The 140287-nt window shown below is 33.5% G+C and overlaps 3 protein-coding genes across 3 annotated transcripts; all 3 read left to right on the forward strand.

The window, feature by feature from the left end:
• Positions 1 to 35861: 35861 nt before the first annotated feature.
• On the forward strand, positions 35862 to 38653 carry LOC140433119 (uncharacterized). The gene is made up of 3 exons (XM_072521172.1): positions 35862 to 35927; positions 37188 to 37280; positions 38309 to 38653. Exons 1-3 carry the CDS (start codon positions 35862 to 35864, stop codon positions 38651 to 38653), a joined length of 504 nt encoding a protein of 167 aa, XP_072377273.1.
• Positions 38654 to 64993: 26340 nt separating this feature from the next.
• Positions 64994 to 121429, forward strand: LOC140433158 (uncharacterized). Its single transcript, XM_072521203.1, has 4 exons — positions 64994 to 65108; positions 79652 to 79833; positions 103407 to 103543; positions 118588 to 121429. The coding sequence occupies exons 2-4, from the start codon at positions 79653 to 79655 to the stop codon at positions 121153 to 121155; spliced, it is 2886 nt and encodes a 961-aa protein (XP_072377304.1). The 5' UTR covers positions 64994 to 65108; position 79652; the 3' UTR covers positions 121156 to 121429.
• On the forward strand, positions 83936 to 85049 carry LOC140433157 (uncharacterized). The gene has a single exon (XM_072521202.1). It carries the CDS (start codon positions 83990 to 83992, stop codon positions 85010 to 85012), a length of 1023 nt encoding a protein of 340 aa, XP_072377303.1. The 5' UTR covers positions 83936 to 83989; the 3' UTR covers positions 85013 to 85049.
• Positions 121430 to 140287: the final 18858 nt, after the last annotated feature.

Raw genomic sequence — 140287 nt, forward strand, 5'->3', positions numbered from 1 at the left:
AATTTTCTGAGAAACTCTTCGAAAGATTTAATTTTTTTTTTTGCGTGCTTTAAAACTTTTCGACTATTTATACACAAGTTTAAATTATATTAAAATATTTCATTATACATTTAGCTCAGTTTTAAACTGCCCTGAGCAATTAATTAAAATGTAATGGATATTTATTATTTGAAAAAACTAAATATAAACTTTAAATGAATATATAATTTTTATGTTAAAGTTAAATATAAATAATGTGAGTAATTTTGATTAAAAAGGGAGTTTTGTATGCTGTGGTATTTTTATATATAAACATAAAATTATTTGTTTTATAAACATTGTATTTGAAAACAATTTTTTATTATAATAAATTAGAAACAGCGAGATAAATTAAAAGGTAGTAAAGTTTGTGGGTTTATGCGATCTCAACATGCTTTTATTTACTTAATACAATTTCTTTAATTAATTACGATTTTAATCATGTAAAGTATATCATTGCACGATTCAATATTTAATTATTTCATCTTTGTTTATAGTTTAGTAAAAACCAATGCCGACGATAACGGGCCTGCAATGGATGCACTGAAGTCGGGTGCCCCTGGTTGTGGGGCACACAACAAAAACTACCGACACAGAAATTTTTTTTATGTGGTTTAAATTCCAAACTTAATATGCTAAGCTAGTTGAATTAACGCAAATGTGCGTGACAGACTTATATGCGCAAGTAAAGATAGGAAGCATAACATCGATGCCATTTGGTATAAATTCAGGACTTAGGCAGGGGGACCCCTTGTCACCGTTGCTGTTCAATTTTGCTTAAGAATATGCAATAAATAAAATATCGTCAGAGCTGACAGGAGGATTTGCTGATCAAGGATCAAAACTGTTGCTGACCTTTGCTGATGATATAGATGCAGTCACGCATTCTACAGGAGACGTGAGAGAGGTATTTTCACAGCTCGAGGAGGAAACAGGTAGTCTGAGTCTCCGAATAAATGAAGAAAAGACGAAATAAATGGTAGTAACCAAAAATCCAAGACCAACAGTTAGGCAGAACATCAGTATTAATGATCACAACTTCGAAGTAGTAAAGGAGTTTAAATACCTGGTGGCGATAATCACAGCGGACAACCACATAGAAAAAGAGGTGTCAGCACGGATAGCTGCGGGAAATAGAGCATTTTACTTCCTTTCAACATTATTAAAATCGAAGCTGCTAAAAAGAAAATCTAAATTAACACTGTACAAGTTGAATATTTGCCCAATTATTACATATGGCAGTGAAACATGGACTCTCAACCAGCGGGAAATCAATAAGCTTCTAGTATTTGAAAGGAAAGTTCTCAGAATAATATTTGGCCCCCAAAGAGATGAATTCACAGGGGATTGGAGAAGATGCCGCAATGCTGAATTCGTGACTCTGTATGGAACTGAAAACATAGTTAGACATATCAAGGCAAACCAAATAAGATGGGCAGGTTACGTGGTACGATCTGAGGATGACAGAGTGTTAAAGACAGTGTTTTTTAAAAGACCAGATGGTAGAAGAACAGTAGGCCTACCGAGAAAAAGATGTAAGGATGATGTTGAAGCTGATTTATCTAGAATTGGGTACAACAATGGGAAATAGAAGCGCAAGATCGTAGAGGATGGAGGTCGATAGTGGATGCCAGTGATAAAGCCAGTGAAGAAGGAGAAGAAGAATATGCTAATCCCACAGACAGTTTTTAGTATTATTCCATCCCACAGACGAAAAATATACAATTCCTACCTAATATCACGTAGTAATAGAATTTATTGGTAACCATAATTTGCTCGATAATAATTTTTGTGTCTTGATCTGCTCCTGGATTTTCGTCCATTCTGATCTGTTTCGTCATTTTTCTCCAATTTTTTTATTTTTAAACTAGTTATACCATTTTCTATTTGTTCGATGTTTTTCAGCTTTGGTCTACCTCTTGGTATTTTTCCTACTGGCACTTGTTTGTTTATTGTGTTCGCTATTTTGCTTTCTTTCATTCTTTTCACATGCTCCATCCAACGTATTATAACTTTCGTCGGGCGGAACAGGTACAATTGAGGAATTTGCTGTAAGACGGATGCAGCTCCATATTTGGTAATTGTTGGGAAATTGAAAAAAACTGTTTTTTAATAAAAGTTTTTATTTTAACCCGAAAGACATAATATAAATCGATGATAAACAGATTTAGTCAATACTTGAGACTATTTTCAAGTAGATAATTTTTGAAAAAATAAAAAAAATTGAAAAAAAGTTGGACCTGCATCTTTCTTGCACCAAACACGTGAAATAATGCTTCTTTACCATCATTTTGGAGAAAAAAAAAACAAATTCCCAACAAAAACTCCTTTATTCGGTTACAACAATCAAACGACTATGGTTTGCCTACTACACAAATACGAAAAAATCTGTAAAAACAAACAGGTTGGTTTAAAAAAAATAGCATTCAGAAAAAAAAAAAATAAAACACTAAACACACGAGCAAACACATCCTTCATTCATCTACCTGGTCATCATCATCCGTTCGGTTTTCTAGTTCTCTGCCATGGCTGCACTTGTGAGACGGGTGTAAAAAGCCATTTAGTCCATAGGAACGAATCGTGTTATGCAGTGTCAACTGCATTACATCTGCATATTTGGCTTTTTTGACAGGTATAGGATTGCAATAGACAGGAATATCAGAAAAAACTGAGAGGTCGCTGTTAAGATTTCTCAAGATTTGGAATAAGTGAAAACTCTCAAGGCCAGTAGATATACTGACTTTAATACCATCTAAATGTTCATTGGTCTACTGGAAAATTCGGTATTTGGAAATCTGAAATCTTTGCTTTTCTGCATCTGTGATAACTTTTTAAAATGTCGTTTATAGTGACCACTAAAGTTCAGGATCATATTTTGTTTTACCAGAATGGAAATAAACTGTTTGGATGATTGTTTAACAAAATCAGCATATTGTTGGGCGCTAAAAACGTAGTCCTTTTTCGTTAAAAACTTCTCATTAACTCCAAAGATCACAGCGATCACAGAGAAGAAAACTGTGTACTAGCTCAGCAAAGCGGTGCTCTATCTTGTCAATAGACCTAGTTCACACCAGCAAATACAGAAACTGAATCATAACTAATTTTTTGTTTTGCGCAGCAGCGTTATCGGAGAAAAGGTATAAAACTTTAACATTTTTAGGGAGTATATATTTTTTATATAGTGGTACAAAAATGACACTATCTCGTTTGGTGACTTTCGAACGATAGTTTCATCATACATATAAAAGTGTGCTTAATTTGTCTTACCAGAATGGACGCAGAAGTTGTATGTCCACAACTGGCGTTTGTAGAAAGCTTTCCCAGCATGAATTTTTGGAAGTGGAAGGTTTTGTTGGAAGTCAAAGGCCAGAACCTCCACTTCGTCAATATGCTTGCACAATGTGGTTTTCTCCTTCAGCTCCTTAAAAAACAAATCGGCCTTAATTTCATGCAACTTCTTTTCTGCTGCTAAAGCTTTTCGTTCATTTTCGTCGAGGTTCACATCTTTGAGTTTGTTATCTAAGACATCACATATTTTGCACGTATCTGATCGAGGTGAGCCAAACCTGTAGTTAAAGTTTTCTTTGAGGTATCGATAGTAGAAGTCATAGGGAACTTTGGGTTTATATTTAGGATTCTGGTTCGTAAAGTTCCAAATATAGTTGATGCATCTTCTTTACATTTTGATCTGGAGATAAATATAATCGACGGGATTTGTTTTTACTATAATGCGATTCACGCCTTGGAAAGCTCTGGATGTACATGTTCACATTTTTGAGTGTTTCGTTAGATTTTCGGTTGGGTCTATTTGTATACTTTCCTTTGTTACTAGGTGGCGCTGCAATATCTCTGTCAAGAAATCAACAATTAAGAATCTGCATCAAATTAGGGACAATCACCAAATAATATAATTATGATTTTCATAAAACAGAAAAGTGTCGTGTTCCTGTTAAACGGTTAAATATTAAAATTGCGCCTACTTCCAATTGTTTGAAGAATGAAATGATTAATAATTAAATATATAAAATTTATTATAAGATTTTCTTTTAAAGTTGGCTAATAATATTTCATCACTTTTAGAGAGTATCCAGGTGTCTGAACTATGGGTTTTTTAAATTTATTATTTTGTTTTTCTTGTGACATTAACTGATCTTAGTTGACGAAAGACTAATTCCAAATTTCAGGTAATTAAAAATTAGATTTGTTGGCCAAAAATCTCATAGCAGTATGTTTTTTCATATTCTTTAAACCCTAATCTAGCAAAAGCCGAATCACAAGATCTGAAAAACTGCCAGACGCGGACCATAAGAGCGAAAAAATGCACAGTTAAAGTTAAAACAGTAATAAGGAAAAATAGTTTATCTATGTCTACAATTGAAACGGCATATAAATTCCGAAGCAAAGTAGCGATCCAGTAGGAAAAGAAAAACCAATATACTGCAAATGTAAAATCAATAGAGTTATAAGGAAAAACAAAATAGAGACTTTAACACCAACAAATTAATTTCAGCCATATTTCCACCAGCAAAATCAAAAATTGCATGGAAAAGATAAAGAGTACAAAAAATGCCTTATGAGGATTCTGACAAGTCGTATTGTGGACAGACCAATAAAAGAATACAGGTAAGATGAGAGAACATCGAAATTCCATCGAAAGAAAAAACAAGATGTTATCCAACATGATATAAGCGCAGGATATAAAATAAAGTTAAATTAAACAATGATGCTAGCTCAAAAAAGACAAAATGTATAATGGAAGCTATACAAACAGAATAGGAAAATATAAGAACAAGAGATGATGCCCAAAGACTTCCAACTGTCTAGGAAATAACTCTATAAAAAACGTATATACTTAACACGCATCTTAACTGGCGAAGAAACTCAGCAAAAATGTAACAGAAATACACAGTGATCTTGACATGAGTTCTCATCGAATATCTAGACGAAGCGGAAATAATTTAACTTGTCAATGACAAATGTGACCTTGTCAAAATATCGCCAAAATAATTATTTTCCAAAACCAAAATTATTCAGTGATCAAACCCGAAAAACATGCAGAAATCATAGACTGATCGTTTTTATTATTGAGGTATTAAAAACATATATATTTAATAATATACATTCTTGTGAAATAGCGTAAAAGATATTTCGATTAAAATCGATCTGTCAATTACTCTGTTGTTTGCTATATACATCTTTTGAAACATATACACCTCAACGTGTGTCTTTGAAATGAATTTCTCAGCACCGGAGCCATAAATAACATTCTTGATGACATTATTCTCATATTTTGTGTACTTAGTTGTGAGAAGTTTGTGTGATAATATAATCTGGGAGGTTGAATGAAATACGGAGCATATTTTGTAATGGATCGGTTTAATATCAAATATGATATACCTGTTGAATTTTCTAGTACATATTTTAATTATATGTAGAGCAATTTTTAATTAATACAGCACAATCTAAAGTTTTATGATGAAAAATGGTAAGTGGGAGTATTATACATAAAATAAAAATAAATTAAACAGTTGAAAAGTTTCGGGGGTGATTTTGGCGGATTAACAGGGGATGAAAAAAGTTTTTTTTATTTTTATCAAAAGTTAAAGCCCTACCAAAAAATGTCATATGCAAAAGTTGTGGATAATATTAAAATTTAAGAACTTTAGGGAGACAACATTACTAAAATAACCTCAAAATTAAGGAGAAAAATGAAGTAAACCTTTTTTTTTTCAATCCTTGTGTTTTTTTTGTCAATTTTTGTAAAAGTCATTTAATTTGGATTAAACTTAGTAAAAATATACATCAATATGTTTTCAGTTTTAAAAAAACATTCAATAGTTTCCGAGATATTTGTGATTTTTCGAAGAAACACTCCTTTTTGCAAAGAAAAACTTCATGAAAAATTCCATTGTTTATATATGGCTAAGACTTATTTTCTTAGTAAAAACATTTACTTTTATTTTTTATTACTTAAGAGGGTTTTCAGACGAGGATACTGTATGCGAGATACAGAATTTTCGATAGCTGCTGTATCGGATTCACGGGCATGCTCGTCAGTATGAAAATATTAGCAGTGCAGTGCGGTTATATTTTTGGATTATGGATGTAGAAGAGTGTGTTATGCTGTTTTACATATTAAATAAAAAGAAAAAGAAACTGAAAAGACGACGTAATTTGTGGGTTCATCCTATTGTAGAATTAAGAAAAACTAAGGGAACGTATAGTTTGCTGAATCAATATTTATTGCAAGATCCATCGAAGTTTTTTAACTATTTTCGAATGTCTGTGAAGTCGTTTGAAGAACTTCATAAAATTTTGGAAATTCAATTGAGTAAAAAAGACACAACTATGCGTAGAAGTATTTCATCAAAAGAACGGCTTTCTATGACTTTAAGTTAAAGTTACAGTCTATGACTTAAATTTAAAATAAATCTGTGTACTTATCTCCAATTTGTAAATTGTTTACCTCGCCCTAAATAAAAAATGACCGTATTCCTTTCACAATAATATAGTTTGATATTCGTTAAATAATCAAAATTCCAATTAGCAAACTTTTAAAACTAAACTGTATACGTATGAAACAAAATACCTATATATTTATAATAAAAACATGTTTATTTCTTACCATATCCATTTTGCTGTACTGCAGTCATGGCCTCAAAATTTTCGCTTAGAATTTTCGACCCAGCACTGCTGCTTTTTATTTCTATTGCAGTAATCTGGCGATGCTGTATCCCATAGACAGGGATTTGATTGTACCAAACAAATTAATTTGTCAATATCAAATACAGCACGCTCCATTATTTAACTATATTCAGAAAACACCTTCTTTCTTTCGTTGCTCATTCACAATTATTCGACAGAAAATCGCGCGTCTATGGAATGTGGTGCAAAAGTATTCGTGTCTGAAAGCGTTCATTTAACGTAATGGTTCTTCTGTATCTGGCATACTCATTCAGTCGTCGGCGACAGGAAGGTTCGAGATACTGAATTCGGTATCTCGCATACTGTATCCCTCGCGCGTCTCGTGTGAAAAGCTCCATTTGAATCTATATAATATCTGCGTCTCGGATACGCGTATCTCGGATACAGTATCCTCTTCTGAAAGGGGGCTAATAAACACTAATAAGATTCTGATGCTGATGGATCGTATGTTTACTCTAAATATATTAAAAGTAAAAATTGCATGAAAAATAGCTAACAAAATATACACATTTAATGAGAAGCAAAAAATTAAAGGAATATCTGTCACTAAAAATGACTTGGTTACCTAGACAGAATGCCAGATAATCGAGCTGTAAAAGTAGTCCAGAGATGGAAGCCCCAGAAGGCCCCGTAAAAGATGGATAGATGACGTAGAGAGGGATCATAAAACCATGAACGTCAGGCAGTGGCGAAGGAAAGTATCCGACAGGGCAGAATGGAAGAACATTGTTAAGCAGGCCAAGACTCACAAAGGGTTTTAGCGTCATTAAAAGAAGAAAAAGATCTCTTACTAAAAGATTTCATGATTATTGTTTCCACTAAAGCATGATTCAATCATCGATGTATAAAAAAAGAGTTACATTGTCGAACTAAAAAATAACATGAAGAAAAATACTATAAAAAAAAGTAAAATATATCAAAAACTCATTGTTGATAGCTTAGGTATATTTTTTATCAATTTTCAATAGTTTCAATTGTAAACACATTTTTTGGGAAATAAAGATCATTTTGAAGTCAGTAGAAGAAGCGAATCAGTTTTAATTCCCATTGTCCAGGCAAAGCAAACATGTTTTTTTGTCGATTTGGGTACTGGCCAATAAACCAAAATCTTGTTGGCAAAAATTATGGAAGCTTAGTTCTATATGAAGAATGGTTTGAGAAGTCGTTAATTCCAAACTTGTCAAAAGACAAAGAAAACGTAGTCGTTTTGGATAACGCGTCATACAACTTACGCAAATTTGATTTCTTGAAAAAATTTAAAAACAAAAAGCAAATCAAGGATTGACTAATCTAAAAGAACATTTTTTTCCAGGAAGATTACCTAAAAAGTGAATTACTAGATACTGCGGCTGCCTTTAGAGACGAGTACGACAAGTACAAAATTGAAACAATTGTAGAAAAATATGGCGTTAAGATTTTGAGACTGCCGCCTTACCATTACGAGCTGAACCCGATTAAGATGGTGTGGAGTCAAGTGAAAAGGTTTGTGGCTTCAAACAACGTCGATTTTAAAGAAAAAACGGTAGAACGATTGATAAAAAAAGCTTACCAACGCGTATCTAAAGAGTAGTGGCATAATTATATGAACCACATCAAGAAAGTAGAAGAAAAAATGTTTCTTCTAATAAAGATTTTAGTAATGAAGCGAGTACGGTCCTGATTTATCAGTCTATCGCCAAGCTACAACACACCTACCACTGTGCTGATATAAGCGGCATCGCTGACTATATAATACATGAACAAAGAATAAAGAGAACAGGAAAAATTATACAAGAGTGAATCGCAAGATAAAAAAAGTAGTTAAAACAAAAAATCAATTTTATGGTAATAAATGCGAAGAAGTTAAGCCACAGCACTAGCAGTACTAGATCAAAACAATGTTGGAGGTTGTTAAAAAACCTCAGGGCAATCGAACGATCCAACATAACTATTGTCTAAGTCTAGAAAACTGGAAGACCTATTACGAACAAACAAAGAAAAAAGGCAGAATTTAATTTCAAAGAAAAGACACTGATATATTTATATACATAAGAGATAACAGAATAGATGACATTACATCTAACAAAGTGAAAAAATCTTTGAAACGGTAGAGCTCCTGTTTTAACAACGATTTCATCAATTGCACTTTTCAGAACTTTCATATCTTTTCATTAACAAATATTAATTACAAACGTTCATTATTTAAATAAAAGCTGTGCGAATAGATTCTTGTGAACCAAATGGGGTTTGGTCTTTATTTTAATTTTTGATAAAACCGATTTTTATAATCGTGTCTCTGTACTTATGCAACTTTATTGTAAATTAATTTAGTATTATTTTGTACTTGCTATCAATTATTCCAAATCTCAACAAGAGTGGTCTACTTAAACATTAAAATAAACGCCAGATATATCCTAAAGTTCATTCAAGTGTACGCCCCTACTACAGGACATCCAGACGAAGAAGTCCAAATATTCTACGACCAAATATCCTGTGCAATCTAGGAAAATCCTGGCCACTTCTTAATAATAGGTGGCGATTTCAACGCTAAAATAGGCACTAAGGAAGACCCCTCTAAAATAATATTGGAAAATTTTGGAAGCGAAGGCAGAAATGATAGAGGCAAACAACTACTGACTTTCCTTTTGGAAAACAATCTATATCAAATGAACAGCTTCTTTAAAAAGAAAAAACACAGAAGATGGACATTGGAAAGTCCTAATGGAAAAACAAGGAACGAAATCGACTATTTCTTATCAAACAAAAAAGAATTATTTAAAGACGTAAATGTGCTAAACCAGTTCAGTACAAGCAGCGATCATAGGTTAGTAAGAGCTAAAATAACGATATTAACCGAAAAAGAAAGACTCAAAATGATAAATAAGAAACAACCAAAGAAATGGACAAAACCAACTAACATTCAGGAGTTCGAAAAATATATTGGTAATTTATTGAAAGATACAACAACAGCAGACATCAATATATTGAACAAACAAATAGTCAACACAATGCAACAGGCTAAAACTAAATATTGTCCGACAAGCAAAAAAGATGAAAAACTGAGTCAACCTACGAAAACCCTTATAGAACTAAGGCGACAAATAAAAGGAGATAACACTACAAACAAAGAAGTGATAAATCAAATAAATAAGACGATCACAAAGGCAATAAGAAAAGACATAAGAAACTACAATGTAGAAAAAACAAAACAGGCAATAGAGCAAAATAAGAACATGAAAGTTTTAAAGAGGAGCGTACAAAAGGGGAAAATAGAAATTAACAAACTGAGAAACAGAACTGGAGAAGAAACAACGAACAGAGATGAAATATTAAGAATAGTCGAAAAGTTCTACACAGAGTTATATAGATCAAGAAAAAAAGATAACAATACGGAACCTCCAATTACACTAAAAACTGGGGTATTAAACCAAGGATCAGATTTAATGCCCGATATAACAAAATCAGAAATCAAAGAAGCCCTGAAGAAAATGAAAAATAATCGAACCCCGGGTGAAGATGGAATAGTATCAGAAGCAATAACAATTGGAGGGGGTGTATTACTTGAAAAAATTAAACAACTTTTCAATATCTGCCTTCACAGCGCCAATATTCCAACAGACTGGAACAACGCTACTATGATTCTAATTATCAACGCTACTATGATATATATATATATATATATAGTTCTTTACGCGAATACTAGTTAAGAGAATGGAAAAAAAATTAGAGACTTATCAACCAAGGGAACAGGCAGGATTCCGAAAAAGTTACGGAACAAATGACCATCTACAAAGTCTAAAAACCCTAATAGAGAAAGCAGTGGAATACAATAAACCTCTAGTTCTAATATTTATCGATTTTCACAAAACCTTTCAGTTGAGCTAAGCAAAATATTACAGGCGCTTAAAGAATGAAGGCTAGATTATAGATATACTAAATTATTATACAAAATATACCTGCAGGCAACAACCACTGTCAGATTACATACTAACAGTAATCGCATAAAAATAGAACGGGGGGTTAGACAAGGAGACCCAATGTCACCTAAACTTTTTAATATGGTGCTAGAACATGCTTTTAAGAATTTGGATTGGATGACAAAGGGAATAAAAATAGAGCAGAAACACTTACCTTAACAAAAGCAGCAGCTACCAAACTGAGAGTCACGCAGAGAAGAATGGAGCGGTCCATGTTAGGAATAACTCTGCGAGACAGAATAACCAACGAAGACATCAGGAGAAGAACCGGAGTGACTGACATCATCGAGAAGATAGCCAGACTAAAATGGAGATGGGCAGGATACATAGCCAGAATGACAGATGGGCGATGGACAAAGAGGTTATTGGAATGGAGGCCAAGGGAAGACAAGAGAAGCGTCGGTCGACCACCTACAAGATGGACTGACGATTTAAGAAGACTCAATAAAAACTGGATGAGAACGGCGCAAGATAGACGGGGTTGGAAACATGAGGAAGAGGCCTATGTTCAGCAGTGGACTCTTGAGGCTGGATGATGATTACTTTTTAAACCAATTATCCCGAGATAAGTCCAAAACAATAAGGAGAGATATTTATATGATCTACTCTTTTGGAATTTTTTTTAAACATAAAGTTCTTCTGTTATATTTTATTTATATGTGCATATGTCTTTGTCTATTATATTAAAAGATTTCGTTTTTTTTACATGTTACGGTAGATTTATTGGTATTTCCTGTTTTTGGAATTTACCCGTCTGGTGATTCAGTTATTGAATATATTTTGTTTTGTTTACCTACTGAATTTTATTTATCTACTCCTAATAAGTTTCCTGATAAAAGAGTATCTCTAAATATTTGCTAATAAAACTATTTAACTATCACGATATCTTCGACCAGGGGAAAGATCAGGCTGTATATGTTTGTAGGTAAATAGATGGATGAATTTCACCGAACATATTATTTATTATTTGCTTATGTAGTGTTTTGACCACATTTATTTAATAATTAACTGTTAATATCTTTTCTTGTATTTTCTCTCAGAACCTAATTATCTTTCCTTATCTCTTTTCGTTTCTATGGTTTCTTAATTTTCCCCTTTGTAACTCCAAAAAGTTAACTAGCGCCATTTTCTTATTTTCTCTTATCTTTGGTAATTTTACCTATCTCTCTTGTTATCTATTTCTCTGTCTTTTCTAATCCATTTTATCTTGTCTTATCTTTATTATTTCTTCTGTTGGATTCATTCCTGGTTCCAAAAGCTAGTTTCGAACCCCCGACTCGCTCTCCACCAACCATCTAGCTGCCGGTCGCAGTGTCTCCACTGGTGACCTTTCCAGCACCATCCAAAAAAAGATTTCCGATGTTACACTATTTTAAAACTATCTAAAGGGGTGGGGTTAAAGTGGGAGTAGGAATTATTACTAAGGATTGTATTAAAGTAATGGTAATGATTTTTAATATTAAGGTTGAAAATTATAGGAATTAATACAGCGAAAAATATAATATTGTTTTTCCCTTGTGGAAAATAGAACAGTACCCTTGCATTAATTTCTTTTAATTCTGTGTCCGAGCTACTTCGTTGCTATCATTTAAATAGTGTTTTCTTCTCATTAATTTGTTTCTGAACGTAGCACGATCAGGTTTCTTTATCTACACATTTCTTTCCTGGCGTTTTCTTAAAGTATCTCAATAGCAATACTGTACTTCCAGCTATATTCCTTTAATATCCACCGAGCAATATAAATATCATACTTAAACTTTATATTAAATGTTTACTACGAGTATGGACCCAATAATAGTAAACAGTTTAGTGGTAGTCGTAAAATAAATAACTGTTAATTTAAGGATAAAGCTGCTATTTTCTCAATAGACCAGGAAGATTGCCTTCGTATTATTTATGTTTATGTGTATATTACAGCCCAAACTTAATTTCGCGTATAAAACTATATGTTACTATAAATTTTTACAGGAATATATACGAATTTTACTATAGAAAATATTCATTTGGATGTTTAGAGTGTATAAAATATAACAAGATATTTAAATTTATAATATAAAATAGTTATGAATAATGTACTAGTTGGATATTAACTTTTTATTTGAGAAAATACTTGACCATTGTCCTGGTGCGTCGACTTACAGATACCACTGAAAAAAAATTGTGTCGGGTGTAATGTCCTTAATCAGTTGCGTGCACAATTTTTCTTCATTATTTCTTATTCTTCGCTTGCTTTCTTGCTTGTTCTCTGCTAATACCTCTTGTCTCTAGGATTGAAGTTACGTTATCGCCCCGTGTCTTCATTGGCCTGCCTCTTAGTCTCTTAATTTTTTCTTCTCGCTTCCCATACTTGGTTAACTGGTCTTTCTTAATTTATTCTAATCATGTCTCCATACTATCTTAGTTGGACCTCTTCAACATCCCGGTTATGCCCATTATTCTTCTAAGAAACTTCATTCTAATGCTCTATAGTTTCGATCTTAATTTATCAGTAAGCATCCAACTTTCACTACCAAAAGTTAAAATCGGCACAAACACCGTCTTATAGATAGCCACTTAGGCTTTTTGAGATACTTCTTTTTTAGACAAAAGCTTACTTTTGATTAACGAAAATAATGAGTACACAGAAGAGATTAAGGCAAGAATAGGACAGGCAAGAAATTCTTTCAACAAACTGAAAAAAGTACTCTGCAGCAGGGACATTTCAATTTCTTTAAAGATAAGACTTCTGAGATGCTACGTGTTCTCGGTATTATTTGATGGGTTGGAGGCTTAGACATTAAAGAAAGATGTTTCGGACAGATTAGAAGCCTTCGAGTTCAGGGTCTACAGAAGGATATTAACAATAAGTTGTGTGGATAGGGTCACGAATGTCGAGGTGTTGAGAAGAATGGGAAAAGATAAAGAGGTTTTAAATACAATTAAAGTCAGAAAACTGCAATATCTGGGACATGTCATGAGGGGCGAGCGTTATAACTTGCTATAATTAATAATACAAGAAGGAATACAGGCTAGAAGGAGTCGCGGAAGAAGACGAATTTCCTGGTTAAACAATTTGAGAGTTTGGTTTAACTGCACTTCTGCTGACCTCTTTAGAGCAGCGGTATCGAAAGTGCGAATTGCCATGATGGTTGCCAACCTTCTTAGAAGAGATGGCACATGAAGAAGAAGAAGAAGTACTTTTGATTGCGTGGTATATCTAAGCAGCATTTTTTACTTCTCTTTTGTATTTGTGTGCATCTTTGTGTTGGAAAAATATATTCATTATATTATTATATAATTATTATTTAATTATTTTCTCGTTTATCTCTTACATCCACTCGACTGCCTTCTAAACTGTCTATTATCTCTGAGACATTATCCCAGAATAAGTCTTTGGCAGCTGCTTTTTCATCATTATTTATTCCATACATACCAATTATATTGACTAATTTAGGTTCAGCAGAAAAAATTATTTTGGAGGTCAAATGGTTGGGATTTGAGTCTTAGAGATCAAAATTTTAGATGTCTTTACTATGCTAAAGCTTTGAGAAATGCTGGCAGTTCATTTTACAGAACATTCCAACAAATCCTGCTACCATGTCTACGTTCGTGACCTCTAGGTAATGTGTGGCATGGAATGGGTGTAGATGTAGCTAACGGGAAGGGGTGATAGCGTCTTTCTGGCCCTATAAATTGAAACAAATCGGCTATCGTATGATAACCCTAACACGAGAGTCTCTGGTCCTCCAAGTTAGAGGTTGAGACTTTCACTGGACCTTCATCATCATGACCATTAAAAAGATCTTAGATGTGTTTTCCTACAGGTTTTCTACATCAAAATTTCTCAAAGTGGTTCAAAAAGTCGAACAAACATTTGACCAATGTTGACCATTTGTACTTGTGTATTCTCGATGGCGACCGAGAAACAAATAGCCAAATTCGACCGACGTGACTGCTACCTGCTATTAATTCCATAGTTTAGTTCTTGCAGCTGAATAGAGTTTTGTAAAAATTAGAGTTAGATTTCAAAGTTCAAGTTTTAGATATAACTGCAGAAAAAAAGTGACGACGTAAGTAATTATATTCATTGGAATTAATATGTATAATATTATGTACTTTTGTTGCTATTTTTTCCATAAAATATGTCTTGCACTAGTACGGTTGGAAAATACCTTTCATTGTTAACAATTTTGTGCTCTCTTTTAATTGGGGCATTTTTTCATTCCCGAATAATGGAAAATTGGCTGAAATCTGGGTTTTTGAAATGGTATTGATATGTAGTGGTCACTGAAGCATCTGAATCAACTGATTGAGTGACAACTAGCAGAGATGGAGAAGATGCAACTCGTCCAAGTTGGTCTCTCTCAATTCTTGGCAAGGAGGTTCTTTACCAAAAAAAAATTCGGGGAAAAATAAAAAGATATATTCCTAGCTATCTCACGTTATATGGCTTTATTGAAGTTGGCAACGAACGGGCATCAGTAGGCCAATGCGTTAATTGTCACAAAATTGTTGCTAATGGGTGCTTGGTTCCATTTAAATTAAAAAGGCATTTTAAAAGTAATCAGCCTTGTTTAGCCAATAAGGCCAAAGAAACCTTCAAACTTCGTGCATCATCTCTTCAGTCAGGGTCGTGCATGATGGAAAGAGTCTGCAAAAATGAAACGAAAACGCCACTGTAGCATCGTTTATTGTTGGCTTACAGATTGCAAAAGCTGGAAAAAACCATACCATTGCCGAGGAACTGATTAAACCTTGCGTGAAGGATGTCGTAAAATGCATCTTAGGTCCAGATATGACCAAGAAGATTGATCATGTGCAGATGTCAAACAGCACTATAAGCAAGAGATTTCAGACTTTGTAGAGAGAGAGAGCTTATAAATAGATTAAAAACTTGTGAATTCTTCAGTTTACAGCTTGATGAAAGTACCGACGTTGCTGGACTTGCTGTTCTGCTTGTGTTTGTGAGGTTTCCATTCGGTATGAAAATAGAAGAACTTAAAAGTTATGTCACTGGTGAAATTTTCAAGGCTATCCACAAGTACATATATAAGAAAAAATGGTACAGATTGGAGTAAATGTGTGAATATTTGCAGTGATGGAGCGGCTGCAAGGGTTGATAAAATTAGAGGGGCGGTGTCTATAATAAAGGTAGTGGCAGAAAATGCCTCCAGCGGTCGTTGTATCTTACATCGCCATTCTTTGGCAACTAAAAAGATGCCGCAAAATTTGAAAGGCGTATTGGATGGTTCTGTGAAAATAATTAACCAAGTGAAGTGCAGTACGCTTTAAGCACGCCTTTTAAATCTCACCGCTGAAGATATGGGTATGGATCACTTCAATCTTTTACCCCACACGGATGTCCAGTAGCTGTCGAAGGGAACAATTTTAGGGAGACTGTTTGAACTAAAAGATCCACTGATTATTATATTTACAGAGGAGTACTTCATCCAAGAATTAAAATATGTCAATTTGCTGCTAAAATTGGGATATCTTTTAGATATCTTGGAAATAATTAATAAAACCACCACATCGCTTCAAGTCAAAGGTGGAGCACAATTAGATAAAATCAAAGCCTTGCGTAAAAAGTTACATTTTTCAAAGCATGTGTTAAAAAGAGAAACCTCACAAATTTCTCTCGCTACGAACTTCTTTAAAATTGTTGACATTGACTAAGATGACTTATATAGCTGGATGATGGACCCGTCTTCATGCAACCCAAAAAATAAACCTGTCAGAATGACAAATGAAGTTTTTCAAAATCTACTTGAGATCAGTGACGATAGAAGTTTAAAACTCCAATACCGTGAAGGAAGACAAGAAGAGTTCTGGATGCAGGTATATTCAGAAAATTATGTTGTTTGCAAGGATTCGGTGAAAAAACTTGTGTATTTCACATCGACTTATCTCTGTGAGTCTTCTTTCTCCACATATGCTTACATTAAAAGCAAATACAGAAGCATACTTCAAGCATCAAGGGATTTGAGGGTCAAACCTACAAAGATTCCCATAATTTTAAAGGATATAATGAAAACATCATCGAAACAGTTTCATTCATCACATTAAGTAAAAATATTTGAATATCAAATGTACTGTATTTGATTGATCTGAATTAAAGTTTATATTGAAATCAAATAAGCCTCAGAATTGTATTTTTTTTCATTTTTTGTAGTTTTCCAAATCGCTTCAAGAGTTGGTGTGCCTTGAAATATTTTTAGCCTACAAGGGAGCCTCGACTAAAAAGTTTGAGAACCACTGTTCTACATTATCTGGGATAGAGACTGCTTGAATGTTATCATTTACTTCAGTAATTACTGAGTAATTGCTATAGTGAATTTTTTCTTCATTTGTGACATTCTTATTTTTTGAATGCTTTAAAGTGGTCATGTTCTTTTAGTAAATCCCCCAGTTCCTCACTTTTGCTGTTTAATCATGCCTCTGTCGATTTTCTGATTTTTTTTCTGAAGATTCTAGGAAAATCTTTATACTTCGCTTCATTTTAATTTGTGTGAGATTTAATTTTTCTTTTAGAGTATCTTTAAGTTTTATCTATTTTTTATCTCTACTTTTAGTTTTTTGTACTTCTGCATAAGTTTTTCAACTTTAGGTTTTATCTTCCCTCTGTGTTTGATTTTTTTCAGTTCAATTGACATTTTACCGGATTGTGGTCGGAACCGATGTCAACCTCGTTATATGTTTTCACTCCACTGATTCCATTTCAGGCATACCCAACGCGTAAGAACGAAACAGTGATCTTCATCTTGAATTTAACGCCGATTTGGTAAACCGTAAATTATAATAACTAAATTTGGTAAAAAAAGTACTCAAATCATGTTTTGTTTAATGGCCCAAAAATAATATATAAAATATTATATAAATATGCGTGAAATAAGTTTATTTTTTTCATTTATTATTTTTATTTCATGCTTGAAGCCTCTCTCCGCATGTGATTTATTTTACGGCTGGTGCTGAAGCTCACATCCTACCTTGTAGCGTTTTCTATTAAAAAAAATCATATTCTGTTACCATTGCTTCATTGACCTACTTTTGCCACGACTGTATTTTTCTCCTATTTTTCTTCTTTTAAGTGGTCCATTTTCAAACTTTTTTTGGGCATTTCTCTTCGGTCTTTCGCTGTAAATGTCGTGATTTCTCTAATTTGTAAGTGCTTAACATATATAATATAAGTCTAGATCTCCCTTAATACCAAATATAGCGTAATCATTACTGAAATAATTATCAGAAACTTGGAGATTTTTGTTTAAAAAACTTCAACTGGAAGTTCTTTAAAGTAGGACAAATTGTAAAATCTGAAAATTTAATAAAATTTCCTTTGAATAAGAGGCGCCAACTTTCAGCAATGTTTATTAATTGTGCAATTACACCAAGCATCATTCCAAAACAAAATAAAGCATTTGTTTAATAAAAAATCAAATTTAAGAGAAAGCTCCTCTGCGCGAGCTTTTTGAAGTTAATTTGTTTTAAAGGCGCGAGGGACTGGAGTTGTTGAAACTTACGTAAAAACCGAAATTAATTAACCATGATAAGAAATTTGAGCATTCTTTACAATTCAGCCTAATAGGGGCTTTACACGCACCGAAAAACAAAAGCGGAAAGAAAGGGAACGAACGACAAAATATATAAAACAAATCCTAAACGGAATTGGAATTGAGGTCGCGATGTAAGACATTGGAAAATGTTGTTTGTATTAGAAAATATCACTTTATTATAATAGAACGAGCCTGAAAAATGCCAGGAAAATGATTATTTTAAAATAAGATAACATATTTATGTGGAAAACAAGACGGAGTGACACATTTTATTTTTTTTTTTTTTGAATAAGGACTTAGAGATAATGTAAAAAAGGAGGTTGTTTCAGGAGGAATCATTTGATAGTTTCCTAGGGTCTATTAGTCATTAAAGACCAGTTTCTAGAAAAGATAGGGGTTATATGTTATCCCAAATTTCTGATATTGTTTCGAAACTTTTCCGAGGAGGTTCTGAGCTTTTATAGAGCTTTTATGATCTTTTCGGCATAAAATGTTTTGAACTAAAATTCAGGAGGGAGCCTTGAAGTTTTAGCAAGCACAAACCAGCTTTTTATTAAAAAAAAACTAAACTACATGTGCCAATACAAAAAAGTTTTTTTTTTGTTATTGGCATATACTAGGTGTCAATCAGCCAGTTACAACATGACTAATACCTTAAACATATAAATTTTATGACCGTAAAGTCCATAAAATATCAATAACGAAAAGCTGAATAATATGCTTTAAGAACTAAAATTAAAATAATATACAAGTTAAATATAGCATCTTTTCAACATCATCAGTGTATTCAAAAAACGGTATACATAAGTAATATAATTCAAAACACTTTTTTTCTATTATCTCCTTTTTATTTATTTTTTAAGAGTATGACACTAGGACGACGTCAGATGATATCATTAATGGGAAAAGATGAAAATGAAATCACAACTAGAGAAAACATACTGACACGAATAGAAGAATTTTACACAGAACTTTACAGAACACATCAACAAGATGATGAGATGAGACCAGCACGGAAATTAATAAAAAATGTTGGATCAGAAATAATGCCAAAAGTAACAATTTCAGAGGTAACTACAGCATTGGAAAATATGAAGAGAAATAAAGCTGCAGGAGAAGATAATATTACCACAGATATGATATTAGAAGGAGGTAAGGAACTAATTGCAATTGTAACTAAGCTTGTGGACAGTTGTTTACATCAGGGCAAAGTCCCTAAGAGCTGGAACAACTCTAAAGTAATCTTATCACACAAGAAAGGTGATAGTCGAAAATTGGAAAACTACAGACCCATCAGCCTACTGTCACACCTGTTTAAAATACTCACCAAAGTCATAACTACTCGACTAACAAGGAAATTAGACGAATACCAACCATATGAACAGGCAGGTTTTATAAAAGGCTATTCAACTTCCGATCACCTGTTAACCACAAAAATATTAATAGAAAAATGTAACGTATACAAGTTTCCAGTTTTCCTAGCATTTGTAGACTACGAAAAAGCTTTCGATACCATAGAACACACGGCCGTAATAAACGCAATGCAAAATTGTAGAATAGACCGCAGATATATTAACTTAATAAAAGAAACTATGAACCGAGCTACAGCTACATACTACCTAAATGAAAATGAACACACGAACCCTGTACCATTAAACAGGGGAGTCAAACAGGGAGATACTTTATCACCCAAACTGTTTACCTTAGTTTTGGAGGACGTTTTTAAAAACCTAAAATGGAAATATAAGGGAATAAACATCAATGGCCGCTGTACATCAGTAATCTACGATTTGCAGATGACATAATCCTGATAGCTACTGACCTACAACAAATACAAACCATGCTTTTAGAACTACATACCGAATCTTCTAAAATAGGACTGAAAATGAATTTAAACAAAACAAAAGTCATGCACTCCGAAGACACCGTGACAATAATAAACGATAAAGTTATAGAAAAAGTTGAAGAATATATATACTTAGGACAAAAAATAATACTAAATAGGGAAATTCAAACTGAAGAAATAAAAAGAAGTAGAAAGTTAGCTTGGGCAGCATTCGGTAAACTGAACTATATACTCAGAAACCAACAAATTCAATTACATCTTAGATCTAAAGTTTTTGATGCATGCATTATTCCGATATTAACTTATGCGGCACAAACATGGACAATCAGAAAAAAGAATATGAATATACTTAGAGTCACTCAACCCGCGATGGAAAGAGCAATGCTAGGTATATCACTTAAGGACAAGAAAACAAACACATGGATAAGACAGAAAAGCAAAGTCACCGATGTGGTGCAAAAATCATTAAAGTTGAAATGGGAATACGCTGGACATGTAGCTAGGAGCGATCTAAACAAATGGCCCAGATCAATTTTAACCTGGAGACCATACCAACACAAAAGACCCAGAGGCAGACCTCCTATGAGATGGACAGATGATCTGAAAAGGACTGCCGGGAAAAATTGGATACAAGTAGCGTACAATAAAAAACAATGAAAGGGAAGACTTGAAGAGGCTTATGTTCAGATGTGGACGTGAATGGCTAGACAAAGAAGAAGAAGAAGATCTATATTTACATACAAACAAGATGATGAGGTTCTCAGAGTTCCACAGCAAACTCTTGAGCAGCTATCTACTCAATCTGACAGCTGCTTTGCTATGGACTCTCTAAGTTGCTTGCCACTATTCTGCATATACATATTGTGGCGAGATTAAATAAAACGAGCGGTTCGAATTTATATACATATATTTATTTATAACTTTACAGTTCGGTAGTATCTTAACAACTAACTCTACTTCTAACATTGTTACCTAAATATATACCAAAAGTATTATGTTCGAGAATATTCTGACGTAGTCCCACCTCTAATTCGCCTACGTGACCGGTTATTCTCTCTCGCACTCGATACACCGCGAAGCTTCGAGAAGGGTATTAGAGATGCAATACAACCGTTACCTGGGCCATGCCGAGAGCATGTTCGTAACAATATATTTTTTTGATAGTAGATACTACAAGACTATTTTGGTATTTGACAGAAATTTTATTAATGCATTATAAATTCTCTCATTTACATTAGCTAGGAGACTAAGGATATTAAACGGGGCCTGTACATTAAGATCATGTAATTGTTGAATAAATTGATCTGTTTCATCCTTATATTCTTGGTATTCAAAAAAAATAACTGATCTAAATCACCTTTTTTGCCACAATTTTGACAAGGATCATTTTCGAGAACATGAATGTAGATGTGTGGGATAACAGGCGTGGTCAAATCTAAGACGTGTTACAGTTGTGATCAATTTTCTTGAATAATTATATGGCTGGAACCACGTTTTATTCGGTATTTGATTTTGTATACTGCAGTATCTAGAAGGGTTGGTATAAATATGTTGTGACCAACATTCGTTCCAAATATTGAGATATTTCATTCTAATATAAACTACTGCATCACAAAAACTTACAGGTAGTTTATGGGTCAAACCATTTTATACACTTTTTTTGCCAACATAAATATCCACATACTCGTTATGTTCGAGACCGACATCTGCTTTAACCCATACAAAATTAATGTTTTTGTTAACCTTTTGCAGTTCTAAAATCCTTTTTTTAATTGCATATATGATATAATTGGAGGAGTAACTTGGGTATTTAGCCAAAACCAAGGAACTTAAAACAGACAGAGAGTCCGATATAATTATTGCAGTATCAATTGTAGACTGTGATAAAAATGTCAACGCTTCGTAGATTGCAATAGCTTCAGCACTAAATATAGAAAATATGTTATCCAGTTTGTAGGAATAATTAATATTTTTGGAGGGAATATAAAAAGCACATCCCACACCATCCTTGGACACAAAGCATCGGTGTATATTGCCACAGATTCCTCGAAGCTTGCAAGTATTGAGTATAATAAGTTAATTTTAATGTGAAAATTATCGCTATATGAAGGTTTTACAATCTTTCTATTTAGAAACAATGAATTGTAATCATAAAGATCTAACAAAGTTGAGCTGGGATTATATAAATCACTAAGGATATCTCGATTAGATTGAAGTGCTATACACACTAGTGGAGAATTTTTCTTCGACCAATATTTATTTGTCAATTCTTGTTCATTTACAAAAAAAGAGGTTAGTCTTTGTATGTGGGTATATTTTATTTTATAAAAACTTTTAAAAAAAAATAAAAAATTTTTCTTCTTAAGTATTTTAATAATTCCCTCAATTTTGCTTTTAGAATGCACCATGCTGTTATATTTTGGAAAATACGATGTCGGTGTAAAATAACGAGCAAAAGAATTGGAGATAGTTTCACCACCTATTACAGTAGTTCCTTCTTGTGTAATAATTTTGGCTATTATATTTCTTTCGGTTGCTTTACCTGTCAAATGTTTAACAATATTCCACAGGTTTTTGGAAACATTCTTGTTTTTCTCAATTTCATTTATAAGGTAATCTTTCTTAGCAATTTTTATTAATATATTTAGGTATTTTCTATAATTGAAATATTAATTTTTTTATTAAAATTGTCAGGATATTTGATATATTTACGATACAAGAGATTTTTTGTGTTTATGGATTTAGCAAGTTCTGCAATTATCCATCCAACTTTGGCGCTTCTTCTCATTTTTTTTTGTGTTTTTTATATAATTTTTTTTGTTATTATTATTAATTTGTTAAAAATTTCACATAATAAATAATAGAGCAACTTTTTTTGTTTCATATAAGCGTTGTACAATTCTTTTAATTTTATTATTTTTTCTATTTAATAACTTTAAAAAAATTGATAATTTTGGCAAATTTGGGATAAACTAATTGAACTGAATTGAAAGTTTTACCAGATGTGTATTGCCCAGTACAAAAGTTTACACTGAAAAAGTTACAAATAAAACTTTTACAAAAAGAATATTGTAAGAACAATGCCCCTTACACATAATAAAAGAAAATGAAAGGCATTTTAAAGATACACAGAGCAGAATTCTGAACATATTTTTATAAACATAGAATTAAATAATTTTGTGATTAAATTGTGTTATTTTTAATTTATGATTTAGGACTTCACAGGCTGTTCAACTAGATAAATAAAGATTATTCATTTCATATATTCCCATATCATTTGAATTTGATGGGTTTTTTCTATACCATGCACTAAATTCCCATTAGATAAAAATGTAATGTAAAAACAGACATTTCCGACCGAACCGTCTGCAAAATCAAACAAAGTAAGACAAGCACTTGATGGATGACCATGTCAGTTGATTGTTAACTTTGTTCGAAGCGGGCTACATAATGAGCCAATTGTGGCCAGAAGAAGTTTTCCTGAATTTACAGATTTTAGATTTATTTTGTTTGTGACAGGTGACGTAAATATCACAAATAAAGAAAAATAAATCTATCAGATAGATATATTTTAGCTAAGCAATAGTATATTGTAGTAGTTTATCTCTCTTTACGTTTTTTACTGTTTTTAATATCAAAGTTTTACAGATTTTGTTAATGTAGGAGGGATTGATTGATGACAGAATAAATAGAAAAATAAAAAAAAAAATACAATTTTTAATGGAGGTTTTCAGAAATTAAAAAAAATGGGACATCATCTAGAGAATGTTGCAGGGAAGGTAGCTACAAAGAAAGTCCATAGAACGACATATTTGGCGGTGATGTCATCCTTATAATGTATAAGTTGTATGCCTCAAATGAACAAAGAGAAAGCTTTGCTGCAATTTTTAATTTATATAAAACACAAACGAATAAATATTTGTGTTTTTCGATATTAATTGCAGTTAATTTTTGGAATCTTTTTGGCAATTGCCCTTTGATAGATTAACGGATAGATTTAACAATCTTTAAACCACCAGTTACCCGATTGCAACAGACGACTTTTTAACTTTATTATTTATAATGAAATTTTACTATTTACTGTTTTAAAACTATTTACTTTTTCTTTTTTGATAATTCTTCCAATTTTTATACGGACTGAAATGACTAAAATTGTCTTTCAAATGGACATGATAGCAATATGTACTCCCATAACCAGTTTTGATGTACAAAGGAGTTTTTCAGCACATAAAGTGATGCAAGACAAAATTTTACAATGAAACATGTAACCCTTAAGTACTATGGCTGGGTCAAATATGACCCTCCACATTTTTAACGTTAATTTTCGCTACCGAAATATAGATGGCGCGCAGCTCACATTCTGCTACTCTTCTATCGGCAGGTAATTTATCGATCCACGAAAATTCCGTTAGTCAATCTGTTACTATTGCAGAGTTAAGCACGCGCAGGGTCACAGAAAGAAGCGGAAGGGCTAAAAATTATAGACAATGGACTAGATAGTTACAGTGAGTTTTCAGACCAGGCTAGTGAACAAAGTGATCACGAAACAGACGGTAAAGAGAAATAAGATGATGACAATGAAAAAAATTGTCAAATTGATAATTCCGTGTCAGTGAATCTTCGAGTGAAGAAAGTGATATAGCTGACTTAAGGGATGCGTTTTATAGCAAAAACAGTTACAAGTGGACTAACACTCCTCCTACTTTCTCGTACACCTAACCATAATTTACATAGTCATTTACCTGGTATTATTGGAAAAGCTCAAGCTACTAGGCCAGAGAAACCAGTTGATGCTTGGGACTGTATTATTAGCCACGATATGTTGCAAAAAATTATTGAAAACACCAATGAAAGAATAACTAGTCTGACTTCTAAATCTAATTTACCCTTATCATATCAATATAATATCTCGACATAAATAAATTAAAGGCCTTCTTGGACTTATTATATTAAGCTGGGGTATTTAAATCCTATAATGAAGGTTTAAAGTCTTTATTTGCTACTAATGGTACTGGCTGTGATATATTTCGAGCAACCATGTCATAAAACCGATTTTATTTTTTGTTTGGAAGCCTTTGTTTTGACGATCTCGCTACTACACAAGAACGTATTACTCACGGATATAAACTGGCAGCTATATCTAATATTTTTAATATATTTATAACTAATTGCCAATTGAATTATAGCTGTGGTGAATATCTCTTAAAGATAAAATGCTTATTGCATTTAGAGAAAGGTGCCAATTCAGGATGTACCTCAAAAATAAGCTAGATAAATACGGTATAAAAATGCAGTGTTTAGTAGACTATAAGGCACATTATTTGCTGAATGGTTTTGTATATACTGGAAAAGACACACACAAAGCAAATCCAAAAATGTTATCCATCCCACTATAGATGTATTGACACTTATTCCACCAATATCTGATATAAATTGAAACATATCACCAGATAATTGGTTTTCGTCCATTGAGCTTATTAAGAAACTAAAAAGTCATAAGATTACATATGTCGAAACTTAAAAAAAAAACAAAAGAGTGGTTCCTTCTGAATTTCTAAACAAAAAAACAGCCACCTAATTCTGTCCTACTTGGTTTTGAAGAAAGCGAGAGCATTGTATGGTTTCGCATTTTGGACATTGGAGTAAATGCTAACGTATTTCCAACCACTTTAGGTCAAGAATTTACCAATGCCCATTTAACTTGTAGAGCTCAGCAAACATGTTTACCGAAAGAAATTCGTAGTGTCAATTTTAAAATTTTCAAACTTCAGAAACCAATGCCGCAAATCCATAGCCGCAACAAGGAAAAAAAGGAAATGTGTAAAATATGTACATATTTAAAAAACCAAAAGAAAGAAATCTCACCGTGCGATACCTAAATGTCGAGATTTTATTTGCAAAAATCATACCGCATGAAGACGTTAATCCCAAGTTGTTTTTTTTTTATTTTAGGTAAGTACTAGCTATGATACCTAGCTGGAGATTACGGATAATAAAACTGCAAATATTTATTATTTTTCGTATAATTATTGAAAATGTATAGCTATGTTAATTTGACTGGATACCAAATTTTTTTTCTAAATACAGTTATAACTAATAAACCAAATTTGTTTTTTCTCTATAAAAATGTAAAAGTCGTTGTAAACAAATAATTTAATATAAAAGCAAGTTAAAAAAAGTAAGATTTTTTTATACAAAAAACAAAGGTTCCAAATCTAACCCTGCCATTGTATAAGTGTTACTATTTTTGGTCATAGCAGTTATAGACCAGGGCGGATCGGTTTTGAGGTGGATGGGAGAGGTGGCGTTCGGATTTTTGCAGAAATAGTTAGGTGATAAATTCAGTAATAAGAATTAACTTATTCTCGATCTCAAATATGTCGGGAACATTAATAAAAAAAATTTAAATATTTAAAAATTACTAAAACATTTCATTTTTGAGCAAATAAAAACAAAAAAAGGGGGGAAACAAGCCTTTTCTTACTCAATGTTTTTCAACCAATTAGAGAACCTTCATAATTCGTCTAGAAAATCTTTAAAACATAGTAAACTAGTCCTCCAAATTTCATTAAAATAGATTTAACAAATTTTGCATAATAATTTTTCAACCTAAACTTTTTTAATAAAATTGAATTTTTTTTTTAAATCTTTTATAACAAAATTAAGACCATATAGAAGTTTGTCAATTATTTTACTTATAAAAAGGTACTTAACCTATATAACGAACTTTATGAAATTGAAATCGGATTATTTATACGGTCTCAGGAATGCTTTAAACTTATAAACAATTTTTTGGCCTAAAAGGCCAAACTATTAGATTAAATTAATTTAATTTTATTTTACGATTTTGTTTACCCCATGATTTTGTTTTTGATAAGAAAAAAAAACAATTTTTGTTTTTATTTTAAGCCTTTTTTTATTTTCATTCCTTTTTGCGCATATTTTATACTTTTTCAAGTGCAGCTTTAGGCTTCTTTTTCTCTATTATGTCTATTGTTATGTATTATTGTCTATGTTCTCTATTTTCTCTATAACACATACAAGAAAAATGTTTCTAGTTAGTAATTTCATAACATACCGTCTACATCAGCTTCTCTAGTATGACAGCATTGCCAGCAAATACACATATTAACCACTTCACAGACGCAATTACCCAGAACTCTCCTAAGAAAATTAAAAAGCCCTCTCAAAAACGTTCGCATATACCAACACATTTGTCTAAATTATTTAGAAATATATTTCCATACGGTTAACGCTCTTATAAAATCATTATAAACTAGTGGCAAAGGAGGGATGGTAACCAGATGTTTCTAATTGTCTTCCGTTTCTTTTTGTTTTCGTTCCCTAATAACTTATTCTTCTTGAGTGAGCACTCGAGGTCCCGGCTCGACAACAAAGACGAAATACGGGGCACATCCAGAACTGGCTTTAATTTATATATAGAATAGTACATTTTGCAATATTACAGGGTCGTTTATTAAGTAGATTTTTTTATATTTTTATACATCTAGTATAATAAATACTCCGGTCAATATAGATATTTAAAATAACAAAAATTCCCGGAAAGCCGAATATTGGTGAAGACCATTACAAATAAAGTTTTAAAAATCCCCATCGATCGTATGTGTGCTACAAAAGTTATTCGAGGTCAATGGTCAAGATTTGAGGTTTTTGGATTTTATTTTTCTCTAAAACGGTAAGTTTTATCAAAAAAAACCTTAAACCAAAGTTGTAGATCTTGAAAATTCTCTACAAAAACAGTCTGTATATTTTTTTTCCTAAGAGTTACTATTTAGTGTACTCGGCGCGTTTTTTACCGTGGTTTCCCCTGTAGGCCTACTCCAGTAACTGTTATGACAATTTCAGAATAATTGAAGGAAACAATACCTGTCAAATTATATATATTATCTTAATATTGGTATTGATTATTGATATTGCTATTGAATATTGGGTTAACTATTGTTTTGCTTTCTTTAGATATTTTAATCAGATTTATACTCTTTGAAAGTCCACTTTAACAGCCAGGTCTTCTTCGATTTCTTCTTCTTTTTCAATTTCTTCTTCTTCTTCCTCTTGCTGAAAGTTCATACATTGTTCAAATGTGGTCATTGGTTTCTTCATTAAAATCACAGAAATCTTCCTCTATATTGTACTCAACTGGACATTTGAGCAAGACTGACCTTGGCAATTGTTATATGCTGGAGATCACAGTAACCCGCTTCATTGTCACAAAATAAGCAGTATTTTTTAAAACAAAAATTTGATTCACTTACTCGTGTTCTAGTACGAGGTGGACTTATTTTCGAAAGAACTTTTTTGTTGAGGGAAGTCTTTTTTGAGTTGAGGGTAATGATGATGAGAGTAAGTATGCAACGTTTCCAAAAAAATTAGCTTACTAAGATTATTGTATTAGTTTTTGAGAAAAACGTCAACCAGCTTTGAATAATGTGATTTGGAAAAAAACACGTTTAATACTATACTTAGGTACTTATATTCGTCGACGAATGGAATCGTGAACCCTTCTAAAATTTTTTACTATTTTTGGTCAATAGTTACAGTTTCTACATTATCTTCTTTGACTTTTCTTAAGTTTTTACTTATATTTTCTGGCATATGTAAATGTAGACATTCATTTCTATAGAAAAAAAAATCAGCACCAGCTGTTTGTAAAATTTTTCCAAGAAGCTGTGTTTCTACTGATAATCAGAATTAAATATTTATTGGTACAATACACTAAAAATTTCGGTAATATCCCTTATATTTTACTAGGCATTGTATCTTCCACACCACACAGTATACATTGTTTTTATAAATCACCTACAATAAAATTCTTAACCGTTTTAGTTTGATATTTGCCACAATCTATGTTGTGGAGGTACAAATACGTGATTCGTATTTTAATGCAAGGCTTTATTCACTATCTGATGCACCTAGCAGTTAGTAGTTTAATTGGAGACGGGCGATGCATTTGAATACGTGTCCAAATTTACTGGGTGTAGAGTGTGAGATTACGCTCTATGCAAATTTAATTCCTTTCTTGAATAAGGATTGCTGTTTTAAAAATAATTGGTTACAAAATAAATAGCATAGTCAAAAATGATAATTTTTTAAATGGCTCTGATTCTTCCTGATAATGCGTGTCGCGTACAAAGATATTTTGATTAGAGGAACTGGAATCTGACGTATCGTATAAATATTTATTCGAATTACTGTATTGCCCTTAGGTGACATGCTCATCATCCGAATTATCTAGCTATATATTGGTAATCTGTACTGGGAAAATTATAAATACTAAGAAGCTCAACACTCAAAGGATTCTGACGAGCTAGAATAATTAATGTATTAGGGATAGATATTGTGAAATGCAGAGGAGTAGAATAAAAGGAACAAGAAATAAACGTCCAAATATTTTGGTTCATTAAATATATAAAATTAAATTATAAAAATTAAACATTTCAAAATTTTAAGAGCGTAGGCGCAAAATTTCGGGCCAATGCTTTTTAAATGCATTCATTTTTTTCGAATCCTGAGAAAACTAACAAATATTTTTGAAAAATTTAAACGCAGAATAAAAGATTACATTATTTCTGATGGCCGAAAGTCCCTAAGAATAAACAAAAAGTTTTTTTGAATTGGATATTTAAAATTAAACTTCACACTAAATTTTCTCTTTTTTTTTCACTCCTGTAACTTATTAAAATAAACATAATAGAAGTTTTCAGCGACTTTCGGCCCTCAGTAATAATGTGTTCTTTCATTCTGCGTTTAAATTTATCAAAAATACTTATTAGTTTTCTCAGGATTCGAAAAAAAAAAGAATGCATTTAAAAAGCATTGGCCCGAAATTTTGCACCTACGCTCTTAAATTGAAAGACTTAAATATCAAATAATTAATAACAAAATATAAAGTAATTAAAGGAAATATAAAAGAGTATATTTTCAAGCAAGTATTTTAAATATATTAGGCTTACGTTTCCGTAATAATCTTTAAATTTATCAAAAAAAAATGCACTGCTCTAATGAGAATAAAAATTCAAAAACCTACAGTTTTAGTCCGAGATTATCTTGTGTGTCACTGAATGTGACTGGAGACCGCAGTGGATGATAATCTCTTTCTATATCCTATATCTTAATAACTATTTTTCTTAAGGGTGGAAATTTCTAAAAAACCGAACTAGGTTAAACCATCGATGGGAATGGCTGAATGTGATGGATTCAGGGTAGAGTAGTATATCCTGCCTACCAACTAAAACCACCCTCTCCTACTTGTACGCAGTTGACTGTCGCACTTACCGTACTCCTAAAGTGGGATGGCCGCTGTAAGGCTGACGATTCTTTTGTAGCACTTCTTTCTTTTATCTAGATATTTTCTTTGTCGTTGGTCCGGCTGGTGTTTCTCTTCTTCTTTTTTCTTTTTAAAGACTGCTCGGATATAATTGTGTACACTATTCCATCGCTCCTTACTTTCCGTCATCTTCACGATCATCTCTCTCACAGTCACAGGGTTTATACCTATTTCTTTTTACATTCTAATTCTCTCCACTATCCATCTATTACACTCCAGCATTTTGTGAGTAACGATGTCGAAGTATTCGTAGTATAGACATTTATCTGTATCAGTCTTTTTTAACCTATGAAGATACGCCCTGAAACAACTATGAGCACGTCCTATGAGCACTTGCGTCTGACACTTGCGTCTGCACTCTGACCACAGTCCATCCAGTCCCTTAAGCTCGGGATTTGCATCTTAGTGGACTGGGCCACAACCTCCTCAGTCTTCTTGTCATCTTTCCATTGATCTTTTATTTTCTTTTTTTACTACTACTACTAAGGATTTCCACAGTTTTCACTGTCTTCCTTTACTCAACCGTTTTCTCCAATTTTCCCTGTCACTCCAGTCTCCATCTCTCAGGGTTCTTTTCTCCATAGCCTCGTCGATTTCATCTCTGAATGACCTTCGGGGTCTTCCTCTCTTTCTTCTTTCAATCGGGCTCCATTCTGTGATTTTGTTTATCCAGCGTCCTCTGTCCGCTCTTCTGACGTGGCCGTACCAGGATAGTCTCTTCTCCTCTATATAGTCGATTATGTCTGATTGCACTCCCATTCTCCGCTTAATCTCTGCGTTTTCAATTCTGTCTCTTTTTGTAAGTCTACAGCTTCTCCTCAGGAACTTCATTTCTACTGCTCTTATTCTACCTCTATTTCTCTTGTTTATTGTCCAGTTTTCGGACCCATATGTCAGGATACTTCTTGTCAGGGTATTATATATTCTCTTTTTTGTCTTTATCGTAATGTTCTTATCCCACAACACTGAGTTTAGTTGTCGTCTTATACAGTTTCTTGTTTGTCTCAGTCTGTTGTTTATATCTTCTTCTGTTGTTCCCTGGTTCGATATTATGGTTCCTAAATACTTGAATTTATCTGTTCCATTTATTTGTCTTCCCTCGTCTATCTCTAGGTTTCTCATATCCTTGTTTTCTGTTGTTAGGTATTCGGTTTTCTCTAAGTTTATTTCCATTCCGTTGTTTTTATATTCTTCTTCTAGTTTTCTGAGCATAAAGCTGAGATCTTCTTCATCTTGTGCGATGACTACTTGATCGTCGGCAAAACTTAAGGTGTATATGTATTCGTCTCTTACTGGTATGCCCATTCCTTCGCACTTTCTCCTCCATGGTTTGAGTGTCTTTTCCAAGAATATTTTAAACAGAGTAGGGGACGTAGCACAGCCTTGTAGAAGTCCTTTTGTCGTCTTAAATGGATTGTAGGCTTTATTTCCACATTTAATAGCTACTTTGTTTTCTTTTTTTTAACAAAGTATTTTCTTTTTTTATGGCTGTAAAATGCTCTCTTCTTTCATAGATATGTCTCCTTTCTACTGCTAACACATGCAGAGGAACACAACCCGTGATAGGCCATGTGATATTCTTGAAATGAAACTGGAACTGGCTGGACGTTACTAGCTCCTTTCATCCCCCGATAGTCGAAATGGTAGGCATAAGGGCTGGTATTCTGGTTCTCTGGAATTAAAGAATTCTAAATAGATTTTATAATAATAATTTGCCATTAAATATACGGAACGCACACAGTAAAGTTAACATTTCCGGATAAAACCGGAACATACGGAGGAGGATAAAAACACGAGGAGTGATCAAGTTCGTTCGATTACTTCCCAAAAATTTCTTTCAATCGTTTTGTGAAAGTGAAAGCAGCTGGTCGTTTATCGTGCATTTTGGAAAACACGTTGTAAGTATCGTCATTTTACACAAATATTTCTAATTTCCATTTTAAATCATTTTATCGTCTTTATTATTTTGTATTATCATTTTTAATTTAAATCATTTTATTATCTTTCAAATTTTTATTTTAAACCAGTTTATCACCTATTTTATTTTTGTCCCTAATAGCACACGTGCGTCCAGTGGACGTCCAAATACGTCCCACACCGACTTTAAGGACGTCCCTCGAACGTCTGCTTTGGTACCAAGGACGCCCTTTTAACGTCCTATATTGGTCCTAATGTCGCTGTGCCAAACGTTCTATGGACGTCTGAGGATGTAAATTAGACGTCAACGCCATTGTATAAAATACTAAAAGTGGTGTCATCCTGTGCATATTAAGAATGTATTTTGGGAAATAAAACGTAAATGTTTAAAGGAACTTACGTTTTTTATTACATTTATTTATTATTAACAAACAGGACAAATCCACTGTCAAAATAATACAAAAATGCAACATTACAGAAATATAAAATAATTTTAAATTATTAAAAATAAATGTTTAAAAAAACTTACATTTATGATTACATATATTTATATTTAATTATTAATAACAAATGGAACAAATTCACTGTCAAAATTATACAATAATGCAACATTATAGAAATATACACAAAATTACAGATAAAAATAAAATATACATGAATAAAATAAATAAGTACACATTTACAAAAAGTATAATTTTGCATTTTAGTCCTTCAAATAGTACCTAAAGGTATTGATACAGAAGTTTCAGACCATACCTAATTTGAAACATAATTATTTCTGCGGTAAGGAACATGGACATGTGAATCTGGTAAGAGAATCCAGATTCAATAAATTGATTATACCAGAATAAGAATATGGTGTCACAATTTACAAGAATAGTAGATGCTTGTAGACAAGTCAGTATAAATCTATTCGACATAAAAAATGTTTTTAATGCAATTATAACATCATCATCATCAGTGGCATTACAGCTCGTTATGAGACAAAGCCTTCTTCAGAACAATCTTCCATTCGCCCCTGTCTCTGGCAACTCTTCTCCATGCTCTAAGTCCGATAGACTTCAAATCATTTTCTAGGTTGTCTTGGTATCTAAGTCTCGGTCTTCCTCAATTATAATACATTTAGTGTAAATTAGTAGAAGTTGAACTACCAAACATGGCAACGCTGGTTTTCGAGTTTTGACGTGACAACGTCTTAAATTAGGTTGTGGCTCGGAGTCATTTAAGAAAAAGTGTAACGCCCGCTCACGTCTGTTACAGTGAGTCGCCGAACGAGAGAGAGGCCCGCTGGACCGGCGAATGCCTTGCGTCTCTCTCCCACTCAAACATGATCGGTCCGCTGCGCGCGGCACTAGAGAATTAGGCGCGTTGAATCGCTAAAGTTGAAAATCGTTGAAAGTATCGTCAGCTGTGTCTGTAGTGAAAATGTGGAGTGCTTAGAGTCGTCATTTACAACAACTACAACAATAAAGGTAAATAATTGTACACTAATATTTCATTATCGTAAACTATGATTGATTGATTAATTGTTAGATTGACACAAAAGTTGAGAAACTGAGTTTATAGGTTATGTCATACTATTGACAAATGTTGATAGTGTTAAGTAAATTATTAGTTTAAATCACTCTGCAATCAATCGTAATTCAGTCGATTGAGAAGAAACAGCGCGTATTGCTAGTCAAACATTTAAAATAACAAATTATAACTTCTAACCTGTCAAAACAGGGCGACCAAACAAACGAACTAAACCGACCAATCACCACGCGCGGAGTTAGAATTTAACTGTGTTTAGCAAGAATTTCAAATTCCAATTTTAGTAAATGTTTTAATTTTCAACTTTACCATTTACATTTACAAATTTTAATTAATTTCAAATTTATTTAGCAAAAATTTGAACCTTCGATCTGAATAAGTGTTTTGATTTTCAAATTGATTCTTTAAAATTAAAAATATTAAAATATATATAATCAGAAGTGAACGTCACATAACATTATCTGTACTTATTATTATTTAATATGTAGGGAAATACATGTGACCATACTTGGTAGACACAATTGGAAATAGTAATTTTTTATAACTGAAAAAAATAAATATATAAAATACTGGTAGCAAACAATAACTTCAATGATCGATATCTCCGCAACTAATTGATATATCGAAAAAAATTTCAAATAAATTTTGTAGAAAATAATAAGATCAATAATATAATATAAAATAAATAATATATAAAATAATATATAAAAATATAATATATAAAATATAAATAATATATAAAATACCTAATAAATCGGTAATGCAATTCTTATTTTCATTCAATTCCTTGTTCCTATTGTGCAATTTAATAATATTCATATCAATAAATATTCTACCGAGAAAAAGACGTTGTCACGTAAAATCTTCGCCCGTAAAACCGACTTTACAGGCAACCGATTTTTTCCAAGCATTATCTGAAAACAAAATTAATGTACATTCATAAATTTAACAAACTTATTTCAGATTTAGTTCATTATACTTTGCTTATTGTGAAAAAATCATCATTCAAAATCGTTAAATTAAACATAAATTTCAAGTGCTGTAGTTTTAATGAATCTCGCCTGAACTAGAAGAATACCAACCCAACCATTGGTATATATTTCTAATGAAGAAATGGGCAGTAATTACACTTTGATGCTTAAAAACAAAAATAACAGTGTATAAATAAAATATATTGCCAACAACAAACCTTCATCTCATATCTCTAGCTGTTGTAGTTCATCTCAGCAATCTCATAGCCAGGCCTGAACATTTGTAAGTAGGTAAATTTTACCATCTAAATTACATATAAGACATAGTTAACGATATGCTTCATCGGCTGTATATGGTTACTTAAGCGATAGTGTAAATTCTTAAGTGTACCTTAAATTGATTTATGTTTACAAGCTACTAACATTTTAAAATCATAACTATATGTATTTCTTCAAAAGCTTTCTATTGCTTTTTCTCTAGCCAACTATATTTTCCTTGAATTTTATTGCGCACCATCTTCTTAAGGCTTCTCCAAACAAATTCGTTTATAGTCTCCTCACCAATTTTGGAAAGCTCATTATCCTAAAATATAAATCAACATGTAACAGTAATCTAACTACCCCGCAAACTTGATCATCCATGCTTAATTATTTTAGCTTAAACCATCTAATACAAAAACAGCCCAACGAAAGAGAAATAAAAATGTGAATATTAAATAAGATATAAAAAACATACTACAGAGTATCCTAAATGCCTACTTTTTATTCCGCATATGACATCTTTAGCTAGTATACATACCCGTGTTCTCCTGTACGACAACAGTATCAAATTTATTTTCATCAAAATAGAAAGCTTGAAGTGGAGTTTACTTTAGAAGATGAATATTCCGTAGCAGAAAATTCGCAGACTTTTCAAGTGCCTCCACAAAACGCCCCTAGTTGCACGGTTCAAAAACGTAGCAAATAATAAAAAACAACAAAAGAAAAATCTGAAAATTGGAGTAAACGCCTCGTAGCGATCCGATCAGCGAGACGTCAAGAATGGGGGAAGGGGGTGCCAGAAACGAAACAATCGCTGAACAAATGGCGCGACACAAAATACTCCTGGTAAAAAATAGTCGCAGCAGAAATTGCACAACTGATATTCCATTGTATGTCCGGTGGAAAAGAATGTACGACGGTCACGGAGTTGGTGGATAAAAGGCAGGGCCCGGCGGTGAGGGTGAAACGGTCGCAGCATGGACTGGACAATACAGGAGCCGATTGCAATTTAGAATCCAGCGGCATCAAAGGACGGTTTATAAGCCATTCCAATCGTTACTTTGTTGGAAATACTAAAACATGAATCTTAAAAGAATCAAAATGAGATGCGCTCTTTTTACGTCCTCTGAATACTCTATATGATGTTTTTTTGCAATTTGTATATGCAAACTTCAAATTTTATTATTATTTTTGTACAAAGAGCGTTTGTATAAAGGACATAGAAGACAGTAGATGTTTAAGGTTGTTTAAAATTAGCTGGCAAACATATGTTTTGGTTTTGTTAAGGTTGCTAAGGTTATATGGTGATATTGGTGAATTTTATTGATGAAATATTCCAGGGTAAGAAATATTAAATATCATTTATAGAATCAGTCATAATAGTGCTAGTAATAAAACAAAATAATTTTGATCTAATATTTTAATGTTATTTAGTTAATGATTAATTAAAAGCACATGTGCAACTAATTCCACTTTCGATGATTTTATTTTAATTTTTTTAGATAATTTTACTTTAAATGTAGTTGATTATATGAACTTAAACCTCTCAATCTTAAGTTAAATTAAGCATTCTTAAATTTTTTTCACTTAAAGACGCGTCCACACTGGAGCAACATTTTCCAACATAATACAATAAAAACTTGTTTCAACATAAAATGTTGGTGTTGCGATTCAACACAAGTTGTAGTATGTTGTATAAATCCGTTTCTAGCGGTAAAGATCAAAGGATAATATGAAACAAAGTGAAACATTTGTCAACATTGTTTCGATGTGGACGGATTGTTGCGAGTTGAGACCTGTTGCAAATTGAGTGACTAGACAGTAGACAGACCGCCGCGTCTATATTTAGTGATGGCGTTTAAGTGAACTTCGGAGAATTGTTTAAATTTAATTGACAATTATAGACAACATCCATGTATTTGGAATCCTAAAAATGTTAAGTATAAATGCAGAGAATCAAAAAATGATGCATGGAATGCAGTTTGTTCAGCTGTAGGGTGCTCATCTCAGGAAGAGGCAAAAAGAAAAATCCGTAATTTGGTGGCTCAGTTTTATAGAGAGCAAAAAAAATATCGCAGCATGAAAAAATCTGGAGCAGGCGCTTAGTTTCATTCCAAGTGGTTTGCCTACGATGCATTAGTATTTCTTCGAGACAAAAACAAAGTCCGCCCATGCAAGGAAAGTGAAGCTGAGAACGTGGTAAGTAAACACACAATGTTTTTAGATATTAACTTTTCTGTTATTAATTATTCAAACAAATAAATAGGCAATTTCAATTTATACATGAATTATAATTCAATAATTATTCTGCCACGGCACCATCCCCAAAGGTGTAACGAAAAAAACTGCAAACTCTTGCCTAATATCTTTTGCTTCAGTTGATGCATTTCGTGCAACTTTCTTGTATGAAGTAAATGTATTACTCTGAGTTTCTCTTCTCCACGATCCTTCTAAAACACGTCCTGTATCTTTATCTTCACCGTCATATGTACCTGGGGGATTGTAGGAATTTTTAGATCTTGAACTATTCCTTAAAAAATTATGCAAGTAAATGCAAGCCATAACAACAACTTCTGCAGTTTCTGGTTCTAAAAGTAAGGGTTTTCTAAATATTCTAAAAATCGAAGATAACATTCCAAAAACATTTTCTGATATTCTTCTCGCTCTACTGAGACGGTAATTAAATATCCTTTTGGGAGACCCTTTGTCCTGCGCCCCAGGGTGGGGTTTCAGTAAATTTGGTGATAATGGGAAGGCATCATCCCCTAAAAATACGCGAGGGACTAATTTCTCACGTCCTGGTAAAGAGCTATATTCTGGAAGGTTGAGTTTGCAGCGAGTTAATAGTTTTTTGAATAATGTATTTTCGAAAACTCCTCCATCAGATATTCTCCCTTGGGAGCCTACATGAAAATACAAAAATCGGTAATTAGCATCCATTACGCCGAACAGAACAATGCTAAAAAACGTTTTGTAATTGAAGAAATCACTTCCACTGTTTTTTGGTGCTTGTATTGCAATGTGCTTGCCATCCATGACGCCTACACATTTTGGAAAATTCCAAAGAACACTGAAACCATTAGTAATTGTTTCCCATTCTTGAGCAGTTTTAGGCATCTGAAATACAAAGATATCATTACTTATACTAAAAATGTAGATCACTGTAATATTAGGCGTTTTCCTACTTTGTAGTGTTTACATTTTATACAATGTATTTTTCTTTTCAGGATGACCTTAATGACTCTTCCTCCGAAACGGATTTAGATGATTCACAAGTAACAGATTGTGATGAAGGTGGAAATGAGACCCAAGAATTTCAAGATGCAGAAAATGGCAACGAAGGCATGAAAGACTTGTATAACGATGGTTCTCAAAACCCATCAACATCTAACGCTGCTTGTGAGAAGCCTTTGGCATCTAACAAATCCTCTCAAGAGCCTCGTAAAAAAACCGTGGAAAATCCGAACAGCACAAATCTTGATGAATTTAAACACCCTAATAAAACTAGACGTGTCACACAAACACTTACAAGCAGGGGCGGATGGGCAAGTAAAATTCTACCGGGAGAATAAACGACGGCGGCCCAAAATTTAAATATATATATATATATATATATATATATATATATATATATATATATATATATATATATATATATATATATATATATATATATATATATATATAATATATACACATGGGAGTTTTTTTGATTTTTTTAAACTATAGAAACTTGAAACTTGGAATATAAAATACAAAGTTTGCTCTAGAAAATTCTATATTAAGATATTTAAGATATATAAATAACAAATTAATGTGTTATAAGCTATAGGTGAATGAAATATCGTTTTACATATATAGCTATCACTAAATGGTAACCTATTATTTATTATATTAATACATTAAAGCGTCCTTCATTAATTTGGTTGTTTGACCCAAACGATTAATAATTTCATCATTGTTGATATCGCTCAGTATATCATTTTCAATATTCATCAGCATGAACGACTCGAGTCTATTATCAGACAAGGAGTTTCTTAATCTATTTTTGATAAATTTTAAAGTTGAAAACGATCGTTCACATGCCACTTGCGAGATGGGCAATGAAAGTATATATTAATAAGCCAATACCAGCGTGGAATAAGCCCCCTTAAACAAATTATATTTTAAAATTGAACCGTAGCAACAAATGACACAGTTCTGACATTTGTTAGATTCGATGCACACCCTTGATTTTGTACTCTGTTTTGTTATACAGTCATCTTCGTCTACATCTGACTGTGCAGAAGAAGAGTCGTCTAACCCCACATCAAGTCTAGCATAATTTACTTCATATGAATCTTCAATTGTTAATTTAATATGTTTCCAGTTGCTTGCAAAGCTTGCTAACTCTTCTTTCAACTTTGCAGGAGTTGCAGAAGAATCAAACTGTATTAATTTTTCTGACAATATTTTTAGAGAATTCTCAGGTAGCTCACCTTTGGCGATTTCTTCAAAATTATTTGGATCTAAAATGCTCAGATCCCTACATAATTCAGCGTTGTTTGCAAATCTTCTACTGATTGATTCTACTGCAGTATCCGCAATAACGTTAAAAAAAACAATTCTAAAATTTTCTTTTGGGCTTACTGGGATTTCATCAGAAGTTTTCTCATCAAAGAATTTCTTTTTCTTTTTTGATCGAAACTCGGGCAATTGTTCTTCAATAAAAAATTCGAAGTCTCTCCTTTCAAAAGAGAGTTTAGCCCACCCTACAAATTTATCTGCAGATGCTTCAATGTCTGGAAAATTTCGTTGCATTTTTTTTAAACTCAGTATAGAATCATTAACCATAAAGTTACATTTTAATAAATCTAACCCTGTTGTCTGAATATATCTTGATAAAGGGCCTGTTATAGAGAACAGTTTTAAGAATATGTGCCCAATTAAAATATTTTCGTATTTCAGTAATTGTGCTTTGTAATTTGCAGCAGTCGCTCTTGCATCTGGCTTAATTTTTTGTGAATTTTCAATTGTATTAAGAATGTCAATTAAATCAACGTACAGTGCTTTATTAGGTTCATTAAAATTACCAAAAATTTTACTGAGCGCTGCTTCCTTTGACCACCAACGAGTTTCTCCTATCAACTGAAGTTTCTGTGATCTAGCATTGTTGCCAATGTCCAACCAGTAACCCATGCGTTGATGAGATTCTTTAAAAAATGCTGCTATACAATTCAGTAATGAAAAAAATGATGCGGCCTTAATGTGGGATTTAAAAATGTCTGTCAGAACAAGATTTAAAATATGCGCATAACACCAAACATGAACATGATTTGAATTTTCCTGGACCATGAAACTGGAGAATCCCGAATATCTCCCTTGCATATTAGCCGCCCCATCAGTAGAGTCAGCAATACAATTTTTTTCATCCAAACCATTTTTTACCAGTATGTCATGAATCATGGTATGGAATCCCTTCCCTGTTGAATTGTGACAAGGAACAACTGCAAGAAGGCGTTCGTGAATTGTTCCGTTGTAAACATACCTGAAATAAAATAAAATAAGCAAAGGTGAAGATTTTATTATACTTACAATTTAACATACCTTGTTACAACTGAACATTGGTCTGTTACTGAAATATCTTGAGTGCTGTCTATTTCTATAGAGAACATAGTGGCAGTCTGTATCTCTGAAGAAATCTTCTTTTGAATAATTTCTGTGATTATGACAATGATTGAATTTACAGTAGTTTTTGACAAAAATGTGTAGAAATTTCCAGCTCGACGTTTGATTTTTCTATTGTGATAACTTTTGCTTTTTTTAACAATGGCGTCCAAATGTTTCTTCAAAATAACATCAAATTTCGATAAAAGTAAGATTATTTCCAAAAAATTACCATGATCTAGGTTTTCATTTTCTAGATTGTATGCAGCTTCATTTGCTGTGCCCCGATAAGAAAGTCCTCGTTTGCCAATTAGTTTTATAACATCAATAATAACATCCAAAACGTGCCGATTGCTTGCAACTTTTTTATTTCTCATTTCAACAACGTTTCCAAAAAGTATTTTTTCAATTGTTTGATTTTTAATATACATGAAATATGTTTCGCAGTTTTTTCCATGACTGATTGAACTTTCATGCTCATTTATTCGCTGATATACATGTTTCCAATCAGACATACCCCTTGCAAAAGCAGAACTTTGATCTTTATTACTCTCAACTGAATAAGCAAGACAAATTGTGCAGAAAAGTGCCTTTCTTTCTTCACTATAGCTCAACCATTTCCTTTTTGTTTTATTATTACGTGTAAACGCTTTTTCCACATTGAAAGGTATATCTTTTTGGGCGACAGGTACCTTTGGATGGAATTCAAAAAATAGCTGTAATTTATTGGGATCCGGACGGTCGAAGAAATTGCCAGATTCTGTCTCTTCCGGCTGTCCCAGCTTTAGTAGCGCCTCTTCGTCTTTAAGTGCCTTTTTTACATTAGCTTCACTATCGCTTTCATCACTTGTCTCTATGTCGTCGTCCGAGTCCTCTGACAGCTTTAACTCAGTTTCAAATTTAGTTTCTGAAACCGGTAAATTTTCTTCGGATTTTTGCTCTTGCTCTTGTTTTTCCGTGTTAATATCACTTTCTACCCCTGAAGTTGAAGGAACAGAATAACTGTTGAGCAAATTATCCAAAGAGTGACATTTTTTTGCTATTTCACATCTTTTTTTCTTCTCCCTTTCTAGTTTTTTTTCTTGTCCTCCTTTTCGTTTTGGTGGCATTGGTATTTGATTTTTTATTCACTTAGTATATTGGTTCTGACGGCTATCATACAAGCAGTTTTCGTCCTAACGTAACAAATTTCATAATTATTGAACAGCTAGAATAGGCGCTTTTTGAGCATGTTTATACAGAGTATTTCATAACTATACCTACAAACCTTTAAACGTGGTAGGAGACATCACAACCAACATTCTTGCTTTATAAACAAACGCCCAAAAACGATTTGTTTGCGAATTAGACGTAAAAAAACACTTGAAAGCAATAGATTTTTACAAAATTTTATAGTTTTTTACAGAACTTAACAATACTACAAAACACTAAAAGTAAGTAAATTTTTTGTTTGGGAAAGAAGATGAAACAGGATGTACGAGAATTTATTTTAATCGAATGATTTAAACAGAAAGCTTGCACCTGCCTAATTTATTAATGTGTTTATTTAAAAAAAATACGAACTTTTAGTACAGAATAACACCTTGTACTGTTTATCCGCGACTTTCTGGACACGGTGTATAGTGTTGAAACACCCTGTATAGTAAAAATTATTTTAAATAATTATTTCCTACCTTAAACTTCCACTCTAATAAATCGGCTTAAGTAATATATAACGTTATTGGTTAATTTAGAAGTAGGTAAATGTTTATTATTATCCTTCTACGCCACTATTCAACTAATCCCGAAGTAAAAGCGCACGTCACATAATAATTCGTGTCTTTTGGAACCGGAATAACTTCAGTGAAACAGTCAGAATTCGTGGCAAACAGTTGGTCAGTGAGAGAACAATAATACAGTCATCAGTATTATCCTCTTTACTCGTGCTGATCGACTTTCGCTGAGAGTTTCTGACGGTTCGTCGGCTGGAACAAACCCTATAATAAATACCACCTACATACTTTGTGATTTAAACCATTGGCGTACCAGAAAAATAAAATAAAAAGTTTTTCTACAGACAAAAATTGAAATAAACGATTAATTTATAAAAATATGTTATGTACATAATAATGAAGAAAATAAAATAAAGAATAATGGTTTATTGGCCTTTACTAATGCTAATAATTCGGCTCTAACCATATCTTCTGTAAAGACTATGCCAGAATTCATGCAGTTGAAAAATTAAGGGTTTAGGTCCGCGCGTGGCAGCCCACAAACGACGGCCCACCGGGAAAATTCCCGGTATCCCGGTGGGCCCATCCGCCCCTGCTTACAAGAAAAATCGATGATAACGCTCGAATAGAAGAGGCATATAAAATAATTCAAGACATACAAAATAAACGACAGCGAGACAAATTCGATGTATTTGGAGAACATATGGCGTGTAAAATTAGGGATTTGAATACCACCTGCGCACAAAATATTGTAGAACATCTTATAGGTAATATTTTGTTCGATGCAAGTATGGGTAAATATGATTATGGAATGCCACAATCAACTAACACATATGAGCCAATTTTATCAATGCAACCTTCCACGAGACCACAATCACATTCATCGTATTGCAGCACACCAGCTATATCACCAGCGGAGACATACATACAAAACTCTTCAGACTTCTCTACTGCTTTTGGTTCCTCAAATATTCTCGCAGAGGCATTTCAATTAAGTAACATGTAAAACTTCTAAAGTTATCAATAAAAAAGTACAATAAAGTTTACTTACCTTAACTTGGTCTTTAATTGCATTTACTAGCGCAGCACATACTTCTGGTACTATCTTTGAGATAGCTTGTTTCGAAATCTTAAATAAATACATCAAGCTGCTGTAGGAATCTCCAGTTGCCAGAAACCGCAATGTTACAGCTAATCGTTCTTGTGGAGGTATAGCCTTTCTACAGTTAGTATCTGCTTTTCTTATCACTGGTGCAATTTTTTGCAGCAAAAATTCCATATCTGAACTACTCATGCGCAAAAAATTTTTGAAGCACCCATCGGTTCGAAGTTCTTATAAAACGTCATCTTTCTTTAAATCCGATAATATTTCCTTTCCACCATATTTTTCCCTTTTCTTCAAACTTGGACGGTCCTAACATTTACGCTTCCGTTTTCGTGAATCACCACACAAAATTAGAAAGCACGCGGTAGCAGTTAATAAGTCTTCCTCCATCATGTCACAAAACTACAGCAGTATGGACAGAATGTTGTACTCAACTGAATTTGTGATTCAACAAGTTCAAACATTCATTAACATTGTTGCACTAGTGAGGACAGTTTGTTTTATGTCAAAAGTTTAATAAATTAAACATTTAGCAACTTGTTGCAACATAAAATTGCTATAAGTGGCCAAATGTTGCTCCAGTGTGGACGCGCCTTTATACATAGTTACAAGATTTTTTTTATTGTCTTATTATAAACACTTAAATGTTTCTTGGAAGAATAAATAATATTGAAATGTTTTAATTGTTCTTAAAAGTATTATAAAATTTAGATAAAAAATAAAGTTATGTACAGAGTGGTTCAATAGTTTGTGCATTATTAATTGTTTTCTTTTGGTTTTACCCCAAGTGGTATGAAAAAACCTAGACTTTTTAAGTATGTTAGCAATCGCCCGTTAACAGAACAAGAATTATAGATTGAAGCAAATAAAATAGAGGCAGAATGTTTCGATGGTGTCCCAGGAAATCCGAGTAAGTCCGATGACGATTTTTCTGATGATGATTCTATAGTTGATAAAATTTATCTTAGCGAACCTAGTGTGAATAGTTCTGAAGATACAGAGTCCGATCAAAGTGAATCTGAGGATGAACAACAGTTTGATCTAACAGATGATCCGAATATTTGCCATAATATCCTTCTTTGATACAGAAAAAATCTACAAAATACATTCCAGATGAACATTATGGTTAAGGATAAGTAGAAGAAGATGTAACAGAATTTGGTTTTACTAGAATACCGTCTATCAATGTAAATCTTCTGGCCAATGCAAAACTCATAGATTATTTTAATGTGCTTTTTGACAACGATATAATCAACACAATTTTATATGAAACTAATAGACGACCCACTGTATCCACATCTACAACACTTCAAAGAAAAAGAAGTGTATGGACAGAAGTTTCTAATGAGGAAATCAAAAAATTCCTAGGTTTGTGTGTTTTGGAAGGCATCCTAAAATTTCCCTCCTTTGCCAAATACTGGAGCAGAAAAAATCTTATATACTAAAACGCTAAGCCCTTTTCTTGTCCACCACTTTACTCAAAAACCATATTAGATAATTAAAATATTTTTTCGGAATATTATTAGTATTACGTATGAGATTGTCAAGATATACTTTTGGTACAAAAATTCACTTCCGGTTTTGAGATGACCGGAAGTTAAAATTCACTTTTAACTTGTGGGGTCAAGTTTTAGACCCCACAATGTATATATGGATCGAAAGGTCTCGTCGAGACGAATCTAAATATGTACTTCCGGTTGCGATCCGACACCGGAAGTGACCGGAAGTAAATGTTTATTGCAACGCGCAATAAACATTTCATTTAAAAAACTCGATGTCGAGTTGGTCCGCTAGTATTTACTACCACTCTACTTTTGGCAAAACCCGCGATAGATTTCTAGAGATTTTAAAAATGCTGTTATGCCCTAATAGAGAGCTCTCCATTGATGAGGCCATGATCCTGGGGCGTGATCATGGATAGCGTGATGCTTTATACATGGATAATTTCGACAACAGCGTAGATTTGGTGGAAACCCTATTTAAGAAAAAAACACACGTTGTTGGAACTCTACGAGAAGACAGAACTGGAAACCCTAAGGAGATGTTAAAAAAGAAGCTAAAGAAAGGAGATGCTATATGGAAACGTAAAAAGCCCATATTGGTTACTAAATGCAAAGATAAGCGTGATGTCAGAATGATCAGCACAAACCATAAGCACGTTATGACTGAGGTTGTTTGTAAACGAGGTGCTACGAAAATTTAACCCGATTGTGAAGGTATAGAAAAACACTTCGGTGGTATAGAAAGTTGTTTTTTCATTTATTAGACATATTATGCATTTGGAACAGCTTTTATATCTACAAGAGAGACCTTATAGACAAGTTTCGCTCACGGAAAAAAATAAAAGTGGTATGTTACGGTGCCGATATTGCACTAAACAAAATGCCCGAAAAAAGTACGCGTTATTATTTTCCCAGCTGCCCCGACTCACCAGGACTATGCTACAAATTGTACCATACACAAGTCAAACAATAAATTTATTCCTTATAGTTTTAAGTTTAGAATGCTAATTATGTTTCTTATGTAAAAAAAATGATAAAATTGATAAGAATAATTTTTTGCCCGATTGTATAGCGATTATTGTTGTTTATTTTTGTCTACATTAGCCTGCCAGTATACTGGTATTTAATAATTAAAAACGTACATCTATCCTGACTACCAGTATAATACTGACAGGCTAAGTAAACCAAAAAAAAAAATTTTAATATCTATATACTAATCGATGTGTCCGAGTTCTAATCCAATATTCCTGTTTTTTACCTTAAAACCCATATCCGTTTCTGAGGAACGTCTGGTTTCAATGGGTTAGGTGCGAACATGTTAAAAAAGTCTTTTTATTTGTAATTGTCTTCCTATTAATTATGCAACCAATAATACAATGCAATCACCACTCATTGCTTCATCATTTCAATTTGTATATAGCATATAATGCTACGACTATAATACGAACGTGATAATTATGATAAAAACCATATAACTGAATGCGGTAAACCCTTTTCATTCATTCTCATACAATTCTGTTTATTTTTTGGATGTTAAGGCTCACATTGATCGAGTCATCTTTGTTTTCGCATTATATGCTATTGGCCTTCTTTGTCTTTGGCGTAAATAACCTGGTCGTCAACATATTGTGTTCTGATGTACACAGACCTCTGTTATCGTTTGTATTCTCATATCTTTACGTTTTCCCTCCTCTATTGTTCTCTGAGCTTCAGCTACAATGGAAACATATTTCATACTAAAAATTGGTAGTCCAGTGCCGTGCAATATTCGACTTAATTTATAGTTTATCATTTAATTAAAGTAATAAGAGGACTAATTGAATGGGTGAGTTTGAAAACCGTACATGTCCAAAATCTGCGTTCCGAGAAAATCAATAAAAACCTTTTAATACTGGAACTACTCAACATAGGTAAACATTTCTTGATTTATTTAACATTTATTCAATACATAATATCAAAACTGTTATCTCAATCACTTAATCATTATTTTCAGAATTTGTGGTTTTCCATGATGTGATGTGATAATCGAATTCCAATGCTTCAATTTGGGTATAAGACATTACCTTGTTGATGTCCAGGATTTTTTTTTTCATTAATTGGAACGGGTTCTTTATACGCCTTACTAGTGGGCAAAGGTGGACTGTTCTTATGTTCTTTGAGCAGAGAAATCAAAGTCCGAATTGAAACTGCAAGGCAAGCATTTGTGAAAATGAAGACAATACTTACCAACAGAGATCTTCAGTTGCATTTCAGATTGAGGGCTCTAAGATGTTACATATTTTCTATCTTACTATACGGAATGGAAGCTTGGACAGTGAAGAAACAACACATAAGAAAAATAGAAGCGTTCGAAATGTGGTGTTACAAAAGAATATTAAAAATTCAGTGGGTTCAAAGGATTACCAATGCTGAGGTACTACGACGTCTAAATAAGGAGTTAGAAATTAAAAACAGCATAAAAAGAAGAAAACTAGAGTATTTGGGTCACATAACCAGAGGAGAAAAATATGAGCTGCTGAGAATTATTATGCAAGGAAGGATCCAAGGAAGAAGAAGCATAGAAAGAAGACATATCTCCTGGCTGAAGAACCTTAGAGAATGGTTTAACTGTAGTTCACTACAACTTTTCAGAGCAGCAGCCAACAAAGTGACCATAGCCGTTATGATATCCAACCTCCGATAGGAGATGGAACTTTAAGAAGAAGAAGAAGAAGGCTTTGAACTGTCATACAGGAACTCCCTATAGTTTGACACAGCAAATGTTTCTTTGTTGGAACTAGTACCTCGATAGCTACACGTTTTTTATAGTAATTAGGCCACCAGTTCTTAAAATCAGTAATATCAGCGTATCGGATTTGCTTCACAGTAAATGGTTGCCTTGTTCTGGAAGTCCTTATCAGGTCCTCTTTTTCTTCTGGGGTATAAATTCGATCATGTTTTCTGAAATTTCGTTTTGTACAACCAACATCCCGGTCACAAGTCAAGAACGAATGGCCTCTTATTAAAAAATAATAATATATTCTGTTGAATCTCTTGGTTGCCTGTAATGCTAAAAGGAAACGAGCAATTGTTTGGTTTCGGTTCTGCTCTGCAAATCCATCCGAAAACATATGCAGTTCAGTGATTTTAGGGGGTATATGTTTCATCATGTAGTCATTAAGGAATGTGCACACTTCATTAAGTCCCTTCTGACCTTGACCTTTATGGTAGGTATAAAAATGACCAGTATTCTCGTTGAGGTCGTATATATTTGAAATGCGAGTACCCAGAGCTGCCTAAAATAAAAGATTTCCTGGACTGGAATGTGCGGCAGTGGCCTGCATATAATCAAAAGCTAATCCCATCACTTCTGGTCTTGTCTTTCAGTACACAGGGTTTGCACGTCTTTAATTTTATAATAAACTTCTTCGATCGCTTTTTCTGAACCATTAGTTCCGCTACAACTGCTCTCTTTGCGTTATCGTTAAGATTAACATCTCGTTCCATGTCTTTCACACTCTGAACATACATCAATCCGTGGTCTCTCAAACTTAAGATTGAAGTTTTCGTTAAAGTATTTTAAATAAAATTCGGATTTAACTAAGTTTTCCAATTCTGGATATTTTTCAACAAAAAAGCTATGCATTTTCTTTACATTTAATGATGCATTTAAATACCGAATGGATTTGGAGTGTGAAACTTTGACCGGAAATGTCTGAATGTGCTCTTTAATTTTCTCAGTCCATTCATTGCATTCTATAGAAACTGACTGCCAGGGTCACCAATGAGGAAGTGCTGAGAAGAATGGATCGAGACAAAAAATTGTTGAGAACGATAAAAGTACGCAAGACTGCATACCTTGGACACATACTAAGAAATAATAAATATAGCCTTCTGCAGGTCATCATGCAGGGTAGAGTCGATGGCAAAAAGGGAATAGGTAGAAAGAGGAAGTCATGGCTGCGAAATATTCGAGACTGGACAAACATGACTGTAGACGAATTATTCCACGTTGCAAAAGACAGAGAAGCTTTTAAAAATGTGGTCGCTAACCTCCGTTAATGGGGACGGCATAGGAAGAAGAAGAAGAATTCATTGCATAATGTATGATGGCTATTATGATGTCTGCCCCTCTAAGATCGTTTGGTGATTTACCTGCCAAAAGTAGGGTGTTCAGGCGCTAAAGTAGACAGTGAGATATGGCATGAATACTCATAAATGCCTGTTTGCATACAGAAATTATATTTTAGCCTTTTAAAACAAAGTATGAAAAGTTTAATTTTCTTTCTTGCTTGCTTCCATTTCTAACGCGATGTCTTTGGATTGGTTTTGCTTCCATGAGTCCTTGTAAATATGTGTCTTGCTCGTGTTTCGACATCCGGCTAAATATTTTAGTTAAAACACTTTTTTTTCTTCCTCAGTAAACTGTTCCATGTATTTTTTCTACACCTAAAAAATAAAACTTACTCCGTGACTAGAAGTACATTGGGTGTAAGCGCATTATAAGTGAGTACATCTATGCTATCTATGCTAACATACTGATATGTAAAAATTTGTTTTCAAATGAAATGGATTTGTACTAAAAGTTATCAACCGATGTACATATAATGCACATACACTCTATGTACTACTAGTCACAGTGTAGAACTGTTTTACTTACCTACACGCAGATCCCACAGTCTTTGCATTAACGTGTTTTCCAGTCTTAGAAACATATAACTGACCTTGTAAACGGGCTATTTTTCTTGGCAGAAAATACCGGGCGCAAATATCAAGCTATTTTTTACAATACACATACACTCAAAGTGAACGTTAAGCTTGTCAATATCCAACTGACACTGACCACTATTTTATTGTTGAGGTGAAAACCCGTACAAGTCCCGGACATGTACGGGTTTTCTCCTCACGCGCGACTACAATCAGCTGTGCTACGTTAACAGCTAAGTTTGTAGTACGGTTTTTAGACCCAATCGAGGAAGGGACAAATTTTAAACAAAATGGCTATTTTACTTTAAAATGTCAAATTTTGGACCTGTACGATTTTCGAACTCACCGATTCAATTAAAATAATAAAAGTAGGCAGTAGGAATGTTTAGCCATTTTGTTTTCTATATCTTGTGAAAAGTAGGGGTTTTCTACTGTAGTAGTAACTTTTGCTTTGTGGTTCTCACAATCTAATTATTATTTGTCATTCTATTCTCACTTCGTACTTAGACCTATCTATCTACCGTCATTGCAGACCTTTCTTCTTCTTACAGATTGCTAATTTATATTAGCAATAATAACTTTATTTGAGGCAGCTCGAACAAGATTATTAATACCTTGGGATGTTACTCTCGTAGATTTGGTTGTGTGTTTGATGACAGCTATGTAAAAGAGTCCAATACATGCCAATAACGCTTCAACATCAGTAGATTTCCAATATCTTGGAAGTTTGTAAAATCATCATCATCATCCAGCCCCGTTTTCACATCCATTGTTGGATATAGGCCTCCTCCAAACGTCTCCAGTTCTCTCTATCTCTAGCTGCTGCAATCCAGTTTGTTTCTATTCTCCTTAGGTCGTCGGTCCATCGGGTGGGTGGTCTGCCTCGACTTCGCTTGTCGGCTCTTGGTCTCCACTCCAATAATCTCTTCGTCCATCTTCCGTCTTCCATTCTAGCAACATGTCCAGCCCACCTCCACTTTTGTTTATTGATTCGCAGTATAATATCGTCAACGCCAGTTCGTCGGCGTATCTCCTCATTTCTCACGCGATCTTTCAAGGTCAGACCCAGCATTGATCTCTCCATTCGCCTTTGTGTTACCCTCAGTTTTTCGGCAGTAGCTTTCGTTAAAGTTAGGGTCTCTGCTCCGTAGGTCAAGACTGGTAGGATGCATTGGTTAAATGCCTTCCTTTTCAGGTGAATTGGAGTATTTGTTTTAAAAATGTCTCTCATCCTTCCATATGCCGCCCATCCCAACGTGATTCGTCTATTTAGCTCGCAGGTTTGGTTGTCTCTGGTTATTCTGATTTCATGACCCAAGTATGTGTATTTATCGATTAATTCTACCTTGTTGTTATTGATCTGTATCTCTTCGCTGGGAACCATATTGGTCATCATTTTGGTTTTCTCGAAATTTATCTCCAGCCCAGTTTCTTGTAGTATGTAATTCAGTTCTTGGAGCATGTCTTTGATCTCTCCCAGATTATCTGACAGAAGCACGATATCGTCCGCAAAACGTAGATGGTTTAATCTTTCTCCATCGATGGATATTCCTTTCTGTTGCCATGTTAGTCTTTTAAATGCATACTCAAGAACGGTAATGAACAGCTTTGGTGACATGGTATCACCTTGCCTGACTCCCCTTTTTATCTTTATCTTATTAGTTGCTGAATGTAGACTTATGGTTGTTGTGGCATTTTCATATATATTTTTAACTATATTACAATATCTGTGGTCGACCCTGCAATCTTGTAGTGCTCTTAAGATGGACGGTAATTCCACTGTATCAAACGCCTTTTTAAAGTCTACAAATATCAATGCCAAGGGACGGTTATATTCGTTAGTTTTTTCTATCAGGGTTTTTAGACACTGCAGGTGATCATTTGTGCCGTAATTAGGGCGGAAACCGGCTTGTTCCCGAGGTTGGTAAAAATCCAGCTTTGTCTCTAATCTGTTCGTTATTATTCGGGTGTATAATTTATAAAGATGGTTAAGGAGACTGATTGGTCTGTATCTTTCCAGGTCTGCTATATCTCCCTTCTTGTGTAAGAGTACAGTTATTGAATTATTCCACTTTGTTGGGATATTTTGATTCCATAGACATAGATTAAAGAGCTTTTGAATTTTGGTTATCAGTACTGAGCCTCCTATCTTTATCGCTTCTATCGCACTATATGCAATAGTGTATAATTTATTTAATTAAAATAAAAACAAACTTGTTGATAAGTCAAAATACTAAAATTGTGTATAATTGGCATTAATAAATAGCTGGATAGTGTGGATAAAGTAACAAAAACAAATTTGACACAAGAAGCATACATAAAAACTTGTACCGGGTATGCCAAAAAAAAGCGAAACAGTTTACATTGGATTAAAAAATCCTATCTTTATCGCTTCCGTGACGACACCGTCCTCCCCCGGAGCTTTGTTATTCTTCATCTTTTTTAGAGCCTTGTAAATTTCGTCCAAGGAGATTTCTGGGATATCTTCGGAACCCTGATTTTGAACCTTCCTCTGCTGATATTCAACTATATCTAGAGTCGATTGGTTGCTATATAATGTCTCATAGAATGATTCCACAATTTGTAACAAATGTTCTCTGTTTGATGTGATGTTGCCATTTCTATCCTTGAGTTTGACTATTTGTTTATTTCCATTTGTGAGTTTGCGTCTCATTATTTTCATACTCTTATTTTCCTCAATAGTTTTGATGATTTTCTCATCTTTGTATTTTCTTAGGTCTTTTCTTATTTGACTTGATACTTCCTTGTTTATTTTATTTATATCGTCGTTACTAGAGTTTTCGTCGCTTCTCAGTATTCTTCTTTGTTCCATTTTTTTCTGTGTGTCCAGACTAATTTTTTCTTCCTTCACGCTTTTTGGGCAGCATTTCTTTTGAGCTTCTGTTATTGCTTCTACTATTATGTTATTTAGGATGTTAATATCATTTGTTGATGATTTTTCTTGAAGGAATTTACCGATATGATCTTCAAAATTTTGTTCGTTGTAAAAGTTTGTAAAATAAATAAATAAAAACAAAAACTAGGTTACTTACTTATTTAAATTTTTCCTAAAAATTTTGAAGTTATATAAAAAAAGTTTAAATAATAGTTGTAGATATTTTTATTATCTACAACTTTGGTATTTAACTTTTTCTATTGGAATTGTAGATTCGCCGGAAATCGTCATAAACCGATTTTTACCCCTAAAAGCTCATTCCCTTCCACTTCCTGAACTCAGATCGCGCGTACAATGTTTTTTCTTTATTTTTGTTACATTTTCTTGTATTCTCCAACCTGTTATTATTTTTTTCCCTTTTTATTATTTTTTACTATTTTACCAGACTTCGGCACTGGTCTATATTTATTCCCTCGTATAATACATTTTTTATTATAATTTATTTATTTAAGGTCAGATACTATTAGTTCCTTTTACCTAACCCCTTTCATAAATTGAATATGGCACGCCTCTTATTTACCTTAATTATGTACAGTGGGATTGCATTACTTGTGAATATTCCATTAAATATTTTTTCGTGTACAGCGAACCACGACAAAGAATAATTAATGAAGGTTTCATATAAAGCAAACAGCAAAAATAAAAATGACAGTTCCGCGATGATTGACAGAATAATCGAGCATCTGAAATAAACGGCCGGCTTTAAAAATATTTCTAACGTTTGAATGGAAAGAAATTATTGTATATTAGACGTCAAGGAAGAGAAAAGTCTCATCCTCCCAATGGAGCAAAGAAAATGCCCTGGAGCAACAGAAAGAAAATGGGGCTTTCCCTTAAAATCCCAATAGATAACTTTTACGACGTGCATTAAAGGCTACGCGAAATAGTTTTTAAAGGTTCTTTTAGAAGGGCTGTTCAAAATTGAGATATATTTTATTATAAAACGAAGCAGTTCTCTTTTATTCTCTACAATATCGGTTTTTATTCTATTTTGTTGATATTAAATAACGTAAATTTGAACGAGCTTCATTTTTTGCTATTTTGTATAAGTAAAATCGGTACAGGAGAATGGTTTTTCTATTTATGCAATAGTGTATAATTTATTTAATTAAAATAAAAACAAACTTTGTTGTTGATAAATCAAAACACTAAAATTGTGTATAATTTTATTTATATTATATTTTATATAATTTTATACAAATAAAAAAACCAATTTGACACAAGAATCATACATAAAAACTTACCGGGTATGCCAAAAAAGCGAAACAGTTTACATTGGATTGAAAAATTGAAAAACATCTTCTTCTTCCTATGCCGTCCCCATTAACGGAGGTTGGCGACCACATTTCTAAAAGTTTCTCTGTCTTTTGCAACGTGGAATAATTCGTCTACAGTCATGTTTGTCCAGTCTCGAATATTTCGCAGCCATGACTTCCTCTTTCTACCTATTCCCTTTTTGCCATCGACTCTGCATGATGACCTGCAGAAGACTATATTTATCATTCTTCAGTATGTTTCCAAGGTATGCAGTCTTGCGTACTTTTATTGTTCTCAACAATTTTTTATCTCGACCCATCCTTCTCAGCACTTCCTCATTGGTGACCCATGGAATTCTCAACATTCTCCGGTATATCTAAAGTTCAAAGGCTTTAAGCTTCTTAACTATTTGCGCTTTTAACGTCCATGTTTCTACCCCGTACAATAGTTGCGACCAGACGTAACATTCAACAAACCTCAGAGTCAGCGCAGTATGCAGATTTTTGTCACAGAACAATTGCTTGAATTTTAAGAACGCTGCTCTTGCCATTTCTATTCGTACCACGATCTCTTGGTTTGAATCTAACTTTGTGTTCATGTGAGCTCCCAGATAATTATATTTTGTCACGCTCTCTATTTGCTGTCCACCAAGAGTTAGTTGTTCATTATTTATTGGACTCCTTGATACTATCATAAATTTGGTCTTATCTGTGTTGATGTCAAGTTCCATTTGAATGCATTCACTATTTATTGCATCTAGTAAAGTTTGTAGTTTTTCTATACTCTCAGCTATAATTACCGTGTCATCTGCAAATCTTATGGTGTTTACGATTTCTCCACCAATTCTTATTCCCTCTTTTCTTTTCCATAAGGCTTTTCTGAATATGAACTGTGAGTACACGTTGAAAAGCGTCGGAGACAAGACGCATCTTTGCCTGACCCCTCTCGCAATCGGTATATTATTTATTTCTATATCGTTCACCTTTACTACTGCTTTCTAGTTCCAGTATAAAGCCTTAATAAACTCAATGTCATTTTTGTCTAAATTGATGTTTTTTAATTCATCCATTAACTTCATATGCTGCACTCGGTCAAAGGCCTTCCTAAAGTCTATGAAGCATACATATGCACTCTTTTTATATTCCCGACATTTCTTCAAGAGTACCGTCAGCGCAAATAATACCTCTCTTGTACCCATGACTCCTCTGAAGCCAAACTGCTTTTGATCTATCTGCTCCTCACATTTCTTATAAATTCGGTTTTGAACAATTTTCAAGAGAATCTTTAAAGGGTGCCTTATCAATCTATAGTCATTACATGATTTGGGATTGTTGTTTTTTGGTAGAGGTAAAAATATCGACTTAAGCCATTCTTCCGGGATGTTGCCCTCTACATATGCCCCTACGAACATCAGTTCAGGATTTAAGAAAACTGGCATCTTTCCTTATAATCCAAAAATATTTTCAGATGACGATTTGCTCATGTCGGCTGTAACAGACAGACCAGAAAATCATTCTGAACCAACAGTTATTCAACAGCCTGAGCAAGAAACAGAAAAACAGCAAGGCATCGAGGGAACTGATGAAACGCTAGCAGAAAATAAAACCAATAATAAATCTTCTTTTGTTTCTCCACAAATCTTTCGAGGATTTCCAAAGGCACAAAAAAGAAAGATTTATAAATCTAAAAGGCAAGGAAAAACAATTATTGCGACTGACACTCCTGAAAAGAACGAACTAGCTAAAAGGGAATTGAGTAGAAAAAAAGTAAACCAAACAGCTGTTAAAAAGGTGACAAGAAAAATTACAGATGATGATGATGACGAAGAACAAGAATGGCAGGAATCATCAAGTGAAAGCGATTGGACACCGGAAGATCCAATTCCAGATCTTACTGAGGAATTAACCAGACCTCCAACTAAAAATTACTTCGTTTTGGTACAGTTTACGACCAAGAATTTGATATACTTTGTTGGGAAAATATTGAACGTTTTGGAAGAAGATGAATTTGAAATTTCCTTTATGGGGAAAAGCGCAAAAGTAACTGGCAAATTCTTCTTTCCTACAAATCCAGATATTTCAGTTGTTCGGTTAGAAGATATTAAAATGCTTTTACCTCAACCGATTCTTTCTGGCTCAACGTCAAGACAAAATGACACGAGTTTTGAAATAAATTTTAACAATCATGACGTTCAATAAAATATATCTATTAATAAGTTCATTTAGATCCTAGTGAGTAAAACTGGTATGCCACTACATATTTTACATTAAACATATTTTTGTTTAGAAAGTGTTTCATTGTACCCCACCGATAGTTTCAGTGTGCCCCATATTTGGGGCACACTGAAACAAATGACATGGTAATAAAAAAATAATAAAAGATAGGTAATATTATTAGGTAATTCAAACTAATCGCTGCTATAATGACAAGTAATGTCTAATATTTGCGATATTACAAACAATTTATACAAAAATCAAATTTTTCTAAAAAAAAATGTAATTTGAAAAAAAAAAAATAATCCACTGTGGAACACTCTCCCCTATATGTGGTTCAGAATTCGGGTGAATCTCTTTATATTACCGTCATCTAAGGCTTTTAATTGTTCTGTGTTGTTGTGTTGTTAAGGTATTGTTTTTCTTCACCTATATCTCGTTCATTTTCCCTCTAGTCATGGAACAGATGGATTATATATATGAAAAAAATATTTTTAATATTTTTCAAAAATCTATCGAATGCCATCAACATGTTTATATGTAAAACTGTATACAACATTAATAAAAATAGCTCAAACAAAAACAAAACAAATATTTTTCATCAATTTCTGTTTTAAATAGATTAAACAAACTCGAATATTACAATTTTTAATTTTTATTTTGAATTAAATGTTATTTGTGAATATTAATTGCCATTTAAAATAATCCTTTTGTTGAAATTTAATAAATGAAGGGCGAAGAGCTGAAACAATATTTAAACAATTCCACGATATTTTAATATATCTATTTAAGGTTTTTTAAAATCAGATTTAATAAAAATTGGAATCGATGAAATAACTGTTGGTAATCTCGACTTTATTTTATTTTGAACTGAAAATCAAATAATACTATAAATACTTATGGAATAGAATAACTAGAAATGGAATAATTTCAAAGCCAATGTACATGTTTATTAAAATTTTGTTGTGACAATTAAAAAAAAATCAATAGTATTTCTATCGTGGTCAGTTTCCTTAATTACATGTCTTTATAAGGCTTTATCGTGGGTCAAAACCAATCTCATTCCACTTTATGGGATTCTATATAACGCAGGGTTGCCCACGCATGAACGATATAGATATCTGTCATTTATTAGTATCCTGCTAGTAACACAAGCCCTTAGTTTTAAATAGGGAATAGACAATTTTATGATATTAAACAGGAATTTCACTGGAGAGTTTTTCTTTTCATAATTTTTTTGTTATATTATTTCTGTTCTTCTGAAAAAGTATCAATTTAATAAAAGTGTTATACCTCTTAAAAACCAAACAAAACGCCTATGTTTTTCGCAATCATTTCATCGTCTAAAGCTGTTATCTTACTTATAGTAGTAGTAACTCCATATTTTACTAAATTTTAAAGTTGTTTAGTCAAAAGATTGTCTCCATTGTTCCACTTTTTATACCAAATCTCTTTCAGTATTTTCTACTGACACTGTATCATCAGTATGTATTAAGCACTACGGAATTTTACCCTGTTGGTTCTCAGTTATCTAATCAAACACTACTGAATACTTACTGAGAACTTATTTTTCTGTGGCCCGGTTATTTTTGTGCTTATCCTTCATGGCCCACTAATTTTTCTTGCATAACCTGCTGTGTATGTACAAAAAAACATATTTAAATATTTATTAGTTTTATATATTGAAGTTATACTTCTATACGCGCGGTCGACGTTGGAAATTTGCACGGAAGTGAATCGGTGAAATCATTACATATGTAAGATATACGTAAGAGAGAGAGAGAAGATATATTTTCTCTCTCTTTCTCTCTCGAGAATAAAAATGTTCCTTTTGTAAACATATTTAATATTTATTAATATTATTATCATGGTAAATTAAACATATGCGTAAGTTTTGTATATTGTCATTTTTAAATACCTATGAATATTGCATTTTATTTATATTGTATTATAATATTGAATTATGTTGCAGTGTATTGTATTGTATTTTTATATTAATAACAAAATTAACAATGAATTTTACTGCAGAGTATGTGTAAAAAATTTTTTTTGCATTCAACTCCTTTTATACATATATAAAAATAAAAATATATATTTTTACTAAAATATTGATTCAATCCTTCATTTACTTACTATAGACCTATTACAGTCAAATGTTTATATACAGCAAACGATGCACCATATACCTGTATACCTAATTCTTTTTCTCTTTCTGCTCTCACCCACCTATAGCATTACATATGTAATGATTCTGCAGATTGACTCCCATATAAATTTGTAACGACGAACGCGTGTATAAAAGTATAACTTCTACCGGCAGTCCCACTGGACTGCCACACCCGTTTTTTTTTAATAAAGGATCAATAACTTAGACAAAAATGTAATAACACAAAATAAAAATCAAATACTTTATTAATGAAAAGTATGTAGTTGTTTCTGGTTAACTGAAAACTTTACGTTTTGAGGAAAAGATTAATTAAATCCTCAGGTCCGGTTTGACTTCCAAACGGTTCCTATATTTATTTTTGAGGAAAAGCAACGTTGAAAACCCTGCCTCACCCTTATAGGTCGTAACAAAAGGAATTAAAAATTCTATCGCTTTTTCTGCTAAAACTGAATACTCCTGGCGGCAAGAGAGCCAAAAATCTATCAGTGGTATTTTGTCAAATATGTTTTTGAGTGCCCTATCATACGATAGTTCAATTCTGACTCAACATCTAAATCTGAAACGTAACTATCAGAGAGAGAATGTCTGTTACTAGCGGCAATCAACAGTGGGGAAAGAGGACGTCTGTTGCTAGCGAAATACAACAGTCAAGAGAGTACGTCTGTTGCTAGTGGCAATCAATAGTCGAGAGAAAGTCTTTTTCGTTTTTTATTTTAAAACTGTTTATATTTCTTAAGGGATGGGGTTGAAGTGGGTGTAGAAAGTGTTGAAGTAAGGTAATAATTTTAAAATTAAGGTAGAAAATGATAGGAATTAAGACAGCGAAAAGTATGACATGGTTTTTTGCATGTGAAAAGTTGAACACATACAGCAGACTTTTCTCAAATTAAAACCACTACACTTTCTGTTATATTTGGTAAAGAGTAGCTTTACTTCCTAAAACGAGACAATCTAATAACATAAATATAAATATGTAAACATATTACGTAGCTCAATTTTTGGACCAGTATTGTTCCATATTACCCTTAACTGTACTCGCATACCGCCCCTTCTATTAGAGCAACATAAGCCTTTGTAAAAATCCCTGCGCCGCGAACAATTTTTCTTTCTTTTTGCCGTTTCGTTTCTGATCTCTTATATCCTTTTTTATTATTACTGGTATATAAATACGAAGCTCTAGCCTTCAGCATTTTAGTCTTTGTTTTATGACCTAACATTCAGCTTAATTTGCTAAATTAGCCGGCATAAAGGAATCGGACGAAAAGAAGTTAGTGCAAATATTTGCTTTGAATGGAAACTTAACAGAATATTCAGTCTCAATTACTCTATACCTAGAGAACCAGAAAGTATGTCTCAGACGGATTTAAGATTTGAATAAACTATTCGTTGCTTAATTATACTCCATGTAATATAAAACTTGCGTCATGTGATTAATAATTGTAGTAATTAAACGGAATCTTATTAAGTTTTCTTTGTCTTGTAGTTAACTCTCAAGCTCTCTCTTAAATGAAATTTAAAATATAATAAATTTGACAAAAGTTGTGATATAAAAGATATATCTTAAAAATATTGAGATAAATACACTGATACAAAAACATTAGAAGTATCAAAAATATTCTATTGCAAAAAACATTTTGTTAGTCACAAATCTAGAGCACACATATTGTATAACATACGTGTCTAATTTTAAAATACTTTTGCTGCAATTTTAAGTCTAACCTTGAAGATTTAGCAGTTTTTTATAAACAGATTTGGTCTAGTAACGAGTCGATTTGTAATAGAATTCCGATGATATAAGAAGGCAAAGAAAAAGCAATCGAGGTCACTTAATAATCGTAATGTAGTTTATTGGGTCGGTACTTTTTAATTAAATGAATGTAATGTTAGTTACGCCTAGTCAATGATATCCCGAAATGGCGTTATATCATTAACTTAGCACTAGATAAATCGTTAACTATAAGTTGTAAATAGTGTGCTATCAGTAAAGATTTAAATATGACATTGAGGATTTTATATATTTTAATATGCTGGTGTGGGAACGTAAAATTCTTCGAATGATATATGGCCCTTGCAGAGACAGCGTGACAAACGAATGGAGGGGCAGATACAATAACGAGCTAGGGTCTCTATTCGGAAAAGAAAATCTAGTCAGATATATTAGGGAAAATAGACTCAGATGGGCAGGGCACGTGATACGCAGTAACGACAATCGCCTTATGAACAAAGTGTTCTGGGAAAGGCCAGAGGGAAGAAGGTCTGTAGGGCGGCCTAGAAAAAGGTGGAAAGATGCAGTGAAAGAAGATCTAGAGCAAATGGGAGTGCGACAATGGGAATTACTGGAAAAGGATAGACAAACATGGAAGGCAATAGTAAACGCGGCAAAGACTCACGAAGAGTTGTAGCGCCATTGATGATGATGATGATGATTGAGGATTTCCAATTATGAGTTGCTTGTACGTAACTTTTCCAATGTTTTTGTCGTTTTCATAAGGAAAGAATACCGGTTTTCGGGTATACCAGTGTTTTCTTATGTTTTAAACTGGCATATATTAACGGTCAAAAAAACCGGTAATAACAAAAACCGGAGTTTGGTTTTTTTTAATCAATAGCCAATACCTAATATCTAATACCATGTTACATTTACATTGCACTTAAGTTTGCGATACTCCATTCGAATCGATATCAATCGATATAATTATAAACAGCAACTTTATGCCATCAAATCATACAATCTGGTGGAGCTATATGTCCTAGATAGTCCGACAGGTATGGGACCAAAAGGTTTAAATATTAAGGTATTTAAAAAGGGTCAGATTACCAAAAGTATCCGGATTACCGAAAGTGATTATATATTTGGCATTTTTTTGCTAGCAGTAGCCTACAATATTCTTAAATTTTATGAGTAAAATGCTACCCAGATTAATATGCAAATGAAACACACATTTCGATTAACTAAAACATGTGTAAACAAAAAGAGAAATCAAACGATTTTCGAATCGACCGAATTGAATTCGGTTTCGCTAGGTAGAAATCGTTTGATTTCTCTTTTTGTTTTTAGATGGAGTAGTTACGTCCGTATATAGTTATTTTGATAACTATTGTCTAGGACGGGAGAGATTTTTGTTTTGGTTCAGAGCAGTGACTATACCGTTCTGACGAGACCTAAAGAGGTCGAAATATGTATAAGCGGTTGTCGCTGCCCTGTATCAAAACAAAAATCTAATATCGTCATTATGAAGTAAAACATGTGTATTAAAAGAAATATGGAAGCTAATAAATAATACCTTATAATAAAGGTATAATAATAAAATAATAACACCTTATAAGAAAGGAAATAGAAAAAACTGCGAAAACTATCGGGGAATCAGCATTATATCGTCTATAGGCAGACTGTATGGAAAGACCATAAAGGAAAAATTAGAAATATATATACAAGATAAAATCGGAGAAGACCAGGCAGGTTTCACAGCGGGGAAAGCATGCTTAGATCACATTTACACGGTCGAAAAACTAATAGAAAAAATAATGGCCAAAAATAGATCCGTCCATCTGGCTTTTGTTGATCTTAAGAAGGCATATGACTCAATACCTAGAACCAAGCTATGGGAAGCAATGGAAGACATCGAAGTTCCACGAAGATTAATAAAAGCGGTAAAAGCACTCTACAAGAATAACGAAGTAGCTATCAAAACGGGCAATAGAATATGCAGTCCATTTAAGACGACAAAGGGACTACTACAGGGTTGCTCCACATCCCCCACCCTGTTCAAAATATTCCTGGAAAAAACCCTGAAACCATGGAAAAGAAAGTGCGAAGGAATGGGTATACCAGTAAGGAACGAATATCTATATACGCTAAATTTTGCCGACGACCAAATAGTGATCGCACAAGACGAGGATGACCTCAGTTTTATGATGAGAAAACTGGAGCAGGAATATACAAAGAATGGGATGGAAATAAACCTAAAGAAAACTAAATACCTAACAACGGAGAATACAGAAATAAAACAGCTGGAAATAGACGAAGGTAAACAAATCAAAGGAACAGACAAGTATAAGTATTTAGGCTTCATAATATCAACAAAGGAACAACGGAGGAAGATATAAAAAATAGACTAGGAAAAACAAGAGACTGCATACGAAAATTGAACCCGGTACTATGGGATAAGAACATCAGCATGAAAACAAAGAAAAAAATATATAATACCATGACAAGAAGTATCCTCACTTATGGGTGTGAAAATTGGACAATAAATAAGAAAACCCAAAACAAAATAAGAGCAACAGAGCTGAAATTCCTAAGGAGAAGCTGCAGAGTAACAAGAAGAGATAGAATAAATAACATGGAGATTAAGAGGACAATGGGAATGAACTCCGACATAATAAACTACATCGAACAGAAGAGGTTAACCTGGTACGGACATGTCAGAAGAGCAGATCAAAATCGGTGGATAAATAGAATAACAGAGTGGAGCCCGATAGGAAGAAGAAAGAGAGGCAGACCCCGAAGATCTTTCAGAGATGAAGTGGACGAAGCAATGAGTAGAAGAAACCTACAGGAAGGGGACTGGCTAAACAGGAAAAATTGGAGAAAACGGTTGAGTGAAGGAATACAGTGGAAATCCTTGTATATATATATATATATATATATATATATATATATATATATATATATATATATATATATATATATAGTAGTACTAATCGAGTAACGACGAGAAGTAGATCCACCAGGCTTGAGAATGGCAAGTGAGACCTTGCCGAAACGTCGCCAAAACAATGGTTTTCAAGAAAACCAGCATTTTACAACGCGGAGTCAATCCCGGAAAAATAGTGACAGCATATATATATATATATATATATATATATATATATATATATATATATATATATATATATTGTTATGATTGTTTATTTTGACTTTAATCTTGGTTTATTGAGCCAATAAAAAATTATATAACTTGTTTGTTATCAAAAGTAAAATAATCCTTATATTACCTGTGTTCGATGGATTCAAAAGATTTTCTAGTTGTCTTTTATCGGGAGAGAGAAGAAAGGATAAGAATACAAATATATTATATTACAAAAAAACAATTATTAAATTCTGTCGTTATCTTATCAATCAGCATACAAGAAAATAAATCAAATTTTTATAATAATAAGATTATAAAGCTACATACATTTATATTACGTGAAAACCAATTTTACTTAAAATTTTCTTTACTGGAAACCAGAAACAACAAAACTTTAAACTTTTGATTAGCCTAACAAAACCTCAGTTCTTAAATTTGAATGCTAATGACCATGATGTCAAACCGATCTTTCACAGATATAAAATTTAATTGTACAAACACTTACAGCTTATTTTCTTCTTGAGTTGTATGTTGGAACATACCCAGAAAAGTCCAGTCTCCTCAACGATGTGATCTCTCCTCTTTGGCACCTCGGTTCTTTCTTAACGTCTCTGCAAACCTCCTGCAGACTACACAAAAAACACCTGCTTCACTTCTCCAAACTCAGCTACTTATTTATGACACCAGGACCTCCTTTTGTCAACTTGATGCCGTAAGAATACTTTCACATATACTTTATAAATTGCCCACGGTAGATACAAGGACCTCTTTTAATCTACTTGTTATCTCCTTCTTCAAACTATTCACTTCTTTTCGTTACGCCGGTATCCAAACTCACGAACCACACCCTATCTTGAGACAAACGACTGTTTCCTTTCGATGACCAAAATATGACTAACTTCTCCCGTCTCATGATCGGCTCACCAAATTCCCATTTAAAAACGATCGTCCAATCAAAAGCTCAAATTGTGTTTACCATGATTTTGAAAAAGCCTAATTTCGGTTTCAGAGAAAAACTAAATAGCTTACTTTAAAATTGGTTTTGTCAATACATCATTTACATATTTCAAAAGATTAGAATATGGTCATTTAATACTCGACTATACAAACAATGAAAAGATTAACTTACAGGTAAAATGTCTTCTAATTCTAAACAAAGGGTTTTTTTGATAATTTTGTTTGAAACGGAAAAAGGTCGTTTGCCAAACAAATTTCTATTCTTATCTACACTAAATCTTATCTTAAATTACTATATACATTTTTGTTTATAATGATATTTTAAAATTTTATTCCGATGGATATTTTTATTTATTTTTCTTTGGTTGGGAAAGAAAAAGTATGACAATATATATATATATATATATATAAACATTATACGTACTAATAACTAAATGCCGCAACTAGGGTAGATTAGTTATCATCAATCAGCCAATCGTGTCCACTGCTGGACATAGGCCTCCCTCAGCTCTTTCCAGTGTTCTCTACACTGGGCCGCTTGTAGCCAGTTTCCCGCTACACGTTTTATATCATCGGTCCATCTAGTCGGTGGTCGTCCTCGGCTTCTTTTGTAGTTTCTGGGCCTCCATTCCATAATACGTCTTGTCCACCAAGACGTATTATAGAATGGGATTTTTAGCTGTGTTAGGGAAATTTCAACTTTAAGGATGATCTTATGCAAATTTTAAATAAAATGACGTAACGCCGCTTTTGTATGAAAAATTCTTTAGCCAATAATTTTAATATCTGGTACATTTTAATATTTTTGTTTGTTTGTTTCAGATTTAGAAGAGGATAAGGTATTCATTAGGGCCATATGGATGATCAACGTAATATAAGGCGGATATATATTTATACGAACATATTGCTGCTGTTAATCAAAGTCACTGCCTATAGTAATACACGTTAGCTTCAAATATTAATAAGCCATCGGGTAAGTTTATCTTAAAAGAATTAAATATTTGATTAACTGGATCCAGTATCTTATATAATCAGCAAATATAAATATGAGATGATTTATATGTTGTGTCCATTTTTATATATGTAACAGTAATTCGTGATGACATTTTCGAAATGTGTATCACGACTCAGCTCTTTATATCCTCTGGGTATTAAGGCATGATTTTTGCGAATTAAGTCTTTAAAACTAGGTTCATTTTTAACTAATCTGTCTAGTTTTTGCTCTGCTTAGGATTTAGTTTATTAGGAACTGCCTTGAAATCTGTGCATATAGATTTTTGCCCCGTACTGTTGTTTATTGTTAGTATGCTTATGTTTCACTGTTTGCTTTAAACCATATAACTATAAAGCCTATCTTCAAATATCCTATTTACCCCTTCTCTTTAAAAAAATAAAATCATCAGCCAGACTCGAAAGTCCTTTGCTGCACATACGCTTCATCCACATGTTTCCAACCCCATCTATCTTGCATCACTTTCATACAGTTTTGATTTAGTCTTCTTAAATCGTCAGTCCATCGTGTGGGTGATCAACCAACGCTTTTCTTGTCTTTCCTTGGTCTTCATTCCAAAAATCCAAAATATTAAGATAACAACTACTGTACCTGTTACCCTATGCTTGCAAAAATAATTATTTCTTCGGAGATATTTCTGGCATATTCACTGGCAAATGCTGATAAGCTCTAATAGGAAAAATTTTTGAAAAAGATTTTATTTATAATTTGCCACTTTTTCAAGTCAACAAGATCGCAGAAAAGAAAATATTTAATTTTTGTTTTATTTGTTTAATATAATTTTAAATTAAATGCACATTTCTTTTTCGTTTTCTCTCTAATTTGCTAAAACAATTATGTTCATATTATGTTTGATTACCATTATTAATAAAATTATATTAATTTTCTTTAAAATCGTTATTTGTTTTCACGTAATGAACATAAATTAGCCCCAACCAGAAGTAAATTATGATAAATTATTGAGTACACACCATATATCAAACGGTGGCCTAAAAGCCCGCTCACGACTTGCCATAGAAAATGGAAATACTAAAGATCTATCAGCCAAATTAAAAAAGCAAATGCATTCTGGTAGACTTTATCTACTTTGGGAACTTTCGGAAAAGCGATCTCTATCGCAGAATGCTGTTTTTCACAAAATGATGGATCGCAGTAACTGGCTGACGCATTCGTCAGTTGATGTTAGTTTTTCATCAAAATAGAGCTTATTTTAAACGATTGCTAAATGGTCGTATTTTATTAACATACAAGGTATTCTTTTATGTACCTATATAAATAAGTTAATCGAAGAATATTTGAATAAAACTAAAAAATTCGACTAAAACATAATTGTTCAAAATTATCGCATCATTAAATATGTCACTTAGGTATTCTTGTCAGTTCTAAATTGTTGTGAATATTCTGTATGTCAATTGTCTAATAAAATAAAAGTGATTAACTCTTTTTGTAACAACTAGTTGATGAGTTTAATATAGTAACCTATTTACTAAAATACACGAATGAAACACGTCATTTAAGCAATTACAAATAAAAAAGAAAGAAATATTACCAGCTTTTAGAACAAACAACAGGCAAATATATTAAGAACATTAAGAGCCAAAAGAAAAAGCGCTTACATTTAAGTGTATACAAACTTAAATGTGGCGAATGTCCAAAAACTTACATCGGTCAAACAGGTAGAAATTTAACAAACGTGTAGCAGAACATTAAAAGGCTTTTAATGATAGAAAAACAGATTTTATTTACGCATTATAAATTTTAGACCATATTCATTCTTTTAGAAATAAATTTCAAATTCTTTACATTTAACATAAAGGCTTTAAATTATCTTTACTATTATCTGTAAAAATTAACAAATTAAAAATAGAGACTTGATAATTATGAATGACCAACAGCGAGACTTTCGAAAGCCTCAAACCTTGGCTTCTCGTTCCAGGACCTTTACTAGCTGCACATTCTGTACATTTTACGTCACCACCTCTCAACATCCAAGCGATCTTATCCAGTAGAATCGATCTCGAACTTTGACTAGAGTCTTCTTTATTTTTAAATGGCCTCCGGATACACCGCTGTGACACTCCAAACTTTTCTGTGTAAAATACTGTCCACTAATTACAAAGAATCCCGTTGTGCCAAACACGGCGCACAGCTTTTTCACGTCAAAATTTTCAGTTACTATGCGGTGTACCACACTTTTTGAAATGCTACACTTTTTAGCTCAGACACTTTTAGAAGATGATCATCGAGTTCCACTGTGGATTTTCTTCACTGCGATGGTCGTATTTGCAGCTCGTACGGCTTAATTTAAACTCTGCTACCCAATATTTTATTATTCCAAAGGAAACAACAGATTTATCTAGAGTTTATAGAGTACAATTCGGTTAAACTTTTATATTAGTTGGGTTGAAACCTGTCAATGATGCCAGTACCAGGTACTGACATATACTAGGTACAGAAGTATTGTGTCATATTACGATAACTAATTTATTTATCTCCATTTTCACTAATACTTAAGACCGTGCCGTCTTCAAACTTAAAACATCCTTTATAGAATGTGTACATTCTAATACAGTAATATTTTTAAAGCTACCTCCGCCATCTCTAAGTCAGCCCGGGTAGTTCTGGAACTGCCCAGATACTAAATGTTTGCATTTTTATGCTATTTTCACAATAATATACGTAGCTCTTTATGATTTTTACTTTATTACCGTCACGTTTTTTATACTTATTTCATTTTATTACTCTATGCTCCAGATATTTTATTGAATGCTATTTATTTGGTTTATTCGATATTTATATATCTAAATTGTGGGCCCATAAAGCAAATTATTCATACATAAATCAAACACAATTTATGATGCTTCTAACGTCGTATATTCAATTAAATCAAGTATTATATTACAAATTAATTAATGACCGCAACAAAACGAGCTCCCATATATTGAGGAGAGATGAATTATAAATGTTAGGGTAGGATATCAACGACCGATGCACAGTATCCACTTTAATCATTCTATTTCCACTAGACAATGCCGGACCCTTAGCTAGCGAACAAAAGTTAAATCTGTTTTGATAGAAGACACTAGATGTACTAAAACTGATGATGGTATTCATTAATAAGCGAGTTATTCGGTTTGAGTAACTAATTGAGTGAACAGCAAGGAACGTAAGTTATCCTTTATGTTTCTGATGTAAGGCATGTCTGAGGATACCAGTATAACGAAGTTAGGATTGCGTTTGAGGCCGCAGACATTAAGTTCTACATACACTTGTACAATTAAATAAAATATTTCCTATTTTTGCTTAATTATAATGATGATATAAGTTAAATCTACTTAGGGGAAGGCCGTGTAATTTGTACCCTTTAAGAAAAAATAACGATATATTGAACGTTTTCCATAACAATGTTCTAATTAATATTACATCTCAGAATGGAAAAATTTGGTGAAAAAAATTGTAAACTGGTTTGGTTTGTCGTGAAATTTAATTTTACTGGTTTTGCAATTAAGAGTTTATGTCCAATATTGTAATGTAACTAGACTTAGATTGTAGATTTAGCCCAGGTAAGTAGGATGCGTCCAAAATCTCATACTGATTTATCAGTCTGTCCCAAGGATTCTGCGGGGACAAAAAATCGACTATACGGAAACCTCATAACTCTTTACGTTAGTACATACAATGCTAGAAGTCTACTGTTCGAGGAGACAGTATTTTATAGAAATGGAAACTGAAATGACTAAAATTAAATGGGATGTCATAGGTATTCGCAAAGTTATAAAGAGAGGTGAAACTTTGAAAACTCTGAAATCGGGACAGATATTCTATCAGATTGGCCCTGAAACTACACCAGTTGGAAGCATCGGTTTCTTTGTCCATAAAAACCACGCGAACAAGATAATAAACATAGAGAAAGTATATCATCTAGAGTGGCATATCTTATTCCGAAGTTGAAAAGTCGATATCAACTCAAAATTATCCAAGTATGCGCTTCAACAACAAACCATACAGACGAAGGATTCGAAATGTTTTATAACGATATATTTACTACTCAATTTACACTTTTATGTGGTGATTTCGACGCAAAAATAGGTGTAAAAGAAGCAGAGCTAGCAACATCCTTGGAAAAATTCGAGTCCCCAGGATGAAATGACCGAGGAGAAACGTTACTAGGATTCCTCTCTCTCTCTTGTCGTTTCCTCATTGCTGAGGATCGTGATTTCCTACAATGCGGGCTGTCAATTCTCTCCATCTCTTGCGATTTTGGGCTGCTCTCATGGACTCGGAAAACGTCTCTCCAGTGGCTTTCTGTACTTGATCTGACCATCGGATAGGTGAGCGTCCTCTGCCTCTACGTCCTTCTACGTTTCCGCATACAATTAGTCTTTCTAAGTTGTCATTGTCTCTTCTCGCAATGTGGCCAAAAAACTTTTAAACATTTGCAAGACACTGAGAGGAGAGTCTGGTCTGAATGTTTAGCTCTTCGAGAATCGACTGATTGGATCTGTGCTCCGTCCACGAGACGCGTAGCATTCGTCTCCAGCACCACATTTCGAATGCGTCAATCCTTTTCCTATCCTCTGATTTTATTGTCCATGTTTCGGCACCGTAACTGAAGATTGAAAAAATGAGTGTCCGTACTAGTCTCATTTTGAGTTTTTTGGATAAAGAGCGGTCCTTCCATATTTTTGACAGTCGACTCATCGCGTTCTTGGTCATCCCTATTCTTCTGCGAATTTCCGTATGGGAGGAGGCTGCATTGCTTAAGGAAGATCCTAGATACGTGGACTCGTCTACTTTCTCGAATTGATTTAGGGCGCCTGTTGTTTGGAGGATATTCGCGTGGTCCACAATCATGATTTTTGTTTTCTGATTATTAATCTTGAGCCCACACTTGTTGCTTTCGGTTTCTACTCTCTTTATCAGTCTCGTCATCTCCTCTTCAGATGTTGCTATCAGTGTTGTATCGTCTGCGAATCTTAAGTTTGAGATCTTTTTTCCTGCAATGGAGATGCCGCCTCTCCATCCATCGAGTGCGTTCCTCATTATGTATTCTCCATATAAAAAGGATTCCTACTCCAGAATAATTTATTGAACATGTATATGTAAGCTTCTTTCACAAAAAGATGTAAAAAAGATGGACCTGCGAAAATACAAATGGTAGAACAAGGAACGAAATCGACTACATCATAAGTGACAAAAAACAAATAATTAAAGATCTAACAGTACTCAACAAGTCGACCACAAGCAGAATGATCCATCGAGTGCGTTCCTCATTATGTATTCTCCATATAAAAAGGATTCCTACTCCAGAATAATTTATTGAACATGTATATGTAAGCTTCTTTCACAAAAAGATGTACAAAAGATGGACCTGCGAAAATCCAAATGGTAGAACAAGGAACGAAATCGACTACATTATAAGTGACAAAAAACAAATAATTAAACGTCTAACAGTACTCAACAAGTCGACCACAAGCAGAATGATACGAGCGAAAGTTCAAATCAAAATAAAAAGGGAAAGGAATATAATGATTCAAAATAAATCTCATGGTATCTGGATACTTCCATCAGACATCAACTAATATCAGGCACATATCAATAATAAGCTGCTACTACATGAAACCTCCGAGAACTATCTTAACTACTTGAATATTTGCATCATAAACGCAAGAACAGATACAAGAAAGTCACTGAGTGTACTGTCCTAAAAGAAAATCAGATAGTAAAATAAGTCCATATACTAAAACGCTGCTAAAGATTGGAGAAAAAATTAAATTTTTATGAACCGAGACAGCAGGCAGAATTGGAAAAATCTATAGAATACGACAAACCTCTTGTCCTCACTTTCATAAATTTTCATAAAGCGTTCGACACGATCGAAATAGACAGCCTTATAGACGCAATGAATGACAGCAGGTTTGACCATAGGTATAGTGAACTTATTTACAATATTTACAAAAATGCCACTATAACTTAATTACCAAACAGCCAAAAGCAATCTTGAATGTGCTACAAAGTTCTGGTTTATAGGCCGAAATAAAGAAATCACAGATTGGTCCAAATTCAAAACATTTTTCCGGAAAACGTTTCTGTTTTCACAAAATAAAACAGATTTATGGAGAAAGATGCAAGAGTGTACGCAAAATCCAAATGAGAATATTTCCATTTATTTCCATGTGAAAGTTTCTCTATAAAAATCACTCGAACTGCCATTTGAAGAAACAAAAGAACAAATTGCCATTGGTTTGTGGAGTAAGAAATTAAGTAATTTTATTATGTCAAAAGAGCATCGTGATAAAGACACCCTGTATGAAGACATCGTGAGGTATGAAAGAATTGTTAGTTCTCGAAAAGGTAGAATAAGCGATAGAAGAGAGAAACCTAATGCAAAGAAAAACTAAAATACAAAACATGAACATTCAAAATACGACTGGCAAAGACCAACTACTTTTAAAAATAATCCAGCTACACGAAGCAAAACTATTAGATGTTACAACTGTAATGAGATGGGGCATTCTACAGTTCAATGTACTAAAGCAGCTAGACAGAAGGGTTCCTGTTATATGTGTGGAGCAATGGATCACCAAATAAATAATTGCCCCAAGTATGAGTCCAGGATGAATCCACCCAAGGTCAAGGTAGAAAGTAACACTGCACTTTTTGTGGAACAGCATAATGCAAGTGGGTATATGTTGCCAATTTGTCTTTTGAAGGACAAAATTTCTATTTTTATTGATTCTATTGTAGATTCAGGTAGGGCTATATCCTTAATAACTTTAGATACTGTAAAATCTTTCAATTTTGAATTTTCTGATATTCCTGAGAAAACTTTCCAGGGTATTAACTAAAGTAGATTAGAAATTTTGGGTTCTGTGTTGTTTAAAATGAAAGTTAATGACATACTTATTGATTTACTCATTTATGTTGTACCAAACCAAACCATACCATATAAATGTCTGTTAGGTAGAGATTTTAAGCAGAACGACAACCTTACCGTATCTTTTTCAGGGAATAAAGTACAATTCAAGAAAGAAAACTACAGTATCTCGGACATATGATGCGGGGCGAGAAGTATGGCATCCTGCGACTCATAATGCAAGGAAAGATAGATGACAGAAGAAGCATCGGAAGAAGACGAATTTCATGGCTTAAGAACCTGAGAGAATGGTTTGGATACAGCTCAAAACAACTATTTAGAGCTACTGCCTCAAAAATTAAAATAGCTATGATGATTGCCAACCTCCGTAGCAGAGATGGCACCTGAAGAAGAAGATCGTTTAAATTAAATTTGGAAAAATGGAAAAATCATCGGGACAGCTAAACGATACGATAAACTTACGTGATCACGCTTATAAATCATTTCATTTTTTATTTGCTAAAGTATAGTAAGATGTCATTAAATGTTCAATTTTTAGAATTATGGAACCGCATCGTTTTACGTACTGGTCCAAATTACACAGTCTTTCCCTAATGTTAATAACCCAATTACCAAGTAAATTAAATTTTGTATTTGTTTGGAAACAATTAGCAATATTACGATTCCATCTAACAAAAAAAAGTAATTTTTCAATTCATATATACTCCGATATTTACGTGAATGTCTTGATATAAATAAAAAAAGCTTTTACTGGCACCTGTCTGATGCGTGAAATATAACGAGTTGCTGTCATTTTAAACACCACCGAGCAAAATATATCTTCAAAATAAAATTAAATATTGACACAATTAGAAAAACAATTACTGTTGCAAATTAACTGCCACAGAGAGGATTTCGGGTTGAAATATGGCGAAAGGGAGTCCATCGTAGCCTTTAATTCGTTTAGCTGGCTTTGATTTGATACCTCCCGTGATAAATTTTTCGCTAAATTAGGTTTTGAAACAGAAGTGTAATAATTGGTGGTGTGGAATCCTGCTTTTTTTGATCCCTCGGGAAATGTGAATATAATAACCGCAGGTCCCTGGCGTTATAAAGGGTGTGTGCGCGATATCAGTGCACATAACAATTTTTGTATAGCCAGTCGACCAATTACATCAGGTTGTTTATCATTTGAGTTGAAAATTCCGGGTATTTACAGGGCGATCGTATAAATCACGCAGTGAATTATGGACCGTTTTGCTTAATAAGGTAAAGCCTCGGTTTTAGTCATAAAATAAGGATTATGAAGCATATTTATATAAAAAAAGACTGGATTAAACGTAACACGTAGATTTTTTAAAATTTATCAAAATTTGATGTTTTTAATATTTAATCATATCACTGAAAATGTAAAAAGAGAAAGACAAGTTTGTATTAGTTCGCTTCCTTTGTCAAATATTATTTCCTAAAAAAGACCACAAATCGTGTTACTTCTCCAAGGAAGTAGATTAACGAACGATATACTAAACAGTCCCATTAAATCAAATGGCAAAAATCTGGTATCTCGAATATTTAGCAATTTCTTCTTCTTAAGGTGCCTTCTCCATTACTGAAGGTTGGCTCTAACTACAGCAAATTGCTCTCCATCTTGAGCTGTTCTTAGTATCGAATGTGTGTCCATGCCTGTCCAGTCTCTTACATTCTTCAACCAGGAGCATTTTCTTCTTCCTGGACCTCTTCTTCCTTCCACTTTCCCTTCCATTATAAGTCGTAGGAAGTTGTATTTTTCTCCTTTGTAAATATGTCCTAGATAACTCATTTTTCCGTATTTTATAATATTTAGGAGTTCTCTCTCAGTGCCCATTCTTCTTAGCACCTCGTTGTTGGTCACGTGCTCTGTCCAGAGATGCACTTTAGCAATTTACCGAACCAAAAATATTTCGTTGCTTTTGAATAACAATGTTCTATGTTGTGTGGATGCCATTTTGAGTTACATCCGATCAAATTTTTAAAGTTACACATTTATTTTCTTGTTGATACTGCACGAAGATTACATTAGTGTAAATTACTAGAAAAAAATGAGCTGACATATGAGGCCATTATTTGCAGAACTCGCTAATAGACAAAAGTTTCGAAAATTATTTTTTTTTGATAAGTTTATTTTAATTTTAAATAGGAATTGAATGATATAATCAGAATTTCAGATTAATCGGATATAAGTTAGTGCACTGATTCTTCACTTTTACAAGGAAATGGCAGTCGGAAAGATAGGACTTGAGGATTAGAAAGTAGTCAAGAGGAAGTATCTGCCTTATTTTGTATAGCAGGCCAATATGCCAGACTTTATCAAAAGTCTGCGGGACATCCAAATGGGCTGCAGAACAGTATCTCTTCTCTTCTATGGCTTGGTTTATGGAATTGCAGATTTGCTGAATTTGCTCAGTAGTAGTATGTTGTCTTCTAAATTCAAACTGGTGGTTGTGTATTAGCAGCTGTTCCACGAAGATTGGCTGAAATCTTTCTAGTAGTAGTTTTGCAAAAACCTTTGTCAATATTGAAAGTAGATTGATAAGTCTATAGGACTTAACTTCTTCTACAAGCTTGCCTGGTTTGGGTAGTAAGATGATTTGTGGTACTTTCCATACAAAAGAATAGTAACCAGTTAAGATTGCGTTAAATATCTTGTTAAATATAGCTCTCCTGCCTTGGGCAGTTATTTTAAAATTTTTCCAGTGATTATATAGAATTCTGGGCACATTTTCAGATTCAGATCTGTTTGGATTTTGTTGGAAACTTGTTGGCAGTGAATTTCTCCAATGGTTCTTCTCGTTGGTATGGATATTCTAAATACAATTAAATATTATCTTTTACATCAGCGTTGTTGTTTTGAGTATGTGGTTAGAACACTTTCTCCAGGTATTTGGCAAAGACTGTGACTTTTTCAGTCTTACTTTTAGCCCATCGTTCGTTACTGAAAGGGGTACAAAGAGGAGCTACTAAGCTACTTTTTATTTATGGCAGATTAAACTACGAAACCCGACTAAGAGAGCTCAAGTTCTCTTTATTAACTCGACGAGAAAGAGGCGATGTCAGATCTATTTATAGAATTCTTTTGGGGGATTTTTGGGGAACATTAACTTTTTTTAATATTAATGAAGATGCTAGCCCAAGAGGTTATTACTCTAAACGGAAAAATGGGTCTTTTCAAATTACTGTAAGGCAAAACTTTTTGATTAACCGATTATAATAAAGGTTCTTAAAACAAAATGTATGTCAGTAATTGCCACTCGTCAAACACACATTATAAAGAATTTAATTTTAAACAAACACATCATTGAAGCTGTTCAAAGATTTATATATCTCTGTAAAAAATGATAGATACGAGTTCGCAAATAAGAATCTGCTAGAAACTTATGAAAGGAAAGTCAAATAAAAGTTTATGGAGCCATAAATGACAATGTTTAATGGAGAAAGTTTTAATTGTGAGCTATACTGTCGATAGAAACAATCAAGGAGACAAAAACGGCTGATGTGGTAGCAGACCTACAGGTACTGAAAAAAAAAAGACAGACTAGATTGGCCTGAAAGGATCTTTTAAGGGATGTCAGCTCCTATCAAGAACTGTAGAAGTATGAAAATAAAAATATTCTTAAGTGAAACTAATTAAATATCAAAAAATCTCATCTAGATAGTCATATATTAATGTTAATATACCTTAAATTAAACAATTTTGAGTTGAAAATATATTTTTTATTGTATAAATATACAAGAAAATCACTAAAAAATATAAACAAGGACTTCACGCACGTTCAGAGCTCGATTCTTTAACGACACCTTCCCCCACAACTACTTTTCTTGCCTCTTCTGCCTCTTCCGCCACTTCTTCTTCCACCTCTTCTTCCACTTCTTCTCCGTCCACGTCCTTTTCGCTTACTTCTGATCTTCTTTTTAATTTTTGTACAAGCTTCTCTATAAAATCTTTTCCTATCTTCAGCTTTCATTTGGCACCACCTCTTGGCGGCTTCTTCCGCTATCTTATGAACTGGCTTTCCGCAGTGTTGACGCCTGTATAGACGTAAAAAGTTGAAGAATGGATTGTGCGTTACAGGACCTGGTCTGGAGCATTTTCCGCGTTTACTTTTACCCCGTTTACCGCCTCGTCTTCTCGAACGACGTCCCCTAGATTTTCTGCGAGCTAGTCTTCGTTTTGATCGACCTCTTCTGTGACGCCGTCTTCGAGATTTACCCCGTCTAGAGCGACCTCTTGCACGACTACGACTTTTGCCTCGTTTTATTCTACGTGGCCGGGATCTGCGTCTTGAATGTTTTCTGGAAACTTTCTTTTTTGCACCAAATAATTTACAATATGTGGCAGGTCTTATTCTTAGGCATCCTGAACGAGAACTTTTTCTGGATCGTGAGGATGACATACTAAAATTTTGAAATGAATTTGTACTTTTTTACATACTGACTTTTAACAAAAATTTGACAATTTTATAACAATTTCAATTGTTTGTTTTGCTATACATTTTTAATTGACAAGGTGGCTTCATATACATATTTTGGTTACAGAAAATTGCCATTATTTGCGGGTTTGATTTTGGTGTTTACGTCATAACTGTCAAAAGTATTAGCAGCCGCAAAGTTCTTCTTCTTCTTTGTTTTTTTATGTAGTTTTGTCTTACATAACATAGCCATGTAATATTAGTTTTTTATTTTATTTTCAGGATAGTTTATTGTTGTGATTATAGTTACAAATTAAATTAAATGTTGTCTGACCTATTGTGCGCTATGGAGTGGTAACTTGGTCACTAACAGTGAAGACTGAATAGGATCAAAGCCTTCGAGATGTGGATTTTTCGTCGGCATCTGCCTATTCTATGGACTGCTTACCTTACAAACGATGAAGTTTTACGAAGAAGTGACATAGAAAGACACTTGTTGAAAATGGTAAAATTTGTCTTCCTCTTTTTCTTTTTATGTGGACATGTTTGTTATTTAATGTTCCTTCAGTAAGTTGTCGTTCCATCGTTTCCGTGGTCTTCCTACTGATCGTCTTTCTATTGGGGAACCGTCCTTTGTCGTCTCTACTACTCTATTTGTTGTAATTCGGCTTATATTATCATTCCATTCTACTCTTCTATTTTTTACCCAGTCCTTGATGTTCTCCATCTTGCATTTACGTCGTATATCTGTACTTCTAGCACTGTCCCATAGTATTTGACCACCCAAGTATTTTTATCTTTGCCGTTTCTAACATTCTTTTTGTTCTCTCTGTGTCAGGTCGTGTTTCTGTCTGTTATATATCCTTTACCTCTTGCTTCTCAATATTTATTTCATCGCTTGCCGTCACCTCTGGTGATGGTTGTTCATTATCGTCACTTTTAGCCAATAGATATCGAAAGTAATCTGCATAAGTTTCCTTCTGAATGTGTTTCGTTTTTATTAGTTCATTCATCTCTTTTTTTTTGTCCTCTGATCATTCTCCATATTTCTTTCTATGTTGCGTAGAAGTCGTGTTCCATCGGTTTTGAAAAGCTCTACCAGTGTTCCCTTTTTATTTGTTTAACCAAAGTATTTGTTTCGTTTCCGAGTTTCCGATTCGTCCATAATGGTTATTCGAGCTCTAAAAACTTTCAATATTATTATCTTCCCTCTGGAACCAGCAGAACTACGAATGAAGAAGTACTAAGAGCAATGAATACACGCCCTCATCTAGTCAATACTATCAAAATTAGAAAGTCGTCATATCTAGGACACATAATGTGCCATAGGGGATTTGAGCAGCTCCAGGTAATATTAGAAGGCAAGATTAAAGGGAAAAGGGGCATAGGACGAAAGAAAAAATCTTGGCTACGAAACATCAGAGATTGGACCCACACAAGAGGAAATGAATTAATTCATCAAGTCCAGAATAGAGAAAAATTTGCCATATTGATTGCCAACCTCAACAGAGAAGGCACTTAGGAGGAGAAGGATCTTCTCTCTGACTTGATCTACTACTTGTTGCAATTCGTCATAAAACGTTTCCCTTGTTGTTTAACCTGAACATTATCCCCTGATAATGTTCAGGTCTTTCTTCTCCATTCTTATCTTTGCTGTTAAAATCCTTTCTGATATGTATTGACACTCATATGGTAAAACATTGTAAAATATAATATCCGAGACATGTCTTGAGGAGACCCGGATATTTAATACTAAAACTAATATTACAAATCAAAATTAACAGTAAAGCGACGACCTGGAAGAAAAAAAATATTCCTGGTTAAGAAATATAAAGGACTGGTGTGGAATACCAGACCCCGTACTCTAGGTACTTACCTATATTTAGACAAGCCCAAAAGGGCGTTCGTCTTACGAGCATATAAAATAATTTGATAGTTGACCTCTGACGTGGAGCTTTATACACGGTAACCTAAGAAGAAGAAGGATGGCTCTATATTGCTTGATCTATTTAGCCACGATAAATTCAAATTAGCCTGTACTGTTTTTTAAATATGGTAATTTAAAAAGACACGATACAGGTTCTAACCGGCTTTACTTCAATTACAAATAAGGAGTGAGACAGGGACACTTTTCAAACTAAGTAAAATAGAGACTTTACTAACTTTAAAAATTCGCAAATAATTTGCTTTCTTTTATTATTTCATCTAGAAAGATATAAGGGGGAAGTTTGAATTTAAAGTAAAGGTATTTGTTCTTTTGCTAGGCTAAAAATAGCTAATAAATACTTTGTTTTGATATAACTATAAATTATTTCATATTTAAACACCCACAAGAAAAATTGACAATATCAATGAATGTATTCAGTATTGATTAAACCAAAGTAATAATTAAAAAGTAGTTTATGATTAAATTCAGATCAAAGAAATTGGTACTTGCTCCATTGGTACATGTCCTAAACTGCCATTTTTAATTCCTAAGATAGATCGGTTATCTTATTTTTCGAACAAGATCTACTTCTGCCTGGATTTGAAGGAACATAATTATTTTCTGTTCTTTTTATATTTGTACATATTGTACGTTGTCATATTTTTAATGCAGCAGCTACTCTTTTAAATAAAGAATTGTTTAATGATACGTATTTTGATAAACAAATATACATTTCAATATTACCCATTGAACAGATGAAAATGGATCCAAAGACCCTCCATTCGTTTTTGGCTGTATAAGGTATGACACTATAATCTAGGCTGAATCTAATACGAGCAATAAAACAATAATACACATTTTTGAATAAGAACTGTTGGGAAAATTATAACTATTAAATTTAGAGTATAGCTTTATGCAATAAATTTTCTAGGAGAAGTTTTAATCGAGTTTCATCCAGAAAAACTTCTATGGTTCTTTCTTCAACAGCTTTTTTCATTAGAACGAGAATTTATATCTAGAATTTTTTTATTTTAAGAACAAAATACTACAAGATTTGCCACTGCAATTATTTTGTTATCCATAATCTAGTTCCTAGAGAAACAAACATCAACTATGAATCTCTTTTATGTGTTTGAAGATGATTTAAAACAGTTAACAACGCAAAACTAAACATAATGTCCAATTTTATTGTAAAAAATAGCAAATTCTCTAAAATCATATTTGCCACCACGCATAGCTTAATGACAATTAACAGCTACTCAACTTTTTATTTCAGGATGTCGTTGTGGTTATGCTTCATGGTTATATTCCTGGTAAACTTCCATGAAATTTGCCCGGGTCCCGCCTGTAGAATAAGCGAGTTTCCCTGTAGAAATGGTAAATGTATACGTTTGAATGGATACTGCGATGGCACCGATGACTGCGGCGATGTTTCTGATGAACCGCCATTTTGCACAGGTATGTATACTTTGCTCTTCTCTTTTAATTTTTTAGTTACAGCTGCCCTGGACTTAATCGTTAGAAATTGTAAACTGTAGGTCCTGTATATATGTCATTGAGACAATTGCTTATGTAGAGACAATAAAAATTCCATAATTTTTGCATGTCTTGCTTCTAATGTTCCGATTTCGCTGAGATGCCATTACTTTAGTTTTATGTTATATATTTTATTATTGGCTTAGCCTGTCTAGTTTATGTTGTACTATTTACATTACTAAGGTTCCCAATTCTTTTCAATCGAAGACATGAGTATTATATAATCTAATATAGTTACTCCTTAACCCTAAATAATGATCTGACATCAAAAGAAAAAGGAAATACAAAATGAAATAGTTTAAATAGCAAAAGAAGAAAAAAGTAAAGGAAAACAGACAAAAATAAGCTAAAAGCTTTTTTGTGTGAAGTTTTTCAGGATGGTTTCTTATTTTACATAATGCTAGGCTGTCATCGAATGCCATAGTCTGTGGACTAGTACGCATTTCGATGCGCATCGCCCCGCCTCGAATTTTCCCATTGGCTCTTGACCTGGAAATCCCTATTTATCGCTCGAACAGCGCATATAAATATTGGCGATTTTCAGGTCAGCCAAATCAGTCCCTCACGGGCTCTCCGAGAGCTTAGTGCTCTCGGGGCTCTGCTTCCTGCATTTATGTTCCATACTCTGTGGCTGAGAATTGTTTTAACCTAACTTGGTGTTTTATTTCGACGAAGAAATTGTCATGTAAGAAATATCTTGCCTTTTTCAAGGCAAGACACCGAAGATAAATATTTTTCAAGTCCAGGACCCGAAAATAGACTTAAGTAGAGGAGCTCTTGACAGTGTATTCGAAGCCCTCTACAGAGCACCCGGAGATAACAGAAGGTGGTTAGCTATCTATTTGTTCCACCGAGGTGACAAGGCTACGGTCGTTACCTACAATTTGCTGAGTTGAGGCATCTTACGTAGATTATGTATATCTCTGTTGGTTATAACATACTCTTTTATAGATCTTTGACCACGGGTGTTATTAAATATATATTTGTGTTGATCTTTGTGGTTAAAACATGTGTTATTTATTCTAATAAAAAAAGCAAGGTGGAATGTTTTGGTCACAGTATGGGACAACCTGAAATATATAAACTTTTGCATCTATAATATAAAAATGAATCGCAAAATGTGTTGGTAAGCGCATAACTCAATAACGTATAGACCAATCTTAACAATTCTTTTTTTTAAATGTTCCTTGAAGAATAAGGATGGTTTTTACGGCGAGAAAAATTCGAATAATTTCCAAGAAAACCCGAAAACAGCCCTTTTCTTTTTCCCATACAAATATTTTATATGTATTCTGTGAAGTGGCAGAAACGGTTATTGCCATATGTACACATTTTGATTTGGTTAGTTGAAAAGATAAGGCCAAATGAAGTTGATGCAGTAATATCAGCTAAAATCCCTAATGTAGACGTAGATCCTGGATTGCATGAGGTAGTTATCAAAAACATAATATATGGTCCCTGTGGAACTCTTAATCAAAAGTCACCGTGTACGGTGAATGGTAAATGTTCAAAGCGATATCCACAGACATTAATATCTGAAACAATCACTGGGAATGACGGTTATCCACTGCATCGTCGCCGATCAACAGCAGACAATGGAAGATCAACAATTGTCAAATTAAACCAACAAAATATTGAAATAGATATACGCTGGATTGTTCCATTTTCACCCATCTTATCAAAGACCTTCAAAGCGCACATCAACTTGATCCTATTCGTGAGAGACACCCTGTGAGAGAGACAATACTGTTGTTCATTTAGCTGTGTATTTAGAAATTGGACAAAGAGTATATTTTACAGCACAGAACGCAGTACAAAGAGCTGCTCAGCTATCATCTACTACATTAACCAGTTTTTTTGAGATATGCCAAAACAATGCTTTTGCTCAAACATTGTTATATTCTGAAATGCCAAAATATGATACTTGGAATCAATCCTCAAGCAGATTTATACGACGGAAACAAGGAAAACCAGTTCCAATATACCCAGATGTATATTCTACCGATGCGATTGGTGGAATTTATTCAATACATCCAAGCAATGATGAATGTTTTTATTTACGACTGCTATTAGTCAATGTACGTGGCCCAACATCATTCCAACATTTACGAACTGTTGATGGTGATTTGTGTGGATCATACAGAGAACCGTGCCAACTTTTACAATTGCTAGAAAATGATGCTTAATCATAACCCTCAATGATGCTAAAATACCATCACAAGCTCATCAATTACGAACATTATTTTCTATAATCATATCTACATGCTTCCCATCAAACCCAAATGATTTGTGGATTAAGTACAAAGATAATAAGTGTGATGATATTTTGTATCAAATACGGATTAGAAGGGGAAATCCAAATATACAAATAAGCGAAGTTTACAATGAAGCATTGATTTCAATTGAGGACATGTGCTTGATGATGTTAAACAAACTATTATTTCAATTAGGCCTGGCCGCGCCCAATCGCCCAATCCATAGTGCTTTTAATCAAGAGTAGCACCGAGAAAAACTGTATAATCTTAACACTTTGAAAGAATTAATTGAAACAAATCTTCAACTATTAAATGAACAACAGAAGTATGTATTTGATACACTTATGAAAGTAAAAAATGATAAAACAGGAGGGATTTACTTCTTAGATGTACCTGGTGGTATAGGAAAAACTTTTTTCATATTAGCAACAATTCGCTCACAAAATAAAATTGCACTTGCACTCGCTTCGTCGGGAATCGCAGCAACTTTGCTTGAAGGTGGTCCAACAGACCATTTAGCACTACAATTACCATTAAACATGCAAAGCAACGAAACTCCAACCTGGAATTTCGAAGAACTCTGCAATGGCAAAGGTTTTGCAGCAATGTGAATTGATTGTTTGGGATGAATGCACGATGGCACATAAAAAATCTTTGAAGGCTTTCGATAGAACCTTACAAGATCTACGGAGCAATCATAACCCATTTGGTAGTGAAATGATTTTATTAGCAGGAGATTTTCGTCAAACATTGCCAGTGATTCCACGATCATAAAGCACTACAATAAAAATAAAACAGATTTTTGTTAATAATTACGATTCACTTGATTTACAATAAAGCGATTACTGAAAATACGTTTTATTTCATTATTCTTTATTACATCGGTTATTAACTCTATGTTAATAATAATATTAATAAATAATTAATTATCTCTATGTTTTGTCATTGAAGCACCCACATTATAAATATTTGTCACCTTTAGGTTCCCACTATCCCTTTAGATTATTTTTCAATTAGGTTTGGACCTTAAGTTCCCCTCTTAGTTTGAAGCCCTCTGGCAGTCATCCCAGTCGGGGTTTTTAGTTGGTCCAAAAGGGTGGCCAAAGTTCGTGGAAGCGAAGTTACTTAGGTCCGAGCTGACCCTCACACACCGCCCTATTATCATGGTGACGGTTCTGTTTAAGAGAATTAAAGAAATATACTGCCACATCTCAAATCTATTTGACAGAAGGAAGTCGGTCGGGTCCGCTAGTATTATCATACAGAGAGATCCAAGGTAAACGTAGTCCTGGCAGAAAAATAATACCAAGGCTTTAACTGAAGACAATGATACGGAAATCGTTTATATTATTACATTGAGCTGCTGTCGCTCTCACTTTAGCCATGATAATCTAGCGGAAGAAAACAGAAATAATATATTACGAACTGAAACATGAAAGGTGAAACATGAAAGAAAAAACTATGCATCGTTTAAAATAATCTATATATCTTTTAAATTGTATACTCCCTATTTTTCTCTACGAAACAGATACAACAAACAATCTTAAACATTTGAAAAAATCAAACATCTACAAAATAGAAATATGAAAATAAAAAATGGCATAATATAGCTAATGTACTTATGATAAAAAGCCCAACTAAAAATCTACGTTATATTTAGAACTGTCAATACGAGAATCTAGTTTAAACAACAACAAACAAAAATATAAGTGCGACCCCGATAAATTATTGATAATTATGACTGTTTACATAACCTTAAAACTGACCCGTGCCACACCAAACAATCTCCAACTCTGCAACCTATTTATTTGTTCTTATTCAAAATGAGAAACATCCAAATATTTTATGTGATCGCCTTAACAGCATTTATCCTAGTTGAAGTGTCCGGCGAAGTCCTGTTCAAACGAGGATTTTACAAAGCGCACAAACGGGGTAGCAAAGTGACCATAAGTGATGTCGAGTCCATCGATAACGTGTACTTTCCAAATAAAACTTACTTGAAGTTGAAAGCCAAAATACCTGTTCTGTTTTCCGGTGCTGTGCGGAGACTGCCCAATTTGGAAACTTTAAAATTAGATTACTGTGAGATTGTTGACGTCCAAACAGGAAGTTTCAGTGAGTTGCCTAGTTTAAAAACAATTGCTTTGAACGATAATGAAATCGAGGGGATTAAAACTGCTATATTTAATCATCTTAACATCGCTAACTTGTATCTACAAAGAAATAGAATCTCGTTTATAGAGACAGAAGCTTTTGATAACCTACCGAATTTGAATAGAATCAAGCTAAACTCTAATTTAATTAGTTTTTGGGATAATAACTGGTTTAAAAACACACCACAGTTGACAGAGTTGTTTATCAGAAGAAACTCTATACGGTCTTTACCCAGTCACGCCTTCAAAAATCTTCAGAATGGAAAAATTGTCGTCTACCTTAGCAGAAATCTTGTAACAACTCTATCACCTGAGATGTTTACAGATTTAAAACACTGTAGCCAAATTTGGTTAGACAGAAACGAGATCCGAGACATACAGCCAAACACTTTCTCCCAAATGGAATCCCTTGAGGTATTATTTTTATCAAGTAACTTCTTAGGCAGTGTACCAAAAGATCTTCTTAAAAATTTAAAGAATGATTTAATAACGCTAGATTTGGCTCATAACATTAATCTGACGTGTGTTGACTATGAAATTGTTAGAAGGGTGAAGTTGACCAATTTGTTAAAAATTAATAAGTTAGATTGTGACTGTATTAAAACTTTAAAAAATAAACTTGTTAGTGCAAACAAAAGTTATGAAATAAATTCTGATTGTTATACTTTTTATTTATTATGTCTACGTGTGTGAGATAAGAACTTTTCATGTCATCAGTCATGTTATCTTTCTTCTGCTTACAGGATATCGTTATTAGTTTTAATTGACTAACCTACAATTTGAATATAAATATATATATATATATATATATATATATATATATATATTCAAATTGTAGGTTATATAATATATTGCTCAGCTTGATCAAGGCACGAAAGATTGGATACCTGGGTCACATCCTGAGAGGGGAAAAATACGCAATCCCTCAACTAATTATCCAAGGAAAGATTGAGGGCAAGAGAGGAGTAGATCGCAAACAAATGTCGTGGCTGCGAAATAAAGAACTGGACAGGCGTAACTAACACTGGCGAACTTTTGCATGCCGCAAAAGACAGACGTCTGACCTTAAGATAATTCGCCAACGCACTATAGGTGCACGGCACCATAAGAAGATATATATATATATATATATATATATATATATATATATATATATATATATATATATATATATATATATATACATATATAGATCGGTTTAAAACGTTCTCCTACGTCTTCCGGTACACAGTTGCCACTCCTCTCGATTCATCCATAAGTCTTCTTCTATGTGTCTGCCTTTCATTTCTCAATTGATGCCTTCTCTCCAACTAAGGCGGGGTCTTGCTCTTTTTTTTTTCTACCGTAAGGGGTCCACATTAAGACTTGTTTTGGGAGACGTTCTTCAGACATTCTCTGTACATGACCGTACCGTCTGAGTTGTTGGGCACCAATATCGTCTACTATTGTATGTTTTACTTTCATAATTTTTCTTATTCTGTTGTTCGTTACCCTTTCTAGTCTAGATTTTCCAGCTGAACGTCTCCAGAAATCCATTTCCGTTGCCTCTAGTTTTCTCTTGTATCTTTCCTTTAGGTAGGTAATTATACTTTTATTGATTGTGTTATATATCTTGTGCTTGTTATTATTAGAGATTGATTGATCCCAAAGGATACTATTGGGAAGGGAAATTGCTTTTCTTGCTTGGTTATTTTTCTCCTCAATTGTGTCGTCTACGTTGCCTTCTTTTGTGATGATCATACAAAAATGTTTATAACTTCTCCATCTTTCAATAGAGGTCCTGTTGTTTCCCGCCGATATACATATACTCGGTTTATTGGATATTGATTTCAAGTCCCAATTTTTTATACTCCTCGATTAATTTTCGAGTCATATACTCAATATCTTCGTAATCTAGTTGATCATCTGCAAATGACAAAGTGTATATACTATTGTTGTTAATCGGCATTCCCATATTTCTACATTTGCGCTTCCACAGTTTTAGAGCTTGTTCTAGATAAATTTTAGATAATGTTGGGGAGAGACAGCAGCCCTGCTTAAGGCCTTTATTCATTTGGAATCCATTTGACAGATTATTTCCAATCTTTACCTTTGAGTTCGCATTAGCGTACAGTTCCTTCATCACATTTATTAAATTCATGCTTATGTTTGTTTTCTCTAACGCTTCCCATAATTTATAATGTGGTACGCTATCATAAGCCTTTCGTAGGTCTACATACAATAAATGTACATTTTGATTAACGGCTATTTTCTTTTCAATAATCTGTGTAATGCAAAACAAATGGTCAACAGTTGATCTACCTTCCCTAAATCTTGCCTGTTCCTCACCCTTTAAATCTTTATTTTCGCTTTCTATTCTGTTTTTAATTACTACTTTTCCGTATATTCTACTGATCGAGTTTGTTACGGCAATGCCTCTGTAATTGTCACATTCATCCCTTCTCCCTTCTGCCTTTTTTGTGTATAGTGAATATTAATGATGTCTTCCACTCCTCTGGGGTTGTCATTCCAATAATGCAGTTTTGAAACATTTTGGCTAAACTTGTATATAGTTTGGTTGTACCGTGTTTAATTAACTCTGCAGAGATGTTACCTGGACCCGGTGCTTTGTTATTTTTTAGAGATCTATATACATCTTCCACTTCTTTCGTTGTTATTCGTATGGGCGAAGTTAAAATATTTATATTTTGTGTTTCGTTGCTGTCTTTAAATTGTGGTCTATCTTTCCTTAGGAGTTTCTCAAAATATTGGTTCGTCATCCATTGTTATAGTTGACACTATGTCTCTCTTCTAATCTTGTCGTAAGGATTTTAAGACTCTCCAACTTTCTGTGCTTCTTCGTCCTCCTAGATGTGAATTTATCATGTTACACTTTTGTTGCCATACTTCATTTTTCTTCCGACATATCATTTTTCGTACTTTAGCTTGAAACTCCTTGTAGATTATTTTTTCCGTTATATTCTTTGCATTTAAGAATTTTTGACATTGGTTTTTTTTCTTTATTTTTTGTTCTATTTCTTCGTCAAACCAATGTTATCAGTCACTCTTTTTATCAGTCTCTCGCCTCCCAAGTAGTTATATATTTCCTTAGCTTCTTACGTATTAATATGGCAACACCTTGTTGCAGTGGCGCACCCGAGGGGGGGGTTTGGGGGTTAAAGCCCTATTCCGACACTGTTACTCACACATTTTAGGGACTCAAAATGGAGGTAACATCATAAAAAAAAATTCGGTGACCAACCAAACCCCCCTCCAGAGGCAAATTCTAGGTGCGGTACTGCCTTGTTGAGCTCTTTTTTCCTTTGGACCCCGCTGTAGAAGAGATCATATTCTCCGATGTTTTTTTATCCTTGGCCGTTTCGTTTTGTTTCAGTAATTACTGTGATGTCCAATTTCAGCTTACTAATTTCATACATTATTTCATTTATTTTAGATCTAAAACCTTGCACGTTCCGAAATTCATACTCATTTTTCGTAGCGTACGTCGTCGTTTGTTGATCGATTCATTCCGAGGCGTTTTGCTGGGTTTTCTAACATTTTATTTTTTTTTTCTGAGTACCGGGGAGTTAGCCCGATGCCTCAACCCTCGACTTGGAGGGTCAGGGTTTAATTTTGGAGTTTTCTGTCTCCTAGACAATTTGCTTTCACTGCAGCTTAAGACCTTCCACCTACCCTTCGTCTGTAATCCTAGACAAGGGGCCCTTACAGGGTGCTATCAACCGGGCCAGTTGAACTCTGGTTTTTTTTAGAGGTGTTACTCCTCTATCCATCCTCTTTTATCCGGACTTGGGACCGGCTGCATCGATTATAAAGCTACTCATTTACTCCATACCAATACAGGCAGAGTTCAATTTTAATCTACAAATCTCAAAAGCTACCACTTATCTAAGAATTTTTCATTGTTAATTCTTTTTTCACAAGTTTTCACTAAAATAGAGTCAGAAAATGGCGGGCAGTCACTGACTTAAAGCACCAATTCGAATGGTTTCTTCTTCTTCTCTGTATGGCCAATAACTGTGTAGGTCTGTAAGTTTTCAAATTTGTGTTAATTTTTGATATATTTCTGATTAAAACAACCTGAACATTTATAAAATTGGATGTTTTATTGCTTTTAAAAACCCTTATAAAATAGTTCACTATGAAAGATACAAATTTACAATTTTAATTCAATTGGCAATTCCTTAAGTGGCCAATCACTGTACGCGTTAGTACCTTAATTAGTTTAAAATCTCGCTAATCCATTAGACCATACTGACATTATTGAAAAGTAAATAATGACTCACAAAAATTTTCCAGTGTATGAGATATCATACACATCATATAACATAAATTAATAAATGTCGCTAATAACCTAGGCAATTAATACGACTGCGTTTCTTAGAAATAAACAAAACACTTCTTCAAGCATGTTCAATTCAAAAGTCTTAGTTTTGATCTCCGATTCATCGGTTAAAAAACTAGAAGAAAAAACAAAGACCAACATAATATTGAGCAATATTTTAGAATCATTTGTGCATAGCATATACAGATTGAACGAATTTAAAACGGAACGTACGAAATCAATGTATTTCGGCTCAACTCCGCTCTAGGTGGTTGGCCAACAAAAGGTTGTCAAATAATTATATTATAAAAATCAAATACTTCAGCGAGCTGCTGGATTCTGAATTCATTCAAGAACAAGTCAAAACTCCACCCAAATAGGTTGCCTAGAATCACTGTGAAAACTAGACTACACAAGCAGTTATTATGCTGTCAAACCACTTATCGCTTCCTTATAGTCCAAGAGAGAGAGCCGAAATTTTGAACTGATCAGTAATATGACATTTCTCTATTGGAATATATTCATTGTAACTGGGTTAAGACGTTGCCTTACAGGCGGACGCCCCTCGTGGTACAGGGGGTGGCTATACAGGGATGAAGTTGTAATTTTTTTCAGAAAAATTAACGATCAATAATATGGCTGAAAATTTGCCCAGAGTAAGATCTTGGTATAACCAGACGAAATCCCAAAGGGCGGACGCGAGAGTGGATACATAAGGGGTGGCGGACAGGGGTGAAATTGCAATTTTTTGGGGAAAAATTAACGATAAGTAATATGTCCGCCATTTTCATGGCTCATTATTTAGTCCCTAAAAACTCTAAATCCAAAAGGGCGGACAGCTGGGTTGGTACAGAGAGCCATAAAACGGGGTCAAATGTACCACTTGCCTGCGCATTTTAGGTCTCGGTAACAATTTTCGAACTGATTTTATTATGATATTTTTATACCGATTGATTTGAAAATTTGTATGCTCACTTCTGTTACTATTCTGAGAAGCGTCAAGTAGAGTTTTCCTCAAAATTTTCCAAAAAAATTTCCGTAAATGAAAATTTTCGTAATTTTTTGAGGTAAAATCTAATTTATAGAATCCTTTCGATTTTCTGTAAGTTATACCATGATTTTTTTCCAAAAATTTTCAAACGATTTTTACGATAAGAAAAAAAAATTAGAAAAACTTTTCTAAAACATTTGATAAAACTCTACGTCATCGTCTGAATCTTTTATAGAATATTTTGTAGTTTTAAAATGATATTATGATAATGTTTTATTTTTCAAACTAAAGTCATATTTACTTCACACAATCACATTTTTTTCTTAAATATAAATATTTTACGAATTAATTTTTAATTGAATAAATGTTTGACATTTGATATTTTATTAAATTAAAGTAATTTTATAATGTTAACTATTAAATATTTTTGGTATAACAAATAGTAATTTTACTTCTTTTTTATTACAATAAAAAGGTTTTTAAATTTATATTGCATAAATAATGGTTGTTCAGATATAAGAAAAATTTGATTTATTATTACATTAATAATCAAATACAAAATATATTATTTCTATTTATCAATAGGTAAAATTCATTTGTAGAATTCCTTTAACATTTTACAAATAATTATTAATAAAAATCAATTTAATAGTGGAATTATCAATTTTTTAAGTTTTGAAATTTACTTTGTACTTAGATATTTTCAATATTTTTTTTAACTTTCAAATTGATTGAATTTTTTTTTTCATTAGTTAATTATAATTTTACAAATTCTGTTTGGACATTAATTTTGCATCATTATTATTTTAAAATATTAAAATAATAATGATGCGCGTTCCATTTAGATCAGTAATTCTAGACGCATGCGCTAAATGTAATAAGTATCAAGATGCTTTTATCCAACTTGATGAAACTAACTTCGATTGTAATGAAGTTTTTGAAACCTTAGAAACTTTCATATGTCACTTATATGGAACAGGACTGACGAGAACAATTCCAAAAAGAAAAGTAAACGATGTCAGATTTTCACTATTTAACCGGCAGTATAAGTTGCATGATATGAACGAGCCTTTTTAAAAAAAAACTAAAAAATTTCGATGCTTCAAGCTTACCACCATGTCAAGATGAATTACACCAACATCTACTGCGAGCCCATTATATTTCAAATATTTGGACAAATGCTCATAAAAAAGTACCAACAGAATTGATTGTTGAAGAACATGGTTGGGAGTTTGAAGATGAAACATATAAATTCAAATGGTTTAGTGGACCTCAGATGCCAGAATCAATTCGAGAAGTAGTGATTGAAAATGAAGCAGATAATGAATGTGATATTATTGAAAGTGAAAGTGACGAAGATGATGAATGTGATGACATCAGTGAGAGTAAGAAAAATGACGAAATTTTTTTCTAAATTTTTTTTTCTTATCGGAAAAATCGTTTGAAAATTTTTGGAAAAATTCATGGTATAACTGACAGAAAATCGAAAGGATTCTACAAATTAGATTTTACCTCAAAAAATTACGAAAATTTTCATTTACGGAAATTTTTTTGGAAAATTTTGAGGAAAACTCTACTTGACGCTTTTCAGAATAGTAACAGAAGTGAGCATACAAATTTTCAAATCAATCGGTATAAAAATATCATAATAAAATCAGTTTGAAAATTGTTACCGAGACCTAAAATGCGCAGGCAAGTGGTACATTTGACCCCGTTTTATGGCTCTCTGTACCAACCCAGCTGTCCGCTCTTTTGGATTTAGAGTTTTTAGGGGCTAAATAATGAGCCATGAAAATGGCGGACATATTACTTATCGTTAATTTTTCCCCAAAAAATTGCAATTTCATCCCTGTCCGCCACCCCTTATGTATTAACTCTCGCGTCCGCCCTTTGGGATTTCGTCTAGTTATACCAAGATCTTACTCTGGGCAAATTTTCAGCCATATTATCGATCGTTAATTTTTCCGAAAAAAATTACAACTTCATCCCTGTATAGCCACCCCCTGTACCACGAGGGGCGTCCGCCTGTAAGACAAAGTCTTAACCCAGTTACAATGAATATATTCCAATAGAGAAATGTCATATTACTGATCAGTTCAAAATTTCGGCTCTATCTCTCCGACTATTAGGCAAGCTCCTCTTTCCTTTAAAGGAGACAGATAGTTGAACGATATTTTATACAATGTCTATCACCGGGTATGGATTTATTTTTGTCCAAGTTTTATATTGGTCCACTATTTCAAATGCAGTTCAAACAGACATATATTAAATTGTATGTTCCGTTTTAAATTCGTTCAATCTGTATATCTTTATATAAAAATGTAAGCATGAAATATCGTTGTCAGACATATCTCCCCTTTCCCGTCAGTCAATATCGACGAAGTTGACTTTCATCAGGCCGACGTGCTAATTTCGTTATGTATATTCCTAGCCCGAGGCTGAAACGGCCTTGCCAACCAGCGAACCAGCTTTGCCAATACTATTACCCGCGAAATATTTGGCGTATTTTCAGTTCTGTGAGGTAATAATATTACAGATTACATGATAATATTGAGTTACTATGATTTATATGTCGGTTTGAATTGCACCTGGAACATATATTGGTTGTTTTATCTAGTTTGTCTATCCAGTATTATAAAACAAGTGTTTTAATAACTTCTACGGGGTGTTACACCATTTTAGGATATTCCGTGTGTCTTTGTATTGTCAATCATTGATTGCTTTTCTTTTATTATTAGTAAAATATATTTAGATTGCTGGATAACTAAAACCTACAATGGAAAGAATTACCTAAATAATTTCTAATATATTAGTTTTTAATTACAAATTTTTTAATCGCAAACTCCAACATAACTACACATTTCTAAACAAAAAGAATGAAGATCGATGGTAGATGAAAATATCATTGCTAGTAGAGTCACCATCATCAACAGCTATTTCATCCATCGTCGGATGTAAGCCTCCCTTGTAACGATTATTTTGCCTACCACTTAGGGTATTACTATTGGGGGTTAAAAGTTGGGGTGACAGAAATTATTGGTGTGGAGATAGGGCAAGCAAAACAAACCACTGTTGATGTTGATACCATGCTCGTTCAGATGTGCCTTCTTACAAGTATGTTCTAAAAGCGTCGTAAATAGTTTTGCAGAGACTGTATCTCCTTGCCGTACTCCGCGCTGTATAGAGATTTTTTTTTATTAAGTAAACCGCGTCAACCATGAAAGGTTATTGGCGGGGAAGAGTTGTACATAAAATCAGATGTTTGCTTATAACAACTAATTACAATTGAGAACTTAAGTCTATTTTTATATTAGATTGTACAATTTAGTTAGTTTTAGAAACTTAGTCACTGTATCATATTTATTATAGTTAAGAGCACTTTTTAGATCACTTGGTAAATCACTTTGAAGTCGTTCCAGGTGATAGAGTGGGCAACTAACAATAATGTGTTCAATTGTCAGAGGAATAGCACAGTTTTTGTTGTTCTTTCTTCATTATGGTGGGTTAACCTGGTATGTCCTATTCTCATGCGGTGTTGTATGACTTGATCTCGTCGTTTTTATGGCATTATTCCTTTTGGTGACAAATTTAGGTTGATACGTTGTAGTTTGTTGTCGTCAAGTTTTTTCCATCGTTCGAGACATATTCTCATTGAAAATTCTTTGATGGTGTTTTGAATGTCGGAATGAGGATTTTCTAGGAGCTCTTTATCTGGTCTATTCGTATAGCAGGCTTTTTTAGCTTCCCGATCAGCTTTTTCATTACCTATTATGCCTACATGAGATGGAATCCAAACAAATTCTACCCTTTTATTCTTACTGTAAAGTTCATTCTAGGTCAATTTTAATTTGGCATAGTATTGGGTGGTTTGTGTAAACCTTTTTATTTTTTGTGAAATATGTCACTTGTAGGCAGATAAGTGTGGATATGTTTCTTTAATTAAAAGCTGTAGCATTTCTATATGTATACATACGGATTGAATGTTCCACTGAATAATAGCCATTTTGTTAATTTTTTATTTTTTTTTATTTATCGTTAATACTAAAATCTTGTTTTATTTTACTAAGTAGTTTTTTCTTGATTCTTGTAATTTTAGATTTAATTGCTCTTTCGTTCAACATGGGATATATTTCAGTTAGCATATGTCCCAACCCGTGTATATCCTGTGTGTATTCTAGGGCCAGTTCTACTGGGGTGGAAGATCCGTGAACGTCTTCTAAGAATGCTAGTAATTGGGTGTAATTTAGTACATGTGGTGGTGATGCATCCTGGATAAATTGTTGATTGATTGTAATAACGACTCAATATTAGTAGTTTCTGAAGTGGATTTGTCTAATTTGATAATTTTTTTTCTTCTTCTTAATTTGCACTGGTTTTGGTTTCGTGAATTCTGTTGGTATAGTTTTTGTAGGAGTGGAGCAAGTTGGGGATGACACTTGAGAGTAAGATCGTTTATTTTTATTATCGGTATCAGTGCTGACTTGAGCATCCATTTCAACTAGAGATTCGTCATTTACATGTGTAATTTGATTTTGTTCGGAGCTAGTGGATGGTATTTGTGGAAGAAAATTTTCTTCCGTTTGGGGATTCTGAGTATTTTATGGAAAAGAGGGATTTGAGGTACAGTCCGAGGAAACGTGACCAGCTTGGTGGCATTTGTAACAAGTTAGTTTATCGAAAAGAAAAATTCGGTACGAAATATTTTCAAAATTAATTAGGACGGAGTCGGGTACAGTAAAATTGTCTGTAGGTGCAAAGTAAACTTGTCTTCGAAAACTAAGTACATGGCTGTATTGCGGTTCTTGTATTCCAGCTCTAAGGAACGAAATCGGAGACATTAATTTAAAACCAAGATTGATTAAAGACTACTCAATTATGTCATGGGGTATAGATGAACATAGGTTGGATAAAACTAATCTATTCGCAGGAGTAATTAGTTTACGTGCTTTGATTGTATGTTGTCCAATTTTAATTTCAACATTTTGACTTAGAAAATCATCTACGACTTGTATGCTTGAAAGGTAGATGCATATTCTTCCGTTTGACATTTTGGATGAGAACAGTACATTTTTTGGATGGACTATAGTTCCTACTGCAACGGTGTACTCTTCTGTTCTTATTTCATCAAGTGCCGGTAAAATTATGGCCTGGTTTTTTGTTGGGAATTTTGTTAATGGTTGTTGCTTAGTGATGGTGGAATAAGTAATATTTTGCTGATCGAGATTAATTGATGGACTCCTGTAGTTAGAAGTATCACCTGTCATTTTGTCAAATTTAATCTTCTATCTTTTTTTAAATATAAATTGAACTTTCATTTCAATAATTTTAATTTGGGTAGGTCCGAGTCTGTTTATTTAAAAGTAAATAGTCGATCTAGCAATTAGCAAGATAATGCCAAGAGTTGAAACTAGTTTTTTAAATAATTAATAAATACGAAATAGAAATAATGTTCTTCGTTTTTTTTATAGCCCTTTTTCTATCCGAATTGTCTAATAAAGGCCTCTCCCATTTCTCGCCATTCATCCCTGTTGTGTGCTAGGCGTTTCCACATTGGTCCTGCGACTCTTCTGATATCGTCACTCCAGCGCATTTGAGGTCTTCCTCTTGGTCTCTTCGCAATGTTCTTCGTATGTATATAAAAACAATGTTTGTAATCAAACTACTGCTAATTTGGAAACTGTACTTACAGCTATTAACAGACCACTGTACACTGCTTCTATATATTTCGGAACATCGCCACTATCCTTGTCCTAAAATTTTTTTAAACTTTTTGTTGCTGTTTCTCGTACGACTGCATTGTACTGCTCTAATCTATATAAGTACTGAAAAGAAAAACGCAAGCAACTGCGACGGCGCCTTCGCTTGTTAGATTTGCGCCATTTGCGGACACGTTATAAACACGAATAGTCAAGGCGTTATGTTATGTTGGATTCTCATAGTGTGATGAAAATCTTAAGGTCGATTCTCACTATACGTTCCGTTTACTTTCCTTATCCGTGGCTTTCCATTTACATAAAATATTATTAAACACAAATCATATAGTATATGCCCACTTTCCGTTCAGTTTACCTACCATTCCCGAAGCCTCGCGTTCAAGATTACCGGCCACGTATTTTTTCTGCGACAAGCTGCAGCGTGTCAGGTACGGTATGGATAGTGCGAATATTATTACATCGCGGTTCAGTCTAAGTTGTTAATAATATGAATGACGAAAAATTGATAGAACTTGTCAGGCAAAATATTGCCTTATATGATTTTGAAAATAAAAAATATAGCGATAATTCATTTAAAGACAATATTTGGTCAGCTATTGTCAAGAGACTCGATGCCACAGGTAAGTAAATTTTAAATTATTTGTTTATTTATGTGTATAATGCAAAATCTTAGCAACTGTGTTACTGGATGACTCAGAAAAAGTAATTTTTGTCTACACAACTGAACGTGGAAGTTGTTTCCACTCTAATTTAAAGTTCATTGAGAAAAACCAGACTTATTGTAAGTAAACGCGACGTCTACTGAGAATTGTGGTTAAAATAATGGGAGGTATATGGAACGGGTATGGAAAGTAAACGGAACGTATAGTGAGAATCGACTTTTACTGGTGGCCACGAAACTCCAACGTGGACTCATATTTTGAAAAACAAATTTTTAATCAAAATTCGCATTTAGAGTATTAGATTTTGATCTGAAAGTTAAAGAAAGTAATAGAAATGCTTAAAAAAAAAGTGATCGGTCAATGAAGACATTAAAATTTTCAATATGGTGGCAATAAACCTTAAGACATACCTACACCTGAGAGACAGAGCTAGTCAAATTCTAAACAATAAGCATCCAATAGGTAGTTACTTATTTTGTAATTTCTTTCAAACATTGAATAAGCTTAAAATTGACAAAAAAATAACATATTTTAATTTCCTTTATCATTTGTATATCCAAAGTTGATCATAATATAAAGCCGCTTTAAAAATGGACTCAATAATATCATACTTGGAATATAAACCGTATTAAAAATGGTGAGTGAAAAACGGTATAGGCTACAAAGAGCTCGAATAATCTTTCAACCATAATAAAATCTTATCGCGAAAGCAGAATTGTGTGTTAAAAAACCGTGAAAAAGGTCTGGAAGGGTTTAGAATAATTAATCAAATTAAAAGATTGACCTATACAAAAACCTTCTCTTTAAACGTAAAAGATTCATTCAGTCGTCGAAGGTTATTTATGGAATCATCGTAGCAGTTTTCGGTGTTGATTTTAGTGAAAATTAATGAGTATAAAAATCGTGTTTGACAGAATATATCCTATCAGGAAAATGAAATGTCGCGTCTCGTCGGTCGTAGGTTATCACCAACTATTTCCAGCAAAGAGATATTGAAATGAGTCATACCCGTGATCTCATAAGTTATATAATTCAGTTGTAGAAGTGTGTATTCTACCTATGAGTTTTAGTAAGAAGCCTGTCAGTCGCCAATAATTATTTTTCATTAAGCGTATGGCATATTAAGAACACAGAAGGTACAAGAACTTCGGAGTCATGGAAAGTACTGAGAGGATTGAAATAAAACTCAAAAAGAAAAGTTTAATTGTGAAATATACAGGACTAAGAATGAAAGGACTATTATAAGGAACTGTTAACAGAACAAAGACCACAATTCATTGGAAAAGAAAACAGGAAAATAAGAACGGTCATGAAAGCAATCAAAAGTAAGAAAGCACCGGGACCTGGAGGCATCTCACCTGAGCTTATAAAGTACGGCTCAAAAAAATTACACCGGATGATAAAATGGATATTTCAGAATGCCATAAGTGGAGAACAGCTCTCAAAGGAATGGAAGGAGTCATACATAACATATATATTTAAGAAAGGAGATAGAAAACGATTCGACAACTACAGAGGAATAATAATAAAATTATATGGGAAGATACTGCGAGAAAAGATAGAGCAAGCGATTAAAGGCAAATCGGGGAGGATCAGGCAGGCTTCACGGCAGGAAGATCATGCATTGATCACATATATACACTGGAACAACTGTTGGAAAAGAAAAAAGCAAAAAATAGAGACATACATTTGGCATTTGTGGACCTGAAAAAGGAGCATGACTCTGTACTAAGATAAGAACTATGGGAGAAAATATACAAATTAGAAATACAGACGAAACTCATAGAAGCTACAAAAGCTCTGTATAAAGAAAATTAAGTGTCCATTAAACGAATACCTATATACGTTAAGCTTTGCAGACGTTCAAGTCGTGATTGCACAAGACCAAGAAGACCTCAGTTATATGATGAAGAAACTACAAAAAGAATATACCAAGGTCTAGATATTAACTTCGCGAAAACAGAGTACCTATCTACAAGTGAAGAAGGCATAGAAGATCTACAAATTGACGACAACGTAACAATCAAAGGGAAGGATAAATTCAAATAGAGTTTATAACCACGAAAAAGGCAACAGCAGATGAAGAAATTAAGCAAAGATTAGAACAAACAAGAACAGCAATCCAACAACCTAACTCAGTATGGTAGTATAGACACCTTAATATGAATACAAAAGCACAGATTTATAAAACATTAGTGCGAAGTATTATGACACATGGGGCTAAAAATTGGATTCATCATCATTTTGGCTTTACAACCCTGTGTGAGTCCTAGCCTCCCCAAGAATTTTTCTCCAGTCGTCCCTATCCATCGCCTTCCTCCGCCAAGCACGTATTTCCATATTTCTCATGTCTTCATCGATGTTATCTAGGAATCTTGTTTTGGGTCTTCCTCTTCTTCTTTGACCAATAGGTCTATCAAGGAGCGTTTTTCTAGCTGGGTCGGTTTGCTCCATCCGCATTACATGGCCTACCCACCTCAGACGTCCTATCTTTCGGAATGTAATCCGAAAACGTTCTATATTTGTGATATAGCCCGTTTGGGTATTTTATTTATACCTTTTACTAAAAATTTTGAAATAAAAATTTTTTGTATAGTTTATGTTTGGAACATATTTTATTTTTTAAATATTTAAAAGTATGACCCTTACCCTACTTTCGACCCAGTCGTAATTAGAATCTGTATTTGCTCCTCTTCTGATATATTGAGTCTACAATAGCAATATCTAGCATATTTACAATCGATTCCAAAAAACTACTATGAAAAAAAGAAGTCATTTTTAAGCACCAAATTTTTGCATTTTGTTGAGCTATGTCATTATTCATGTTCCATACCATACAAGTTAAATGTTTACTTTGTATTTTAGTTCTTTATTTAAATATTTTTATTTTTTAGTTTTTTATTGGCGTTTGTAAAATGAAAGTATTTGCTTCGTTGTATAGTTGCAGAAATGTGCTGATGCAGCTGTTGATTAATCTGTTGTGTCTTTATTTTTGTACGGTACGTGATTTTGGATGCATTTTACCACTCACGGCGCATGATTTTGGATATCTAATTTCATTTAATATGGGCCAGACATAACCACAATCAAATTTTGTATGCAGTTTTTTATCGCTATTAGTACAAAACATAATAATGCACGTTGAGTTTAAAGAATACACAGAAATGTAGATCTTAATTGAAATAATTAACAAATTAAGAAATTTCATGTCGATTGGACATTTTAATCTTTTTTTAAGATACTTAGGCCTTTGTATTGATAGCATGGGATTCATAAACCTTACAAAAATCTTCCGAGAAGATACTTAAGTGTTTCTTAAGAACAGATTATAAGGTTAGCAAGTAGACACTTTTCTACAATCCCAGTAGGGAATAGGTCTACTTCAGAGAAGCTACCGTACCCACGCGAGCCATGCTTTACCCACTGAGAGAAAACAAGTCCCATCTTACCCTTTTCCTATCCCTTACTGATGAAGGGCAGCAGCGATCATCAGTACCAGCTTAAGGCACAGAGGAAATTATCTTGAATCGGCTTAAAACTGGACTACCACAAGCATGACTGAAGTGATGTAAATAGTTGTGGTACTGCGATGGGGAATGCAACGGGAAACCTCCATCATTATTCGCTAGTTTATTGATAATGGCACTGACATTGATAAGAAAAGGTATATTGATCATAGTCCTCGGACACCAAGATCCGGTAGGAGAAGACAAGCATACAGGGCTTCCCAGTCCAATATGCAATGAAATCCCTGTAACAATAGAAAAGAAATAAGAATAAAATCAGGTAGAGTTAAACAAGTCTACTAAAATGTCTAAGGTTTCATCATTTATGCATTTTAAGCTTTCTACTGTGATTTGGTCTGGACCTACTGCTTTGCCATTTTTGCTGTTTTAAATGCCATTTTATTTGCTGCTTTATTTTCTTTAAACAACTCATTGATATATTATATCCATCTCTTTAATTTTTCTTCAGTATTCAACACTAGTTTCACATTTTTATCTTCCACTATTTCCGGTTTTCTTTTTCTATTGTTGTTAGTTAATTCATTAATTTTTTTGTTTGTTTAAAAACTGCCATGTATTTTTGCGCATAGTTCTTTTAATCTTCCTTTTTTTGCTTGCTTAATTTTGTATTTTATTTGTTGATCCACTTTTTTGTACTTTTGATTAACTTTGTTTTTATGTTGACGTCTTTCTCCCATTAAATCTAAAATTTTCTTCGTCATCGATTATTTCTTTTTATAAGTGGTTGTTGTTTGAATTTTTTTTGACTTTTATTTACTTCTGTCATTATTAATAACTATTTTGTATCTGTTTCCGTATCATGCAGAATGTCTCATTTTTTTTAACATTCTTTAATCGATTTTTGATTTCATCTGTCAGGCGTAGTCTCATGAGTGCGATCGATTCTTAATTTACTTCTATCGATGTGTGCATCTGTTGTTCTTTGTTTTATTATTTTCATTTTGAGCCTAATTTTGGTCACTACTGGGTTGTGATCTGATCTTATGTCGACACTCGCATTTTCACTGACATAATTCTGTATCTTTTTCTATTACATAGTCTATTTGGATTATTATGAGTCTAGAGAATGTTTATTGGCTTAATAGTTGAATTTAATATAGCATGGTAACATTATTGTACCATTTTAACGTTGGCAACACCACCCTATCCGCTATTTTTAGGCAGCATTGCGTCCTGTCAACTAGTGTGCATTTTATAACCTCAAATAATGTCTGTGACAAAAGACGAATAAATCTTACAAATAGGGCATACTATGGACTCCAAAAGCATTTCCACTCAAGAAACATTCAAAGAAGAACTAAAATTATTATATACAAAACATTGCTGAGGCCGGTCCTCACATATGGAGCAGAAACATGGACTCTAACGCAGAAAGATGAAAGACTTTTAGGAATATTTGAGCGTAAAATACTCCGCAAAATATTTGGAGCTATAAACGACCAAGGGCAGTGGCGCAGAAGATATAATTTTGAATTGTATCAGCTCATTGATGAGCGAGATGTCATAACGTTCATTAAAACACAGCGACTTAGATGGACTGGATACATAATACGAATGCCAGAATATATAATATGATTGCTAAAAAGCTAACCATAGGAACACCTGTAGGAAGAAGAAGCAAAGACCGAACGCGAATTAGGTGGTTAGATGGAGTTGAAACCGACTAACGGATATTAAAAATCAGAAGATGGCAACATGTTGCCAGAAACTGAACAGAATGGCGACGAATCTTAGAGCAGGCCAAGATCCACAGAGGATTGTCAAGCCAAAGATGATGATGATGAATGTCTGTGAACATTTGAATTCTAAACGGTTTTGACCTGAAATTTTATTGCAGAGATTGCGTATATTATCTCGATATATATATTTATTATTAAGCTTTACAATTATTTCGACATAGCTGTTTAATTTTGTCATTGCCAACTATTTCACAAAATTGTTTATAAGAAATTGTTGTATTTTTATCAATAAGTGTTGGCAAATCTTTGTGCTCATTTAAAATCCACAAGGAAAATAATTCCTGTAGCTGGCTGTATACCACGTATAACAAAAGAGGTTAGTCTTTGTATGTGGGTATATTTTATTTTATAAAAACCCTTAAAAGGGCAACATTACAAGCACGAACGTTTTCGGAACAACTGTTCCATCATCAGGTTAAAATGCAGGTTGCCAACCGTAGTCCGTTTGAAGAGGTTTACTCTCCGGACACTGGAACTCATTTAAGCATGGCTGTATGTTACCTGAAGTAAAATCTAATTAAAATATTAAACATCACATAATATTATAAACATCATGTACATTCTTCGGTAACATTTTTCAATTTAAAGGGTTTTTACCCAAATATTTTGGTGGCTCAGGCATGTTAACCTGCATTTTAACCTGATGATGGAACAGTTGTTCCGAAAACGTTCGTGCTTGTAATGTTGCCCTTTTAAGGGTTTTTATAAAATAAAATATACCCACATACAAAGACTAACCTCTTTTGTGCTCATTTGTTTGCATTTTATAACCTCAAATAATGTCTGTGAACATTGGATTTCTAAACGGTTTTGACCTGAAATTTTATTGCAGAGGTGAGTGATTTATCTTTTTTTTTTTTTATTATTTTTTAGATTATAAACATATGCAGTGAATTGATATAATTAAGGGTATCATACATTTTTAGATAGGGAAAAGTGCTGATCTTTCACAAAAACAAGTAGGTCAGGTATTTGGACTCCTAAAAGCTGAACAAATATCTCAAAATGAAATAGCAGCAATGGTAGGAGTATCAAGAAGTTCTGTAAGGAATACAAAACAGAAAATTGCGTCTATCGTCAGTTTGGATCCAAAGCGTAAGGCTCACAGCGGAAGACATCGTGAAGAAATACAAGCCCGACTGTATTGTGCCCACCATCAAACACCCACCCACAAGATGCCATAAAGGTGACAAGTAACAAGTAACAGAATATTATCATAGTCATATATATGGTATGGATATGCAAGAAAAGCCACTGATAATAACTGGATTAAACAATAATACAGAGAAATCCATAGGTAGAAGGAAGAGAAGTCAAATTAAAAGATTCTGGAGAAAATATTGCTTAGACTATTGATTTCTTTATCAAAATATTTCTTTACAAATAAATTTAATCCAGTTCAATAATTTTCTAAGCGACATTAATATGTCAGCACATATCCAGATTTCAACAGATGCGTAGTGACTTTATTGAAATCTGTTCCAAATTCCGAACGAATTCCACGAGTTGTTAGTTTGTCGAAATGTATGATCGGCGAATCGTAAATGCTCTAATTATGTATTCGGACATCTAGAGTCCCAAACTAATTGTGTTGTAACTGCATACTGATGAGCGCTTTACACTGGTAGCACTTTCAAACAAGTTGGTTTTTAAATAAAGAGCAGCGACATGAGTGAAGCCACCAAGCCACTGCTGGAAAAATAGGTATATGAGGTGGTTGGTAGAGATAGCGATTTTAATCTTTGGAATTCTGATAAAGGGTAGACATTAAAATTATACAACTAAAATAAACAGATTGGCTTGAGTAGGCCGAACGAGCTAAATAAGTTATAATTGAACAAGCGTATATATTGATCATTCTTAATATAAATGTAAAATTGAATAAAATGTTATTAACGTAGCAATTGTTAATATTTTGATACGGTTTTTTATACTGGCACAATAATACCATATTGGCGCTACAAAGTTTCTAGAACATGGTTAATATTCAAAATTTTGTAAAATCCATACATCCTCAATACTTAAACCATGTCACCTACCACATCAAATAATATATTACCGGACACAAACTTAATTTAACTTCCAAATATGTATACATAAGCTTCTTCCTCTCACACAATGTTGTTTTTTTAGTTTGTAACCGGACATATTATGGAGATGTGAGCAAAACTTACGATCTGAAAGTTCTGAAACTTTCGGAAGCGAGATATCCGTTTCTCTGCCACCTCACATTCACTGCCAACGGACAAAACCATGGTGACATAATTCAGGTATGTATTAAGGTTATTTCTCCGATAATAAGTTTCTGTTTTTGTATAATACACGCTTAGAATTAGGTGATAAATATCTGATGTTATTTAAAATGCTTCTTGTTCCTTGGAGAATGAATGCACTCAATGATCTGTTATATCAAAAGGGTACTAATTGCCTAAATAAATTGCGTCATTTAATTAAAACCATATAGGGTAATTCAGAGTGATATGGTGAAATGGTAAAACGCTTTATTTCATTTTCCGGTACACGGATGTCTCCGTAAATCTATATGCCGACAGTTTATTATCATTTATGCAGCGAGCACGTTGTGAAAACCAACCCTGTTTTAAAAACCCTAAGTAATTTGTCCAGGCCGTAAAGAATGTCATGGTTGCGTAATTTGAGAAAGTGGCTTGGCTATACCACTAATGAACTCTTTAGGTCAGCTATAAACAAGGTCAGGATAGCCTTGATTATTTACAATCTCCGATAGGAGTGGCACAAGAAGAAGAAGAAGTAATTTGTGCAAAACTGTTTCCAGTTCCTGTTTCCATTAGTAGACGTTGCTTAAGGAAGCTTAGTCCACTAGGTATTTTTCGATATATTCTGCCTTCTTATATACAACATAACCTAGAAACCTTTGCCTTTAACATTGTGAACTTCTTGCTGTGCTATTCACCATTTCACCCATGGTAAATGGGAGAAATGGTGAACTTGGGCAAGGGCGATATGGTGAAGGCCTTTTCCAACGCGTATAACAGTAACATCGGATATAGCTTAGTGATACAGTATTTGACAACAGATCGAGAGATCCCCGGTTCAAAACCGGGGTTCAAACTTTACCTCAACCAGGTTGTTCGCACTGGCAGGAAACCATGAATTCCTCAGAAAAACCAACAGCAGAAGTAGATGAAGATCAGGAACATGAACGTAGACAAACTTCATTACAACTGAACTGTACGGAAATCCACAGGATATCATGTATTCTGCATCAGAAGCACCAGATCTGACTAACAATGTCAACAAAAAAATGTCAAACAACCCCTGGGAAACTCCTGGATCATATTTCGCCGATACCTATCCCAGATAAAATTACACTTGCAAAAACTATAAACCATAACAATATGCAATGAATGTAACAGTCAATGTGATATACCTATTAAGGAAATAAGTCTAAAGTAAATGTTCAAAATGTTCACCTTCAACGTCTATACAAAGCATCTCTTATTCTATTTTACATATCATCTGGCGTTGTTGGAGGCTTCTGGTATACAAGATCTTTCATATAGCCATACATGAAAAAATCAATTTTGGAGAATTCCGGTGATTGCGGTGGCCAAACAGTTGGTCCTGCTCTGCCTATACACCTCTCAGGAAAGTTATATTATTACTTACTAATTTACTATTATACACCCTTTCTTTCTTTATTGGTTTACATTTTTATCGAATAATATTCAAGCGTTACTCACATAATTTCAAAAAACATTAAATTAAGCAGTTATTCGACAGTGGTCTGAACTGTAACACACAGTCCTACCCACAACTATCCATTTGCCAATAAGAATGTAAACACTTAAATGTGGTTTTACCTGTAACAGGAATAAAAAACCTGCTTCACAATAAGTATAAGTAAGTTACACGCCCTTTCTTTCTTAATTGGTTTATCGTTTTATCGAATAAAATTCAAGCGATACTCACACACCTATAAAAAACAATACATTCAGCAATTATTCGACAGTGGTCTAACCAGTAAAAAACAGTCTTGCCCAAAACAAACAATTCACCAATAAAAATATAAAAACTTAAGTCTGGTTTAACAAATAAGTTGTGTTAAAAACCTGCTCCCCATTTTACTAAGTACCTATAACTAAGTGGCCTTTTTCCTTTATCGGTTTACAATTTTATCGAATAATATTCAAGCCTTACTTACAAACCTAAAAAAAAACAATACATTCAGCAGTTATTTGTTAGTGGTGTGACCAATAACACTCAAAACTATCGGTTCACCAATAAAAATTTACGAACGACAATCCAGTTTTACTGGTCAGTAAAAGTAGTTAAAAACCAGTTTCTTATTTATTTGACTAACACCAAGTTTTTGCATGAATGGATGATTTTTGTATGGATTGCTCTGAAATTTTGAGATTTTATTAATCACAAGATCCAACTTTGAATGCAATATTAAAGATTTAGGCCGATTTTTATAAGATTTGTAAATAAATAACTATTTTGCTATACCTAATTTTTGTTTAATTAAATTAATATTACAACTTTCTGAATTGGCTATTTTAAAATTTTAAAAAACGGTCAGAGACAAGTGGGGACAGGTGGCTGATACTCATTCGCTCTGCTCGTGCCTGATCGACCAGTGGTGGAGCAATACTGAAAGAGATGAGGGCTTGCGGCTTTCTAAACGATCAAATTATTTGTCATATTCACGTGTTTGTCAAATTTTTTGATAGTATATCGATGTGTTTGACGCGTTTGCTCATAGTGTACCAATGAGAACGTGAATTTTGTATATACAGGGTGAGTTTTTAGTGTGACATCAGTCGATAACTCTATTGTGATATCCAAAAAACTTATTTAGAAAAAATGTAGGCAATGATATTCTCCATACTTGGAAATATGTGAATTCTACAGGGTGATTAATAACTACATGGTCTAGTAAACATACACTTTTTAAATGGGACACCCTATATATTTTTTCATATTTATATCCCTCTCATAATTTTTGTTATTATAATATTGTGCTTTGCATTACTATACAGAGTATTTAACAAGTTATGATCATTTTTATTTCGAAATTCCCATGAAATCAACACCATGTATTATAAAGAGTAATGCATAAACAATTATTTATTTTATATAACAAAGTAAACAGTATATTGTAGTTTTTAAATTTAGTTTATTTGAAATCATTGACTAAAATTTGTATACAGGGTGAACTACAAAATAAAATTACGATTTTCTCAATTTTTTTAAATGGATCACCGTATATTTTATTTTTTAGAAATATTGTAATTATGATACTCTTTCATTTTTATATAGCATTTTTATACGTACAATCATTACTTTCCGAGATATTTTTAGTTTTCTTCAAATTTCGGAAGTATATTCAATTTTTGTAAGTAGAAATAAGTATTGAATATTTAGTGATAATATAACAAAATTATTGTTACTCAATAAGTAATTAACAAAAAATATAAACCATAATAATATGTAATAAATATAATAATTAATGTGATAATAAGGAAATAAGTCTAAAATAAATGTTCAAAATGTCCACCTTTAACGTCTATACAAGTTTGCAACCGATATTCAAATGACCGAGCCACATTTCTTAACATTTGTAACTCAATTTTATTAAAAGCTTCTTTCATTAAATTTTTCATATCATCTGGCGTTGTTAGAGGCTTCTGGTATACAAGGTCTTTTATATGGCCCACATGAAAAAATCACAGTCGTTCTGAATTAATGGGTTCTGGTTGCTCAATTTCTATTTCGTTTTTTCGATATCTGGTAGAACCCCTCCTTAAATCAATTTTTTTAAAGCTTCATCATCTGCAAAACTTTTTTTGTAAAAACATTGGAACTCGTGTTCTTGGGTGTATTTTAACCACTTTATTTGCATCCATGGTACAGCTTCCCCATCATCATTCCTTTTACGATGTACTAATTTTCCTGATAGTACGCTACTAAAATTTAAAAAATCTTTTTGTTCCATCTCTATTGTGTCGGCCTCCATATGGATGTGGCCAGGTTCCATAACTTTATGATGTACCTCTTTCAAACTTTTTCCTATTTTCTTCATTTCATGCATCACTAACAATATTATTGTGGACACAAAAATGTTTCTTTTTTGGCCAGAACATGAATCACTGTACAAATGAAGCATTTCTACTTCCATTGGTAGCGACAAAATGAATTTTCTTATTCTTGAAGCTATTTTTTGCTTACCACGACCAGCCACGCTGTAGTAGTCTCAAACAGTGTTAAGTTGTAGGTCCATAGTTGCCTTTTATAAAACAAAACACCGTTCCGGAGGTATGCGGTTGTAGACATTTTTCTAAGTCAAAAGAAGCAACCACAAATGTTTGGTCTATTTTCCTCCGTTGTTTGTCTAACGGCTTTTGCTCATAAGCACTCTCAGCAAAATCTACATGTTTTCCCTCTAAAGTAAAAGCTTTCCCTGTTCCTCTTCTTCTTCTTGAGTTAGTTGCTTATTTTCCATACTTGTTAGACTTACATTAAACTGGTCACACTTAGCACAAGTGTCATTTGCAGGTCCGTGAAAAGAAAGATTAAATTCTTCATTGAATATTTTTCTATACATTGACTTCTTTTCATGGTGTATATTATTATTTCTGCAATATTCACAATAAAGTCGATACATTTGTTTCACTGAAAGATCGGGACTTAGGTATTTTTTGGAATTACGTTCCCGGAAATAGTGACTATTATACGCCGGAAAACTATTGATATGCTTCCTAATCACATCTTTGCTATCTTCCTGGATTTTATAATGTTTGGAATGGTTTCCTCTGCCAACCATTGGGCAGATATTAGATTGACTAGTTCTTTTTTCTCGACAATTGTCCGTACTTTTTTAAGTTAAATCAAACGTTTGAATATAAATCGCTTGACATATTTCAATAGACTCGTTTTCATCAGTAGTTAAAAAATAACTTATGGTAACTTTCCTCCGGCTAATGCCGTCAGGCTTTTCACTTTCCTTTCTAATTCTTGTTCTTCCTTTTATCGTTTCTTTGACGGTTTCTGCTATATACTGATCTTGTCCATCTTTTGATAAATTATAAAAATCTTCAAACAATCTTTTTCTTTGTTCTTCAGTAAATTTTTGATAACATTTTTTTCGACAATCACATGGACGTTTCATTTGCTTTTCCTTTTTAGTAACTCCTTTTTTAGATACATACTCTTTCCGTTTTTCTTTCAGTTCTCTTCTTTTATTTTCCTTCCAGTATTTACTATTCCTCATTCGCTTCCTGGTCCTATCTTTTCCTGGTGTCTTTTCTTTTTTATCTTGTAACATTTCATTATCAATTATCTTAAAACCTGCTGTAACCGAGTATTCTGTACCACCTGAAATATCTGATGGCACATAATCAGGGTCTCGAAATGAATCATCATCACTCTCAGGAACATGCTCTATTTTTTCTAGGCCACAATGGGACTGAAAAAATCAACATGTTACCTAACGTATAGGTAGTTTGCCATGGGAAGTTTTTGTCAGTAGGTAAATAATAATTTACCTACCTACCAACAAAAGCTTTTTTGTAACCAATAAATTTTATGAATTAAATTATTTCCTTAAAGGGAATTTCCTTTAGTGTTGTTATTTCTTTAGTACTTTGCTCTCCAAAAAATTCTTCCTTGTTAGAAAATACCTAAAACGTGAATCATGAATTTTCCACACAAAATAGAAAAGTAAATTATTAACAAACAACTAAGAAGGTACACAAATAGTTTATTTACTTACCCATTTACTAGGAGTTAAAGGACGTAATGGTATTATACATATTATTATTGACGGTACAATCTAAGTCAGGGGAGAGACAACTTGCGGGCGTTAATTTACTTGTACTAGCACCTTCGCTAACTAAAATAAATCAAATAATAATTTGTATTTTTACAAATAACAGTAATAACTTACCATTTTTAGAAAACAATCTACAGTTTTCTAGTACTGTTAGAGTTCTTTTACTCATATTGTACTATTGTACAATAATATACTCTTAGCAAGAAATGCAAAACATCACACCATAGCCTGGTAAATTTTTTCAGGTTAGAAAAACAACTGTTTTTTGATAAATGTATTAAATTGACCTATTTCTACTAGTGGTGTTAACTTATTATAGCACATTTTGGACATTGGCTCTTTTTCTACCAAAGTACAGATATATTATAAGTAATATATTTTGCATATATTTAGATTACATGTTTGATATATGAAAAAAAGTGTCAGAAAAGTATATAAAATTGTATTCATTAAATATCTGAGATATCTAACGAATACCTACACAATCCTAAAAAATCCATAATAACACGTTTTACAAAAACCAACTGACGTGCGAATCTCGCGCCGAAGAGGAAGCAGGAAAATTTTCTATTTGTTAATATCGATCTCGATTTGTTTACTTTTTCTTTTGTTCGCGCTTCGAATATTCTCAGTATTCTTTTCATGCTCGAATTATTAAAAGTAATTCTTAGCTTCTTTGGTAGCTTTTCAGTATAAGCAGCAGGAGTTTAATAACTTGTTCAGTGGCTGTGTGACGACTTCGCCGAGCACCAATATAATAATAGTTTTGGAACAATTTTACACAGTCTCGACGATAAGATGGGCAAAAATTGCCGATTTAAATCGGAGATTTCTGTAGAAATCGGAAATAAAATGTTCTACGATATATTACATATAGAACAATACTGTTGTGTAAATAATTTAAAGCTCACTGTTTGATTTTTATCATAAATATTAATGTTATTTACTTGTTTATGATTTTTTTTTTTTTTAGTGTAAAAAACACTAAAAACTGGAGTATTAAACCAAGGATCAGATTTAATGCCCGATATAACAAAATCAGAAATCAAAGAAGCCCTGAAGAAAATGAAAAATAATCGAACCCCGGGTGAAGATGGAATAGTATCAGAAGCACTAAAAATTGGAGGGGATGTATTACTTGAAAAAATTAAACAACTTTTCAATATCTGCCTTCACAGCGCCAATATTCCAACAGACTGGAACAACGCTACTATGATTCTATTACACAAAGCAGGAGACAAAGCAAATTTAGAGAATTACAGACCGATTAGACTCCTCAGCCATATATATAAGTTGTTTACGCGAATACTAGTTAAGAGAATGGAAAGAAAATTAGAGACTTATCAACCAAGGAAACAGACAGGATTCCGAAAAAGTTACGGAACAAATGACCATCTACAAAGTATAAAAACCCTAATAGAGAAAGCAGTGGAATACAATAAACCTCTAGTTCTAATATTTATCGATTTTCACAAAGCCTTTGACACAGTTGAGCTAAGCAAAATATTACAGGCGCTTAAAGAATGCAGGCTAGATTATAGATATACTAAATTATTATACAAAATATATCTGCAAGCAACAAGCTGTTAGACAAGGAGACCCAATGTCACCTAAACTTTTTAATACGGTGCTAGAACATGCTTTTAAGAATTTGGATTGGATGACAAAGGGAATAAAAATAGATGGAGAATATTTAAACAACTTACGTTTCGCCGATGATATACTTATAATAGCTGAAGATCTAGGTATGGCAAGAGAGATGGTACAGGAACTCATTGTGGCTACAAAAAGTGTAGGTTTAGATATAAATATCTCGAAAACAAAAATCTTGACCAATTTGGTACCCAACCAGAACATCAGTATTGGTGGGAAAGAAATAGAACTCGTAGATAGATATAAATACCTGGGACATGAAATTATGATTGGCAGGGATAACCAGACTCATGAACTGAAGAGAAGAATCGGCCTTGGGTGGGCAGCATTTGGAAAACTGAGAGAAACTTTTAAAGGTGAGCTGCCCACATGCCTAAAGAGAAAGGTATTTGATCAGTGCGTCCTCCCAGTCTTGACGTACGGAGCAGAAACACTTACCTTAACAAAAGCAGCAGCTACCAAACTGAGAGTCACGCAGAGAAGAATGGAGTGGTCCATATTAGGAATAACTCTGCGAGACAGAATAACCAACGAAGACATCAGGAGAAGAACCGGAGTGACTGACATCATCGAGAAGATAGTCAGGGAGATGGGTAGGACACATAGCCAGAATGACAGATGGGCGATGGACAAAGAGGCTATTGGAATGGAGGCCAAGGGAAGACAAGAGAAGCGTCGGTCGACCACCTACAAGATGGACTGACGATTTAAGAAGACTCAATAAAAACTGGATGAGAGCGGCGCAAAATAGATGGGGTTGGAAACATGAGGAAGAGGCCTATGTTCAACAGTGGACTCTTGAGGCTGGATGATGATGATGATGTTTATGAATTATATCAGCATTATTTTACTTCCTCCTCTTCAGTCCCAATCCCTTCTGGGATATGGTGACACCATCAGGCCCTTACACTTTTTTCACGATTTTCCTCCATCCTTCCCTGTTCTGGGCTAGTTGTTCAACTTCGTGTAACCTTTGGTTAATCAATATTTTTGTTTGATCTACCCAACGGCTTGGAGATCTTCTCCTAGGTCTCTTTCCTTCCACTCTACCCTCGACTATCAGTTTTTCCATCGTACCTATTCTTCTAACAATCTATCCTTTACTTTAAGTTGTTCTAATATCGATACGTTAGTGCGATGATCAATCCAGGATATTCTTAACATGCGGCGGTATACCCACATTTCAAAAGCATCTAGTTTATTTTTATCCGCTTTCTTTAAGGTCCACGTTTCGGATGCATGTGTGGCTATGGGAATAATGAGTGAACTTACCAGACTTAGTTTTGTATGTATTGTTATGCTAGAATTTTTCCAAATTGTTACCATTTTCATCATAGCTGTTCTAGCAATAGTCAATCTTCTACGTATCTCTCTGTCACACCCTCCATCAGTTGTTATTAAGGACCCCAGGTATATGAACTACTTCAAAGTCCCCAATTTCTTTAATGTGTTGAACATTATTCCAAGCTCTGTCTACTATCATGATCTTTGTCTTACTCCTATTTAGCTTTAGTCCATATGTTTTGCTTTTCTCCTCCAGACATCTCATTACGTCTTCCATTTCTTCTTGATTTGCCGCGATTATTAAAGTGTCTTCAGCATATCTCAAGTTACTGATTTTTTGACCTCCTACTGATATTCCACCCTTCCATCCGTCTAGTACCTTTTGCATAATGTGTTCGCTGTAGATATTAAACAGAGTTGGCGAGATTATGCATCTCTGCCTGACACCTGCCTCTGTTCTAAAATGATCGGAATGGGTGTTGTTTATTTTTACTGTGCACTTATTATTTTCATATAGACTTCTAATTAGTTGAATTAAGTGGTGGGGTGTTCCCATTTCCGCTAGTATCAACCATAGCTGCTGCTATTTGACTTTATCGAAGGCCTTTGTGTAATCCACAAAACACATAAGCATAGGAGTATTGCATTCAGGAGTTTTTTCGATTAGCTGTCTGACATTAAGGATGTGTTCTCTTGTTTTTTTTTTCTGTGACAAATCCCGCTTGTTCTTCTGATATCTGAGGCAGTAGAAAAGCTTTTAGTCTTTCATGTATTACATGAAGTAGAACCTTAATTACATGGGATATTAGGGTTACCGTTCTGTAGTTACTGCAATCTAGTGGAGTTCCTTTTTTGAATATAGAGATGAGTGGATGTTGTCCAGTCGTTGGGCCACTCTCCGGTTTCCCAAATCTTTTTGCAGATCATATGCATAACATTTACTCCAACATCTCCAGTCTCTTTTAAAAGTTTTGCGGTGATCTGGTTTGCGCCAGAAGATTCTCTATTTTTTAACTTTTTGATTGCTTTTTCTACCTCGGACTTTAGAACGTTTGGTTCTCTCTCTGCAGTAAACTCGTCGTGATTTGCATTCTGGGGATCATCTGCATATAGACTTTGACAATATTTTCTCAATACCTCCGCAATCCCTTTCTCGTCATTTATAATATGCTGGTTTTGATCCATTATTGTTTGTGTGATTGGTTTAAATTTCCTGCATAGATATTGGACTTTGTTATATAACTCATGGGATTATTATTATTATTATTATCTTACTTACTGCAATTAAAATATATAGAAATATCTCAGTAAATCGTTGAACAATACAAATCCTGGTCGTGGTTATAAGAAGTTTAAGAAAAAGTACAGGAGAATAGAAAACGGGATAAAGAGTGGCAAGAAAGTAGGTGTAACACAGATTTTAAAACCATAAAGTCATCCAGAATTTACCAATCAGCATTTAATACATTAATAAAAAACTACCACTCGAATGTTTCTAAAAAACTCAAAATTAATTATCATCTCCGGCTTTTCATTAGCTAATTTCTTTTGTAGGGTAAAATAAGAAACAAGGTAGAGTTGCAATGTATGTAAAAGAAAATCTTATGTATTCTTCTCTTAATCTAAATGAATATAATGTAGAGCAAAGTTCAGAGTTTTGTGTCCTTGCTTAGTAAAGCCAACAAACTGATCATACTTGGTGATTTTAATATAAATATTAAAATTAAATCTGACCCTTCTTTTGATATTTAAAATCTATTAACATATTTTGGTCTAAAAGTAACTATAAACGATTATACTAGAATCACATCCCAGTCCAGTACTTGCATGGGACAATTTTTTCTAAAAAATCTACAGAGTGGGCGTATTTGAACCTTGTTTTTTTGATCACCTAGGTTAATTTTTATTTATTGACTCTGAGCATAAAGTTCAAAACGTCCTAAACATATTACATTATTTATCTATGGTCATAAACGTCAAAAGCATGTATCAACCTGGTAAAATGCGTAAAATCCTTCAAGAAATAAGAAGAATGAATATAAATATATTAGGTCTAAGCGTAACATGGTGGCCTAACTCAGGATACCTTTCGACAGAAACCGGTACCTTATATTACTTGGGAAACATTGACAATCAGCGTAGACGTGGAGTAGCAATTATTGTCGATATAGAGGTCAACAAGTCAATAGAGAGTTTGTCCCAATCTCAGAAACAGTGATGCTACTACAAATAAGGACATAACACACAAAACTAATCAACACATCAAACACATCAAACACATCAAACTAACAAAACTAATAAGATCAAATCTTATTTAATAATTTTTAAAGGGTTTTTACCCACATATTTAGTGGCTACATCCATGTATTAACTTGTAAGTATTAACCACACTTTTACATTAACCTTAGTCAAAACTTAAATCTTTTCATGTTCTTTTTAATTAAGTGGTTAAATACTATTTTAGGACACTGATGATGGAATATTTATTCCGAAAACGTTTTGTCAATGCAACATAGCCCAACTGGGTTTTTTATAAACCTTTTTATAAAGGATTTTATTCAAAATTTTTAATATATGGTATACAGCCAAATACAGGAACTTTGTTTTCTTGTGGAAAACAAAACTAAATTTGATCCAAGTATATGCGCCAACGACGGATGCAACAGAAGATGAAGTAGAAACGTTCTACCAACAAATTAAAGATGCACTGAAAATGACAAAGAATAGGAAAATCGCGGTAGTTGTGGGCGATTTCAATGCAAAAGTCGGTAAGGGAAGAGCTGGAACAATATTGAAAGATCAAGGACTAGGGGAACGTAACGATAGAGGAGATCGTCTAATACAATTCTGCCAAGAACAAAGTCTAATAATCACAAACACGTTCTTTAAATTACCTACGGGACGGTTATATACATGGCGCTCATCAGCAGATAAACCGGAAAAAGTGATAAGAAACCAAATCAATTATATAATGAATAAAGAGAGATATCGTAACACCATCAAATCAGTTAAAACATATCCAGGAGCAGTTGCCACATCAGGCCATAACCCACTAATTGCTAATGTCACGCTTAAGCTTAAATGTATTAGAAAACCCCCAAGAACGTCTAAATTAGATGTAAGAAAACTGAAAGAAGCTGATATAAATAACAAGCTCCAACATAAAATATACGAAAACTTTGATAAATTAGATACTAACATCTACGATATAAACCAACAATGCAAAAAGATATTAAATTAACCGATAAGAAAGAGAGACAACTGGTAGACCGACGAAATACTCTGCAAAATGGCCCAAAGAGGACAAGCCAAGAACAAAGACAAATATACAAAGAACAAAGAACAAACAAAGAACAGTATACACTAAAGAACACCAGAAACGGAAAAAGCCCAGAGCCAGATCGACTGCCTATTGATATCTTAAAAATAATAGAAAATGAGTACAGGGATGTCCTCTTAAGCTCTTTAATAAAATTTATCAGTCGGGTGACATACTCAATAAATGGTTGACTTCAACATTTATTTGTCTCCCAAAAAGAAAAATGCTAGAGAATGCACCGATTACCGCACCATAAACCTGATGTCTAAAATGTTTTTAAAGATCATCCATAAACGCATTTACCAAATACTTGAAATGGATATTGAAGAAACCCAATTTGGATTCCGTAGAGGCGTAGGTTCCCGTGAAGCTCTCTTTGCATTCAACGTACTAATCCAGAGATGCTTGCATGTGAACCAAGATATGTACGTCTGTTTTATAGATTACAACAAGGCTTTCGATAAAGTCCTCTACAAAAAGCTTATGGACGTCCTCAAAGCAAAACAATTACAATACAATGACCTTCGAATTATAACAAATCTATATTATAAACAGCAGGCACACATACGTATTATTGAACACACATCAGAAGAGTTCGAAATTAAAAGAGGAGTGCGACAGGGGTGTGTGTTGTCACCACTACTATTCAATGCATACTCTGAAGAAATTATGAAAAGAGCTCTTGAGGGAGAAACAGCAGGAATCAAGGTCAATGGAACACCAATTAACAACATTAGATATGCGGACGATACTATCATAATAACAGACAACCTCCGAGACCTCCAAAAGCTAATGAACAAGATAGTTGAGTATGGAGAGGAATATGGATTATCAATAAACACCAAGAAAACCAAATTTATGAGGATATCAAAAACCCAAAATATTAATGAAAGCCTGACATAATAGTTAAAAACTATAATTATCTTGGCACAATAATTAATCACACAAACGATTACTCCAAAGAAATCTAAGTTCGAATAAAGAAAGCACGAACAAACTTCAATACAATGAGAAAGGTACTTTGTTCAAGAGAACTGAAATTAGACTTGAGAGCTAGACTGGCAAGGTGTTATATTTCCTTGACTTTGCTTTACGGGAGACAAGCATGGACACTTAACGCGTCGACTACTAAAAAGTTTGAAGTGTGAAGGAAGCATTTGAACTGTGGGTGTATGAAAGAATCCTGAAGATATCATAGACTGAGCATGTACCAAACAACGAAGTCATGAGAAGAGTCCACAAAAGAATGTAAATGTTGGAAACCATCAAGACATGAAAGCTGCAATACCTGGGGCATGTTATGCGTAAAGACAGATGCAACACACTTTAATTAAATATACAAGGAAAAATCCAGGACAAGAGAAGTGTAGGAAGGAGAAGAATCTCATGGTTGCGCAACTTGAGGGAATGGTACGGATGTACATCAATCGAACTATTCAGAGCGGCAGCATCTAAGCTCAGAATAGCCAAGATGATTGCCAACCTCCGTCGTGGAGATGGCACCTTAAGAAGAAGAAGGTAAGTATAGGCTATGAGGGATTCAATAAATGTCTACGCTTATGTTAATCTCTCGAATCACTTCTTAGAACCGCATTAAATTAGCGGTAACAACTAATCTGGTTGTATCAAATATTGTACAGGAAAATATAAAATAAAAATATGTTTCAAAAATCTAAATCTTTTCATCATCATCATCATCATTGGTGCTACAGCCCTATAAAAGAGCCTCGACCTTCCCAAGTCTATTACGCCAGTCAGTTCTATCCATTGCCAACTGTTGCCAGTTTTCTGCGCCTATTTGTCTACCATCCTCATCTACACCATCCCTCCATCTGAGTTTTGGTTTACCCCTTTTTCTACTTCCCACAGGTTGTGACATAAGGATTCTTCTAGGAGGGTTGTTCTGCTGTTATCTTGCCAGATGTCCTGCCCAACTTAGTCTTCCTATTTTTATAAAGGATACTACGTCTTTACCACCAAATATATGTTTATATCTGTGTACCTCCTTCTCCAAACACCATTTTCACAGATGCCACAAATATTCTTTTCAGTATCCTTCGTTCAAATATAAGCAGGAGATTTTCATCTGCCTTGGAAATGGTCCATGCTTCCGACCCATATGTCAACACTGGTTGTATAAGGGTTTTGTATATGGTTATTTTTGTTTTTTGGCTTAAGTTTCTGCTTCTCATATGTTCAATATTAAGGCGCCTTGTTTTGGTACATCTCTCCTTCTTCGCATTTGAGATTCTAGCCCGAATTCTTGTGCCAACTAGAAAATGATCTGAATCAATATTGGCGCCTCGATAGGTGCGGACATCCATAAGGTTGGAGAAGTGTCTAGTATCTATGATCACATGATCAATTTAGTTGTTCGTTAATCCATCAGGCGAGGTCTAAGTCCCCATATGTATTTTTTTGTGTAGAAAACATGTGCTTCCTACGATCATGTTCTTTGAGGCTGCGAAGGTGACTGCTCGGTGTCCATTCGAATTAGTATTATTATGGAGACGATATTTACCAATGTGAGGTAGATATATTTCTTCCCTTCCGATTTTTGGGTTCAGATCACCGATTATTATTTTAATGTCATTTCTGGAACAATTGTCATATGTTCTTTCTAATTCATCATAGAAATTGTCTTTTTCTTCGTCTTGCTTGTCCTCTGTTGGAGCATGTACATTAATAAGGCTAATATTAAAAAACTTGCCCCTGATCCTTAAGCAGCTCATTCGCGGATTTATCGGCTTAAAATCTATAATCAAGTGCTTGACTTTATTATTGACTATAAAGGCTGTCCCAAATTCATGTCTGGTTCTATGGCAACTATAGTATATATTGTAGTTTGCTTTTTGGATTTTGCCATGGCCTGTCCATCGTGCTTCTTTTATTGCAGTAATATCAGCATTATATTGTGCTAATATGTCACACAGTGTGCGGATGTTTCCAGGTTCGTTAAGTATGCGAACGTTCCAGGTAAATACATTAAGATCATTATTTTTCTTTTTCAATCTTTTCATAACCTTGATAATTAACATGAAACTGTCTTTAATGTTGAGGAAAAAAGGTAAAACTGCTGGCAAACAAACGTTTCCACGTAAAATATGCAGTGCATATGAATTATATCAAAATTATTGACTGTAAATAACTTGTTACTACTGTAAAAAAAGAATATAAAAGCATTTTTTTTTATTTAATAAGAATGATTGATTTTTTTTTATAATGATTCAATTTTGTTTCAGTTGATATTCGACGAATTCAAAGTAGGTCGATACGAAGCCTCCGCTCTTGACGGCTGTCCAGATGGTTACATGCAACTCAGCGAACTGGGCCGACCGTTCACTGGAGGCTCCTGGTGCGGAACGTCATCTGGTCCAGCTGCTTACTACAGTGAAACATCAACAATAACAGTAACAGTCAAACTGTTCGGCTCAGCGGAAATTCCGTTTGCTTTTCGTCTAAGATATAGGTTCTTCTCCAAAAGAGAAGCAATAGTTAGGTTCGGTTCGCCGGTGTCTCCTTTAGAGAGAGGCCAGATAGCTCCTGGAACTTATTGTACTAGACAATTCGAAGAGTGTTATAGAAAGCCTTGTAGATTACAATCACCTAATTATCCTGGTATGTATCCCCGAAATGTTTCGTGTTATTGGAGTTTGAGGCAGAAGTTTGTACCGACTTGTAAACATGCTATGATTTCTGTGAGGCAAGAAGCTGTGCATAAAATGCAGATGAAGAGATCCATCAATGTTGCTGGCTTGAATAAAACTGAAAGAGTGCTCAAAGCTTGGAGGGACTGCACCGGCGAGAGAGATCATCTGATTTTTTACGACGGCGGTTCAACAAATGATGCTGTGTTAGCAAAATACTGCGGAGGTGACTGGCTTCCGCGAGTTGTTTCTCGTGGGCCTGAAATGTTGGTTGCTTTTCATTCGTCCCCGTTTAGTATACCGTTGCATTCGCCTTCATCTCAATCAACTTTAAGAGGATTTGAACTAGATGTTGAGGTTATTTTTGTAGACTCGGATTCGCTAGATTTTTCACGCCATAAAGTAGACTGTGTATTTCATATCAACGCTACTAGTCCCGATAGCGACGAAATTTGGACTGGTAGAGGCCGTAAAGGTAAACTTTTGAGTCCTAAGCATTCCTTGCCACCAAACACCACTTGCACTTATAAGTTTAGCGGATATCCCGAAGACTTAGTTTGGATTGCCTTTATCTCATACAGCCATAAGGCGTTACTGGTTGGAGAGAATGCGCATGCTTTGCTCCGAAACGATACGTCTAATAATGGTTGTTCAACGAGGATAAGTATTTGGGATGGAAATAGATTAGTAGAAGATAGATGTGACGAACCTCCCAGACTGTGTGACCATAGCGCGTTAAGCAATAATACTAGAATCACTAGACCTTGTTCAAGAGAGGAAAGTTACTTGACAGTAGATAAGAGTTTAGTTATAAGACATTATACAGAAGATGGCACTGCCTTGCATCCAGCATCGTTTAAATTAATGTATGAATTTGTAGATACTAAGTTAGGAGGAGAACCATGGCCTAAAAGATTTGAAGGTGGTCCTTGTCACAGAGTGTTCAAACATCAACATGTAGGAGAAGTAACATCTCCACGAAATATCTTCCTTTATGGTAGAGGCGGTGCGAAAGACTTAGACTGCGTTTATAGATTCGAAGCTAGTGTCAACGAAAGAGTGCGATTGATTTTAAATAATGCTTCTTTTGGAGTAAATCCTACTTGTGAAACTGTAAACGACCCTCATACGGGGAGACAGATATGTGAGTATTCATCAGGAGCTCGTACTGCCGAACTGAATATATTTGAAAAGCCTTGGGACGATATTAGAATTCATAAAACTTGTATCTGTGATAATGTAACACTTTCAAACAAACCGTTGGTATTCATTTCTGCCTCTAGAGTCCTAGAACTCCAATTTACTGCCAAAGATATGAACATAACCGAAGACTTTACTTTTATACATTTCCATATTCTGTTTGAAATAATAAAAATGGATGAATGTCCAAGAAAACAGAGGCTTAGGGGATATGGAGGCGACGTGCAGTTGCATTCTCCTCCCTCTGATAATGACGACAGTTTATGCCAAGGCATGCCTTGGATCGTAGAGGCGCGATATAATAGAAGTTTATTTTTGTTAAGTTGGGGAGCTTTTCTACCCTTAAAACCCCGACTAGAAGAATCATTTCGCTGTCCCACTTCGAATCGCATTATGATATATTCAGGACGTCCTCCAAAATTAGTACGAGTAGTATGTCCAGCGGAACCAGGCACTCGTCCTTTAGCTGTTCACGTATTCAGCGAAGAATGGTGGGGGGAAGCCCAAGCTCATATTGTTCAACGACCTCCTAATTTCTTGATTGACTGGATAGGATCTGAGAGTGGAGAAGCAGCTTTTAGTTGGTTAGAAATCTCCAGGTCTCGATCATCGCTCCTTCACCAACTGCAAGTTCCCATAAACGCTAGCAGTAATGAAACTGACTTGGAATGCGCTCACAAATGCCCTGAGTTAGATGCTTGCATAAGTTCTTCCCTCTGGTGTGACGGAAAAGACCACTGTCCGTCTGGTTACGATGAATCCGAAAGCCATTGCGGCGCCACTTCGAAGCTACTAAATTCTCTACCACTGAGTGCTATGGCTGCAGCAACAGCTGTGATATCTTCAATCATTCTTTTAGTTTGCTTAACGTTGCACAGGTCACGCGCTCGACGGAGACGAAGGCTGGCTAAAAAAAAGTTACTCACTGGTCCTAAATTATTGAATTCTAGTATAAGTTCTTGACACAAGACTCCTCCTGTAGAATATATACATGTGGATCGGGAGACAACCGTATGAGTTCAGGAGTTAACCGATTCATCCGTCCCAATGCTCACATTTTATCTACCGGTGCCTTTCTGTGATTTACAACGGTTACACGTGATATCTTCACATTTACACCATAATTAGATAAGACTTAGCAACTTTTTGTATCGAAATTATTACGAGTTTAAAGGCTTTACTATGAGAGTGGCTCAAAAAAACAGTAAAACTTTTTTATTCCTAACAGCTTTTAAATTAAAACAAAACGAAATATTTTAGTCAAAAATTTTAGATTCACAAAAGTTCATCTATTACAATGTAAAAGGTAAACATATAAAGATAATTTTCAAACATTTAGTTATGTTAAAACGCAAATCGTTATTTCCAAAAGTTGTAGATATACTTACATAAAATTACTTGTTGCACACGCCAGTTATATATAAGTCAGACAGGTATAAGTGTCAAACAAGTATGGGTAAACACAAAGCCCATCATTTAATTACAGAAAATCATAAATCAGTACGTATTTTGAAATTTTAAATAAATTACTCAAAAGTGAGCAAAGCTATATTTACTGGAAACTTTGAAAAATAAAAAAAATAGAAATTTCTTACAAAAAATTCAATTTTAAATAAAATCATAATTTTTTTAGTTACAATAAATAAAATTAGATTAACCCTTTCGGTCACGCTTTTTGTTAGTGTAATGAAATATATTTTGTTAATATTTCCAAATTATTCCCAGTTATGGTACTCTTTTGTAAGGTAATGTCTTTTGGTAGGAATATTAGCATTTTTTTTTTAATAAAATAGGGCCCGTTTTTGATGTTGTCAATTGACAAAATTGTGACTAACTGTAATATTTACTTAAACGAAGTTAAAATTCTTGTGTCGTCAATTGATGACACAGTGACTGAAAGGGTTTGAGGGTGCTATGGCATTAAAATTAAGAGTTGGTTCTCATTCTTTTCACTGTAGTATTAGATATCTTGAATTCAACACAATCATTTTGATCTCAGTTACTCAACAATAATTGCAAGAAGCCTATAGAGAATGGAACAATTCAATACTTTTATCTGTAACATCATTTATGTTTATCTGTAATTTTGTTGCTGTTCCCTTATTGCTAATAACACAAGGTTTTTTTTTCAAATTATTCTCTTCACTATTTTACCTCTTTGAATGAATTTTTTTTTCGTAAATGGTATTCTAGCGATTAACGTAATCCCCGACCTGGATGACACTTACATACAGGTACATGAAATTAGGTTGGAAATACAACTCTCAACAAATTGAGATAATGAGAATTGATCTAAGTAGATCAAGGACAAATCATCTGAGCCTCAATACTCTCCAGACACTGTTGATAAGCTATGAGAGACTACTATGATAATATCTAATGCTTGTCACCAGAGAGTCCTGGGCAACGAGACTTGCACTTGACGTCTTTTCCGCGTGATGTCCAGGACAGCGTGAGTCTGAACACTTGGATGGAAAATAGGCTTCAGTGGTCCGGTTCTCGTAGTGTTCCATTGTGGGCAGCTTAAATCTTCTTTCTGCTTGTCTTGTAGATCCGTTCCTATGTTATGCCAAGATGTACAGTATGATACTGTTGATGAGCCTTGTCTTGTTCTCAATGATAATTTGCTTCTTCTCCCAGTTACGCTTCTGATATTGGCTTGTACCATTTTTGCCTTCTGTAGTGTTCTTATAACATGAGATGTAAATGGTAATCTCTTGTTCAAGGTGACCGCAAGGTGCATTGGTTGATTTAACCATCCGATGAGAGTGTCCAACATATCTAGTTATTTAACTGGTACGCTGTATCTCTTTTTAAACATCACTGCTTGGGTCTTCTCCGAATGTACTGCAATATTTTACTGTATGCACTATTCTTCTATGGTGTTGAGTGGTGTCTGAAGGTTTTTGGTTGCAATGGCTTGATTTCTGTGCTTGACAACTAGTGATGTGTCGTCCACATAGAGGCTGATCATGATGCCTGGTGTTCTGGGGGCATCACCTGTTCATATATTATAGAGCAGCTTAGACAGAACAGCTCTCGAGCTGTTATACGGCAGCTTATCCTATCCATTCCTCTCGAGATGAATATTAAAGTCAAAGTAAAAAACTGAAAATAGAATCTTTTTAAATGTATTTTATAAAATTTTGGTAAGTTTTATCTTCTTTATTTTTATTATATTTCTATTTCGATCGATTTCTATTTATTTTTGATTTTTTGTTTACGCAATTTGTAAATATTATACTAATATAACCTTTTTCTTTAGCCCTTATTTCGCATTTCGCGTCAATGTACAACATTTTATACTTCTCAAAGCTCTGTTTTTTGATATATTTGCGCTTAGTACATTATGGATCGTATAAAAACCTATAAAAAAATTAAATAATTAAATTTTTGTTACCTTAAGCAATCAGCGCGAAGTGTCTAAAGTTTTACATTTGAAAACTTAGCGTGAAAGAATTATTTGACTAAGTATTGAGTCTTCGTTTTTTTGCTATAAAAGTTTCAAATTGCTCAAAAACTTTCAGAGACATTAAACTATGTTTTTCTAATTTTAACGACGATATTAAAACGCTTTTAAAGAATCAATATTAAATTAATTAATAAAACTTTAAATATATAAGGGGCAGTAGGTGGATTATAGTGACTTAAAGTTTGGTTCACATTTACAGTTGGTTTAAGTTTTAAAAAATGCTTATAAAAACGATGCTACATTTTACTCACTGCTAGTAGTTCTTCTTTTAACAAAGATATTAATGAACAAGTTTGCTTCTTTAGTGGCTTTCTACAGTTTTTATCTGCTGCTATTCAATCAGATGATGGCAGATTTCACTGAGAAGTGAAATATTGCATCCACTTTTCACCCTTCTTCTTAGGGTGCCTGTTTATTTCGAACGTTGGCGATCATTCTGGCTATAATGACTTTGTTGGTTGCTATACAGAATAGCTGTGTTGAGGTCTTTCTATTCTATCTTAGGTTAGCAAGCCAGGATATTCTTCTTCGTCCTGGATCCCTTTTTCCTTCAATTTTACCTTGCAAAATGCATTGAAGTAGCTCATGTCTGCCTTGATTTCTCATTATTTGTCCCAAGTACTGCAGCTTACGGCCCTTCACGATGTTGACCAAATCCGCGGTTGTGTTCATCCTCCGTAATACTTCTTCATTGGTGAGTTTGTCTTTGGTATCTTCAGAATCCTTTTATATAACCATAGCTCAAAATTCTGAAGTTTTCATAGAGTTTCCGCCTTCAATGTCCACGTTTTACTCCGTACTGAAGCACTGACTACACATGACATTTAAAGAGCCTTACTTTTGTTTCTATGGTGAGATCATGACTCTTAAACACAGAGCTCCTAGTCAAGAATGCTCTTTTTGACTTTATTGTCCCACAACTCATTGATTATAGTTCCCAAGTAGTTGTACTATGAGACACGTGCAATTCTCATTTGATACAGATTTGCTTCAGTTATGTTTTCCTTGCTGATGATCATTAGCTTGGTTTTGCTGTTGTTTATATCCAGTCCATACGTTCTACTTGTTTTCGTTTTATTATTCATTCAGTTTTGCAGCCCTTCTATGGTATTATTGACCTTCATTTATTGAGATGCCTTCATCAATATCTTTTATCTGATCTGTATATTCTCCATCTATTCGGAGCACCGCTGAATGATTCCAATACGGTTTAGCTATTATTTTTAGGTCTCTTTCGTCAATCCCTGTCCATTTTAGCACTTCCATCATTTGTTGATGCTTGACTCTATCAAAAGCCTTAATTGCCCAAAGACTGATGAAAAATCAACTTTGACAGAAGAAATTTAAAGATTAATGAAACTGTGTTAATTTTCCTCATTGAATGGTTTATGGTGTGCTTTTCGAAGGTCATACCTTGCTTTAAGGCCTGTAGTCTCTTCTACAAGTAGGATATCTATGTTTGTTTACTAACGTGGTTAGGTGGACGAAGATTATTCAAAGTTTAATGTACATTTTTTAAGAACTGTAAGGCCTTGTAAGACCAATTAGTTTCTGCTTAAGTCTTCAATGTTATTTTAATTAAAGAACTGATATTTATGTCAGAAATGTCTACCCATACGCCGGTATAAAATCAATAAATTGCCCTACAAATTATTTACATTTTTACAGCTCGGTTACACGGTATTACACGTTTTAATATCATCACAAAATATTAATGCTCAGCCTTAGGAGAATTTTAACGATCCCCACAACTTTATTTTTATATCCGTAACGATATACAGCATTGAAAAGCACTTTTAAAAGTTAACGATGTGAGAATTTTTATCGCTAAACAGTTAGATATAACATCTACACCTTTTCTTATTTTCCCAGTTGAACATAAAACGTGGATATACTTATACCTGTAAATTTAACCATAATATTAAGCGGAAAAGTTTATGGTACAACAATAATTTTATCTTGTTTGTTTAACTGTTTGTGGCTTTATTTTATTTTAGCTACGAAGTAAATTATATGAAGGCATAGACGAATTCTACGTTCCCGATAAATTAAGACTGGTTATGGCTACAATGCGTAAAGTTGTATGCAAACAGGGTGAACAATCACAAAAGTTTAATTTTCTTAAAGTTTTAAATCACAATTTTTAAATATAAAATAGTTTTATCAAATCCTCACAAATTATTTCTTATGCAGATGATAAATATGTCCACCATGACTAGCTTTTGGTGTAAAAAAGATTTTGTAACGTTATAAACGTCACATCTCTATTAATTTATATTTAAATAATTATTTCATTTTAATTTCTTTATTAATTTATTAATTACTTTAACTTCATTTCTCTTTTTACTATTTTTTATTTAAAAAGTAGTTGGCGCCCTCTGTTTTTCTTTTCTTCCTCTGTCTTTCTTTATTCTCTCTTTCTGTCCAGTAGAATGAATATTCGTCCTCTCTATTTCTGTCCCGTAGACTAGATATGTAGATATTCTGTTCCATATTGACAAAAGCTATTTCTATCATAGGCTTACGTCCTATGTCATCTGTGCTAACTTCATTTCAATCTTCCACTTAGTTTCTTTCAGTCAACTTTTCTAACGTAGTGGGAATATAATTTTTTGCCTCTTTTTGAAATTTATAAAAGAAGGCAAACATTATTATAAGTCTCATTTCATGGTCTACTAAATTCTCTTGGGGTAAGTACTTTCATCGTAATCTTTATTCTATAATTCTGACAACGTTTCGGATATTCATAACCTTACTTCTTTCGAAACCACACTTCTTGAATTAATTATAATTTTTTCTTAGTTTTGTGCAGTAAAAATCTTAACAGAATTTAACTAAGTGTAAGAATAATTCTATTTCATTTTATGCTTGCCATCTGCTATTTGTTTCATTGTAGTTTTTGTAAAATGGCAAGGAAGTTAAATCCCTTTTGATGTGTCTAGTGCAAATTGTTGTTGTATTTTTAGTTTATTGGGTTTATTGGGTTTATTAACAACATTCCAATTTTATTAAAAAGTTTGAAAATTTATTGACCACGTTCGAGTTTATTGGCTGGATTTATCAAATCATGAATATTTATTAACCATTGGAGGACCTAACCTAAATTCTTAACAAAATATGGAAATTTATTGACCATTGGAAGACCGAACATCTACAACTCACAAGCAGCCCATTGAAGTCATAAGTATTAATAATTATTGTTAAGCTTTCGCAGGGTGGATTATTATTTGTTTTTTATTCTTTTTAATAAATATGTTTAGTTAAAATTTGTCTTATTTGCTATCAGCTAAGAGTTCAGGTTCAATCCCTAGTTTAAAAGACGAACTCACACTTGAGATACTGAGCTAAGCAAGGCATAGACGATAAGCTCCCATGGTTGATTGAGTATACACTTAAAAACAACAGTTTTGTTTATTTTGTTTTTTTGAAAACATACACTTAGTTGTTTGTTAAAAACCTTAAATACCTAAAAATATTAAACATTTTGAGTAAGTCAGATAGAATAAAACATGATCTATGCAGTATATAGACATCATGTCTTTCTTTATCAGTAAGTCGATTGGGATTTCTAACTGGAATCTGATCCCTGTAAAAAAATACTAATAAAAATGTTTATCTACATGAAAAATAGTATTATTTATAAAGAAAAATATAATTTGTGCCATAACCACCGGGAACAACACAAATAATAAGCAGCTAATTACGATCTTCTTAAACACCGATTCTAACGAAACTAAAACCAGTTGTAAAGCACGTTCTAGTGATATAGGCGAGCTGTTTACCCATATAAGCAGAGCATCAACCGACTAAAATTCTTTTTGCATTTCTAATGCACCAAACCTTTTTTATTCGATTCTATATATTTTTCCAAGATGAAATGTATTTTTTTTTAATTTTTACAAGTGGGCCGGCAATTGTTATTAACAAATAACTTATACAAAAAAGCAATTTCACCGAATTGTTTCGGAATCAATTTTTTTAGGTGTATCTCATCAAAATAAACACTTTTTCTCTCTTGATAATTTTTCGAAAAATGCTTCCTTTTCGAGTTATTTGCATTTTTTTGTTGAAAAAATGCCTTAATTAGTGATTTTTGGGATTTTTTTTCTAAAAAACTACTAAATGAATTGCAATTCTACAGATAGCTTTATAATCTTTTAACCATCGAGTACAAGTTAGAATATTTTGACAAGGATAAGTGGACCCAAATATTTCGAATATGCCTTTCGAGAGTATCCCGCTAAGCGTGTACAGCGGTTGAGGTGTTGTAGGCGCTAAAAAAAAATGCATCTAATGAAAAATTACCACCTTCGAAATCAGCATTATTACAACATTACTTAAGAGCAAAGTGGCAAATAAATGAATGGATTTAAGCAAAAAACAATATTATTTCATCTCTTGATCCATTAACCCATGGTTGGACAATGGAAAATAATTGTTTCGATTTTAATTATTTTGAAGGCGAAACTAGTTTAGATATGTTACAAAAGTATTTCTGCTCATGTACCGGAAAATGTTCTACGAAAAATTGTAATTGTATTTCCTAAAATTTAGAATGCTGCGCAGTATGTGCATGTACACCAGAGAATTGTAAAAATGTTAAAGACGATTTATTGAAGACAATGAAATCAGCTTATTAGATCGAAATCCTGTTGCTGTTGACGAAAATTTTCAAATTATTGACAATGAAAACGATGTATAATTAATATTAAATTTTAATTTTATTATATTTTATAATGAAAATTAATTATATATTGCTTAATGTATTTCACTGTAATAAAACATTCAATAATATAGTCACCACCTATATTAAAAGAAAAATTACATTATTATAGCATTGTAAAAAATTAATTTTAATTGTTTTAATTATAATATGTCTATATAAAAATAATTAGAAATATCTTTTTTTTTAATAATTTGTACGTAATATTTGTATTGAATTAATTTTTTAAATTTAAACAAATATTTCTACGTGCCGCACGCCTGTATCGCCGCAACCGCTGTACACACTTAGCGGTAGACTGCTCGAAAGGCATATTCGAAATATTTGGGTCCACGTTTTTAGCAAGAGAGAAAAAAATTATCCTTGTCAAAATATTCTAACTTGTACTCGACGGTTTAAAGATTATAAAGCTATTTGTAGAATTGCAATTCATTTAGTAGTTTTTTAGAAAAAAAATCCCAAAAATCACTAATTAAGGCATTTTTTCAACAAAAAAATGCAAATAACTCAAAAAGGAAGCATTTTTCGAAAAATTAACAAGAGAGAAAAAGTGTTTATTTTGATGAGATACACCTAAAAAAATTGATTCCGAAGCAATTCGGTGAAATTGCTTTTTTGTATTAGTTATTTGTTAATAACAATTGCCGGCCCACTTGTAAAAATTAAAAAAAAATACATTCCATCTTGGAAAAATATATAGAATCGAATAAAAAACGTTTGGTGCATTAGAAATGCAAAAAGAATTTTAGTCGGTATATTCTGTTTCTAAGCGTCTTTTGAAGGGTAAACCGCTCGCCTAATAGGTCAGATAGAAAAACAGGGTCAGTCTTTAAATTTTAAAATACATTTGCAGTAGAATTGTTATATCTGGCGTACAAAATACGCCAGCGCGTGTAGTTAAAGGTTCATTGAAATATCCTAAATTCAGTAGCAAAATAATAATAAAAATTATTATTTGTAATATTGTATAACACAAGTAACATTTTAATTACTGAAAAATTGTACAATAGAAAATATTAATCGATAAAGTACTTGAAAATTCTCTGCATTGTATTGATTTATCTCAAATTATTCTTATTATCCTACTGTAAACGTATTAAGGGATAGTAAAATGCAGAGCGCAAGAAGAAAAGGAAGGCCACGGAAAAGATGGGCGGATGAAGTGGCAGCGGACGCGCAAAATTTGCTAGACGTGAGAACCTGGAGAAGATCGGCGCGGGACCGACAAGGTTGGAGGCATAGTTTGGAGGAGGCCAAGGCCCGATTTGGGCTGTAGCTCCATTGGAGAGAGAGAAACGTATTAAGGATCCATTTTAATTGTGCCTACGGGATATTAATCCTCATTTTTAACTTAGCCAACTTCGTTGAATCGTTACTTCGATTCCTAAGTTTAAGCTACTATAATTTTTATTTAAAATCATTTATTCTTAGTAATCATTACAGTAACCTAGATATACTATATAAAATATTCTCCCCCTAAAGGGCTCTAAACTTGACAGACTACTCGTAAAACTATCGATACAAACAGTTGCAACTTAAAAGTTAACAAAGCAATCTTAGCGAATAATGATTAAGGTGAGCTTGAATTCATTGCAGGGCATTGATTTTGGTTATTAACTTTTGTCTAAGACGAAGTGATGAAATGATTTTATTTGTAATGTTGATAGTTTTGAGAAAAATCTAACAATAACTAATTTGGTGGGATAAAACTTAAAAATAAAAAGGTGTTTGAGAACATAGTTGGAGATCTGGTTGAGAAGGTTATTTGTGGTATTGAGAATATAAGTTACTTTATATTAATTATGTTAAATGAAGGTGTATAATAGTAAAAAATATATTTTCTTGAAATAAAGACAAGAGTGGTCCTCTATCGTCGCTGATCACTTACTTTAATTTACTTCTATCTTCGTTCTCTAGATATAAGCGATATTACTCAGAGAAAAAAGTCACTAAGGTAATAAAAATGAAAAAAAAAGGATATTAAACGTTGGTATATTTATAAAAATAATCAAAAATAGATCAACTAAATATAAATGTGAAAACAATTAAACTGGTTGGGCAATATAAATATCTTGACTAAACTCGTTTTGAATTCAATATTCATCACAAGCCAGAAATCATGTACCGTATAGAAAAACGAAGATGAGTTTTAAAGAACTATCTCTAGACCTATGGTGTAAAATTATATATTGTCAGTGCTTCTGCATAGACTAGAGGATTAGATCCCCAAAAAAAGTATAACTAATAAACTGACATATTAATAAGGAGCGAAAGATACAACATCTTGAGACTCATAATTCAAGGAAAAGTAGAGGGTAGGAGAAGCGTAGGAAGAAGACGTGTTTCCTGGTTGAAGAACCTGAGAGAGTGGTTAGGTTGCAGCTCAAGGCAATTGTTCAGAGCAGCTGCCTCGAAAGTCAGAATAGCCATGTTGATTGCCAACCTTCGTCGCGGAGATGGCACTTAAAGACGAAGAAGATGAATAAGGAAGCTGGGAACTGAGTAAATATGACTTTAATGTAAACTTAGCAATCACTGAAAAACTTTTTTTTTATTTAATTAATGGATACCAGCATGTTTCTTTACCCAAATAAAAGAGATTTAATGATTTATTTTAAGTAGCTTTAGTTGATTTTATAAAATTTTGACAATAATACTGTTTTTGTATATATGCTTACGCGAATTATCTAAAGCAGACAACGCAGATTTTAAATCCGACAGGATTACTATTTGTTGATCAGACATTTTTTTCGCAATATGCCATTCCAGAGCTTGATATATTGCAAACAGTTCTGCGGAATAAATGAAACATTGTTGGTTTAATTTAAATATAATGTGTTCTTGATTGTTTTGGATATATACCGCACAACCAACTCCCAAAAGGTTTGATCCATCTGTGAAAAAATTTTCGACAAGCATATGATAGCGTAGAAAGAAGCCAAGTATGGAATGCCATGGTGGAGTTCTCAATACCAAAGAAACTCATTCGGATGACCAAAGTCTGTATGGAGGGTGGAATATCTAAAGTACGTGTAAATAATAAACTGTCTGGTAACTTTGAAATCAACAGTGGACTCAAACAGGGTGATGCGTTATCTCCACTACTTTTTAACCTGGTATTAGAGAAATTCATGAGGTCGGCCAAAATAAAACCAGAATTGCTATCCGTTCAAGGTCCCAAGCTATTACTCGCATATGCAGATGACATAGATCTCGTTGGAGACTCCATCTTATCTACGAAAGACATCTTCAACAAGGTGGAAGGAGCAACAAGTGAAGTAGGGCTGAAGATTAATGAACAGAAGACGAAATATATGTGTATAAACACCTTCAATTTCGAAAGAGTACAACGTTTTAAGTATCTGAGGGCCATAATCATAGCTGACAACGATGTTACTAAAGAAATAAAAGACAGAATCCATCTGCAAACCGCTATCTATTCGCACTGGATAAGCTCATAAAATCAAAAAATCTTACAAGAAGTTCAAAGATAAAAATCTATAAATCCATCGTCAGACCTGTAATAACATACGGATGCGAAACGTGGACCATGACCAAAGCCAACGAAGAAAAGCTCAGACGCTTTGAACGAAAAATCACCACAAACCAGTATAAGATCAGAACCAATATCGAACTAAAAGCACTCTACAATGACGCCGATATTGTCCAAGCAATTAAATCACAGCGACTAAGATGGGCAGGCCACCTGCACAGACTGCATCACGAGAGACTTGTAAAACTGGTATGGGAGGAGATTCTCACAGGTAAAAGACCACTCGGACGTCCCAGAATGCGATGGAGAGATAACATCCAAGCAGATCTCCGGAAAATGAACATTCCATTTGACCCTAGGTTGATGGAAGACCGAACAAATTGAAAAAAGTTGTACAGTCAGCCAAGACCCACCCAGGGTTGTAGCGCTACGTGATGATGCTGATGTGAAAATCCTATATGGCTTATCAAATTTGGCAAGTTGTTTCTGAAGTTGAATGGCGCTGTTATCATCAAAAGTAGGGAAATAAACTTTGGTTTGGGAATAAAGAATATTGAAATTAGATTGGAAGAAATTATTTTTAGCTGGGATTTCTAAATAGCAAGAAAGATTAGGAAATGATACGGCTAAAGTTGTAGAATTTTTGTTATGCCACCAGTTTTTATCTAAGTTAGACACAGATATGTCGTATATTTTTTGCAATATGTAGGTTTGGTTATTACTCTGACATTTAAATATAAACTTTTCAGCTAAAAAAAGACGTCTTAAATGTAATGGAGGTACTGGAAAACTTTGTCAAATTGAAAATGGTTTACAACGAAGAAAAATTTGAACTTACGAAATAATAAAAGAAATGAATCTCTAATGAAAAATAATGGATATGACACTACAAAAATCTGTGGTATAACTAAATTGTTTAGAAGAGTGCGTAGAAAAAACTTTACATGGAATTGACCTTATAACAACGCCAGAAATTACGAAAACAATAGTGTCAAAAATAGAAAAGCAACAGGAGCAGACCAAACAAATACGGAATTTTTAAGATATGGAGGTCTCTTGTTACACTTAAGAATCAAACATCTGACAATCTGACAAATCAATGTTGTATGGAATCCAAAACACATAAAACGGTTTAAGTCTTAACACTGTTTAAATAAAGCTACTGTAGCAATCGCGAAAACTGTAATCAGTCTGTTATCAATATAGATTATTGATAACAGATTAAACATATTACAAAGGCTACCATAGGGAAAAACAATACGGAACACAGGCTCCAAATACCTACACCTTGGGTGAAGAAGAGAAGACAAACTAGTGTTCAATTACAATTCAAATTATAGTAATTTCATAATAACTTCATTTATTTATACGAGGGTTCTCCTACAATTTCTGCATTATTCCGAATTTCGATCTTCACCTCTATTTCGATTTTTTAATTAATAATTTTTCTCCATTCCAATGCTGGACTATCCCTTTTTCTTCTATTCCTTGTACTACAATTTATTGCATGGTTTCTGCTACATTTTTTATCAGTTCTAGACACGAGGCATTATATTGCATAAAGAAAAAGAACAATATGTGTTGTATCTAATTTTGGGAATTAGTTAGGCATGATCTAACTCGATTTGTGTCGTTATGTTTTAATATGTGTACCTTAGTTAACACATTAATCATCCCTACGTTAAATTGTGGTTAAGAGAACTTATTTTCAGCTACCAATAAATTAGATTGTCTCCATACTCCTATAAACTCATATTATTTTCCATCGTTGGTTAGAAGAAGAACCTAAAAACAGCATTGAATTTATACAGCGAAATTTTCAGCGATGTGTATGTATAGGCTGCTAGAAGAAATAGGAAATGTATAGTTTGTTTCACGAAAAATGGTTAAGTGCTTAATGGTTACCTGAGTTGATCCTATTGTGTATAGAAGAGTTTCTCAATAAACTACCGAAGTACACAGGGTCGCACTTCAGAAAGTTTGTTATTTAATATATTTCATTGGTAGCTGTGTAATACACAATTATAAAAATTTATTAAATTATTTCATGTTATTTTCAGGTTGTTCAAGTGAATATACTTGATAATTGAACAATTTTTAACATGAAGAAAGTAGTTTTTTTGTTCTACGTGAATAATTGTAGTATATGGACCTAAATTCAGAAAGGTACTTTCCTTCACACTTTTTACAGGCTTAGGACTGTCAGCAAAAAACTGGCGTGTTTAAAAGTTTTTGCTCTTCCTAATCGGATATCGTTAAAAATGTACAGTAATAATAGTTTTATTTACAGTATATACATACAAACGAATACATAATGTACAAAAAATAGATGAATTGAAAAAAAAATATAGAAAAATATATACAAGTTAATATTTACAAAAAAAATACCCAAAATAACCAAAATATATTTATGAATTCCTAAATACCTAATTCACATAAATTTTCTACGTTCATTACATGGCGTACTGAATTTTTCCAACTTTCTGGGGAGATATCATCAACACATTTCCTTCGTAGAAACGTAGAAGTAAAGTCGTAGAAACATTTTGTGACCTAACATTTGACTTTAGTTGGTGCCACATATGCTCTATGGGATTAAATAAACAATAGTAGGGCGGAAGCCGTAACACTGTATGTCCCATGTCCTCGGCCAATGCGTCACAAACATACACTTTTTTAATAGAAAATGATTTTAACACTTCTAACAGTTGATTTTTTAAATAACTTTCTTCAAAATATATATCGTTTTCTAACAGGTAGTTTTGAATTTCAATTTTCGTGTTATTTGCACTTAGAGACTTATGTAATTGACGACTGTGGTAACTTGCATTGTCCATTACTATCACACTATTTTGAGGAAGGTTAGGTATAAGACAATTCTTAAACCATTGCTCAAAAAGCTCTGCCGTTGTATCCTCATGGTAGTCCACAGCAGGAGTCTCTAATGTTCTTTGCAGAAAGTCATAAGCCATTTGGGAGCCAACCATTTTCTGATCCTGCATGTAAAATTATTATTCTTTTCCCTTTGTTTGATGGAGCTTTTGTTTGACACCTGTTGGAAGAATCGGACCATCCTTTGGATGGTGTTTCATGAGTGTCAAACCATGTCTCGTCCAGATAAATTATTGGTCGATCTTCTGTACGGTACTTTCTTATGGAAGTTATATATTCAGTACGCAACTTTTGTAAACGATGGGACTCCATAAGCACTTGCCTTTTGTCAATTGTACGATATCTGAAGCCCATTTTAGACAAAATCCTCCAAAGACTAATGCGGCTACAGTTTATTTGTGTATCATCATTAGTAAGCCGTTGTACAAACAAGATAACGACACTCCACAGGAGCTTCAATTTTACCTGAATACTTACCTGCTATTGTTGACTAAGCTGGGGTACTTGCGGTCGGGTTTTATTGCAATCATTAAGCACTTAACCATTTTTCGTGAAATAAACTATACTGTAAATTATATTTAGAGTCAAGAAAAAGCTGTAGTTCCTGATCATTTCCTATAAACCAAAATATGAGACATTATGTTTAAAATGCCAGATAGAAATTACACTTCAAACAATTTTAGAATACCTTCTATAATTTTCTAGCTGTGAAATATGTCAAAATCATTAAAATTGCCGTTACTGGAATGATTTTGCACATTTAGAATTATATTAGAAATAGGAAGCGATTATAAATTGGTATTGTGCAAAATCCGAATGAAAACACATATACGTGATAACAAACCACCAGAATACACCACAAAGATAAAAGTCGAAAGCTAACAGGATGACTCCACAAGATACCTATTCCAAAAAAGAATAACCGAAAAAAGCAGAAACACATATTATATCACAGAAAGTGATGGAGTCGAAGAAAGCTGGGCAAAAATTAAGTCTAATATCTTAGCCTCGGCCAAGGAAGTTGTTGGTGAAAGAAATATAAATAAAAATAAATCATTTCTAAGGCAAAGAACTCCATGGTTTTGTACAGAAGTAAAGTAAAAATATAATGAAAAGAAAAAAGCTTACCTGAAATACATGTCAACCAAAACATAAGAGGCATACCATAATTACAAGACAATTAGAAACGAAACACATCCACTTGTAAAAAAAATAAAAAATGATCACTGGGAACGCTTTTTGAAAGAAATGGAATATGATTTTTACGGTCTGCAAAAGCTTACTACTTAAATATTGACTACTTAAAAAAGCTCTATGCAAAAGAAGAACAAACAACGCTAGAACCGGCAACACCAGAAATTAAGACAAATGAAGAACTTAATATAAATGTTCAGAAAGTCCGGAATATACTTGCAAAACTGACGAACAGATAAGCAGCAGTTAAAGACGGGATACCAAACGAAATACTGAAATATAAATAAATACTAAATAAATACATTATAAAACACCAATTCTACTAGCCAAAAAAGGAGATAAAAAACAGCCAGAAAACTACAGAGGTATAAACTTGTTAAATACTACGCTAAAACTTACAACGAAAATTTTACAAGTGCTAATAAATCAGAGGATAAGTTTAGCAGATGAACAACAGGGTTTTCGTAGCGGAAGATCGTGAACAGATGCAATATTCGTTATAAAGCAAATTACTGAGAAATCACTAGAGTATAATGGACCAGAATTTCTGTGTCTGATTGACCTAAAGAAAGCGTTTGACAGAGTAAGACTCAAAGATGTAATCCATCTTTTATATAATAGAGAAGTTCCCCTAAACATTATAAAAACTATCGAAAACATCTTTCAAAATAACAAAATGGAAGTCAGAATGGATGAACAACTTACAAAACCTACAGAAATAGTCAGCGGAATAGAACAAAGGGATTTACTGAGCCCCACGCTCTTCAATTTAATCATGGATGAAATCATCAAAAGCATTAATAAAGGATCCAGAATGGAAAATAACGAAATAAAAATACTCTGTTACGCAAACGACGCAATATTGATAGTCCAAGATGAAGATGGTATGCAAAGACTGGTCAACAGATTTAACATAAGGGGAAAAGAATTTAATAGGACAATCTCATCTCAGAAAACTAAAATAATAGTAGTCAGCAAAGAACCAACCAGATGTAAAATAGAAATGAATTGCATTAGTATTAAACAAGTAATTGAAATAAAATACCTGGGAATTACACCGTTTAGCTATGGATACTTGGACAAAGAAAAAGGAAATCGCTTTCCTAATTGCACTGAGAGTTATTTCTGGCATGAGTTCTGAGCCTTGATTTAATATTGTTTTGCTTATTGCATCTTTTAGCTGTGTTTGGTTCATCCGTCTGCTTTTATAACCATAGAAGTCTTCTACTATTGTTAAAAGCTCCTATCTATTTGTTGTTATTTCGCCCTTTTTGTTTTTTAATTTAATGATCTGACTTATTCCATTATTTAGTTTTCTTCGCAGACTGTTTAGGTCTTTATTATTTTCTATGGTTTGTTCGATCTTTAGTGTATTGTACTTTCTTAAGTCTTTTCTTATTGCTTTCTTGACTTCTCTGTTTATCTTTCTCTTTTGCTCTCCATTTCTTTCTGTAATAAGATTTCTTTGTTTCATCAAATTCTTGGTTTCACTTCCATCAGTTTCATAAATTCATTATTTGATTTAAATAAGTACTATTTCATTTTTGTTTCTTAATGTAGATTCATGACCGTTATCAATGGTTGAATATCGTGATGGCGCTCCCATGAATACGTTTAACTCACGTGCCTGATCCGAAAACACTTAAGATTAATAATAATAAAAACTGAAAAAACAAAGCAAGTAACACATCAAATTGATGGAAAATCCTGGAAGAAGCCAAGTCTCACAGTGTTGCTGTCGAGCTAATGATAATAAAAAAGCTCCCCAATCCGTTTAAGAATTCTTCAATTTGCACAGAGCATATTTCATAGTTCCAGTATAAAATAAGGAAAAAATTATCATATTTTTGTTTACTAATTAACAGACATATTAAAGTCTTGTTGATTTTGATCGTTGAATTAGGTATTTTATGAATTATGTAGGAGTTAAATTTAATGTGCAAGTAGAACAATAGGAAAAGTTTTATACTCTCGCCAAAAAAACGCGCACTTACAAATTAGCTCATAAACTCACAGATAAATAAAATTAATGGTTGCTTGGAAAATTATTATCCAATTTAATGTAACGGTAAATAAAAATATAAATTATCGCGTTAAAAAAAGACGATAAAGGAAAGCCGTTTGGCCATAAACGTTTAACAAATCGATATAAAAGAGATAAAACACGAAATATTTAATGAGTAATATTAAGTTGTAGAATTAAAATTCCACTATCGGTATTTTTGTACACTTATTATCATATAAACTGGTAAATTTATAAATTAATTATTTTTACACAATTGAAAATTATTGTTACTAATCCTGTTGTCCAAAAAAGGCGATAAAAAAGTACCGTAAAATGGGGTAAAATTGATCACCCCTGTTTAAGTGAATGAAAAAAGCATATTATGTAATGCCGGCCGACCATGTTCACCACACGTTATAAATATTTTTCAAAAAATGTAAGCATTTTGAAAAATATATACTAGGGCGAAACTAATCATTTCAATTTAAACCACAATTATTTGCTTTTTTACAGATTTATTTTATTTACACAAAAAACAAAGATATGGTAATACGCTCTAAAATGGGGTTTCTGAACCAAAAAAGCCATATTCATTAAAAACTAATATTTTCTAAAAATTAAGCAGCTGAATACCTTTTCTCCTTTAGAGAATATACCAAAAGGTTGTCGATTTGGTCGTCTATTTTTTCATCTTCTCTAGGTAACTTATTTAAAACTTTCTCGGGGGAGAAAGGGTAAATTCCCATGGCTGCAAAGGAGGAAACAATAATTCGTTTTATAGCGCTGTTTTCGTCCGCTGTTTTTATTTTTTGTCCATGTGCTGAAGGGTAGTGTTTAACAAGTTTGAAAAATGTTTCTTATCTATTGTGGTTAATGTGGGGTGACAGTTTTTCTAATCACCAAGAGTTTCCCTCCAAGCCATCTGAAAGGGACGGAAAAACCCAACATCAAATGGTTGGGTTAAATTTGTTGTTTTTGTCTAAACATATAAAGCCCACATTGTTTTGTTCGCATAAAAATATCACCTCATCGGCAAAATTTGAGAAAATGTTATCTCCTATGATGGTTTTTCGCCCTTCAAGACGTTTTGCATGTGGTAAAAAGGTCAAAGTAAACCAATCCGTAAATGTCTGTAAATCTATACATCTGTGATGGGTACAATTATATCGACAACCTACAGAGCAGCATTTGTCAGTACAGTAAGGTGATTCTTTTGGACCATTTTCAGTCCACATGTGAATCAAATTTTTTTTACTTTATAAATTATATATGGTGGTAACAGTAATCTTTGAAAACTTTGAAAAAGTGGAGAGTTTTAAATATCTCGGAGCAACAATCACTGCAGATAACGATATCGCGGAAGAGATTAAAGGAAGAATACAGGCAGCAAACAGATGTATGTAGAGCCTCCACAATACTATTAAATCTAAAACCTAACACGAACATCAAAAATTAGAATATATATAATGGTGATTAGACCGGTGCTCATGTATGGGTGTGAGACGTGAACCCTGACCAAAGAAACTGAAAGAAAACTTAGATGTTTTGAGAGGAAAATCCTCAGAAGAATGAGCAGAATGAGAACAAATGCTAAGGTCAAGCAGATGTATAGAGTGAGCGATATAGTCCAAGAGATTAAATCCCAACGTCTAAGATGGGCTGGCCATGTCCATAGACTCCCTAATAACCCCCTTGCCAAGTTAATATGGGAGGAAGCCTCCAAAGGAAGAAGGCCCTTAGGACGAAAACCTCCTATGAGATGAACAGATGATCTGAAAAGGACTGCCGGGAAAAATTGGCTACAAGTAGCGTACAATAAAAACCAATGGAAAGGAAGACTTGAAGAGGCTTATGTTCAGATGTGGACGTGAATGGCTGGACGAAGAAGAAGAAGAAAGGTCTTGTCTATGCCGTGTATGTTAATATAGGTCTAATTGCTGCTTTATAAATTATTGTTTTTTGCTTTTAAGCTTTGCTGTCGTACTGCTTCTTCAACATCTCCGTAACGAGTTATATCTATTCCCAGATATCTAAACCTTGCTTGCTGCTTTATTATTTTCCCATCAATTTCGATTTACATATAGTGGATATTTCGATCATAGTGGATATTTAGATGTTGGCATATATTTGGTTTTTTCTGCTAATATTATCACATTGTATCTCTTGACTGTTGTATTGAAGATACATGCTTCTGGTATCTTGCAGCGCAATATTAGTTTTTGTATAAATTTTGTCATCTCTATGGTTTATACTTTCTCCTCCGTGTTTTAGAAGCTCGTTGATTATTCCGTCTGGTCCTGGTGACTTTCTATTTTT

This window comes from Diabrotica undecimpunctata, chromosome 2, assembly GCF_040954645.1.
Source record: "Diabrotica undecimpunctata isolate CICGRU chromosome 2, icDiaUnde3, whole genome shotgun sequence".
Taxonomy (NCBI): Eukaryota; Metazoa; Arthropoda; class Insecta; order Coleoptera; family Chrysomelidae; genus Diabrotica; species Diabrotica undecimpunctata.

Bases quoted from the DNA above. Each gene is read 5' to 3' on its own strand.
- LOC140433119 (XM_072521172.1), top strand. From the start codon at position 35,862: ATGGGGGAAGGGGGTGCCAGAAACGAAACAATCGCTGAACAAATGGCG. The intron at 35,928-37,187 runs GTAAAAAATAGT...GCAGGCGCTTAG, and splicing joins CGCGACACAAAATACTCCTG to TTTCATTCCAAGTGGTTTGC. The intron at 37,281-38,308 runs GTAAGTAAACAC...TTTTCTTTTCAG, and splicing joins AAAGTGAAGCTGAGAACGTG to GATGACCTTAATGACTCTTC.
- LOC140433158 (XM_072521203.1), top strand. From the start codon at position 79,653: ATGTCGTTGTGGTTATGCTTCATGGTTATATTCCTGGTAAACTTCCAT. The intron at 79,834-103,406 runs GTATGTATACTT...TTGTTTTTTTAG, and splicing joins TGAACCGCCATTTTGCACAG to TTTGTAACCGGACATATTAT. The intron at 103,544-118,587 runs GTATGTATTAAG...ATTTTGTTTCAG, and splicing joins ACCATGGTGACATAATTCAG to TTGATATTCGACGAATTCAA.
- LOC140433157 (XM_072521202.1), top strand. From the start codon at position 83,990: ATGAGAAACATCCAAATATTTTATGTGATCGCCTTAACAGCATTTATC.